This window comes from Ornithorhynchus anatinus, chromosome 14 (assembly GCF_004115215.2).
Source record: "Ornithorhynchus anatinus isolate Pmale09 chromosome 14, mOrnAna1.pri.v4, whole genome shotgun sequence".
NCBI lineage: Eukaryota > Metazoa > Chordata > Mammalia > Monotremata > Ornithorhynchidae > Ornithorhynchus > Ornithorhynchus anatinus.
In genome coordinates this window covers 39,422,019-39,540,860 of record NC_041741.1, presented here as the reverse complement: position 1 = coordinate 39,540,860, position 118,842 = coordinate 39,422,019, and the positions used below count along the sequence as shown (strand labels likewise).

Sequence of the window (118,842 nt, the reverse complement as noted above, 5' to 3'; positions counted from 1 at the left end):
GGCCATGCTACTTTTCAAAGTGCTTACTATGTGCCAAGCACTGTACTAAGCTCTGGGGTAGAAACAAGCTAATGGAGTTAGATGCAGTCCCTGTCCCATATGGGGCTCACAGTCTCAGTCCCCGTTTTACAGATGAGGTAACTGAGGTCCAGAGAAGTGAAGTGACTTGCCCAAAGACACACAGCAGACAAGAGGTGGATCCAGGATTAGATTAACTCCCAAACCTGTGCTCTGTCCACTATGCTATGCTGTTTCTTGTAGCCAATGTCAAGTATTTGCGGGTTCTCAGGGAGTTGGAGCAGGGGAGCGGGAGCCCGTGACCACGGTGAGGTGGGACCTGGCAAGGTTAGTTATTCTTTGTCCCTTGATTCACTGTAATGAGATGATTCTTTATTCCTACTTTATATTTTACTTTTAAGCAACTCACTACTGAATAGTGATTGTAAAATGTCCTGGATTTTTGAGTTCAAAAAGTGCTCGTGGAACTGTTTGCATTTGCAAATATTAGAATATTAAAAAGGATACACAATTTTTACAGAACCTTCCATTGCAACAAATTATTTAGAAAAGAGTGAAGAAACAGAAAATTGGGTAATTTTTCACTTAATTTCTAAAACACCCTTTCCTCAGGATTTGAACCTGTCCTGATCACGATCTCAGATGAGCTGTTGGCAGACAAATGTGTATGTTCTCATCTGAGGTGCACATTGATGAGTTAATTTTGGCACCTGAAAACCAAATGATTTCCTTTTAAGGTTTAAAAATCATTCTTTTAAAGAAGCTTAACTTAAATAGTTCCACGATCAAGTAGCAGAAAGTCATCAAGCCCATGGTTAGCCAAAAAAAGGGGAATGGAAAGACAGACCTTGGTGCTGGTTTTCTAAGCTTCTTTTATGTAAGAAATGTAGGCTAAAAAAGCTCCACCATACTGCACCATGAATGAAGGATTTCTGAGTATCTGTTATGCTGCAGTAAAATGGATATTGTCTTTTGTTTGCAGATCTCTTTAAAGTTATTGTCTTCCCTATCAGTGTCAGGCAGCATGACTCCTATATCATATCAGATTTTTATGTTTTGTGATGCCTTGGGCTCAATTACAGGTGACTGATTGCAATTTAGTAGGTGCATTTTAGTATTTCTTTGCTAGAAGCAGTGGTAAATCACCTTTATATGCAATTAGCTCTGCTTTGATTGAATTGAGTGTCTTTTCCAGTAGATTGTGTCTTGATTGTTTATTGACTGCACTGTTGGTAGTATGCAGACTGGCAGAAATCTCTGCATTATCACTGTGCTGAATGCTAGACACCTACTGCGATACTCAAGCTGGATTGTAGATGTCACAGAGAGAGTTATTTAACAAAAGAGAAATTCTCCGTGGGATTTCCATCCAGTGGGACAAGTGTGTGTGGTCTTTCCTGGGGTAAATAGGCATCTTGTTTTCATGATAGTGGGGATGCATTTTTATTTTGCTTAAAATCTTGATTTGGCCATTCTGGGAACTTGGCCTAAGGCTCGGATTGCTCCGAAAATTCTCTGGGATTTTAAGGAGGGGTTTAACTGATATATTGGATAATGTTGTGTTGGCTGTTGTGAGCGGTAAGCATCCAGTTGAATGAAATTGAAGATTTTCTGTAGGTACTAATTGCTGACTAGAGTTCTGTGGGAATCAGGAAACGATATATACTGGAAAGAAGTTTTTGACAGCAAAGTTATGGAGTTGCATCGTATGTACTGAAACTCGTGATATTTCCACTAGCCCACTTCAAATTGCTTCATATTATAACCCTGAACCGCTGTGCTGTTGTATTTACTGTACTTTTGCTGTATCTGCAATTGAGTTGGTCACACCCTGGGTCTGTATATAGTACTTGAACATGAATTGTTTTCTAGACTATAGTCAAAAGGCAAAAGCAGTCAGCGATATCAAAGAATGATTCTTAATTAGGTTTATTTATCCTGGATATTTATCATAAAGTGTTATTTATGTGCTTTGTGGTACCTTATTTAACTTTCTGCAAAAAATAAAAGTTTGGATTTTATTGCCTGGTCCATTAAGTGGGGGCTTAGGAGAAGGAGTTATATTATTATTCATTATTATTATTATTCATTAATACTTTGAAAATGAAGGCCACAGTAGGGTATTTAAAAACAGCATGGTGGGTTGGGGGGAAGCTTTTGTTTTCAGGTGGAGGGAAAGAGAGTGTGGTTGGGCCACACGGAAAACTGGCCCTCAGTCATATTTATGGAGCCCTTAATGTGTGCAGAGCACTATACTAAGCGCTTGACAATATACTATACACATTCCTTGCCCACAACAAGCTTATAGTCTAGAGGGGGAGATAGACATTAATATAAATAAATTAAAGATATGTACATAAGTTTCCCTATCAGCTTTCCTTTGTTGAAAATGAGGGGGACAGGGGTATCCAGGGGTGGAAGGCACTTTAATGTTCATACCCTCCCATAGCTCTTATATTCCATACCTACCCTCTTAAGCACTAACTAGTGTCCATGGGGCGGGAGGTGGGAGGAGAATAGAAAGAGCTGAGTTACCTACCTTTCTAGTAGTTCCCATTCTTACACTGTGCCTGTAACAGGTCAAAGCCAAAACACCAACCTGAGCTCAGTCCAAGGATAACACCAACCTGAGCTCAATTCAAGGATATGTGACTCCTTAGGCATTCAATTCAGGTTTCCCCCTCCTCAAGAACCTCCAGTGGTTGCACATCCACTTCCATCAACAGAAACTCCTTGCCGTCGGCTTTAGAGCAGTTAATCACCTTGACCCTGCCTATCTCACCCCCCTACTCTCCTCCTACAACCCAGCCTATACACTCTGCTCCTCTAATGCCAACCTACTCACTGTACCTCGATCTCAGCCGGCCACTCACATCCTGCCTCTGGCCTGGAACACCCTCCCTCTTAATTACTCTCCCCACCTTCAAAGCCTTATTGAAGGCACATCTCCAAGAGGACTTACCTGACTACAAGCCCTCATTTCTTCTCCCACTCCCTTCTGCATCGCCCCCAAATCGCTCCCTTTATTCACCACCCCCAAGACACACAGTCCCACAGCACTTATGTACATATCTGTAATCTATGTTAATGTCTCTCCCCTTCTAGACCGTAAGATCACTGTGGGCAGGGAATGATTCTCCCAGCTCTGTTGATCATTATATTGTACTCTCCCAAGGGCTGTCAGTACTCTGCACCCAGTAAGTGCTCAATAAATATGATTGATTTATAAAAGATTGACTAAATGGAACTACTGGAGCGAGTTGCAAGTTCTGTGCTTTTAAACACCCCATCTCAGGTCCCGTGACGGAGAACGTGACTGGAATCTCCAAAATCACAAAGGGCTTAAACGGGGTGAACCCCAACTCCCACAATACTAGGATGAGGAGACATTAATTAAAAGTTGGAGAAGGTGGGCTTGAAATTGAACAAAGGAAACATTTCCATTGGTGAGCATGAAGGGAGACTTTCCATATGTACATATGTAACTGTTAAACTGGTTGTGAAAGGGAGCCACTTTACCAACATGACAGGTCAAATTCTGAATAGGAAAGTCCATTGTTCTGACCCTGTGCAGAGTGAAAGTTCTTTCATCTGCTGTGTTTTATCCCTACAAATGAAAAGAAAATGAAAACGATATTGCTGCAAATGGTGAGAGGCCTTGAAAAGCAGTTACCAGCCAGTGTTGTTCATGTATACTTAGTGGAATAAGAAGCAGATTAGGTAAAGTTCATATCAGTTTCGCCTATTCACACGGATAACCCCATCAATAGGTGCAGTGTCTTTCAACAGGAAGGAAAATGTATGCAGGTAAACCTTGCTTTTCCCAGAGTTCCAGTCGTGGAGAGTGCAGCGAACCAAATGACTGCCAACGGTAAATAGTTCATTTTCTCTGAAACGGATGTAAGTTCTTTCTCTCTGCAGCCCACCTGAATGTTAGATGCATGTCCCAGTAGACCAAGACTTCCCTTGAATCCCCCCAATTCACTATGGGAAGATTTCAGTCCTGAGTTGTAAATAGTTTGAGGTTTGTCTCTCCTGTTTAAATGTACCTTCTTTGGGGCAGGGAATGTCATTTCTTCATCCTGTACCTCTCAAACACTTAGTATAATGCACTTAAGTGGGTGCTTACGTGTTACAGCTGTGGGTTCTAATCCCGCCTCTGCTACTTGTCTGCTGTGTGACCTTGGGAAAGTCACTTAGCTTCTCTGTGCCTGTTAACTCATCTTTAAAATGGGTATTAAAAGTCTGAGCCCCATGGGGAAGCAGCATGGCCCAGTGGAAAGAGCATGGGCTTTGGACTCAGAGGTCATCGGTTCGAATCCCGGCTCTGCTACTTGTCAGCTGTGTGACTGTGGGCAAGTCACTTCACTTCTCCGTGCCTCAGTTACCTCATCTTTAAAATGGGGATTAAGACTTTGAGCCCCACGTGGGCCAACCTGATTCCCCTGTGTCTACCCCAGCGCTTAGAACAGTGCTCTGCACATAGTGAGCGCTTAACAAATACCAACATTATTATAACTTGATTACCCTCTACCCCAGTGTTTAGTACAGTGCTTGGCACACAGTAAGCGCTTAACAAATACCACAATAATAGTAATTATTATTGTATCTACCTCAGTGCTTAGAACAGTGCTTGACACAGAGTAAATACTTAACTACCATAATAATATTGAGACTATACCTTCTGGCTTCCCTGACCTTCAAGTGGGCTCCAGGGGCGCCTCTATCTGTCTTGCCTGCTGAACCCTGCAGACCCCATCACCTAGTGTCAGGTGAGCCCTTGTTCAAGTTTTAGTTCAAGTTCAAGCTCTTCCTGGTGCCTTATGAGTCAACTGTTTTATAATAACTGTTTTATAATAACTACAATCAACTGTTTTATAATTGAGGCCTTTCTCTGGGCCTCAGTAGTGCTCAGTAAGTGCTCGATAAATACAATTGAATGAACGAATGAAATGGGCATGAAATACCTGCAGGTAGGCAAACCTCATACTGCAAGCCGAGGCCCCGAAGGACATTAAATTATAACCTAGAAGGCAGGGAGCAGCATGGGCTTGGTGGGGGGGGGGGGGGCAGAGGATCTGGATTCTAATGTCATTTGTCAGCTGAGTGAGCTTAGGCAAGTCACTTAACTTCTCTGTGCCTCTTTCCTCATCTATAAAATGGAGATTAAATACCCATTCTTCTTAGACTATCTGGGACAAGGCCTGATTTTCTTGCATCTTCATCAGAGTTTAGTACAGTGCTTGGCACATACTGCTTAACAAGTACCAAAATTATTATCATGTCTACCAACTCCATTGTATTGTACTCTCCCAAGATTTGTGCACAGTGAGTGTTAGGATACCACTAATTGACTCTGAATAAGCCAACTTGAGAACTGCGGAGAGCTGAGCCTCCTCTGTAAGGATGGGCACTCCTGGAATACTGTTATTATCTGAACTCTGAGTCACTTCCATTTGAACAATCCTATTTAAAACTAGGCTTTTAGTATAATAAGTTACAGTAAATGTCAAACTAACTGATACCATCTGAATATTCTGTGCCATTATCTCCTCTGCAGGGAATCTTTAAAGCTACCCCTGTTCTGAAGATCTTTGTCCTTCCCTTTAATGTCAGGAGAGAGGTGCTTCCAGGGGTAAGGGCACAATGCCATGAGAGTTAGGCTTTTTTAAATGGTATTTAAGTGTTTACTATGTGCCAGGCACTGTACTAAGTGCTGGGGCAGATATAAGTAAATCAGGTTGGACACAGAGCCTGTACCAAATAGGACTCAGTCTTAATCCCTATTTTACAGATGTGGTAACTGAGGCACAGAGAATAATAATAATTGTAGTATTTAAGTGCTTACTATGTGCCAGGCACTATAGTAAGCACTGGGGTGGATACAAGCAAATTGGGTTGGACACAGCCCCTGACCAGAAGAAGGTTCACAGTCTCAATCCCCATTTTACAGAGAAGTTAAGTGACTTGCCCAAGGTCACAGAGCAGATAGCAGAGCTGGGATTAGAACCCAGGTCCTTCTGACTCCAGGCCTGTGCTCTATCCACTATGCTTCTCTAAGGCTTTGGCTCACTGTGGAGGTTCTCTAGTCCTCTGAAGTTGTAGTCAATCAATCAGTGGTATTTATTGAGTAGCTTACTGTATGCAGAGTACTGTGCTAAGCACTTGGGAGAGTACATTACAATAGAGTTAGCACTAGCCACATTGAGCTTACAGTCTAGAGATAGAGGATAGTGGTGGTTCTACTGTTGAAGGATTCAGGAAGAGGTGGATAGGGACAGGTCTGAATTGGGCACTAACCTTTGTAGGAGATTGTTAGAGACCAATTCTCCGACTCATCATTCCTTCCCCTCCCAATCTGGATGTGTGACACCAGTTTAACATATAAGCTCAGTCTAGTGGTAAAGCCACCTGAGTCATTTCAACTACAGGAGGAAGCCATTTATCCAAACCATGACTAGTTCAGATAAATTGGATCAAATATAGCATCATAATTGTGGTATCCATTAAGCGCTGACTGTGCCAAGCTCTGAACTAAATGCTGGGGTAGATACAAAATAATCGGGGCCCAGATGGTGTTCACACTGTAGAAGAGAGAACAGGTATTGAATCCCGTTTTACAGTTGAGGAAATTGAGGCACAGAGAAGTTCTGTCTTGTCTAAGTTCACAGAGCAGACAATTGACACAGCCAGGTTTAGAACCCAGGTCCTCTGGCTCCCAGGCCCTTTCCACTAGATCACGCTGCTTCATGTGGTAGTCTGAGAGCCAAACAATTTTGTATGGTCATGGAACTTCTGACGGGGATCTCAGACACAGTTACTGTAGGTCATCGGGTTTCTTACTGTATATTCATTTTATAACCAGCCAGTAGTGATGTTCACTGCTACTAAGGACCCACTTGCAGAAACCTTACTTTAGAGGATTGCATTTTCTGGATATCTCTAATGAGTGGAACAAACGATGCAGGATGTGGATTTATCTTTTGGTTTTGAGTAAAAGCAAAAATGACACCAGTTCCAAGGAATTTTCATTCTCAAGCCAATTATTTCTAGTCCTCCCAGAGAGTAAACCTTCCAAAAGTCCTAACAATAATAACTGTGGTATTTAAGTGTTTACTAGGTGTCAGATACTGTACTAAAGGTTGGGGTAGATACAGAGTGCATCAAGAGTGGACCTAGTCCCTAAGACCACAGGGCCTCTAAGGAGGGAGAACAGTAACTGAACCCCCATTCTGTAGATGAGGAAACGAGAAGTTAAGTGACTCACCCAAGGTCACACAGTATGCAAGTGGTGGAGGTGGGATTTGAACCCAGGTCTCCTGACTGCCAGTCCTGTGGTCTTTCCACTAGGCCACTCAGCTTCTAACACAATCAGATCCATATTTTGGACTTATTCTCTCCACCTTACACCAAAGAAGTAGGTGAGGGTAAAGGAAAAAAATAAAATCTTTAAGACTAATGGACTTAACAAAAGTTGTTTTTTGCAAATAAGCATTGCATTTGGGAAATATGAGCAATGAAAGATTGAAAAAGTGCACACACCCAGAACACAGTCCCCAAGGGAAAATAGTCATTATAAGCAAGATGCAGCCAGTACATTATTATGGGAGGAGGTCCCAAGAGGTAAAGTGTACTCATAACAAAGTGCTGTCTTCAGAAGAAAAGGATTTTGTGGTTAAGGTTTCAGATCGACCCAGCTGAAAATATTTTTCTGTTTTATGGTTTTGTCCCATCTCCAGTATGTTAAAAAAAAAAAAATAGTTGCTGCCCTTCTTTAGCCACAGGCAGAAATTCAGTATGTTCTCTTTCCATTTCTGAACAACAACAAAAAACAACCCAGACAGACAAATGAGGGTCTGGATCTGCAGAATCTCTAATATTTTAGAGGGCCTTACTTTCCTGAAACTGACTGGCATTTGAAAATTCACAGTAAATACTAATTGGAGGCTCTGCTGACCAAAATTAGTGTTGCACATCCAACAAGTCCCATTTCAGTTCCTCTCAAAGCTCGCCATGAGCTCCGCTTGTCACAAGCTGCTGTTCGTCGGATTCCTGTAAAACGTATTATTATACATATATATGAGTCAATTTTTGGCCAAATTTGAGACAAATCTTTTAAATCTTTAAACCCTTCTTATCCCCCAACAAAGTTTTTGTTTATTCAAAGGTGTTTTCAACCTACGAATGGCTCATCTCAAACTGGGAATCCACCAGGCTCCAATCATCAGAAGTCTTACCTCGGCTCTCAGTTACAAAGTGCTTATGGTACAGAGTAGGTTATAGCCTGCAGAGAGCCTACAACCTGAGAGCCTAAGTATCAGCAATCCACAGCTATACTGAATTCCTCCCACCACCCAAATATTTTAGATCTGCCCCATTATCAAGCTCCTTCTTGCTATGTAATACCACTATGGGTAGGAAATGCGTGTTATACTATTCTTTCCCGAATGCTTAGTACAGAGCTCGGCATACAGTGAGCGCTCAATAACTACAATTATTTGCACGGATAAATGGGAAAACATTATCCTCGCTGGAGGCGAACTCCTAAATCTCTATGGCTGAACTGGTGGCCCCTGAGAAAGCACACTTTGTTGATGGTCAATTTGATATTTGTAGCAAAGGCATTTCTGAAGGCATATCAGTTGGGGGAATTTCTCTGATGGAACAGTATGAAGAGTTGTTTCAAGTCAATCAATCAATGGTGAGTGCTTATTGTGTGCAGAGCATTGTACTAAGCACTTGGAAGAGTACAATATAACAGAGTTGGTAGATATGTTCCCTGCCCCCAACAAGTTTACTGCCTAGAGGGTTTCAGGCTTCAAGGCCAGGCTGGTCAGTTAATGTGGAAGGAATGCCTAGTCAACTCTTTCCACTAGTCAACTCTGGATTATCTGCTTGGATGGAGTGCTGGTGTGAATAATTAGACCAATAATTGGGACAAGATGGAGGAGTTTATCTGGGCCTTATCTGGGCAGGAGTGGAAGATGATGCAGGGAACTAGCTAGGTGAAGAGGGAGCAAAATTTAGAGACTGTCACTCTGCTCTTCGGGTGTTGTAGGGAGGGAGGATGTCTGGAAGAAAGGAGACGGACAATCGATGAGCATCAAAATCTGTTGGGTTAATCAGTGAGGTGTATAATCCTGGATAAAGGCAGTTGATCAGCTCAGAGAATGGGAATTTTTATTTTAGGCAAAACGATTTTTTTTTCTAACATTGTAGTGCCTCATTTTGTCTTCCTCTTCCATTACATTACTCATATTAATGTCTGTCTCTCCTTCTAGACTGCGAGCTCATTGTTGGCAGGGAATTTGTCTACCCACTCTGTAGTACTGTACTTTCCCAAGTGCTTAGTACAGCTCTCTGCCTCTCTGCAAATGGTGAGCACTCAGTAAAGACTGTTGATTAATTTTAGCTTCCCCTGTGTGAGTGGATTTAAAGACTCTATCCTGCCCCCTCTGCTTGCTGTTCCCCTGAGACTAAGCTTTGACGATAGGGAAGGCTGACCAAACTTCCTGTTTGAAATGAGGGAACATCTTTGTGCAAACTTGTGTTCTGGTTTCAATTCCTAATGTTCAGTTCTTTCTCTGAGAAGATTTTATTTCCTACTGCCTTGGAGGCTCTGATGCTCAAATTAAAGATTGAATCATTCTCTCCCAAAGTTTTATCCCAGCTTCCTGTGAGTGCTTTACTAGGAAGTGAGCTTGTCCCGGTGAATCATCTTACAAAAGATATTTAATTGGACGGCCCCAGAATGACACATCCCTTTCCTCTTGAGGACATCAACTCTAAACAACTTACGCAAAAAGGGTCTTCGGTGGCTTCCAGTGGAGATGATGTAGAACTTTCATACATGGGATTAGAGATATTCGAGGGTTTGTCCAGGGTTGAAACGGTTATATCCTCTTCTGACTATATGGAGCAAAAAAAAATATCAACATTTGCTGAAAGCCGCTTATGGAGGTCATTGAGGTTTTCTGCATTAACACCTGGAGTTTGTGATTTATCTAAAGTGATAGATTGTTCCCTCATAATCCAAATAGATAGCAGAGGCAGAGATAGTGGAGGCCAAAAATTATGGTGGAATGTTAGAACTCTCCTGGCTTTACAGAGAAGTTTTTTAAGTCACCTTAACTGTTGTTCATCACCAACTGGACAAGAATGCAGGCCCAAATGTGGTGGGTATGATGGTTCTGAAGCAGAAGTCTATTAGGCACCCTGAGGTTAAAGTTCATCTCTTCCTACCCTTCTCAGAGTGCAGTGGGGTTGCGGTTTCTAGACTTACTCTCCCTCACCGACCCCCAGAAATAGCAGCGATGGGGTGAGGAGCCTGGGCAGTAGCATGGCTCTTCCAAGAGCAAAGGGGTCTTCCTGAAGGTGGTGGACACGTGCTCCACCCCCTGCCCTTTCTGCCCAATGGTTAAAGCTGATCTGTAGCCTGGTTAGTATTTCTGCAGATGTTAACGTTTTTTCATTGCAGAACCTCAGAGTCCAGACTGAAGGTTAAATGAAAGTTCAAAATGGCCACTCCGTGCACTTCAAGTGCATTTTAGCAATTTGGTCTTTTGACCCTGACCTGGGCCAGCAGCAGATACTTTGATTAACTAAGCAGAAGACTGTTTAGTTAGCTGCCTTATCTGGTCTTCTGCTACACATTACCTGGCAGAAATCGCAGTCTCAGGAGTTATAGGTTTCTACTCCTATCTTTAACACTTTTGGTGCTACTCTTCACCCTAGCCCCACAGCAATTACGTAAATAATTTATACTCTAAACTTTTCCCCTATTTGTAATTTATTTTAATGTCTGTCTCTCTCATAGACCGTAAGCTCCTTGTGGGCAGGGATCACGTCTACCACCTCTATTATAATGTACTCTCCCAAGAGGTTAGTACAGTGCTCTGCACACAGTAAGCACTCAGATTCCATTGGTAATTGTTGGAGGTCATTTGTGAACACGATCACCAAAGTCTCCTCCAAATACTTATCTTGGGCAATAACTAATCCAATAGCTAACTAATAACTAATCCGATACCGCTGTCTCAGCAGACAGGCCAAAGGAAGGATTTCATCAAAGGAGTATTCCCAAGCAGGGATAGAAAATAACCAGCAAGGGTGTGGGGTGGCGGGGCGAATGGATGACTGGGAAACTTTTGTTGACTTTAGTCCCAGTTATTGTGGCTCACATTATGAATCCTCAGTCTCTGATGAATTTGCTTTTTCCCTCAGACTCCCACAGCAGTAAGGCTTTAGCCTTATCCCGTTTTAGTTGTCTTGTGCGCTCACCTCAAAATGCTGGAAGCCAGTGGTCCTCCGGCTGAACCTGAGGTATGAATACCCAGCGAAAGCGATGCCTCCGAGAATCAGGGTGATGGTAAAGAATATCCCAGCTCCAACTCCAGCATGGACAGAAGCCTCAAACAATGGGAACATGGGTTATCATCATGGAGCAGAAATGGGGACTTGGGATAAAGCACAATCAACCTTCGACATTTGACCTTGCAGGGATGAGGCCCTCTGGGATGGGTGTGGAGTGGGGGAGGAAGAGGGCCTGATGCAGGGAGGGAGAGAAGAAGGGATCCTTCAGGACCGAAGGTTATGGGCTGCAGGTTTGGGGACTGTCATTTTTATCCCTACAGCATTGGGGAAGAGCAAAGCCAATGCCTGAGAGAGCAATGTGGGGCCCAGAGGAGTGCTTCTCTGCCAATTGTCTGTCTGGAAAGACAATTTTGTACTTACAGCTGGTGCAGGGGGAGCCCTTAGAGGCTCAGAAATGACATGGATGATCCCATTTGAAGCATAAATGTCCCACTGGAGAATAGCTTTGCCATCAACAAATCTCGTCTCATTCTGAGAAAATTAGAAGAGGAATATGGGAATATAATGAGACCACTATATATGGAAAACAAAGAGCAACTTCAAGGTTTGTGCTGCCTAGAAAAGGAAAGACTCCATTTTCCAGAGGTGAAGAATTGGTTCTTAATGCTGGTTGCTCACACAGTATTGACATTTTGATCTCCAGCTTTGGATTTACTTAGTCTTTTTTTTCCAGATTGGCTGTTTAGAAGCTCCTAATTTGAGAAACTATGAGTGATGACAGAAAAGAGTTTTCAGAAATGTTAAGCCCTTATCTCTTAAAAATTCAAATAGTCTGTGAAGGAAAGGCTACCCAATACCTTAATGAAAATAAGGGAAAGCAAGACAGAAATGGAATGATAGAGGTCTTATAACTTCCTGGTTTCTGCAGTGTCTTAAAATTAATTTTTTGCTATTTTCTACCAACTTTGTTATATTGTACTCTCCCAAGAGCTTAATACAGTGCTCACAAAATGCTCAATAAATACAATTGATGGATTGATTGCATTACTCTCCATCCAAGCACCTTGACCTAATGGAAAGAACACTGGCCTGGGAGTCGGGGCCTGGGTTCTAATCCTGGCTCCAACACCTGTCTGTTGTATGACCTTGGGCAAGTCACTTAATTTCTTTGTGCCTCAGTTTCCTCACATAAAATGGGGATTCAAAACCAGTTTTCCTTTGACTGAGTGTCCCATGTGGAACAGGGACTGTGTCCAACTGGATTTTCTTGCATCTACCCCAGTGCTTGGCACATAGAAAGCACTTAAATACTAAAACTATTACTGATCAATCAATAAATGGTATTTATTGGGTGCTTATTGTGTACAGAGCACTTTACCAAACTCTTAGGAAAGTATGATGCTATAGAGTTGATAAACACAATCCCAGATGATAAGAAGTTACAGTCATTGGTAAAAAGTATTATTATTATATTTTTATTCATCAGAGTGACTTGTGGCCAAGTGAGTTTGCCAGATCAGGGACTTGAGTTTCCTGAGCCCTTGACCTGGGGGACATTTCACCCTCATTTGCAAGCAGGACCCTCTCCCAATAATAGTAGATGCCCTCGAGAGGGAAAATACGTAAGGGTTGAAGGAGCTTTCCTCTTACTGTATTGGGTGGGTCTTGGCCAAATGTAATTAGCAGCTGGCTTCCTATCCTGGTCTGAAGAGTGGTCCCGTTAACCAAGTCATCATAAAACAAGGTGCTGACGTTCGACAGATGATACTCAATGTCTCTCCCAGAAAGTGTCTAAAAGAATGAAGGAAAGTACAGAAATGGCCTTTAAAAGAATACCGTGTAGTTAAAAATTCAATATATTTTCTACAGCTGTATGGTCACTAGGAATGGACTAAGGTTTCGTCTCAGTTCTGTGAAGTGTAGGCACTCAGCAATGGATGTGGCCTTATGGGCAAGGAATATGTCATGTTTCTGCTATACCTTCCCAAGCACTTAGAGCCCTGCACTGTACCCAACAAATGGTATTATTACCACTACAATTCCTACGAGTTTAACTCTCTCATTTACAGGAAAATTCAGGATTTATATGGGGAACATGACCAGCAAGAATGAGAAAAGACAGTGTCTCAAGCTACTGTCAAAATCAATTCCAGGAACCTCAGGACCAAGCCTCATCCTTAGTACTCAAGGGGAGATTCCATCATCATCATAACAATCCACCTGTGGTATTCATTCATTTATTTAGTCATCTCTTTCGTCTTGCCCTCCTCTTGTTCACTTTCGGGTATATCCTGGTCCTCTGTCCTTAGCAAGTTCCTCAAGAAATAAATTTTAAAAAAACCTGACTTCTCTATCTGTTGTCTTTCAGGTGATGCGTTTACCTAATGTTTAAAGTGATGAGACACAATGACTTGGAGAAAGTAGCAGGGAACTTACTTCATTTTCCTTGAGCCCATCATTATTTGGGACGAAGAAAGTACCTTGACTGGACAGGTCAGTAAGATGTTTCAGGAATTCTTTGCCTTTTGCTGAACTATTAGAATACTCTAGGACATCCTGTGGAAAGAGAGAAAACCCCCTTGAGATGCCTTCATTCTAAGAGAGCTTTAAACTTGAAAGAGTTGGGGAAGCTATGAAAACTGAGTGCTGGCATCAACCTGAGAAGTTTAGTGATATCAGCGATTACAGTGGGTTGCTACTGACTGGACTAGAGTGTGAAGTCGGTTGAATAGCTGCATTTATCCTGACTTCCTATTCTGAGCTTTATAGAACCTCTTTTCTATAGCCAAAGATACAGAAATTAGACCCTAAACTTCAGGACTTCTATCTTCCTTGAGCCTCCAACACTTGGGTCCCTCTGAAAGGTGGCTTAGGCTGGGATGACTGAGAGGGGTTTACATTTTCATGGCTTAAAATTTTTCTTAGACTGGTGCCAGGAAAAGGACCCTTCCCACTTCCTAACTTTATGGCCCAGAACACAGCTCTCTGTCCTGATTCCCCTCCACACTCATGACATAAGGAATAGACAGGTCATAAACAATTGTAAAATTTACCCCAGGATTAATATGAAAAAAAAAATTTCCACTCATTCTCTGAGGTCCTCTTTTGGGATTCAAGTTCAGAAGATAGGTATCACCAGAGTGATCAGAAGTAACTATGTCATCCCACCACATACACATTTTCAGCTGCCAAGGTAACCCACGACCATGAAAATCAATGTGGGAGGAGAAAGATCAGGGTCAGGATAATCTGCTGAAGACCGTGCCAGCCCAGTTACGTACCATCAGAAAGTTTGTGAACATGGGGAAAGTCATCAAAACCTGCAGCAGGTTCCCGCTACATGCAAAGCCATCTCCCACATAGCCTGGTTTACAGGTACAATTCACATCTAGAGGGCAGGATTAGAGGATTGAAGATTAGCTAGAAAGTGGCCCAATCCAGAAGGCCTTGTATCACATCATTCTAGAAAAGGTTGAAAGAAAGTCATGGCCCCTTATGAACTAAAAAAAAAATATGGGGGTTATGAGCAATCCTTTGGAGAGAAACCAGCACTGTGAAGAATAGTTCAGCAACTGGGTTTTACCCAAATCCTTGAGCTCCCTTCTCCGTGGTCCTCCCTCCAACATGAAACAATTTTTTTTTGTTTTCTTCTCTCTTCAACATAATAATAATAATTAGGGTACTTGTTAAATGCTTACTCTGTGCCAAGCACTGGTCTAAAGCACTGGAGTCATTGGGAATGGGGGGTTTTGGTCATGTTTGTGCTCAGTGTTTGGCCTGCTTTTACCCTGGGCTACTTTTTCTATAAGAAAATTCCCCTGACAATCAATCTGGAGATCTAAGTCGGGGAGGGGTGAGGCAAACTATATTTCTTTACTTCTGTAGTCTCCTTTCCTCTGCCATTCACAGTGTTCACTTGGGGAGTAAGACTGTAATCCCAAGTAGAATTAAAACCCTCCCCAATCACCCTAATTTGGTTATATCTGGCTGATTTCTGAAACAATTTCACCGCATCTCTCTAGACCAACGTAATTTTGGACTGTTGCATTTGTAATTTATTGTTGTTTTACATCGTACTATTATTGTTCTACGTCTCCCTTAAATTGTGAACTGTTTGGGTCAGGTATCTCATCCAAATTGCTTATCGGGGTGTTTAGCACAATGTTTGGCCTACGATAAGAGGTTAATAAATACCATAATGAACTCACTACTTTTGGCTCCAGACACTGGAGCTGTTCGGTGATGAAAGGGGCAGAGTGGCTCTTTACCAAATCCTCCTCCCTCCACTTAGCTTTTCCTTGCAAGGAGCTTGCTCTCCTAGTCTGGTTGTTGAGATTCATTAATTATCTAGAGATTTTTTTTTCCCCTCTTTCCCATTTCAGGGTCACTTGAATGGACCCTGGACAGGGGAAGCCAGTGTGGTTCTCTGACTCACGTTCACCCCCTTGTCTTCCACCCCGGCTCAGCCAGGGCACACCCTAAGTATGACCAGAGGCTGCAGAGGAGGTAAGTTTGGGGAGGGGTATCTGAGGACTTTGGTGAACCTCCCCCTCCGTTCCCCCTGCCCCGATGCTCACAGGAGGGTCCTGGGGTGTGTGTGGGGGGAGGGAAGGGGATGAGGGATGGTCCCCTGGGAATCTGCCTAATTTGTCCAACAGTTAAAGTTTTACAGACAAAAGAGAATTCCATTCCTCTGACCATAGAAGAAGCCCCTGTTTTTACCTTTGACTCTGTAACAGAATACATCCCACATTTCACTCCGATTGACTCTAGGCCCATAGTCAACTATTCCAACAAATCCGGATCCGCAGTTTGGGTTAGAGTAGGCAGTTGGATAACCTACTCTTCCATTATCTAGCCAGCCTGCTGCGCAAAAGTGGTAATTAGCCTGCAACAGAGACACATAGTCACATGTAGAACAATCCACGATCAATAATGCTAATTGTCCAACCTCCCCCAAATTAGTTCAAGACCACAATCTAAGGCTCTTTACTTCTTGCTTTGCCCTTGGTGGCTGTTTGGAAGAAGATTTGAGGGCATATCATATATTCTCCCAAGTGCTTAAGTGCTCTGCACAAAATAAGCACTCAAATACCAATGAAAGATTGAGAAGTAGCATGGTGTAGTGGATGTAGGCCAGGCCTGGGACTCAGAAGGATATGGGTTCTAATCCCACTCCTACACTTATCTACTGTGTGACTTGGGCAAGTCATTTACTTCTCTATGCCTCGGCTTATCTGTAACCTGGGGATTGAGACTGTGTCCAACTCAAATTGCTTGTATCCACTGCTCCCAGCGCTTAGTAAGGTGCCTACCACATAGTAACCACTTAAATGCCACCATTATTATTATTATTATTAGCAAAGTCCTCTTTTGGAGCCAGAGAGCCAATAGACCAAAGGTACTCTACCAAATAGATGACTCAATCTCTCTGCAGGAACTAGCAAAGGGGAGACTTTCCTTGCTGGCTGAGCTATCTTTTTTCTCATGGTTCCTCCCTCCAACATGCATCAATCTTTGCTTTTTCCTCTCACTGACATCAGCAGGAATGCGGGGTTGTGGTCATGTTTGTGCTTGATGTTAGATAAAGTAGTGGGGAATTTCTAGGTAGGTATTATGCTTACAAATCCACAGAATCCTTGCTAGGAATTAAAGGAAATTGCCAGCCATCATTCAAGTCACTCCAGGTTGCCATGGAGAAGGCACTTTGACTTTGACCGCCCACCAGATATTCTGGGAAGGCAGTGAGCTGCGGGAGTCTGTGTTCTAAACCCTGCAGGAATACACCACCTACAGCCCAGCAATAATGATTTTGGGCAACAGCAATTAGTAGGTCAAGGACACTGTCATGGATCAGATTCCATTACATTCAATCCCAACCCCTTGGCAGTCGTCAAAGGCTTGAAGTGTCTGCTGCAAGAGAATTCAGTTCTGAAGAAGCAGTGTGGCCTAGTGGAAAGAACATGGGCCTGGGAGTCGGAGGACCCGGGTACTGATCTTGGCTCTGCCAATTGCTTGCTGTGTGACCTCAGGCAAGTCACTTAACTTCTCTGTGCCTTAGTTTTCTCAACCATAAAATGGGGATTAAATACTTATTCTCCCTTGTACTTAGACTATAAGCCCTGTACGAGACAGGTACCTTGTCTGACCTAACGTATACCTACCCCAGTGCCTAGAACAGTGTTTGACACACAGTAAGTGCTTAACAAATGCCATAAAAAAAGTATGTGGTCCTCAGTTCCTTCTCTTAGTACAGTGCCCTGCACCCAGTAAGTGCTAAACAAATACCATTAAAGGACTGATTATTCACCTTCTGAGCATAGGAGAGCTGATTATATGTGGCTACTGTTGCTTCTTCATTGGCACAGGCTTCCTTGGCTTTGTCATAAGTCAACTTATATTGGCCTTGGGGAGAACGCAGATGAAAGACTCCAACTGAAGAATCTAAGAGGAAGATGAAAAATGAGATGATACACACCACACGCTATAGTTGGCCGTGCATAAATCTGAACTGCATTTTCATTGGAAGCAGTTCAAGTACTGAGGTGGTTTCAAAATGGGGGCAAGAATGTGACAATATGCTCTTGTCCCCATAAACAGTTGCTGGGTTATCGCATTTGAATAAGTGCACGAAGAACATTGAGACTGATCGCACTCGCAATTTCTAGAGGCAATGGACGATTAGGAGTCATATCAATTGATTCACTTTTTTTTTTTTTTAACAGCTAGTAGCAGAAGGAGACATTTCGAAGTTGTGGTCAAATCAAAGTAGTCCTTGAGTCTGTTTCCCTCTGTACTCTTGAGAGAGTTCAGCAGAAAAGCTATGGGAGGGAGTTAAGCCTGTAAATACAGAAGAGTTTTCTCAACCTAAATGGAGGAGTATTTTCTGCCAATGAATGAAGCCCCAACGATTGCAGGCAGAGTAAAAAAAAAATGTATTTCACATTCTAATAAAAAATTAACAATGATAGATGCTAATGAGTGTTAAACCACTCCCATGTAGCTGAGTCCTTTGTTCCCAGTAATGTATTCTTTCAACTTTGCTAGTGAAAAAGTCAGCTTGGGCAATTCCAGTCTCTGTTGAGGTGCACGCTCAACAGATCATCAGCTAGAGAAATTTGTTTCGGGGCAACTATCTACTTCGATAATACCTGCTAACAATCTGCTTTTTCCCTTCTCCTGGGTCTTACTCAGGTTTCCCCAAAAGGGTGTTTTCACAATGTGTTTTGAATAGAAAACTATTAGGCAACTGGGGAGCTTGCTTCTGACACCACAAATCTGTTTGGATGTAATGTGATTTAGGAAGAAATGGTTGTGTACATGTGTGGCATCGGTCAAACTAGACATAATATAATGATAAAAATAAGAATGATTGTAGTATTTGTTAAGCACTTACTATGCACTAAGCACTGTACTAAGCTCTGGAGTAGATAGAGAATAATTAGATACAACACAGTCCCTGTCCCACATGGGGCTCAGAGACTAAGTGGGAGGGGGAACAAATATTAAACCCAATTTTACCAGTGAAGAAAATGAGGCCCAGGAATGTAAGCGGAGCCACTGTAACACAACTTTAATGTAGGGTTTTTCAGGAATGCAAACCTAGGGTCAAAGGACAATAGAGGGTATTCCCACCCACTTGCATCCACTCAGACCAGTTAGCTCATCCTGGTAAGAAAACACAAGTCCCCCAAATGGTACTGACCCTGGAAATGGAGATCGGCACAGTTGGCATCGGCGTGGCACTGCCCATTGCCCTGCAAGCAGCGATCGATGGGGAACTGCATCACGGCACAGTCCAGCCCGTCCCCAACATAGTTACTTTTACATTCACATTTGTTTTTGCCCTGTGGGGAGAGAGGATGAAGAAGTAAAACCACCACAACTGAAGGAATGATGCCATTTTCTAACAAGAGCAATTGTTAATGTTTGAGTTAAAGTGTTTGATATTATTTCCCCAACAGATGCTAAATCCTGATTGTTTTTTCTTTGGCTCTCCCATTATTTTTGACCTAGATCCTTGAGAAAATGTGAAAAGAAGGGAGTAAGGGCCTCTAGACACATTTTCTGGGCTATTAGGGATTCCCCAGCCTACACTTTGGGGAAAGCTACAGTGGAATGTCGGATTACCCATTCAAAGAGCAAAACTGACTTGAGGTCAGGGTACAGGGTCACCCAGAATAAGCCACTGCTGTCTCGAGGGTCATTTCACACCATTTGAATAGAAAAAGATAAAACAGTAGCTCCTATGTCCTTCCAAACTCAGAAGACTTTTAAAGAATATTTACATTTTCAAGAATTGCTTAAATCAGTAAAACTCCCTTTTCATCACTCTCTTCTAGGTTGAAAAGAGCCCCTGAGATCCTTATCATATTTTCAGGCTAGACTCCCATTAATCCTCAAAGACAGGTGAAAATCTATCTCTGTAGGCTTCCCATCTAGAATGGAGTCTTAAAGATCCAGTGCCAGCCTTTACAAAGTGACTCTACTGAAACACATGGAAGCCTTATGAAAGGAATGAAAACTGGCAAAAATCCCAAGGACAAGTAGGAAAATAAGACTGAGGCACTGGAATCGACTCCCGAGGTTTTCCCCAGAATGAGATTTACCGGTCCCGTCATTGTACAGATGGCATGCTCATGGCAACCCCCGTTAAATCCATCTGCACAGGGATCCACTGGGATGCAGGTGTGGCCATCTCCCCTGTAGCCCTTCTGGCAGGTGCAGGTGACCTTTGTGCCCTTCTGAGAACACTTGGAAACCTTTGAGCAGCCTCCATTGTTCTGCGCACAAAAATTCACAACTACAAAGACAGAACAGGAAATTTAGCGTTAAACATTTTTTTTTTCCTAGAGCAAATAAGATGACAGGAAATTTTATTTTTGAGCATCTGAACTTTTTCTTTGGCTCTCCCATTATTTTTGACTGAGGTCCTTGAGAAAATGTGAAGATGGAAGTTAGGCTTACTCTCCAAAGGCTTACTCTCTCAAGAATGGAGAATTCACTTGACAAATGTTACCAAAATAAGAGTTAAACAACATGTGGGGGGACTCACCCCACCCCTAAAAGGACCTTGAAAATTGCTAAGTCTAAATGTTGTCTCCTGAGCGAGTGGGAGCAAACCAGCTTAATATCTTGAACTTCAGCTTCACCTATCTAAGAAGGGGAGATTGGGCAACTATAAAGGCATATGCAGGATGGCAAAATCAATCATGATTTCGGTACGAGGCTCAACCATGCGGTAGAAATAATAGTACTAGCAGTGTTATTAAATGGCAACTGTGTGCGAAGCAGTGCACTAAGCACTGGGAAAAAAAAGCAAAACAAATAGGTGAAGATTAGACATGGTCCCTAGCCCCCAAAGGCCTTCGATCTAAGAATAATCTAAGGGATAAACACAAAACCAACCTAAAAGTCAAGGAAAATATTACAGGTTAAATACTGAGTTATAGTACTGCAGTAGATGCAGGAAAAAAAGCAGTGTGGCCTAGTGGATAGAGCACAGTCCTGGGAATTGGAAGGACCTGGGTTCTAATCCAGGCTCTGGCTCTTATCTGCTACGTGAGTTTGGGCAAGTTACTTAACTCCTCTGTGCCTCAGTTACCTCATCTGTAAAGTGGGGACTGTGAGCTCCACATGGGACATGGACTGTGACCAACCTGATTAGCTTGTATCTACCTCAATGCTTAGTACAGTGCCTGGAACATAGTAAGTGCTTACAGTCCCTCTAGAATGTAAACTCACTGTGGCCAGGGAATTTGTCTATCAACTCTGTTATACTGTACTCTCCCAAGCACTTAGACTGTAGGTTATTATGGGCAGGGAACATGTTTGCTAATTCTGTTGTTCTGAACTCTGCCAAGCGCTTAGTACAGTGCTCGATAAATATGATTAACAGATACCATAAAAAAAAGAGAAATTCACCTGTACATGTTATTCCATCTCCTTCATAATTCAGGTTACATTCACAGGTGTTGTTTTCTTTGCAGACGGCATGGTTAGAGCAAGGAGGTGAGCATTTTGGTGGCAAAGCTGGAAGAAAGTTGAAGCATTTTAATGTACAAGGATATTTGACATACCAACACAGTACCCCTCTAGCCTCAATCTAGAGGAAAGAAAAGAGAAATACCAACTGCTTCGTGTTCAGTTATAAACCTGGAGGAAGAAATGCTTTCATTCGCAACTAATCCAAGGGAGAATCCAAGCTCAGATAATTCACTGTACATCCCATTTCTAAATCACAAACATTCCTCAGCTGAGGGGAGAGAGGATTTTGTATTTTGGAATATGGATACTGCCAAGGGCTGGCAATGTTAAAATTTAAAGAAAGCACTTTGTCTCTCCCCACTCTAGTCCATACTGCACTCTGCTGCCCATGTGGGACAGGGATTGTTTCCAACCTCTTTATCTGGTACCTATCCCTGACCTCAGTACAGTGCTCTGCACACTGTAAACACTTAATGAATACCGTCGACTGTTTGATTAATCTCATTTTCTTTAAAAACCTATATTTATTCGGATCCAGGAGAGGCTATGCACTCCATTTACTATTAACCATTCTAGGCACCCACCTATCCTGCATACACTAATACAATTAACTCCCTCTGTATACTGCAGCCTGTCACTGCTCACAGCTGGCGACAAGAGTAAGAGAGAGAGAGAGAGAGAGACCTAATTTGGTGTCGCAGAACCGGCCAGTCCATCCGGTTTCACAAAAACATCGTCCCGAGCCGGAGGCCCCATCGTCGCATTGTCCGTGTCCAGAACACTCGCAGGCTGTAAAACACAATGCGGCTCAGTCAGTGTGTGCAGCTACACTCTTCATTAACACTGGAGGGGGTCGACAAAGGAAAACAATGCTGGCTCAGTGAGCACCAGGGAGGTCTAGCTTGAAGCCCCGGCATCTCTTCCTCCTCTCGAATCGTTTTTGGAACACCTGAGTGGGGGTTGGTGGGGGTTGGTGCAAGGGACCTCATGACTTTCTCTGGGCTCCTATTTTCAGGTAGAAGGATAACACCATTTGGCAATACCCATGCCTATTGGCCATGGATTGGGCAGAGGAGTGTGTGTGTTGGAATTCTCTAAAGAGTTGACAGTTCATTCATTCAATCGTATTTATTGAGTGCTTACTGTGTGCAAAGCACTGTACTCAGCACTCAGAGGCTCTCAGGACTTTTTAGTTGGTGGAGCGAGAAGGACACATATGCACCCCAGCCATGAGGCAGCTTGGGGAAAGTCACAGACATAGGAGAGGCAGAGACCGGTACTACTTGATGATGGACCTTTAGAGAGATGCGATATATAAAAAAGCAGTGTGGCTTAGTGGAAAAACCATCTGCCTGGCAGAAGGATGACCTGGGTTCCAATCTTGGCTCTGCCACATGCCTGCTGTGTGACCTTGAGCAAGTTGCTTCACTTCTCTGTGTCTCAGTTCATCAACTTTAAAATGGGGATTCAAAATCTATTCTCCCTCCTACCTAGACTGTGAGACCTATATGGGACAGGGACTGCAATTAACTTAACCTGTATCTACCCCAGAGCTTAAAACAGTGTTTGGCACATAGTAAGTGCTTGACACATACCACAAAAAAAATGAAGACAAAGGAATAGTGGTAACAGCAGAGCCCTGAATGTTAGAATGTATTTCCTAAGGAAGAAGCGGAGGGTTGTAAAGAGGAGAGTGACACAGTTAGAAAAGTGAAGGGAGAAAGGGTTTTTTTTCATTGGCCTTTCAGGATACAAAAGGAAAAGAGAGAGTCCCAGAGGAAAGAGACATCAGTAAGGACTGGTAGGGAATACAAAGTGCTACTGTTGCTTTTACTTTAAAAAACTAAAAAAATCATTTTCTAGGAAAATAGAGATTTGCCTCTTAATTCCCACTTGATCTGTAAATCAAAGAAAGAAAGAGAACTCTCCAAGGAACTGGAGGCCAAGTTGAATTGATGGAAAACAAATAGAAGGAGAGAGAAATGGGGATTATGGTAAGGTGGGCTCTGAAAGAGCAGATAAAATAGAATACACAATAGCCAAGGAAACGAAGTCAAACACACGTTTACAGTCTGTCCCGTATCTTCCGGGCAAACACAGTTCACATGCAGTCCCGTTGAAGCCTGTGTTACACCTGCATTCTCCTGCTCCAAAGTACTCATCAGTGCAGATACCCCGGTTATTACAAGGGTTCTCAGGTCCTCCAGGGCAGGCTGCAAAAAATAAGACAAGCATCAGTGTAATTCAGCTCTTCTGTTTTATCAATAATCTGGGGCAGCCTACGTGGGTAAGGAGTAAGAATCAGAAGACCTGGGTTCTGCTCCACGATCTTAATGGATAGCTCAGATCGAGTCTCTGGGATTCTTGGTGATTCGATTTTTCTCCTTCCCATACAGAAGGGATCATCCTCTTGGTGTGAGGATAACTCAAGTGTAGGGTTCTAGAAGGCTTTGAACCCCTTTCTCTCATTCTGTTTTGAAGGGCCCAAGACGGTTCATTATGTATTTGGGCAGCACACACCCACTACAGGGGAGTGGGCAGCATGAGGTCAGACATGCCCCACACAGTGGAGGGCAATTTGTGCTAAATCTTTGCAGAAGGATCTGGGTTCTAATGCTGGCTCCACTGCTTGTCTTTGTGACCTTGGGCAAGTCACTTCACTTCTCTGGGTCTCAGTTACCTCATCTTTAAAATGGGGATTAAGACTGGGAGCGCCATGTGGGACAGGGACCGTGACCAACCTGATTAGCTTGTATTGACCCCAGCGCTTAGTACAGTGCCTGACACAGAGTAAGCACTTAACAAATACCATAAAATAAAAGAGCATCATAAGGGTTGTTCCACCAAGCAGAATGCCATTAAAGCCTCCTAGAAACCTCAGTGGAAAGATTGGAACCTGGATCGGACACACAATTTGGAGTTGATAATGAAAAGGGCATGATGTCGAATCTCTTGGGGAGCTGATTTGCCAAAACTGGGAAAAATACCGCAGCAAGCTAATCATCTGAACACCTATTATCTCAATTGTTTCATCATCAACAGACGTTAACTGGGTAATCCAAGACAAAAGAAAGTTTAGATACAGAATGAAATTGGGCAATCATCTGTACAATATAGCTAGATGCCATTTTGTTTGATTTTTTTTTTTGACATTCCGTGATCTGAAATAAAATTCCAGTTTTGTTTGGAAAACTACCAACTATTGTATTGTATTCTCCCAAGAGTTTAGTACACTGCTTTGCACACAGTGCAGGCTCAATAAATACCACTGATTAGTTGAGAGATAAAATTACAGTGATGGGCTCACAGTAATATGCTCATCTTCTAACTCCAGTTTACCTTGGGTCTCAAACGGACTAAGTGCTCAATAAGTATCATGGATTAATTGATTGATTGAGCTGTTTTCCACAGATATCTGGCATTTGGGAAGACAGGCAGAATTGTACATTCAGCTCCCTCTTTCGGGGCAGGCTGTCCTGCTTGGAAGCCTCTCCAAGAGAGATGTGGGAGGATGATGGAAGAAACCAAAGCTTACCTTGGCAGTCTCGGCCAAAGTAACCCTTACAGCACTTGGGCACACGCATGACCATGGTACACACCTGACGGCAGCCATCTAAATTCCTTCTGAAGAGCAGGTTATAAGAACATTTTTGTCTCACTCCCTAAATGTTTCCCATTTAGACAAAGATGCAGCCAATGGCAGGAGAGGGAGGGGGAGAAAAAAAAAGCAAACACCAATTGAATCCTCAACACATAAGGTAATTCATAGCTTGATCCCATTACTTATATCCATATCGTATTTCCACCTCATTCATATTCTGATAATTATGCTGCCAGCTTCACATCTTAATCTCCAGCTTTACCATTTTCTAGTTATTCCTACTGAATGCTCACCACTGGGGACTCTAATATGGAAGGATTTTCCTGAAAAGATTTTTCCTGAAAATCATCATCCATTCGTTCAAGTTCCTTTTGTATGAAGGAGGCTGTAATCCTCCATCTTTCCACTTATGAGTTTTCTCTAGGATGCCCTAGGGAGTTGGATGGGTGAATTGAGCACTGAAGGGGCTATTATAGACATCTTTCTCAGTCCCTCTATATTAAAATCTCTGGACCATTCATTGGTCTAATCTAATTACACACACTTTCTGAAGATTTCAGTGGTTAAAGACTAACATACTTATAATCCTCCCCATTGCTGTTATTATTATCATTTCTGTCTTGTCTTACCTTTGGTTTACTCCAGACAGGGCAGCCAGGAGTATTATAACAGCTACCACATTCCCCCTAGAAGAGGTGAAAAAACAAACCGATATTTTGAAAAAAATAATACTGGAAATTACGGGACCATTCTAACTTTAAAGAGGAATAGTTTTCACTATATGTTCTTTATTCAAATTTTGCCCCCCAATGTGATCATCCACCTTTCCCATCTGGTCTTTTTATTTCATCAGGTAGGAACCACTGCCAAGAAGGAGAGGGATTAAGTACATAAGTGTGGATCTGAAAAAAAGCCAGGGTAGAGGGTACTGCAGGTAGGTAAGGAGAGGCTGAGGTAATTCTGGTTTAATTCTAGGGCCATCTGGGAAGCATCTCTAAGGCAGAAGTTTCCAACCTTTGTCTTTGGGAGGCACCAAACACCTTCTTCAACTACTCACCCCTTTCCTGGTTGAAGTGCCTGTTTTGCAGAGATCTTGAAAAGATTTTCCAGGCCTGGGATACCCTATATGTTGCCAGCCTGTCTAGACTGTAAGCTAATTGAGGGCAGGGAACGTATCTATCAACTCTGTTATATTGTACTTGCCCAAGCACTTAGTACAGTGCTCTGCACACAGTAAGCGCTCAATAAATACCATTGATTGGTTGATCCTGTCCTGAAATTGTGATTTTTCAAGGGATTCTACGAGGCTCTAGTTTGCAGCTCTACAGAGTTCCCCATCAGTGGTGCCTTTGGGCCTGAAGGTCAGCTACATATGTGGTTCTAAAGAGTGCCCGAGTGCCCCCTTTTTACTGTTGCTGCTTCTGCTGACAAGGACCTTAGAAGAAGAGAAGTGGGAGAGAGAGTTTTCCAGGATTTGGGGCTGATATGGTGACGTAAAGGGGCAACCCCTGGGAAAGATAGAAAGTAGTCTTGTAGGTCATTGGCCCTTTAAAAATTGGACACTGCCAACAGGAAGCCAGCAAGAAGGGGGATCCAGACTTGAGGACCATGGCATCTCTTGCAAACCCTTGTGGGACCCTACTGGGGAACTTTTGCTTTTTTTATACTTTTTAATGCTATTTATTAAGCGCTTACTGTTTTACCAGGCACTGTACTAAGCACTGGGGTAAATGCAAGCTAATCAGATTGGACACAGTGCATGTCTCACATGGGGCTCACAATCTTAATCCCCATTTTACAACTGAGGTAACTAAGGCCTAAAGAAATGAAGCGACTCGTTCGAGGTCCCACAGTAGACAAGTGGCGGACCGTGATTAGAACCCAGGTCCTCCTGACTCCCAGGTCTGTGCTCTATCCATTAGGCCATGCTGCTCTAACCTGGTTTAAGAGGTCATTGAAGAAATAAACATAAATGTCTCTGCATCACTGTAATGGACGTATTTTAGCTCACGAGCCTTGATCTGCATCAAGAAAATAAGCTGCCCAAGAGAAACACGCAGGAGAGTTTTAGGACTGACCGACACTTTGAAGGTGATGAAATTGTCACAACGACCGCCCAGGCTGGGGTCCATCAACATGCAGTCAATGCCATAAGCAATGCCACTGTCAAACTCAAGCTGTCGCTGCACAATCTTACACTTCCTGTCATTCAGAAACAGCTCACCCTAGGAGAAAGTGAGGGGGAAAAAAAGAGGTCAAGGAACCCTCCCTTCAATGGGCCTCCCCAGCTTAATGATCTTCTCTCAGGTCAGGACAGCATTCCCAGCGTCTGGAAGTTGAGATGTTCGGTAGAGTTGCTGGAGGTTGGGTGATCACTGGCGGTCCTCCCCAACACTGGACACCCAGGCACCCAAGTTGCATGTGGTATGTCGGACATACATGCAGGGTCACATGATGTAGATGTCCTCTGAGGCTAGAATGTAAGCTCCTTGTGGGTAGAGATACTATATTCCTACTCTAATGACTTGTACTCCCAAGTGCTTAGTATTGTGCTTTGCCCAGTAAGAACTGAAAACTGTAAAGGGAACTCCTGATCCCCCTTTTCCCTCCACTTGATGCAGACCTTTATTTTTTTAATGGTATTTGCTAACTGCTTACTATGTTCCAGGCACCATACTAGGCTCTGGGGAAGATACAAGCTAATCAGATTGGACACTATCCATGTCCCACGTGGGCTCAAAGTCAATTCTAATGAAGTAACTGAGGCACAGAGAAGTTAAGTGCCCAAAGTCACTCAGGAGGAAAGTGGGAGAGCCAAAACTAGGGTCCAGATCTTCTGACTCCCAGGCCTGTGCTCTTTCACTAGGCTTTCTGCTTCACTGTTAGAAGAACTATGGTCTCTCTGCTCTACTTTCCTGGGAGCAGCTTTGTTTACTTTGTCCACTACTGCAAATATGGGATATTTGGGAATCAAGAAGTTGTTATTCAAATGCAAAATTTTTAATACTTTAAACTTGAAGGAGGACTAGGTCAGGAGCCCAGAACTGAAAGCACTGGGTTCTGCCACTTTAGTGCAAAGTCTGGATCTGCCCTTGATATTCTGACGTTTTGACCCTCGACCTTTTCAAATCTTAGTCCCTTGCCCTAGAGACAGGAAATAAGTGCACCACAAGCTTTTGAAGTTGCTGTTGCATGTCAGAGTGAATATGTGTGAGTGTGTGGAACAAGTCCACACACTCGATTCCCCGATTAGACTGTAAGCCCGTCAAAGGGCAGGGACAGTCTCTATCTGTTACCGATTGGTACATTCCAAGCGCTTAGTACAGTGCTCTGCACATAGTAAGCGCTCAATAAATACTATTGAATGAATGAATGAAAGTCACAAATGCCTGTGAAATCTTTGAAAAATCAGTGCTATAGCCAAGCCAGAAAACAGACAGGTCATGGAATGGTTGAGTCACTAGCAAGAAAAATAGCCAATTTAGGGGAACACAAACATAATTTTCATGTAGAGACTGGCTATTGGACAATGAATTATACTTATTCTTCATAACAACATCTCATGTGATGTGAAAATACATACAATATTGTTATCATCTCCACATTTCACACTGATTTCGGAACCTTGAAGAGTCTTTCGAGAAACCACACTAGGGAGATCCACAGCTAAAATCTGTGAATGAGACAGTAATATTTTAGGTGATTTTATATTGACATTGGCCCTTACATACTGAAGAAACAAAGTATTTTTCAAAGGGAGGGGATATTGCAGTAGCCTCCTCTCTTGACCAATCCTCTCCTGTCCTCTTGGACTTAGGGGTCCCAAGCAGTACAGCTGGACAGGGAAGCCCCCAGGAAACACGTTTTAAAAACAAAGCTATGTGGGATGGGGATGACTATGGGCATGGGAATGGCCTGATAGAAGAATGGGGATGCAGAAGTTATTTTCTAAAAACATAGGGGATAACGTGTAGCCCATACTGCTTTCACATGGGATTCAAGTCATTTTTTTAAAATATCTGTTAAGTGCATACTATGTGCCAGGCTCTGTACTAAGTACTGGGGTAGATACAAGTTCATCATGTCCCACATGGGGCTCACAATCTTAATCCCCATTTTACAGTGGAGGGAACCTTAGGGTCACAGGACTGGAAGGGAATGTGATGGCATTTAATCTATTTCCCTGCCTTCGGGGAGGGATTCTTGTGGGATGGTTTAAATGACAGCCTGACCACAGATTCCATAATCTCCTCTAGAAAGCACTTTTGATTTTTAACAGCATTTACAGTCAGCAAGGGCAACATTTAATCTTTATCCCTGCCTCTAATTAGGGACTTTAGCACCGGGGCATTTTGAAACATAGGTGGCTGTTTTGAGTATTGTACCTTGGCATCTCTGATGATATGGAATTTTAAGTACTCTTTCAGCTTGTCCTTATTGTCACTGCCAAACAGGAAATCCTGCTGTTCCATGGGCATTTGACCAAGAGCCTCATCAGTTGGCCAGAACAAAGTGACAGGCTCATGAATGGGATCATTGATAAGCCTCAGCAAACCTGCATCCTGAAACACATAGCAAATTGACCTGTAAGTGGCCACCATTGGAAGAAGGATTAGTGTAGAGGAAATGTTGGGCTGGGGGGCGTCAAAGGAAAGGGTCAGTCAGTCAATCATATTTATTGAGCACTTACTCTGCCTAAAGGACTGATCTCAGCGCGTGGGAGAGGACAACGGGCCCTTTGTAGAGTCTTATCTGTATATATCTGTTATTTAATTATCTATTTATTTTTATTAACGTCTGTCTCCCCCGCTAGACTGTGAGCTCGTGGTAGGCAGGAAAGTGTCTGTTGTTATAGTGTACTCTCCCAAGCTTTGCACACAGTAAGGACTCAATAAATACAATTGAATGAGTGAATGAATATACTTTAACAATAAACAGAAACATTACCTGCCCACAAAGAGCTTACCCACCTTCTCATACATTGAAATCATTAATTTGGAGATTGACTAGTTTATTTGTAATCTACTTAGATCTTTACTGATAGTGCCCAAACTGTCAGAGCAGGAGAAATTAAATATTTGGCTCCTATTGATAGGAAAGAAAGAGTGCTAACTTTTGCAAACATTCCTGCTCACCTTTGTGCTAAGCATCAGCATTAGCACTCTGCTAAGTTTCTATCCCATCATGATCAGTCTGGGAAAATTGTGGGATTTACCCTCTCAGTTTTATAAAGATGAAGAAAACCATTTTTATCAGGGCCTTTGTAGAGTCTTAATTCAGGACAGTCTCTCAAAATCTGATCATTAGAAATCTGGGACTTTGAGAAATCTTCCCCTCTTCCATTTGAATGTAAGAATGCCATTCCCATTTACCTGACCAGCGCTCAAGGGAAAAGTACAGAGTCTGTTCTTTAGTGGTCTTTCCGCCGGCCCTCTGTGTCCCGATCTCTGTTGCAAGAGTCACTCGCCCTTAGCATCTTCCCTCACCCCTGTCCCACCATCTCTTTCTTTCAGAAAAATTCATTTCCCAGAAATTCAGTACAGTTCAGGGCTGAGGCTCCACCACTCAGGCTGCCAAAATCTGTCATCATATACCTCTACTCCCTCATTCCCCTCACCCCATCTCCCTCCAGCTAATAAACTGGAGCAGACATGCATATATATGTTAACAATGGAAATCACTCTGGTCAGACTGCATTAGATGATTGGCAGATGATTCAAACAAACTGGATCCCTTCTGCAGGAATCAGAGGACAGGGCTCATTAGTGGATTGTAAATCAACCCCTTCCACTGCTTTGAGGACACTAGACAGGGGTCCCCAGGCACATCTAAAATCAACTGGACACTTTAGGCAATTAGCACCTAAGCAATTGTTTTGTATCCCTTCAAACCACTATGTGGGAGGCAGGGGGTCCTCATTTTCTCAGGAATGGAACAAACTGGCATCCCAAATAACAATGCCACACATCACAAAGCTTGTCTTTCCTTACAAGTGATCTCATTGACTTCTGGAAATCTCAAACAAGTTGCAACTTGACAACTCAAAAGGTTTTTCCCCTTGTGTTCTTACCTGCAGTAGCTTGCTAAATTTGCTATATCCATTGCTTGTAGCCACTGTTGTAAGATTCTCCTGCAAAGAGAACAAGGATACAGGTGTTTTGTTTCATCTGGGAAATAATCACAGTATTCTGGAAGTTTAGGGTCGTTGTTATGCCTTTTATTTTATGAATTGTTATGGAATTTTAAACTGCTTTTAGCAGTAGTGGCCCTAGGGGAGAGAAAACTGGGAAACTGTACTGGCCTCTAACCTTTAGGGCCAAGGAGCCTAAACACTGAGCTCAATGTTAAACTCTTCCTTCATTTAATTATGACATTTTGTCCCTATTGGTGGGACAAAGTGAAATTGAAATAGAAAATGTGCAATTTAAATATGGCTCATAATCAGTCAGTGGTATTCACCTAGTGCCACCATTCATTCAATTGTATTTATTGAGTGCTTACTATGTGCAGAGCACTGTACTAAGCTCTTGGAATGTACAATTCGGCAACAGATCTAGACAATCGCTGCCCAACAACAGGCTCACCCGTGCACAAGGCTCTGTATTAAGCCCCTGAGAGTACAACAGAATTAAGACATATAGAATTGTTTGGAGGCATGATAACATTATGGCCACTACAGCTTCTAGTTTTCTTTTAGCCTTCTTACTGCTTAGTGAGGTAACATTGATGTCTCTCTCTGTTGTTCCTGAAGGTAAGGGAATATAGAAGAAACTCAGAAATGAGTTCTAAAATTTGGATTCAAATAGGGATTTTGATTTTGCTTGTTTATCTTCCCTCCAAAGGGTTTACAATAACACATTCCCCCCGCTTGACCAAAAAAAAACACCCAAAAAAGCCAGACTCAAAATAACATTTTGGGCAAGGAATATGCTGGACAGTAATTTTGTTGAAGATGGCTGCTTGATAATTAAATACCCCCAAGCCTACATACCCGATTATTTCCTGATGTATCCTTGAGGATGACCTGCGTGTTTTGGGGAATTAATAGCTTGTCTATAACATGAATAACACCATTGGTGCTGATGGCATCACTGGATATGATCTTAGCTTTGCCATTTAAATATACTGTATCCTGAAACAAACAAAAATAAATCCAGGATTTTTCACAGAAAAAAGATATAGACAGGAATAGAAATGCAAACACTTTTTACCGATTTTGCACAAGGTCAATGCAATCAGGGTCAAATGAACATTTTAGAAGAATTGTGAGGCAAACTGCCCCGTTCCTGAATGCTTTCAGTAACTGTTGATGTAAGCACACAGTCCTCTAACCCAGAAGCCAAACACCTGTTGCCAAGCACTGTACTAAGCGCTGGGGTAGATTCAAGATAATCAGGCTGGACCCAGTCCCTGTCCTACGTGGGCTCACAGTCTAAAGGGGAGGGAGGATCAGGTATTTTATTTGCATTTTTACAGCTGAAGAAACCGGGGCACAGAGAAGTGAAATGACTCCCCCAAGGTCACCCAGCAGGCAAGAGGTGCAGCTGCGATTAGAACCCAAGTTATTGTCAGACCCGTGCTCTTTTCACTAAGCCATGCTGCTTCCTGGAGACATCAATCAGTAATATTTATTGAGCACCTACTGTTTGCAGAGCACCGTATTAAGCAGTTGGGGGAGTACACCGTAAGAGTTAGTAGACACATTCTCTACCCATAACAAGTGGCATGTGGAAGTCTGGTCTCCTCTCAGGTGACAAGCAATTGGAAAAGGAAATGCCAGTTCAGAAAAACTCTAAGGAAGCAGAGGATTTCCTCTTGTTCAATTTACCTGAGAGAAGGTGATCTTGAGCATTTCCCCTTGGAGAGATGTAATATTTGGGGTCGACTTCAGGTCATCAAAGAGCAGGCGGTTGCAGGCTACCATGTGATACCGAAGAATCTGGGGCATTATTCCCTTGGTTGTCCAGTCTTTAACCTGAGGCAGGAACCCAAGGAGGTTCAGGGGGAAGGCTGAACATCGCATTCAGAAGCCAGAGTGCCCGTTTGCTCAATCGGCATCAAAAATCAATTCCTTACCTGGGATTCCTCAAAAGCTTCCGAAGAGGGCACGAAGATGGTGAAAGGGCCTGGGCTGGCCAGGTCTCTGACCAAGTTTTCCTGGAGAGAGAACCCCAAGCCCAAATCCTCGATCACCCAGTAAGTACCCTGCATTGCCACGATAATAAGAGGCCTGAACTTTGCTTAAGGAGAATTACCAGACTCAAAGCAGTGCTATTCAGAGGCTCAATTCCTCAAACTAGTCCAAACCAAGCTTCTCTATGGATCCAGATTCTCTCATCCCTGTTTGATTTCAACATGAAAAAATGGACACATTTCATCCACCCATTTCAGGAAGGAATAGACTTAACTTCAAATCCCAGGAATTCCAAAGCAGTCCACGGGGAGAGATTTTGATCCCAAGGGGTAGACCACAAGACTAACGTGGGCTGAGCCCACTAAGGGGGATTGCATTGAAGTCCTGAAATGAAAATCCCATCTTATGAAAAATGATGAATGAGTTGAGTCTTAGGCGAGGTGACAGGCTGGTTGCTTTAGGCCACGTTTGGTTTGGATAGTATGGGAGCTGACCGAGAGTGGCACAGCCCATAAAATTCTCCCTGATGCCACCTGCCATCTGACTTTGACTCAACCCAGCCTGGGCAGGTACATCTAGGGCAACTCTCAGAATGCTAGGGTCTGGAAAACTAAGCCAGTAGCCACCATTCAAGGTTGGGAGGCCTTGCCTAGAGTGAGGAATTGTGCACAGGCTGATGGGAAAACAGTGAAGAGAGGAACACAGCAGTCACAAAGTCAACTTTTTCCATCTCCTAAGTCTCTCCTCCACCTCTTCCCACCTCCCTCCCCACCCGATATCTGAACACAATCCTCGATGTCTTCTGCCTTCAAGGATTACTGCTTCAGGCTTATGGAACAGTGAGGGAATTCTTACCTGAAGCTGATAGAAATAGGTGGATGTTCTTGGATTCTTGGGAAGCTCCTACAGTCAAAAGGAAATTCTTTTATTTTTGAACTAAACTTGCAGAAAGGAATAAGACTTTACAAGGGCATCCTTTCAAATATTCAAATGTGCAAATATTCCCAAGGATGCACTCAATCATTTATATTTATTGAGCGCTTACTGTGTAGATACCAGATAATCAGGTTGGACACAATCCTTGTCCCATGTGGGACTCACAGTCTCAATTCCCCTTTTATAGATGAGGAAACCGCAGCACAGAAGAAATAAAGTGACTTACCCAAGGTCACACAGCAGACATATGGTGGAGACTGGATTAGAACCCAGCTCCTCTGACTCGCAGGCCTGTGCTCTATCCACTGTCATGCTGCTTCTCAGAGCTGGTAGGCACTTTGCCTCCCCACAACGAGTTTACAGTCTAGAGGACTGTACTCCATCCATTGACCCTCCTCTCTTGCTAGTCTGTCTGAAAGTACCTGTTGGATTCGACACCGAATCCCGAGTTGCAACATCCCCCCAGCTATCTAGTGCTGGCCAGTTTCATATTCCTGACTCTGTTCTTTGGATTTGAGTCCAAAGGCACTGTTGGAAGAGGGAAAAATGAGTGCCTGGAAAGTCTGTGTACTAGACAGAAGGCTGATGGAAATGGATGCAGAGGAAGGTGGAGTGTTGGGCTGAGACTCCTAGGCTCTCTACTGTGCAAATCATTTACCAGCATATATTGCTGATTTCACGACACAACAGTTGGGGTTCCCAGAGTAATTGCTTTCCAACTCCCACCGTAGACATTAATCTACCATCTGCCCAGGGATTGAAGTAGGAAGGAATAAATAGAGAGAAGCAGCATGGCCCAGTGGAAAGAGTACAGGTCTGGGAGTCAGGAGGACCTGGGTTCTGATCCCAGCTCCACCACTTGTCTGTTGTGTGACCTTGGGCAAGTTATTTAACTTCTCTGTGCCTCAGTTACCTCATTTGTAAAATAAGCACAGAGACTGTGAGCACCATGTGGGACATGGACCGTGTCAGTGCTTAGTACGGTGCCTGGAACATAACAAGCACTTGACAAATACCATTAAAAAATAAGGTATTGGTCTGGGAGTCAGAGGATCTGGGCTCTAATCCCGACTCTGCCACATACCTGTTGTGACCTTGGGCAAGTCACTTTACTTCTCTGTGCCTCATCTATAAAATGGGGATTCAATACCCATTCTCCCTCCTACTTAGACTGTGATCCCCATATGGGACCTGATTATCTTGTATCTACCACGGTGCTTAGTACAGTGCTTGGCTCATTGTAAAGGGCTTATCAAATACCACAATTATTATTAAACACTCCACAAATATTGAATACATCTATGACAGCATCCAACTAGATATCAGAAAGGAAATGGGGGAAGTAAGAGAGGCAGAGAGACGTACGTAGATGATGAAGGGGTCCATCCTCAAGAGAATCAGGGCTTACATCCAGCTTGAAGCTTACTCAACTGGTATGGTCATTGCAAACACTTCCTTTAGCCAAAACACCTAATTTTATTGAGCAAATGATGCTTCACCTGATAGACAGTCCCACGACAGTTGAAGCCATCCCCAATATAGTCCGGTTTGCAGGTGCAAGTTCTTTCATCCAGTCCGGTATGGTTACAGATAGCAAATTCACTACAGCCGCCATTTTTCTGGTGGAATTTTCAATAGGAGAATAAACTCAGTTAGGCTGCATAGTGTCAAAAGCGATTTGCAAAATAATTCTACAGTTAAGAACCCATTTAATTTATTTTCCTGAACTTGGAGAGCCTTTCCCAGACCACATCTGTTTATAAGGAAATTATGACCAGCCTTGCAGAAGGAGAGAGAATTCTCTTACTGGAGCATAAAATAGGAAAAATAATAGAGAATCACAAGGCATTAGAAATGCTCTCTCAACCTCGAATCAGAGTGATTAACCATGATGTCGTGCACACACAGTATTACAAAGAGCTAGAGAATGTCACAATAAAATAATCTCAACTGAAATATGGCATATTGTATAACTACCGCAGTGAACAATTCAGAACGCTAAGTACATTAATAAATTGTGGCAAAGACTTGAAGGCTATTAGGACTAAAAGTCTGGCTATTATTCGAAAAGTACTTTTTCCCTTAAACTTGCATAAAATTTAAAAACTTCATTGAAGATTACAGTGAAATGGGGACTTCCTGCCCATATATTGTATGCATGTACACACAGGTATGTAAAGAATAGTCTAAAGAGAATTTCCACCAGTTGGGCTTCTACTCCAGAGAGAATAGAACTAGAAGAAGGGTTCCCACTGCAGAAAGTAACAGCTTAGTTATACCTAGGGAGAATTTATTGGCTGGGATGGGAATTCGACCTTGGGCTGCTCAGACTCCTTTCTGGTGACATTTAAAATCACTGCCTAATGGTAAGAGCACAGACTTTGGAGTTCTAATCCTGTCTCTGTTCTGCTACATGACCTCGGGTAAATTACTTAATTTTTCTGTGCCTCAATATCCTCATCAATACAGTGGGGATTAAATACCTTTTTCCTCTAACCCCACCCTGTCAGTTGTGAGCCCCATGTGGAACAGAGGCTTTGTCCAACCTGATTATTTTGTATCAACCCTAGTGCTTAGGACTGTGCTTGGCACATAGTTAGTGCTTACCGAATACTACAGTTATTGTAATTATTAAACACCGTTTGCCATGGGTGGCTTAGGCATTATTCAACCAACTGAAGCCCGGACCCAGCTTTAAAAGTCTTCTTCAGTAGAAGAAAATCTTTCAGGGTAAAGTCCGTATCCCTCAAATACCAGATACAGCATCTGCAAACTCCATCCTTTTCCCTCCGTTCTTTGCTTTTGGTTTACATCCTTTCCCCTCATTTACCTCAGTGGCCTTTGCAAATCTGGGGATCATCAGCAATAATGAGGCTAACAGATCGATGTGCAGCAATTACTGTTACTACTGTCAACAGAGGGATTTAATTACAGGATTTATGGGCTGCATAATTTGCCAATTACTCTGCAACTCTCAGGTGTGAGGTACTATAAATAGGAAGACACAGTGTATTTATAGAAACATGTTCTCTGAGAGTCACTTTTTTTTTGAGGCACCCATGATGCTTTGCTATCACTGACAGATGGAATACTTCTGGAGAGCAAACACAGGACAGTTCTAGGAGTCCCTGATATGACATAAAATATGCTTGTATGTACAGCTGTACCTCATTTTGCAGCAGCATTATGCTCATTGAAAATGTGGCTATATTGTGAATGGCAGTACCATGAATACCTTTCCACCTTGACTTAGATGGTATAAATTGGAATCTCTTCCAGAACTATTGGAAAGGTGATATAATAATAATAATAATGACAATCACATTTATTAAGATCGTACTGTTCCAAGCACTGTGCTAAGTACTGAAATAGATGTAAGAATATGAGATCAGAATATGAAATAAAATTTTTATGTGTTATGTGCTGCTTCTGTCAAGTATTAGCATTTAGCATAAAAGAATATCATGTACTGTTATGTCAAGTATCACTCAGTGGCACTTAAATCTTTGATGCAATAACTGAATGAGGAGTTGTAACAATTATGATATTTTGCTAATATACCTGGAGTTATTTTAACAAACAATAGTTTAGTGACACATCATTACAGAATAGGGAAGATAAAGAAATTTCAGAGTACTATTTCAGAGGTTCTGAAATGGATCTAAATTTATGACTTGTGAGTGTGTGGAGCAACACACCCGGGGGTACAACCAGGTTTTAGTCCTTGAGATATGGAGTTGTATCATAAATGGTTTTATTGGATGAACTTTTGGCCATTTTCTGGAGAAATACACATCTCTGTCAAAACTTGGCAGATCCCCAGGGGAAGAAAGGCCAGAAAAAGGCCAAACCAAGGGTGAACTGTAGGAGCATTTGCCCTGTAGCTATCCTCACCGTTCGGCAGATATTGATGAGGGTACATGTTTTTCCATCTCCCGAATATGCTCGCAAGCAATTGCAGACCGCCTGTCAGGGAAAGATAATATATTACATAAAACATCCATAGCTTCTTTTCTGTTTTGTTTACCTCGAACCCATCTATTGACTTAAATTCTCCCTAATCTCTAAACATCACATCACCCCACTTTTCTCCATTCACCTTTTAAAATAATTTTTTCTCCCATCCTTAAGGGAAAAAATGTCAAGGCTAAATATGAGTGATGGGATTATCGTTTACTTAGTCTCTTACCTTTTAATGTGAGCATGAGCCTATTCGATTTGATTCGACAAGGTGACAGATGAAGGAAACTTTTTCCATTTGCTTCTAGTTCTATCTTTTCTTTTTTTTTTTACTATTACCCACAGTACATTACCAGTGTAACTAAATATTTAAGTTGAGAACAATTTTGAGGGTCACTGGTTTGGCCCAATTCCTCCAGGTCCCCTCAATGTTACCCTCTCAATAATATTTACTGAGCACCTGCTGGGTGTAGAGCACTGTACTAAGCATTTAGAAGAATACAATAGAATAGTCATGATCCCTGCCCTCAAGGGACTTCCAATCTAGTGGGGAAGACAGACACTAAAATGAATTACAGGTAGCAGGAACGAGAGACTATAAAAGTATGTGCTAGACAGTAAGCTCGCTGTGGGCAGGTAACATGTCAAGCAACTCTGTTATATTGTAATCTCCCAAGCACTCAGTACAATTCTCTGCACATGGTAAGTACTCAATAAGTTCAATTGATTGGTATGTACATATATGTTATGGGGTTTGGGTGGGGGTGAACACATAATTAGGTGATGCTAAGTGGCATCAACTCTCTTTTCTTTCCTTTGGAATTATTCATGCACACTTTGTCTCCTTATATCCCTTTCTCCATCATCCATGGCTCCCATTCCCCCCCAGTTTATGACACCCATTTCCTGGGTCTCAGGCCCTAACATGAATTTTACAGTCTCCCAAGTGTCCCTGATTAGTGTTTCTCTCTACACTGTAAGCTCCTTTCGGGCAGGGAATATATCTATTATATTAGTACAGTGCTTTGCACACAGTGAGCACTCTATAGATATAATTGACTGACCATATTTTAGGAAACAACAACTCACCTGATTGGGTCCTGTTTGAGTGCATTCTGCATTTTTGTCACAGCCACCATTGTTTTCCAAACAAGGATTGATTTCTTTAAAACATAAATCCCAATTTCATGTTTAGAGTGTCACATTTTCATCGAGCATCATAAATTTATCAAATGCCTTAGGAGAGCTGGTTTATGGCTATTTAGGGAAGTGAAAAAATGCCTAATTTACCTAGGATAACCCTAGTTCCATGGTGAGATGGCTTTTATTAACCACTTATTAGCCACTTTCTTATCCATTATTTGAGTAGAGTAAGAATACTACTGAAAGTTTGTACATTTTGGTGGCCAATCTGTAGCTTTAGTAAGACAGTGAGCCCCAAGTTTGGACAGGGACTGTGTCCAGCCTGATTTCCTTATATCCACCCCAGGGTTTCCTGCAGTGCCTGGCACATAATAAACACTTAAATGTCACAGTTATTATTATTATTATTAAGAAGTGTGTTAGTCATGAAAATTTCAGAAACTCTTGAAAGAATTGTATTTGGATGGCATTTTATATTTGTACACAGATTTCTCACTAGATGACTCAAATATAGTTTGAAGAGTCTACTGTTCATCTTATGCTAAGGAACATCGACAAAGACTTAAGAGGACTGAGACGTCGCTTAATGAGGGAAGTGAGAAACCCATAGTGGATGGGACTGAATAAATGCCAAATCACAAAGGGAGAACAAACCCTAGGCCATAAAGAGGATAAGTATTCTTCCTCTGCCACCACCAAACCTCTGTTTGGGACTCTCCATCTCTAGTCTCGAGGCTCTTATCCTCTCACCCTCCTTGATCTCAGTCAGGCTCAGGTCTAATAGCTATCAATTCTCCCTGCCCCTCCACCCTCCTTCATTTCTTCATTGGATAAAATGCACTGACACCCCCCTGATTCTACATACCAAGACACACAATTCCATCTCCAGCGTATCCAGCCTTGCAGACACAAACCCTGTTTCCCGGGGTGGTCCTTCTACAGTCTGCTTTGGCAGAACAACCGCCATTGCGGGTTTCACAGGCGTCGATGGCTACGGAAAGGGATAGGCAAGAGGTGATGGAGGATGGCGAGAGGAGAGAGAAACACATCCAAAATGAATATTCACTCCATTGGTGACTTTTAAAACTTTCAGCTTTATTCCTCAGCTAATAATCAATCGAAAAATAGTATTTAGGGAGTGTCTACTGTGTGCACTCTACTAGGGGCCTGGGACATATTGACCGAAGAAGAAACAATCTCTGTCCACAAAGAGTGAGAATTTATTTCTAGAGCCAAATGTTTTCTAAATTTTTTTAAGGCTCAGAAGGGGCAATCAATCAGGTTTTTTTGGTTGATCTCTGTGACCATCACCTGTTTGGTGAGTAGGTTATACATTTTTAGGGTTGTTTCTGATTTAATCTGATTTCTACCACCAAATTGTGGTTTAAAAAATTAGGCCTTAAATCTTCCCTTCTCAAGAAACCCTCAAATTTCTATGCACTTTTAGGATTTTGCTTGTGTGAATATGAACTTCTACTAACCAAATTGTGGTTAAAGCCTTTACCTTCCCCCCGCCGAGAAACTACTACTTTCCTACTTAGACTGTAAGCTGCTGTGGTAGAGGGACTGCATCCAACCTGATTAACATATCTACCACAGTTCTTAGAGCAGTGCTTGACCCGTAATAAGTGCTTAACAAATACTATCATTATAATTATAAGAAAGCCCCAAATGAATGAAAGATTCTCTTCTAACAGCTTTACTGCCATTCTGCATGTTGAAAAGATATCTGGAAGGGTTGGTCATTAAAAAAAAATACATATTTTTTTTTCTGGGAAATTTCTTTCCTCTACACTCTATAAAGATCCTGGTGTTCCTTTGGCTGACACCAATAGTCAGCTTTCACTTCTCTCCTGGGAGACATCATTCTTCTTGCTTTTAGCCCACGCCTCAGAGCAAATGTAGTTCAGTTCTAGATTGAGGATGAAGTCTGATACTCTAATTTGTATAAAAATCACTGTGGAGGTCAACAATTAACTAGGTCCAACTTAGCCGTTTGCAAAAATCAGAAAGAGATAACATGTTTCTGAAGAAATGCTGATTATGCACATGTTGTTCTACATGAGTAAAGCATCCTAAAATAAAATTAGAAATGCTTGACAGCTTTGAAACTTTAAAAATTTAAGCCTGATTTTCACCTGAAAAAATAATTACCTCCCAATTATATAATTATATGTACTTTTAATTCCCATAAAAATATACCCTACTAGAGAAGCAGTGATCTATCTTTCAATATGAACAGGCCCAGAAAGAGCCTGCCCCCCTGAAGACTGTTAGGAGAAGGTTAATGGGGGAGATTTGAAGAATGACAGGACTGACTTATGACTAGAGACTGAAATAGCTTCTTATTTATATAGTGCTTAGAAGTGGGTAACTAAGATTAGTACTGCTTTAATGCTTTGGTCATTAACTTCACCATTTCCTAAACTCCAAATAATGTTAAAAATGAATGCTGGTATCTGGGCTATGTGGACAAAAGTCCAGTGAGAGGAACTGATCTCCTTCCCCATGAGAAAGCATATGTCTGTGGGTTGGGGCGTTCCAATTTTTTGAAAGGGCAACTGGGCTACACTGCAATGTGGCTCTCAAGAGTAGTTTTGTGTTTGCCACGGAGGGGCGGTGTGCTAATTTGGATCAGTATCAGCCCCATAAGCCCATCAGGATGATGCAAAGCTTCCTGACTACCTGAAGCGGCATTGTCAGTCAGGTCTGTCCCACTCATTAAGCTTTTTTTTTTCCAGCAAAAGACAACAGATGTAACTCAGGCCCAAGCTACTTCCAAACCCACACAACTCTAACGTAAACAACATGTTCCCTCCTCTTGAACACAATATGCTCCATCCTAGAGATCTCCAGTCCTTTGTCCTCCTGAAGCTGCACCTGTTGCATTCAATTCATTTCTACTCAATTGGCAGCAATTATTGGACTCCATTCACGGCCACGGAAACGTGAATCTCTCAACAGCTCTTCTGTTTTCCTGCAGTCCTTGAAGACGGGCAGCAGCACATTCTTTCAAAAGGTAGAAAACAAAGTTCCACTCGCCTGCACAGGCTGTCCCGTTCCCTTGAAAGCCAGCTGCACACTTGCAGGACGGTGGACCATCAGGATTGGTAAGACAACTACAAAGGAAAAGGAGGACAAGTTGTATGCTGGAAAAATTAGCCTTTCCATTCACGCATCACTGCGGGGAGGTATTGCTTTACTCTTAATGGCAGGATGAACAAATTCATTTCCCACAGCCCAATACTAGACAGCTAAAGCATTTACCAACCAGGTGAACGTTCACGTGTCTCTACACAGGCCCAGATGAGGAAAAAGCAGAGCAGAGATGCCCAAGGGCACAGTGAATGGAAGTGTCGGTGAAGCAGCTTAATAAGAAGAGCGATTTTTACCGAGGATAATAATAACTCCATTCTTGGTAAGAACAGCTTGGTTAGATTTTAATCTCCCAAATTGCTTGGGTTCATTTGTTCATTCAGTCATATTTATTAAGCACTTACTGTGTGCAGACCACTGTACTAAGCGCTTGGGAATGTACAATACAGCAATAAAGATTGACAATCCCCACCCACCTGAGCTCACAGACTAGAGTGGTTTGCTTGAAAACCATTCCAGATAAAACTGTCTGGACTACCAAAGTAGGCCAATTCAGAGGAGAAGCTTGTGGGGTTTTCTACTCTTGGTAGTAGTGTTTACTGAACACTTACATGTACCAGGCTCCTTGGAAGTTCAGAAAAATGAAATGACACGTTCCCAGCCTGTAAGCTCATTATGGGCAGGGAAGATGTCTGCTATTTGTGCTTTATTGTACTCTTCCAAGTGCTTAGTACAGTGCTCTGCACATAGCAATATATACCATTGATTGATTTATTACAAGGATCTTACACTCAGTGAGTGGAGGCAACATAAAAATACATACAGCTAGAGTGGGCAAAATGAATACATGTATTTACACACACACACACACACACACACACACGTTGGAAGAGGACATGAACAAATGGGGAAAGAAGGCAAGGAGGAGGAAGGCAAGAGAACAATGTCTGAGGAATGACTGTGGAGAAGGTTAAGTTGGAGAAAAGTGGGAAAGAAAAGGGGGAATATTAGACCATGAGCAATCGCATTTTCCAGCCAGACCAATGGTTCACTGACCCAAGCCTCTGTCTCTGACGGGCCACAGGAAGCTTGGAAGAACCATGTGATGTCTGCCCTCCTGGATTCCTATCTCCAAGGTTATGGATGCCCAATCTAAATTCCTACTTCCTCCTCAGCACCCTGATCTTTCCCTCAAGTAACCAATATGGTGGAAAACCTCAGGTCCTCCATGGTAGGGTTGATATTGCAGTTCTCTGCTTGTGGGAAAAGGCTGAAAGTGACGCAACCCACATATGGGGTGACCAAATAAGACTTTTCAAACAACCCAAACTCTGAAATTCTTGTGAGGTAAACTCTTTCCTGGTCAGAGTGATAGGCCCTCTCCCCTCTCGAAAGAGGACAGGCTGAATACCTACTTAGCACTGGTGTGGCATGTCCCATTACATTCATCTTCTTTGATTTCTGAAAAAGGAAGTATTCTCGTAAGCAAGCAAGCAACATTTTCAATTGTTCCTTCCCTCTCTTACAGCTGAACTAGATTCCCAATTGTGAAGTTCATTGTGGGTAGGGCAAGTGTCAACTAATTCTGTTGTGTTGTACCCTCCCAAGTGCTTAGTACAGTGCTCTGCCCACAATAAGTGTTCAATAAACTTACCGATGATGATGGTGATGAAATGTAAGGTGTGACTCACCCCTTAAAAGTATCTGTTTGTACTGTTTGGGAAAGGGAAATTTTATTTTTTTCTTGGTAGCACAGTCTGAGATGAAGCAATAATATGCTACCAAAAGGAGTGGCTTTACTAGCACGAATTAGGATTTGCCTTTGTGGTTTTTCTTTGCCTACTCACTCTTGAATATACTACAATGAATGAGATTTATAAAAGGAACAATCTAGTGACCTCAGAAAAGTTCTGGGGACTCACGCTAGCCAGATTTACCGACCCATTTTTCTTCACAGTTTGGACCTAAGGGAGGTAACAACTAGAGGAGTGTTGAATTTAAAGGTGGGGGGAATGACTTTCTGTGGATTTTTTGTTTTTAATAAATTAAAGTTAGTTAATGCTGCCCTCCTCCAAAAATCCCTCAAAAAGTCAGGCCTTCCCTGATTCCCTTTTCCTTCCCAAATTTGCCATCTCTTGAGGCTGGCAGAGTTAGGTCACTGTTCCTTATGTGGTAGGTTACTATGCCCTCTCTCCAGGTCTCTCTGTGAGACTGTGGGACATATATGCAGGCACACAGCATTGAAACAGGATGAATTCTATGAAAACTTTCCTTAATATGGGTTTTGCAAGACCATCTCCGCTGTGTTATGGAATTGGGTGAGTGCTAAGTGTCATGCAATAATAACAATAATGTTTACTATTATTATGATGGCACATATTAAGCTGTAGTAATAATATTTAATAAACACATATCATGTACCAAACTTTGTGCTAGGTACTAGATAGAAGATAGATCAAGAGAAGCAGCGTGGCCTAGTGGAAAGACCACTGACTTGGGAGTATGAGGACCTGGGTTCTAATCCCGACTCTGTCAATTGCTTGCTGTGTGAGCTTGGGCAAGTCTTTTAACTTCTCTGAACCTCAGTTCACATCTGTAAAATGGGGAATAAATCCTGTTCCCTGTTACTTAGACTGTGAGCCCCAGATAAGACAGGGACTGTGTCCAACCTGATTAACTTGTATCTACCTCAGTGCCTAGAACAGCATTTGACATATAGTAAGCACTGAATAATATAATCGTAATGATAATAATAGTAATAACTCTATGATCAGACACAGTTCATGTCCCACATGGGGCTCACAATCCAAGAGGAAGGGAGAACGGGTACTTAATACCCATTTTACAAATGAGGAAGCTGAGGCACAGTCTGGTGGAATAGATGACAGTAGCAATAGAATCACAGAAATACTGAGGAAATGCTCTTACCGCTTTCGCATTTTACGCCTCTCCAGCCAACTTCACATTCACAGGTGCCATCTCCCTCTGCTCCCTGGCTACACTTCCCATGGACACAAGCACACACTAAGAGGAGAAAGGATGCAGAAAAGCACCAGTGTATGAGTTTCTTGGACTACAAGGTGACTACCAGCATTCACCTGGTTTTATGTCTCCCTACCTTCAAAGTGCTGCTAAAATCACACCTCCTCCAAGAGGGCTTCCCTCAATAGGCCCTGATTTCTCCCATTCGCCTCCCTTCTATGTTCTTAAACATTTGGATCTGTACCCCTTAAGAACTTGAAATACACCCCACCCCTAGCCCCACAGCGCTGAAGTGCCTATCTCTATGCTCTACCATTCCCCTATCAGTAATTTATTTTAATACCTGTCTCCCCTTGTAGACTGCAAGCTCCTTGTAGGCAGGGAAAGTGTCTATCACCTCTGTTGGACTGTTCTCACCAGAGTTTCTAGTACAGTGTTTGGCAGACGTAAGCACTCAATAAATACCACTGATAGATTGAATTCCAGAACAGAACCAAAGGGGAAGAAAAGCAGGGCACATAGGCTTGTTTCCCTAAATGTAATTTATTATTTTAAGTGCTTAGTGCAGTGCTTTCCACACAGTAAGCATTCAATAAATACGACTGACTGAATGAATGAATTCAGTGTCTGTGCCCCCCCTAAGATCCTTGAGGGATTTAGTCTACTTACTTTACTGTATTTTCCCAAGTGCTTAGTACAGAGCCCTGACCATAGAAAGGACTTAGTAAATACCATTGATTGATTGATTGGCTGATTTAAAGCCTACCAAGCAAGGTTACTAAGAGGCACCGGCCTGGTGTAATTCATTTTTTAAATGGTATTTGTTAAGCGCTTACTATGTGCTAGGCATTGTACCCATGCCAGTATTGCAGTCCCATATCACCGCCATGAGAAGGGATTCTGTATCAATAGGCTTTGTGACTTTGTCTGCTTACTAGGATTCCAGATATGTGAGGAGCCTAAAAACCCTCCTCATCCTCTACTTCTCTCTTCTTGCATTGGGTCCTGACGAGGCACACTTCTTCCTACACCCTCGCCGGCATAAATAAAACGTAAAAAGGTAAGGACGATGGTGCCCTGAATAATGGTCTGGAGTGCCTTTAAGAGGCAGAGTACTACAGCACAATGTGCACAGAAATTGACATGTTGCCAGCCTGTCTCTGCCCGACTCCTCATCCCCAAATGAAGGTCACTGGGTCCTCACAGCTCTGAGCTAAGGAGGAACAAGGAGACTTCAAAGGAAAATACCACCATTGAGGGGTCTAATGGATTGGGATGGAAACAAGAAGCAGCTTGGCCTAGTGGAAAGAGCACAGGCCTGGGAGGCAGAGGACGTGGGTTCTAATCCCAGCGATGCCGCTTGTCTGCTATGGGACCTTGGGCAGTCACTTGACTTCTCTGTGCCTCGGATACTTCATCTGTAAAATGGGGATTAAGACTGTGAGCCCTATATGGGACAAGGATTGTGTCAACCCTGAGTGTATCTGCCTCAGCACTCAGTACTGTGGTACCGTGCTTGGCACATAGTTAGCACTTAACAGATACCATAAAAAAATCCTAATGCAGAATATTTTCCTATCAGTTATTCCTATCCCCAGGCAGCCAAAGGCCTCGAAGGAGAGGATGCTGATGTTCAGCATTCCCACCAATTCCCAGCCTGACTTTCCTGGGTTCTGGGGAAGTCCAAGAACACCTACCCTGATCACAGCTGGGGCCATATTTGCCGTCGGTACACGTCTCACAGGCCGTCCCGCTGAACCCTTCTTCGCACTCGCACACTCCGGTTCCATTCACGCCATCCAAACAGATCCCGTTTCCAAAGCAGGCATTCCCAGCTTTTCCTGGGCAAGGCTGGCACTGCTGACCAAAGAAACCTGCACAGCATTCTCTTGTCTGGAACAGAGAGATGGGGGCATAGTTGAAGCTCCTCTTTTATGTTTCAACCTTCTTTTGGAAATATTTCACTTGCTTCTGCTAGCAGGTGGCAGAAGTGGGAGCTTTTCCTGTTGCATAAGAAGAAACTGCTTCCTTTTCCACCGGCTGCTCGATAGCAAATGCCAGGGGAAGGAAAATGGGGAGGAATGAAGATGAGAGGTCATAAAAAGCAGTGTGACCCAGTGGGAAAAGCATAGGCCTGGGAATTACAGGACCTGGGTATTATCCTAGTTCCATCATTGTGTGACCTCAGTCAAGTCATTAATTTTTCCTTGCCTCAGCTGCCTCATCTATAAAATGGGGATTCAACACCTGTCCCACCTCCTACTTAAACTGAGAGCCCCATTATGTCCAGTCTCATTATCACAAGATAATCTATCTTAATAATAATAATAATGACCGCATTTTTTAAGCACTATGTACCAAGCACTGTTCTAAATGCTGGGGTAGGTACAAGGTAATCAGCTTATCTCACGTGGGGCTCACTCTCTTAATCCCCATTTTACAGATGAGGTAACTGAGGCACAGAGAAGTTAAGTAACTTGCCCAAAGTCACACAGTTGACAAGGGGCAGAATCAAGATTAGAACCCATGAACTCTGATTCCCAAACCTGTCCTCATGCCACTAAGCCATGCTGCTTCTCTTCTTGAGTTCTTTAGAGCTCAACACAGGGTTTGGCACATTACAAGCACTCAACAAACAGTATAAGTATTATTAATTATAATTCCTCTTCAGGAGTGGAGGATAGATTTGTTGTCCCATAAAGGATTTTTTTTGGTTTTATCACTCTCTGACAGTCCCAAATCATTCCAACGAATGTTGATGTTTAGGTTGGTATCACCTTCTCGACAGGCAGCTGAAGTCATCATTTCCAGACTGCTCTCCTGCTTCCGAACCCAATGGTAGCAATAGACCCGTGGAAGGAGTCAAGAAAGATGGCGACTCAACCCTAATACTCACAATTACGGTTTTGACACATCTTGGCTGGCACCCGAGAAACATGGATCTCTTTCCCATGAAATAATTGGTGGAGATGCATTTCTTCATCTCTTCAGCCTGTGAAAAATAACTGAATCAGTTTTCGATAGCAGGCAACCGTGCTCCGGCATCTGAAAAAATTATACACGGTTCCGAAGCCTACCACTGTGTAAGTGCTAAAATGCTGAATGCAGAATTGGAGACGTGACTCCGTCACAGTTGCTTTCAATAATCAAATGAAGTGCACAGAGCAATAATGAGAGATAATCCACCAATAGTAGGCCACTGAACCAATGGGGAAAATAGGTAATAATTCTCCTTTAAGGAGAAGCCCCTTTGAGAGAGCTTCTTACAATGCATTACTTTGTGGAGGAAGGGAATTTGGAGAAACTACAGCCCAAGTTAGCCTTATAATAAATTTGTATCATCATAAAATAGTACCACTATAGAGAAGCAGCATGGCTCTGTGGCAAGAGCCCGGGCTTTGGAATCAGAGGTCATGGGTTAAAATCCCGGATCTGCCACTTGTCAGCTGTGTGACTGTGGGCAAGTCACTTCACTTCTCTGTGCCTCAGTTACCTCATCTGTAAAATGGTGATTAAGACTGTGAGCTCCACATGGGGCAATCTGATTCCCCTGTGTCTACCCCAGCGCTTAGAACAGTGCTTTGCACATAGTAAGTGTTTAACAAATACCAACATCATTATTATTGTTTTTAAGCAGTTAGTACAGTGCTTTGCATAAGTAAGCGCTCAATAAATATGATTGAATGAATTTATTTTTCATAACCAACATATTGCAGCAACATAATTTACCCAAATAAATAACCCAGCTCAGCAAAAAATCGGCAGTTAGTTCAATGTTCCTCTTCTCTTTAATCCAACTGGACTATTTCACTTTAAATCTGAATGGGGAACTGGGTCAGAAACAATCCAGAGTCCCTGTGGCTCTGTTTGATGCTTCTGCTCCCACTGAGAGGGACCTCTGCCCTTAACTGTTTTAAACTCCATCACCAGGTAAGAGGAGAGAATCTTCTTTGAACAGAGACATAGCATGACCTAGTGGATAGAGCACAGCCCTGGGAGTCAGAAGACCTGGATTCTAATACTGGCTCTGCCACTCGTCTGCTGGATGACTTTGGGTGAGTCACTTAACTTTTCTGTGCCTCAGTTACTTCATCTGTAAAATGGGGATTAGGACTGTTAGCCCCCTGTGGTACATGACTTTGTTCAACCTGATTAGGTTGTATCTACCCCAGTGCCTGACACATAGTATGTGTTTAACAAATACCATTAAAAGACCCCCACAGACATTTAAAGCTAGATCAAATTAGATCCATTTTCTTCATTTGATCCCCCAGAGCTGAAAATGGCAGCAACTGCACAAATACATTCATTTCCCTGAAAAATACTTACTAAAGCTTTGGTTCCTGGTGGGCAGTATGGTCGAAAGAGACAGTTCTCACACTTTCCCTAAGCAGAACACAGAGAGCATTTCAAGGTGAGTAGTGCACAGAGAATCCAAGGAAAAAGTAGATCCGTGTGTTAGGTGCATAAATAGTGAGAAGGGATCTCAATTTCCAGAAAAGATGATTGCTCATTTCAGGGGAAAAGATTTTTGAATTACAGATGCAAACCTTGAAATCATCTTCGACTTTCCTCTCCCTGTTATATGCCATGTGCCCCAATCACCATATTGGCAAGATCTGCTGATTCTTCCTCAGTACAGTCTGTCTAGGCCCTAGAAACATGTTTTTGGGATTAGTCAACAACCTCGTTTCTGATTTCTGAGTCTCACTCCCCTCTGGCCTATCCTAAATGGAGCAAAAAACAGCATTTTACTACGCAAAGATTAGATCATCTACAGACAAATGGTACAGAGATAGGTGATCAGGGAAGTGGAGAGCAGATAATGTGTCTACCAAATCTTTTAGATTGTACTCTTCCAAACACTTAACCTTCTATCATAGGTTCCATTTTCTAGCTCACTGGGCTTTTGTTGACTTTGATAATTTTTGGAAAAAGAAAGTATTAAAATGCCATCAAATTTCTGTTTCACTAATTTAAACCCAGAGAGGTCCTTATAATTAAAGAAGAAGAGAGGAAAAGCAAACCTGGAAAGGAAGAATTTTAGTTAGACATAAGTAGAAATCAGCAGGTGACACAAACCTATGGTTAGCTGCAACTTACTCGTATTATTGTCGTGTCGTTGTTGTCGCATCTGTTTTTCTGGATTTCCATAACCCTTCCCAAACCATGAATAACTCCCTTGTCAGTAGCAACATTTGTGTAGTTTATAGGTGCCTCATTTACATAGAGCTGAAAAGAGGAAATGTATTAACTTTTATCCCCCTTCAGATAAGCTGAGAATTCCTACATTGCTCCTCTGCTCTTCCTGTCTCACTGGTCATCCCTCATCTCACTCTGCTAACTCCAGTGTCAGCAGCAGGCCACAACACCGGGTTCCCTCCCCAAACCTTTTCTTACCCTCCTCTCACCCCATCCTGCCCCCTCATCCTTATCAGATCCCTCTTTTCAAGGGTGTTGGTTGGATTGGATGCTATTTTCCTTTCTTTTAATGACACTGGATTCTATTTTCCTCTGGATGTGTGTTGTATATTTCTGTTTTACTTTCCCAAACTCTTAATGCAGTTCATTCTCCCCAGTGGGTGCTAAATGAATACTGTTAATCCTCAAAACCTGGTGGATAGAGCACGGGCCTGGGAGTCAGAGGACGGGCGTTCTAATTCCGGCTCTGCCCCTTATCTGCTGTGTAACCTTGGGCAAGTCACTTTATTTCTCTGGCTCAGTTGCCTTATCTGTAAAATGGGGATTATTCTGGACTGTGTTCAACCTGATTAACTTGTATCTACCCTAATGTTTAAAACAGTGTTTAGCACATAGTAAACACTTAACAAATACTATAAAAAAAGCTTGTATCACTCCCTGGGAGGAAAACTGGTGCTGAAGGAGGCATGTTAACTCTTTTAGACCTCTTGGGGACTCTTTGGTGTACTGCTGCCCTGGAAGGACCTGACCCGCTGGTTTTCTGGGTTTTAGCAAGGTGCCCCAGGCTTAGAGTTCACAGGACGTGCAAATCTGTTCTAAACACAGGACAATGACTCCCGAGGAGGGAATCACGTAAAATCAGGCTTTGAGTCTGGAATGCCTCAGGAAGAAGCATGGTCTAGTGGATAGAGCACAAGCTTGGGGGTCAGAAGGACCTGGGTTCTAATCCCGGCACCGCCACTTGTCTGCTCTGTGACCTTGGGGAAGTTGCTTAACTTCTCGGTGCCTCAGTTACTTCATCGGCAAAATGGGGAGTAAGACTGTGAGCTCCATGTGTGATGTGGACTGTGTCCAACCTGATTAGCTTGTATCTATCCCAGAGCTTTAGAACAGTGCTTGGTGCATAAAAAGCGGTTAACATATGCCATTAAAAAACAACAAAAAAAATGGTTATACCAATACCTGTCCATTCTGGAGAAAGAAGCCCACATGGTAGGAAAACCCCAACATTGTCTCCCGGTGCATGCCATTGTGCAGGTCATTCTTCAAAAGTTTCTCTTCCAGAACAATATGATACCGGAGAATGTCTTCATTCTGGAACAAAAAAGAGACTATTTCACACTATCCATTTTATATATATTTTGTTGGGGTGTATAAGAGGATGAGGGCAAGAAGATGGAGATGGGCAACGTGGAAACTCTTCAGTTTTATTCCAATTAAGCAAAGGATTTTGGAGAAGAAAATATGTCTGATAAAGGAAATATGGATACTTGTGGTGACGAAGCTAGATTTTATTCACTCACCCTGGTGGCTCTATTTTAAAACATGTAGCCCCCAATACATGAGACACCAGTAGAGAGATCAAATAAAAAGAGCAAAGAACTGGGAATTGGGAAAGACTTGGAGCTACTCCTTGCTCTACGTCTGGGCTGCTGTGTGATCAGGGGCAAGTCACTTGCAATTTTTAGGCCTCTGTTTCCTTATCTGTAGAAAGGGGGTGATAATGCCTGCCTCTTTGTTCCTCTCAGTGCTGTTAAAAGGATAAAGTGAGATTATTTATGTGAAAGCCACTTCCTGTCACTCTGCTGCTGTCATTAATGCTGTCTCCATGAGGTCAGGGAGAAATGCTTCCAAAGCCCTCCCAATTTTTTTTCAATGGTATTTGTTAATGTTGGTATTTGTTAAGCGCTTACTATGTGCCGAGCACTGTTCTAAGCGCTGGGGTAGACACTGGGGAATCAGGTTGTCCCACGTGGGGCTCACAGTCTTAATCCCCATTTTACAGATGAGGGAACTGAGGCACCGAGAAGTTAAGTGACTTGCCCAAAGTCACACAGCTGGCAAGTGGCAGAGCCGGGGTTTGAACCCATGACCTCTGACTCCAAAGCCCGTGCTCTTTCCAGTGAGCCACGCTGCTCTTCATTTGTTAAATGCTTACTATGTGCCAGGAACCTTACTAAGCGCTGGGGTAGACAAAAGCTAAAAAGGTTGGACACAGACCCTGTTCTACATGGGGTTCACAGTCTCAATCCCCATTTTACGTGGGTCATGGGTTCCAATTCCAGCTATGCTGCTTGCCTGCTGTGTGACCTTGGGTAAGTCACTTAACTTCTCGGTGCCTCAGCCACCTCATCTGTAAAAATGGGGACCGAGACTGTAAGCCCAATGTGGGACGGTGACTGTGTCCAAACTGATTGGCTTGTATTCACCCCAGCACTTAGTACAATGCCTGGCACACACTAAGCACTTAACAAATACCATAATTATTATTATTATTATTTTACAGTTGAGGGAACTGAGGCCCAGAGAAGTGAAATGACTTGCCCAAGGTCGCAAGACAGGCACGTGGAGAAGCCAGAATTACAACCCAGGTCCCTCTTGACTCCCAGGCATGTACTCTATCCATTAGGCCACACTGCTTCCTAGTTCCCATTTCTCTTGGGATGATTAGGTAAGAAGGAGAGAGAAGTTATTTTGGGAGGCAGCCTCGATTGGCAATGGGCAGAAGGTGATGTGAAAGTAAGTGGTTTTTTGAATGGGCATGTTTACTAAAGATTTCCAAGTTTAACAAACATACGTACTAGAGAAGAAAGCCTTTTTTCTCTGATGTAATTCTCAATGGCATCGTTATTTGGAGCAAAAACAGTGTAACTCTCGGCTGCTTCAACTGCGTTGGCCAGACTATATTGCTAGGGTGGAGGAAAAGGAACACGTGTGAGTCACTTGTAATGATCTTTCTCAGAGGAATTCACTTCACCAAATGACATGACTACTTGCAATGATATAACCCCTGAAGATGGAGTATTCAGGCATCTGGTCTAGTCGTGTGAGGAGGGTAGGTAATGAGCCACTCATACTTCTTAGGGGTATCAGAACCTGTAAAAGGAATATTAAAAGAAAATGTTGGAACCCATTTACATATAACTCACTACTTGTTCTGACCCTACTTTACGACCTTTAACAAAAATCTCAGCTCCCAGGGTGGCCTGAGTGCCTCTGACATTGTGGATCACTCACTCCCTCCTCCAACAGACTCTCTCTGTCTTTGGTTTCACCCATCAATCAGTGGTATTCATTGAGTGCTTACTTTGGGCTGAGTACAGCACTAAGAACTTGGGAGAGTGCCATAAAAGAACTGGTAGACATAGTCCCTGACCTCGAAGAGTTTACAATCCAGCGGATCTCATGTGATTCTCTTCCTAGTTCTCTGACCACCGCTTCTCAGTCTCCTTTGTAGATTTATCACTCTTCCTTCACATTTTAACTGTGAATTTCCCCCGGGGTTCACTACCCTTCTCAATCTCCACTCATTCTCCAGCAGTTAGGCCGACTGGAAAGAGCACGGACCTGGGAGAGTCTAACCCTGACTCTGCCACTTGTCCGATCTGTGACTTAGGGAAGTCACTTAACTTCTCCATGCCTGTTTCCTCATCTGCAAAATGGGGATTCAATACCAGCTATCTCTATCACTTAGACCATGAGCCTCATATTCAGGAACTGGGTCTTGTATCTTGTATCTACCCCAGCTCTTGTACAGAGCTGAGCACACAGGAAGTACTTAAATACCATAACTATCATGGTCTTGGGATGCTCATCCATTCCCATGGTTTCAGCTATCACCTCTATGTGGATGACTCCCAAAATTACCTTACTCACTCCACCATCATCTCATCTCTTTTATTATCTGCATTTCCTTTGGTTTTCAGGACAACCCCACATGAATGATCTACTGACATTTGAAACTCATGGCAAAAACTGAATTACTCATCTTACCTTCTAAAACTATGAAAAGCACATGGCCTCTTAGAAAGTGTCAAAGGACCTGGGTTATCATCCTGGCTCTGCCACTTGCCTGATGTGGGACCTTGAGCAAATCACTTAACTTCTCTGTGCCTCAGTTTCCTTATCTGTAAAATGAGGATTAAATATACCTGTTCTCCCCGCTACTTATATTGTGAGTCTCATGAGGGACATGGGCTGTGTCTGACCTGATTAGCTTGTATCTATCCCAGCACTGAGTACAGTGCTTGGTACATAGTAAAAATTTAATGAATAACATTATTATTATTATTATCATTATCTCATCTTACATTTCCCATTACTATGTTACGACAGCATTTTTCCTGCCCTAAAAGCCCCCACTCTTGGTATTATCTTTGACTCCTCTCATATCTTCCATTTCCCACATCTAATGTGTGTCTAAAACATTTTTCTTTTTTTTCTTCCCATATACTTCCCAAATCCACCCCCTCCTCTCTGCCTTTTTGTTGACTCTTGTACAAGCCCTCATCATCTCCCAGCTGGATGACTGCATCAACCTCCATACTGCCTCTCTCTTCAGTTCAATCAATCAATGGGATTTATTTAGCACTAAGTATGTACAGAACACTGTACTAAATGCTTGGGAGAGTACACCACAACAGAGTTGGCAAACATGTTCCCTGTCCACAATGAGCATACAGTCTTGAGGGGGAGACAGACCTTAATATAAATAATTTATAGTATATAATTTAAAGACATGTACATAAGTGCTGTGGGGTTGAGGATGGGGCAAATATCAAATGCCCAAACATCACAGATCCAAGTTCACAGATGACACAGAAGGGACAGGAAGTTGGTCAAAAGAGGGCTTAATGAGGGCAGGTGTCTTGGAGGAGATGAGAACTTAATGCTTTGAGGATGGGGAGAGTGGTGGTCTGGCAAATATGGAGTGTGACAGAGTTCCAGGCAAGGGGAAGGAGGAAGGAAAGGTATCGGAAGTGAGGTAGAAGAGATCGGAGCACAATGAGTAAGGTAGAGGAGGAAAGCGTGTAGGCTGGGTGTCCGTACGAGATCAGTGAGGAGGGGGTGAGCTGATAGAGCACTTTAAAAGCAATGGTAAGGAGTTTCTCTTTGATGCGGAGTTGGATAAGCAACCATTGGAGGTTCTTGAGAAGTGGGGAGACCTGGACTAAACTTTTTTTAGAGAAATGATCTGTGCAGCAGAATGAAGTATGGCCTGGAGTGGGGAGAGACGAGAGGCAGGAAGGTCAGTGAGAAATCTGATGCAGTTGTCAAAGTGGGATAGGATAAGTGCTTGGATCAACGTGGTAGCAGCTTGGATGGAAAGGATAACCATTTTGTGAAGGTAGAACCGATAGGGTTTGGTGGGTAGAATGAGAGAGATGAGTCTACCCTACCCACAACCGCCAAGACTCTCTTCCTAAAGCACTGTTCAGAACATATCAGTTTCCTTCTCATAACCTTCAAAATCAATGAAAGTATGGCTTTAGGGGTGGAACTCTTGGTTTACGAAAGAAAGTTTTGAGTTTTCCCAGAAGACCATTTGGGAAAGGACAATACGAAATGTAGGCATTTTTCAATTATGGGACTGCATAATACCAGCTTGGATCTAGCAAATGATGAGTTATGCACTAAAAATGTTATAAACTTATTAGCGCTCAGCTGTAGATAGGAACACTATTATAATGGAGCAGGGTGGTCTGAACACTAAGAAATCTGAGAACTGGCGGCTTCCAGCGTCGAAGAGAAAAAGAAACGACTTTCTCAAATTTATTATAAGAGATTTCTAGGTGAGGAAGGATCGGGAAGTTTAATTTTAGCAAATTTGGAGTTGTTTTTTGCAACCCCCCGAGGGTTGTAATTGCAATAGAAAATGAAAGCTCCTCATTTAAATGCCAGGCAACTGGGAGCTGAAGTGTTACTCCTTGCTGACTTTCCCAGGATGCCTTTCCTCCATTCTTTGCCTCCCCCACAGTGTGTCCACATGCAGGAGAACACAAACAAGCACACATACACACACACCAAACACACTTTACAGATCAAAGCAGGAAGGTCAAAAGTCCAGGCAGGAATATCTTATAGATGTTTTATTGCCTTTGGATGGTTAAAAAGTCCATGAATAGTTTCCAAAGAATGAAAAGAATGAATCACAAAATAGTCTGCTCTTACTTTTATAGTGAGCCATTTCTAGCAAAATTTTCAGGCAAATTGCTTGAGGCTTTAGAAATACACACTTTAATTTCATTTATCCAGATATTTGATAGAAAAAGGGTTTGTTGTTTTTTTTTAAAGTGTGGCATAAAGAAAATTACTGAAATATCTATGCAATTTAAGTCAAGCTGCATTCTCAGACCTGAACTCTCCAGATAATTTGCTAGGGTAGACAGTAAATCTCAGAGGAGAGAGTAGTCTCAGAGCAGTGAAAATACTCTCCATTTCTCTTAATGAAAATTAAAAAAAGGATGAAGTCCCTTCCCTCAAAGATATACTGACTACCCAGGAGAAATATGAAAGAAGGGAAGAGGATTAAATTTATCTTAAGTAGAATGAAATACCTTGCTGACAATGTGTATAACTCCATTGGTGGCTGCATGATCACCCTGGACAATGCTGGCTCCTTCAATAGTAATGTTCTGGAAATAACAAAAAAGTGTGGTTATATTGTATTATTTTAGCGAAGTAGCATGGCCTAGTGGAAAGAGCACAGACCTATAGTACAGAGAACCTGGGGTCCAATCCTAACTCTGCCACCTGCTGCTGGGTAATCCTAGACAAGTAATCCTAGACAAGTCACTTAACTTCTCTGGGCCTCTGCTTCCTCATCTGTAAAATGGGGATTCAATAACTGTTCTTCGTACTACTTGGACTGTGAGCTACATGTGGAACTTGATTATCTTATAATTACCCCAGCACTTAGTACATAGTAAGCACTTAACAATTAGTCTTAATGTGCATAGACTTGATCCCTTTAGCAGGAAGCAACTTAGAGGAGTTAGAGCAAAGTTTTTTGCTTGCTTTTGTTTTTTCCCCTATGAACCTCCAGGGCCTGTTCTCCCCTTGCAGCTTCAGTGGTGAGATAACTACCCACTTTCTGGAAGTGGCTCCTTCCTCTGCTTGCCTCTCCTATTGTCTGTTCCAATTAGATCTAGCTGGTTATCTATCTGCCATTACTCCTCTCCTAAGTGTACATCTTTCTGATAGGTGAGGGAGGTGATGTGCTGGGAGGGGAGCGGTGGCAGCCATCTTGATGTTAAAAGTAATAATAATAATATTAATAATGTTGGTATTTGTTAAGCGCTTACTATGTGCCGAGCACTGTTCTAAGCGCTGGGGTAGACATAGGGGAATCAGGTTGTCCCACGTGGGGCTCACAGTCTTAATCCCCATTTTACAGATGAGGGAACTGAGGCACAGAGAAGTTAAGTGACTTGCCCACAGTCACACAGCCGACAAGTGGCAGAGCTGGGATTCGAACTCATGAGCCCTGACTCCAAAACCCATGCTCTTTCCACTGAGCCACGCTAAAAGTACAGAGTTGCATACATCTGGCACCCTGTATCTGGCCCATCCTCTAGACAACATTGTCTCCTGTTGCTTGTGGGTCCTGGCTCTGTGAGCAGGGGATGTCTGGGCTGGGGCTGGGAATGCATTCTTTAACTTCTCTCTGTTCAAGCTCAATAAGAATCAACCCGGAAGATTTCCCCCCGACCTGAGCAGCAGGAAGAATTAGGCTCATTAAGCCAAGACGGTTGAGTCGAATTCCCTCCCTGGAGAACAGTTTGCTTCCTATTAGAAAGGCAATTACTTTAGTGCTAGGACTAAAGGGGATTATAAAAAAATACACTGATGGCATGGCAGAGTAACACACATTTTAAATACTCTGTCAATAACTCTGGCTTTAAATGAAAGTATAAAAGGGATACTTGCTTTTCCTTGCCATGGACTCGATGGCCATAATTTAATAGCAAAAAAATACATAAATAAATAAAATACATAAACAAATGAATCAAGAAAAGCTCAACAGACCCTTACCCCATTTTCTTTAGTTAAATGGAGAAAGTTGCCACGCAGAGATGTTGCCAACATATCTGAAGAGGACAGGATCTGAAGGTCAGCTACTCTGTATGTTCCCACTAATATATGATACCTAAAAGCAAGGATTACTGGGCTGGTAAACCATGAAACAGTTTGAGGTCTGGATGTCTTGAGGTTTAGATGACTAAGCTTCAGAAAATGCCAATCTCAGATTTAAAAGACCACTTGGCTTAAATGAATCCAACTGACAAATCAGTCATTGTAATGCCATCACTGCCATTAAGAAACACCAGACACACAACTGCCAGGCCTGCCATCCACCTACTTTATTAAAGTTGGAATATTATTCTTTGACATCCAAAAGGTTTTCTCATCTGGGGCCATGTTCTCAGTCGCATGATGGGAAGGCACCAAGACAGTAAGGTTGGCAGTGGCTGTGAGCATCGGGCGAACAGAGGCTTCCTGAATCACAGGGAGGGTAAAGACATAGAAAACTTATTTTACAGATGAGGTCAGCATGGTTAGAGACCCCAGGATGCTCGATGGGTCTGATCCGCGGCCCGAGCGAGGGGGCGGGGAGGGGGAAGGTTGGGATTGGGTAGCGCGTCCATGGTTCTTCTTGGCCCTTGGGTACCCTGGGCTCAGGGAAGCTTGGAAACAGTGTCTCTAGGCATCCCAGCCCCTAGTGGAAGCTGCACCCCCTAGATGAAGGGGTGCAGGCTATGAATACGCCCTCATGGGAGGACCCCAGTTGGCACCAGAACTGCGAATTTGAGGCCTTGTGCCCACTACATCTAATCTGCAAAACCACTATTCCCTGATTTCACATGCATTAAAACTAAAATTAACCACCCGCTCATTGTGGGCAGAGAATGTGTCTGTTTACTGTTATTCTGTACTCTCCCAAGCGCTTAATACAGTGCTCTACACACAGTAAGCACTCAAATATGATCAACTGACTGACTCTCATGTGCTATGTTTAATTTTTTCCAATGGATTTATGCTAACAAAAATTTCAAACTAACTCACGTTCACCCATTGATTAAATGCAGCTGCTTCTGATAGAAATGACAACTCCTATGAGAGAGAGAGAGAGAGAGAGAGAGAGAGAGAGAGAGAATTAGGGATAATCATACTTTAGAAAAGGATGTTTTGGAGGTTTTTTTTTTTTTAAATTGTGTGTTGTTGTTTGCTTCTGTATCTCTTCCATTGGCAGAATGACCTCACTGGAACAAGGGAAGAAACAATCACAAAAAAGTGGGAAGCAGCATAGCCTAGTGAAAAAAGTATGGACTTTGAAATCAGAGGACCTGGGTTTTAATTCTGCCTCCACTACTCATCTGCCATGTAAACTTGGGCAAGTCACTTCACTTCTCTGTGCCTCAATTATGACATCGGTAAAATGGGGATTAAGACTGTGAGCGCTGTGTGGGACAAAGATTGTGTCCAACCTGATTAGCTTTTATCTACCCTAGCGCTTAGTACTGTGCCTGGCACACAGTAACCACTTAAGTACAATTTCAAAAAAAAGTTTTCTCTCTCAATTTAGCTTCTTTTTTTTTTGCCAAGCCATGAAACAGGTAGACATACTTGATTACCCCAATCAGGTCATTATTTAGGAAATTTAGCCAATAATATGTTGTTGGATTATAGTGGAGATGTGGTAACTATATGTAATTGGATTTGAATTTTTTTCTGGGCATCTTCTCCCTTACTCCTTGCTTTCCTACAACTAATCAAAAAAGGAAGAGTTCAGTTAAAGTGAAAACACCTTTATCTTTATTATGTAGGAGGCGAATTTGGAGACCTGTAGATATAATGCTTTCTGTAGGAAACAACTTGCTTCATTTCACTTTCTCAGGCAGACGTTACTTGTAAGAACTTTAAAACCTCTTGGTTATGACTTCTGTATAGGCTTTTTTTCCTTCTCTTTTATGAGAGATCATGTTTAAATGGTTTGCATTTTACTTACTTCTGCTGCATTTCCATAGCACCTAAAACCATCACCCTCATATCCATCTTGACAAACACAGTTCCAGACACCTGAAGAAGTAGACTGGCAGGTCGCCTTAGGAAAGGAAAAGGAAAGGCAAAGTTAGACTTCTCTTGACAAACAGATGAGGATTCAAAGTGTGGGGAGGGTCCCTGGAATGACATACCGCAACGTGACTGTGATAACGGTGGTGGAGGATCCTGGGAAAATTATCCAAGTATGCTTAAATATTGCAACACTTGTGCCATTATCTCCTAGTCCCACTAATTCCTTTACTTCTTTTGCTTGGCACGATGTAAGCAGAAGTGAGGTCTATTTAAATGGGATATCCAGGCGCTCTCAATTCAGTTTAGTCAATATTTCAGTGTGGTGTGGAATTTAGAATTGATATTTAAATATGATGTTTTTAAAAGGTGAAAGTGATCAACTATTAAATCTTCATTAGTTACTGTGATAACCTGAGATGAGGAAGAACCATTTCTCAGGTTGGGCATTTTAATGCGGTCCCTGGGGAATAAATAGCTAGCACAGTGTGTGACTGTGGGCAAGTCACTTAGCTTCTCTGTGCCTCAGTTGCCTCATCTGTAAAATGGGGATTAAGAGTGTGAGCCCCACGTGGGACATCCTGATTCCCCTGCGTCTACCCCAGCGCTTAGAACGGTGCTCGGCACATAGTAAGCGCTTAACAAATACCAACATTATTATTACAGTGAAATGGCAGGAACCAGCTTTCTAAGCAAAAGCAATCACTCAACACTTTACATCTCTGGCAGATTTTATTCCACAATGAATAAATATTAACACTGTCCATCTACTCTGTGTCTGGTGCTTCTATTAGAGAATTGGATCAGTATAAAAGAAACACCATGGAATTTCCAAACCAAGATGTCCCTGGATTTAAAGTGACCCCCAAGTATCTGAGGTTTTGGAATGGGAAAATAAAATAATTGATTTCCAATTAACCTTTTCTCTCCCTGTGAGAGCCTTTTTTCATTTGGGTCTCTATGAGCTACTCCACTGGCTATGCTGTTCCACATTTCCCCCTTTTCTTTAACTGACATCTTACAGTTAAAGGAAGCAGCATGGCCTAGGAATAAGAAGACCTGGATCTAATCCCAGCTCCTCCACCTGTCTGCTGTGTGACCTTGTGCAAGTCTCTTAACTTCTCTGTGCCTCAGTTCTCTCATCCATAAAATGGGGATTAAATCCTTCCTTCTACTTAGACCATGAGCACCAGTTGGGACAGGGACTTTATCTAAACTGAATATCTTGTATCTACCCAAGTGCTCAGTATAGTGCTTGGCACATAGTAAGTGCTAACAAGTACCATAATAATGACCATAGGAATAATTTGCTGCCTTAAGTGTGTTTTTAATGACAGGTCAGGAGGTAATAAGAGCCTCAGCTTGAAGAGAGGGTTCAGAAAATGAGACTCATACATTGAGACAAGGAGAGATTGAGGGAGGGCGTTAGAGGAGGAAAAAATGAGGCAGGAACCAGAGAGAGAGACAGAGGCTGAAACAGTGAAAGAGAGGCGGAATCATAAAGTGGCAGAGAAACTGAGAAAAAGTAACCAGAGATACCCTGATCTCATTTTTTTTCCTCTTTTGCAGAACTTTCTGTCCTAGAATCCATGTCCTCTTCTAGCATATGTTTGTGATTGGAAGAAGAGAGGAGAGAGGAACACAGTGAAATGCCTTAGATACAAATTTGAACATAATTACTTAGAACTGTAATTTAACAGGAGACTTTGATATTTAAAAAATGGAGTATTTCATTTCCTAAGAAGTAGGGTGGATACACAACCAATTCACTTCTTTCCAAAATGATTTTTCACTAAATAAAAGTGACTTACTAATGGATGACATTTTCCTTCTTGTTCCAAGCAGGATTTTATTGGCTCACAGTCAATCCCATTGCCTCGAAATCCTTTCTTACACTCACATTCATGCTAGGATTAAAAAAAAAAGGTGATTAAAAAATATGAAGGAGTAGAGCAATGAGCATTATCCATTAACCGTATATACTTTTACTTCATAAATGGAATTTATGCTTGAGGATGCCCACGTAGTAAGTTATAAGTAGCAGCATTTATTGAGCCTGGGGCAGTGCCCAGTGCTAGATATTTGGTAAATACAGAATATAGAAGTGACACATTCTTCAATTAGCTTGATTAGATCAATTGATAGCATTTACTGAGTGCTTACTGTGTCTAGGGCACTGTCCTAAGCATTTGGGAGTGTACAACATAACAGTACAGACAGCAACTCGCTGGTGCCAAATGGAAATTGTTGAGAAGTCTTACTGGAATTTAGGCAGAGCTGACCATTTAGGAGCTGAACTGTGACCTCATCATGGCAGTAGAACAGGGGCAAAGGCAAAGATGACAATTTTTACATGGCAAAAGTCTCATTTGAATGGTCTTGCCCAGGGTAGCTAACGTACACATCCATACACTAATCCTGGGCATAGACTGGGTGCAAAGAGAAGCGGCCAATGGGGCTCTGCCCTCTGAGCTCGTGTGAACTCATGTGAGCTCACACGAAACGCGGGTAATAATAAAGTGTGCGCCTGGGTGTAGGGTGGTGGTCGGACTGGTGGAAGGTCTGCAGGGAGGGTTCTTTGGGCAGGGCATTCTGTCAGGAGATAGGGGTCTACCAAGGGGACCCAGACAAGAGACTCAGCTCTCATCACACGATTAGTCTCTATGGTCTGCTGTGTGGTCTTGGGCAAATCACTTCACTTCTCTGTGCCTTGGTCACCTCATCTGTAAAATGGGGATTAAGACCGTGAGCGCCATGTACGAGGGGGACTGCCTCCAACTCAGCTTGTATCCACCCCAGTGCTTAGTACAGTGCCTGATACATAGTAAACACTTAAAAAATACCATAATTATTCTCATTCATTTTGGGTAACTGGAAGACTCAAACTAATCAATAGATCTGCTCCAGGACAGGACCAAAAACCATAAGCATCAAACTGGGGGCAGGGGAAGGATCCACTTTGGAGTACTAGCTGACACAGATAATTATAATTACAGTTCTTGTATTTGTTAATCACTTACTATGTGCCAGGCACCGTACTGAGCACTGGGGTAGATATAAAATCCCGACTCTGTCCCTTGACAGCTGTGTGACTGAGGGCAAGTCACTTCACTTCTCTGTGCCTCAGTTCCCTCATCTGTAAAATGGGGGTGAAGACTGTGAGCCTCGCGTGGGACAACATCATTCCCCTGTATCTACCCCAACGCTTAGAACAGTGCTCTGCACGTAGTAAGCGCTTAACAAATACCAACGTTATTATTATTATCAAGCTAATCACACTGGACATAGTCCGTGTGCCATATGGGGCTGACAGTCTTATTCCCCATTTCACAGATGAGCTAACGAAGGCAAGAAGAAGTGAAATGACTTTCTCAAGGTCACACAGAAGACAAGTAGTGGAGCTGGGATTAGAACTCATATATACAGGTGTGCCTGGGCATGTGTGTAAATAATTCATTAATGCTAGAGTCGGCTGAAGGGATGATATGACAAAGTGTTGGGAAATTAACGGAGAGAAAGCTTGTTGGAGGAGGTGGGAGTTTGGGAGGGATTTGAATGTGGGCAGAGCTATGTTCTCTCTGATGTGGAGAGGGAGGGAGTTCCAGCTGAAAGTCTGTGTGAGCAAGGGGGGGTCTGTGAGAAGACTTCTTGTTTTTTCCCAGCCAACTTTTCAAGAATCATATTAAACAGGGTTTCTTTGGAAAGAAAGCTCAAATCTATATCAAAAGGCAAGTGTAAGCAGCTTTACCCCAAATCTTAGACCAAAACATCCTTTAATATTCCAAATGAATTATTATAATGGGAATCTGAACATGATTAACAAGGCCATGAGTAAGTACTTAGAATTCACATCACACACTCATCCACTGTTCTTCACCATAGTTCTTCACAGGCACTCTAGCAATTAACCAAAGGAAACTTGATTGGTTCCACTTCCAAGACTTAAAAAAATTAAATAATCACAGGGTTGGGGGGATGTTCTCTCATGTCTGGAAAACTGACTCAAAGAAAGTAATAAAGAGCATGGGTTGATACCTATTTTTTTTTTTTGACAGAGAAGTGTAAATAGTCATTCCCTGGACCTCACAGGGATGACTGTTAGGATTGGTTGTGTTTAGCATATTTATAAATGATCTAGGAGAGAGTGTCTGCAGCAAAATCCCCTTGCTCGTGGTTGATTATAAACTCTTCTGGGTGGTGAAATGCCAGTCAGCATGGCTTAGTGGAAAGATCCTGGGCTTGGGAGCCAGAGGACTTGGGTTCTAATCCTGGCTCCGTCACTTGTCTGATGTGTGACCTTGGGCAAGCCACTTAACTTCCCTGTGCCTCAGTTCCCTCATCTGTAAAATGGGGATTAAAACTGTGAGCCCCACATAGGACAACCTGATTACCTTGTATCTACCCCAGCACTTAGAACAGTGCTCGGCATGTAGTAAGTGCATAACAAATACCATAATAATAATAATAATAATTCTGATGGAGATAAACAGCTGGAAGATATAAAAATGAGTAGGTGGGCAGAATAGCAGCAATGAACCTCACTGTGAGCAACACTGAGGCAATACAACCAGGAACTAAGAGAATCAGCATGGCCAAGTGGAAAGACCATAATCCTGGAAGAGACAGACACAGGTTCTCCCCTCTCTGACCCATTTGGTACAACTTTTAAACTGGCACAGGTGGCTCAGGGAACTGGGGTGGAAGAGGGAGGGATGATGAAGAGTTTTGGAAGGCACTTGAGGATATAATAATGATAATAATAATAATGGTATTTGTTAAGCGCTTACTATGTGCCAAGCGCTGGACACATATTCTAAACACTGGGGTAGATACAAGATAATGAGGTTGTCCCACATGGGGCTCCCAGTCTTAATGGCCATTTTTCAGATGAGGTAACTGAGGCACAGAGAAGCTAAATGACTTGTCCAAGGTCACACAGCAGATGTCAGTGGTAAACACGGCACTGGGCACCCCACGGGTTTGTGTGTCATGGGGTGGGGTTAGGACAAGGCGTGGGAGACAGTGGACCAGGTAAGCAGGAGAAGTGGGGTTGCCCCACCCCAAAAAGAAGTTTGACGGCATTAGCCAAGAAAAAGAAAATGATTCTGAACATTTATGTAAGACCGTTTAAAATGCTCAGGAGTCAAAGTACTCAGTATTCTAACCTAAAGGCCTGAATGAAGTTAAGAGCCTTTTAAACAGATTTAAGATGGACTACATCGATAAACACACTTCAATGGATGGGACATTTGTCGAATTCCACTTACCTGTCCTGGGCCCACATACAAACAAGTAGCATTTGTGTGACACTCTCCAAAATTTGGCAGCAAACAATTGTTAATCTCTGAACAATCTCTCCCATCTCCCGTCCATCCAGGCTGGCACACGCAAGAGTGAGTCCCGATGCCAGTTTTAATGCAGTCTGCCTGCAGGATGTAAAAGCAAACAAACAAAAAAAACCCTCATAGTCATTGATTAAAACCAAATTGAATTTCAGGGTACAGCCCTGAAAGATAAGTTTGCTTGGAGTTTGGTGGAAAAAATGAATGTGAAAAGCTTAGTTTCCTTTTTAGCTCCCAAAGAAAAGTCAAATTTGTTGAGTTTTCGGTTATTTAATAATAGAATAATCAAATTGAACAGGAGCATGAAAACCTAATTTCTGGCTTTCAACAGAGATAGCCCTGGCATTTGCCCATGATTTTATCTAGATAACCTTAAATTGAAAATTATGCAAGTTCAGATTAAAGCAGATTTTAATATTGGTTATTTGACTTCCCTTTGGTTTCCACAAACACACTGCTCTTCTCAAAATAAAATCCAATACTCACATTGCTGCTACAACCTCCCGGGATTAAACCAGCACAAGGATCTATTTCTGTACAGATTATTCCATCTCCCTGGTAGCCAGGTTTGCAAACACAGCTAGAACGAAAGATTATATGGAGTCATTTGTTAAATGGGAAGCTGGTATGTATTCCAATATGGCATTTAAAAAAAAATGGTATTTAAATGTTTACTATGTACCTGGCTCTGTACTAAGTGCTGGGGTAAATACAAGATAAGTTGGACACAGGCTATGTTCCACCATCCCCACTTTACAGATGAGATAACTGAGGCACAGAGAAGTTAAGTGACTTACTTGGGGTCACAAAGAAGACCAAGTTTTGGATCCGGGATTAGAACCCAGCTCCTTTTGACTCCCAAGCCCATGCTCTATCCACTAAGCCATGATGCTTCTCCACTGCTGCCTCATGGAGTAATGTGCCCAGTGTTTCACTGAAAACAGTTTACTATTGTTGTATTTTAAGGCACTTGGCCTTTAAATTGAAGTTCTATTTATTTCCAACAAGTTTACTTTTAATTTACATAGACACTTCTAACAAGGGGAGAAAGTCAGGTTATTGGGCAAAGAATCTCTCTTTCTACCTCTCAAAAGTTTTTAGTACAGTGATGACTAGTATAATGATAATAACGCATCAAAAATAAGCCACAGTGCCTTACTGAAGGCAAGTTGATCAATCAGTCATATTTACTAAATGGTCATGGTGTGTAGTTCAGTCTACTAAGTCCTCGGGAGAGGACAACACGACAGAGTCGGTAGATAAGTTCCCTGCCTACAGGGAGCTTACAGTCTAGAGGAGGAGCTTACAGTCCAAAGTCAACATGACCAAAGAGTGCTGCATCTCCACTAGATTATAAATTCCCCTTCTAGAACTGTAAACTCTTCAAGGGCAGGGGATAGATCTTCTAACTCAGTGGCACTAAACTGCTTAGGGCAGAGCCCTGGACACAGAAGATGCTGAAGAAATCCTATCGACCAATCGATTAAATATACAAGCCACCTACCTTGCGGCACCACTGCTGTATTCACAGTTGGCGTGGGCGTGGCAAAATTGGACAAAAGGCCCACATGACGTGGTCTGCTTGTCACAGAATTTCCCAGCATAGCCACTTTGGCAGGATCCTGCCAGGCAGTTCCCATCACTATCAATTCTGTTATCACATTTTCCAAAAACACATGCACATTCTAAAAGGGAACAGAAACAACATTTTGAGCTCAGAGCTAACATGATTCTCTGTGGGGTAACCTTTAAGGTTATAAACCCTTGGCAAAATCAAGTGCCAGAGTTAAAAATCGAAGGGGGAACTCAAGTGACGGAAGTTGAAATGAAAATTCTTCAGGAAATTCTCGGTATATTCCTTAGGACTTTAATTCTTATTCCGCTCAAAGTCCAAGTCAAATCAGCAAGGCATCATCCCCATCCCTCTTTGTGGACAGAGCTCAAGTTGCATTTCTAGTGAGGAGATTGCCAAAGCTGCATGTCCTCAACCTTACTGAATTTCACTTAGGTAAACGGAATTGTAGAATTTAAAATCTGCCAAGAGGTGCCATCATTCAATCAACAAGTGTTTATCCTTGCAAGCCCCGAGGACCGCAGATTATGTTTTGTTCCTGGGAAGCATGTTAAAGAGTAAATGTTGTGTTTTCCCTCAAGGGATTTCCCATCAAATATGAGAGATCAGGCAAAAATTATCACAAAAAACGTGCACATCCAGATATAGTAGTTCAAGTATGAGACGAAGGAGAGGAATGGATCAGGGATGGTGTTAGTGAGTTGTTGAGTGGGTGGGTTTAATCAGGGAAAGTTTCCAGGACAAATTAGGCCTTAGTCTCTAATTTAAAAAAGGAGGGAGGTGGCATGGCAGACTGCAGGAACAAGGAATCATCACCTACATCTTGTCATTCATTTCTCTCGTCCCTTCTAAATCGTGCGTTTCCCCACTCTGTACTGCATTATTCAAACGGTTTTCTTTTTAACTCCCTCTAACATCTTTGAAATGATCATTTAAAAAACCTGAAACACTCCAAGCCCGGTGCCTGCACCAACGTTGAGGATTGCCCTAGCTCTTATTTCACCCACTTTGCTGACTGTGGAAATAAGATTTTTGGCAATCATCGGCTCCATGGAGTCTTTCTTGAATAATAGGAAATGAGGTGGCCCTTTCTCCAGGTAGCCTACCTTGGATGAATATGAATCTGCCTTCCCCTTCACTCTCCACCCCACAAGACCATTTTCCATAATAACTGGGGTATTGTTAAGTGCTGGGGTAGATACAAGATTATCTTGGCTCCTACTCCATTCTAATCCTCCTTGACCGCTCTGCTGCCTTTGACACTGTCGACCATCCCCTCCTCCTCCATACCTTATCTCACCTTGGCTTCACGGACTCCGTCCTCTCCTGGTTCTCCTCTTACCTCTCTGGCCGGTCATTCTCGGTCTCCTTCGCTGGCGCCTCCTCCCCCTCCCATCCTTTAACTGTTGGAGTTCCTCAAGGGTCAGTTCTTGGCCCTCTTCTGTTCTCCATTTACACTCACTCCCTCGGTGAACTCATCCGCTCTCACGGCTTTGACTACCATCTCTACGCAGATGACACACAGATCTACATCTCCGCCCCGTCCTCTCCCCCTCCCTTCAGGCTCGCATCTCCTCCTGCCTCCGGGACGTCTCCACATGGATGTCGGCCCGCCACCTAAAACTCAACATAAGCAAGACTGAGCTCCTCATCTTCCCTTCCAAACCCGGTCCTCTCCCACACTTCTCTATCACCGTGGATGGCACAACCATCCTTCCTGTCTCTCAGGCCCACAATCTCGGTGTCATCCTTGACTCGTCTCTCTCGTTCACCCCACACATCCTATCCGTTATCAAGACCTGCCGGTTTCACCTCTACAATATCGCCAAGATCCGCCCTTTCCTCTCCACCCAAACGGCTACCTTACTGCTACGGGCTCTCGTTATATCCCGGCTAGACTACTGTGTCAGCCTTCTCTCTGACCTCCCTTCCTCCTCTGTCGCCCCGCTCCAGTCTATTCTTCACTCCACTGCCCGGCTCCTCTTCCTGCAGAAACGATCTGGGCATGTCACTCCCCTTCTTAAACAATTCCAGTGGTTGCCTATCAACCTCTGCTCCAAACAAAAACACCTCACTCTAGGCTTCAAGGCTCTCCATCACCTTGCCCCTTCCTACCTCTCCTCCCTTCTCTCTTTCTACCACCCACCCCGCACGCTCCGCTCCTCTGCCGCCCACCTCCTCGCCGTCCCTCGGTCTCGCCTATCCCGCCGTCGACCCCCCGGGTCACGTCCTCCTGCGGTCCTGGAACGCCCTCCCTCCTCACCTCCGCCAAACTGATTCCCTTCCCCTCTTCAAAACCCTACTTAAAACTCACCTCCTCCAAGAGGCCTTCCCAGACTGAGCTCCTCTTCTCCCTCTACTCCCTCTGCCACCCCCCCTTTACCTCTCTGCAGCTAAACCCTCTTTTTCCCCTTTTCCCTCTGCTCCTCCACCTCTCCCTTCCCATCCCCACAGCACTGTACTTGTCCGCTCAACTGTATATATTTCCATTACCCTATTTATTTTGTTAATGAATTGTACATCGCCTTGATTCTATTTAGTTGCCATTGTTTTTACGGAGATGTTCTTCCCCTCGACTCTATTTATTGCCATTGTTCTTGTCTGTCTGTCTCCCCCGATTAGACTGTAAGCCCGTCAAACGGCAGGGACTGACTCTATCTGTTGCCGACTTGTTCATCCCAAGCGCTTAGTACAGTGCTCTGCACATAGTAAGCGCTCAATAAATACTATTGAATGAATGAATGAATTATCAGGTCCCATAGAGCTCGCAGTCTAAGTAGAGGGAGAACAGGTAGTGAATCCCCATTTGGAGATGAGGAAACTGAGACACAGAGAAGGACGTGACTTGTCCAAGATCACACAACTGACAAATGGTGAAGCCAGGATTAGTTTCCCAAGTCCATTCTCTTTCTAAGTAACCATGCTGTTTCTCACAGTGTCTTAATGTCTTATGTGCCTTAGTGAGAATATTGTACTTTTCATTTGATTGTTGTGATGTGGTGGGCTTCTCAGTGTGTTCCTTTGCATTTTGGCTACTCTCCACTTCACATGGGAAGCAGATTGAGGCCAGTGGCCATTTCTATGTCACTTTTTTCGCTACCCAGCAAAGTTCCTCAGTCCTGTGGGCTAGGCGTAAACACCTTTTCAAGGTAATACGCAAATGTCCCACCATGAGTATCTTTACATTGTTACTTCATCAATGGAAACCTCAAGAGATGAAGGGGAATGAAATGCTACTTACTTTTTTCACATCGAGGGCCATATTTATTGGGATCAGAGCAAAACTGGCAAAAAGAGCCCTGAAATCCATCATCACACATACAAGTCCCATTTCCACTGACTCCATCCGCACACTGTAAAGAAACACAAATACCTGCTTTAAATCCTGCTTAAAATGGTAAATTACAGGAAAGTATTAACTACACACTCTTTTTTCCTCACGGTTTGGTCAAGTTTAGGTTTCAAAACCATTTGATGATGGTGATGATAATAATAACAATACAAATGATATCTTGCATGTATATAACATTTATCATGTTTCCAAAAGGCTTTCACATCATTTATCTCATTTTATCCTCATGGCAGACCTTGTGGTAGGGAAAGGCAGGTTTCATTCACATCTGCACATTCTCTCTCAGCATTTAGCACAGTGCTCTGCACACAATATGCATTTAATAAACACTATTACTACTTTATTATTTCCATAATACAGATCTCCCATCTAGACTATAAACTCCTTGAAGGCAGGGAACATGCCTAACAACTTTATTATACTCTCCCAAATGCTAAGTACAGGGCTCTGCACACAGTAAATGCTCAATAAATATGAATGATTTACTGATTGAGTGATGAGGAAACTGGGGGGGTTCTGAGAGGTTAAGTAACTTTCTTGTTAACAGTGGCAGAACAGGGACTGGGATATAGATTTGCTTCCTCCCAGACCCCTGATCTTTTCTCTAGATAATGCTGTCTTGACAGGGACCTTCTCTCATCTGCACTTAGCATTTGGGAAATACTCAAATAATGTGAAATAATAATGATGGCTAGTCCAGTGTTCATTAAGAATTTAAATAATACTAGTAAAAATTGTCTCATCAAGATTATAAAGATCCATTTTTCCAGGGGGGTGAGTTTTCCAGTTCAGTGGCAATGTTCTTTCAGTACAATTTCTCAGTGATGCTCCTTGTTGTAGGATTTCTATTTGATTTGGAAAAAAACCAACAGTGGAGTCTACTTCAACCGTCACACTCAAGTGATGCAAACAAATTTCTGTTTTCACCTGTCCATTTCCTGAGCACGGATTGGAAAATCCTCCTGGACACTGATTGCAGTCTGGACCATAGAAGCCTTTGCAACACTTTGGTATCTAAAAAATTAGAATAATCGATTTGTGACCTATAAAATACATCTTCCCTTCCCCTGCTCAAAGACCTGCAGATTAACTTAACAACCACATACTCCGTGTCTAATAATGACTCCCAATGCTCAAGTATTCCATATTTCATAGCCACTTTTTTGAAAGAGAAAAACATGTTATCCATATTTGTCCTTTGATGCCCCTTTGGAAGTCGAAGCTTAGAAAGGGGGAAAAATTGTCACAAGGTAGTCCAGTAAACCAGTGTTGGAATGGGGCCAGAACCCATGCACCCCAAATCCCAGGCTAGAATACTACCTGACCATGGAAGCTTAAACAGTTAGACAACCGTCCTCTCAGGGCAGAATGCTAGGGTAATAACACCCCTGGCTCACTGCATCTACTAACCCAAACGGAGACTGTATTTCAGGAGGAGTTTGGATGGCTGGCCCTGGTGCCAAGATAGACTCAGGGAGATCCTTTCTTCATTAACCCTTCACATATTTTTGACTAGTGCTTGAAAACTATAATCAGAAATACTGAAATCCCAAATCATGACACTAAATGTGCAGACCCAAAATGAACCACTGCTTAACAATGAGCCGGGCCGATGAATTAACATGGTGAATTCCATAAAGTGGCATTTGGTCATGGCTGGTTGTAGGGAAGGTGGGTTATTAATAATAATGATAATAATAATAATTTTGGTATTTGTTAAGCACTTACTATATGCCAGGCACTGTACTAAGCAGTGTGTGTATGTGTGTGTGCGTGTGAAATACAAGCAAATCGGGTTGGACACAGTCCCTGTCCCACATTGGGCTCAGTCTTATTTCCCATTTTACAAATAAGGGAACTGAGGCACAGAGAAGTAAAATGACTTGCCCAAGGCCATAAAGCAGCCAGGATTAGAACTCATGACCTTCTGACTCCCAGGTCCGGGCTTCTACCTACTAGGCCACGCTGCTTCTTAGTGGTGTCCTGTTCCAGGGCAGAGATATGTGCCTTTTGTAAGGGGGCGAGGGGGCAGTTGACTGGGATGCCTCACCTGCCTTTTCTACGCAGGAAGAGAGAGTGGTGATAACCGGGAAGCATGGCTACAGGGCCTGACACAGCAGCATGAATGACTTGTCTTTGGATCTACCTCTATGCATGGAAAAATGAAGGTTCAGATGTATAACTATGTTATATTCTCATTCTAGCATCCAGGACAGGTGGGAATTTGGAAAATTAATTAAGAAAGAACTCAATCATGATGACGATGGACTCAAGCTTCAAGCGTGGTCAGTTTCCCAAAGTAAAAGCAGCAACTTCAGACTTTCACCAGCAGGCTTGGCTGTCTTAGTGGTCTTCCGCTGAGAAAACAAACATCTTACCTTAATCGTAGCATTACAGTATCTGGCACAGCCACTTTTGGGAAATCTCAGGGTTCCCATCTTGGATGTGTAGACACATTTATGGGTGAACAAGGCCTACAACAGGAATAAGAGGGGAAAGGTCACCTCTAAGCAGACATTCCCCATCAAGGAAAATATTTTCTATTTACTCAGAGAGTGTGGCTGCTCTGTGAAACTTTAGGACAAGTGTTCTTGATTATTCAGGGGTGGAATACATAGCTTAATTTAATATTACTACCAAAGGGCAAAGAAGGAAGGGAATTCCAAATCTGGACAAAAAAGGAATCTAAATCCCAGACTGGACCGAACAAATCCCTGGACTTTCTTCTTCTAATTCACTTGGATCTGTGACCTTTGGACATTTGATATCTGCCCCACTCCCAACCCCACAGTGCTTATGTACATATCTTTAAATTATTTATTATAAATTATTTATTCATGTTAGACACATGTCTCTCTCCCTCTGTAGACTGTAAACTCATTATGGGCAGGGAATGTGCCTGCTAATTCTGTTGTATCATATTCTCCCAAGCACTTAGAAAAGTAGTCTGTACATAATAAGCACTCAGTAAATACCACTGATTGATGGATTCTGATCATCACTGGGTAACTGTTGCTCACTGCACACTGCTAAAACAGAGCTCACTAAGGGAAGGACAGAGAGTAAGAAAGAAATAAACAGAGAGCAAGAGGGACAGACAGAGCAAAAGAAAATCTAAGAGAGGAGGAAAGAGAACATCAGTTAATCAGTGGTATTTATTGATTGGTATTTTTTTAGTGGTATTTACCCCCCCTCCTCCACCCCCGTATTGAGAGAATACAAAAGAGTTGGTAGAAATGATCCCTGCCCACAAGGAGTTTACAATCCTTGATGGGGAGGCAGATACTAAAATAAATTACAAATAAGGGAAACGACAGAGCATAAGGTTATGTACATAAGCGGGAGTGGAGTGACTATTAAGGTGCTTAAAGGCTACAGACCCAAGGGCATCAGCTCTGCAGAAGGGAATGCAAATAGGGGTAATGAGGGCTTAGTCAGGGAAGGCCTCTTTAAGTAGGACTTTGAAGGTGGGGAAAGTGGTGGTCTGTCAGATATGAAGGGGGAGGGAGTTCCAGGCCAGTAGAAGGACAAGGGCAAGGAGTCAGAGGTGAGGCGGATGAGACGATAGAGGTTCAGAGAGTAAATTGGTGTTAGAAAAGCACAGCATGCAGGCTGGATTGCAGTAGGAAATCAGCAACATAAGGAGGAGGGGGAGGGCTGCTAGAGTGCCTTAAGGCTGACTCTAAAGGAAGAGCTACTGGAAAAGGGAAAGAGATGAAAAGAGCAAAAGAGCAGGAAGAAGAACAGACAGAAAAGGCCTTGGGGAGAGTGAAAGGCAAATGGGGAGGGAGGCAGAAATGGGGGATTAGCTCTAAAGAATTTAAATGAACCCAAGGAGCATGGTGTAATAGATCAAACACAAATCTGGGAGTAAGAGGAGTTGAGTTTTAATCCTGGCTCTGCCACTTTGCTGTGTGACCTTGGACAAGTCACTTTAATTCTCTGTGCCTCAGTTACCTCAACTGCAAAATTGGGATTGAAACTGTGAGCCCCAAGGGGGACACCCTGATTACCTTGTATCTACCCCAGTGCTTAGAACAGTGCTTGGCACATAGTAAGCACTTAACAAGTGCCATCATTATTATTACAGTGCTCTGGACACAGTAAATGCTCAATAAATACCATTGGTGGATTGATTGGTTGATCCATCTTTGGGGAGATGGTTCACCAAGAGTGGCCTGGGAGGTAGCCTTTTGTTGATTGCTTATTCACCACTACCCCCTCCCCAACGCCCCCACCCCCATCCTGCTGGACTTTTTCCTCTTTACCTAGCTGTTACCCTAGACCATAACTCTCTTTGACCATAAACCGATTTAACCACCTTAAAAAAAACAGCACTGTGGTGAGAGTCATTTTACACCTCTTCAGATTGACTAGGAATCCCATTCAAAGAATAGAAAAAGAACAAAAAAAGACAAATCCCGTTTATCTTCCATGTTATGATTTAGTATCGGTTATTCACACTCACTGTGGGTTCTGAGTCAGCAGGGCAAATACTCCAGTACACCAAAGAACAGCTTAAACAAGTACCCTGAAATGAGAGAGACACACACTTGGACTGTAGCAAGAAAGTGTCCGGGAGACAGGGAAGACTACTCCCAGTTGTGATAATTGCAACCTTGGCTCTGAGGAGGTGAAGAGGAGCACTATTCCGCCTCCCCACCCAAACTTCCCGGTTATTATCATTATGAGGTCTTTAAAAATAACCTTAATCTACCAAACCACTTTAGTCTGATAGGTATCTGTCATGTTTACAGACAACAGATTATACACATCAATCAGTAGCGTTTATTGAGCAATTACCATGCACAGACCACTATTCTAAGTACTTGGGAAAGTACTATAAAGTAATTATATATGATCCCTGCCCTGAAGAAGTTTATAATCAAGTGGAACATGAAGACAATAATTTAGTCTTCTCCTACCTTCCTTATTTTAAATAACTGCTTTCCTTTTGGGTCACATTTTTTTCAATCTTTCATCATCCATTCTGTTCTTCTTTGGAACATCTCCAATTGCTCTGCTGTGTCCACAAAGCATGGACACATCTGTCAGATGTGTCCAGGCTATCTCAGACAGGACAAGCCATCCAATTTCTCTGCCCTGACCTTTTCTTTGCTAGGTGCCTGTTGCATGATTTGTCTTACCCCATGGCACTGATAGATGAATAATGCCATGGAGAGTATACGATTACCACAGCATGTTCTTTCACCGTGACTCCTGCTGAATGCCAGGAGTGTGAACAGAGTGTTTGGTTGAAAAGAGACCTTGATTAGGGAGTAGGCACTTTATTTTTGCTATAATAATTGTCATAATTGTGGTATTTATAAAGTGCTTACTCTATGAATCCTAACAATAACTGTGTTAATAATAATACGAATGGCATTTGTTGAATGCTTACTATGTGCAAAGCACTGTTCTAAGTGCTGGGGGGGATATAAGGTGATCAGGTTGTCCCACGTGGGGCTCACAGTGGTATTTACTAAGTGCTTACTATGGCCAGGTACTGTACTAAGCACTAGGGTGGATACAAGCAAATCGGGTTGGACACTCCCTGTCCCACCTGGACTCACAGTCTCAATCCCCATTTTACAGATGAGGTAAGTGAGCCCCAGAGAAGTGAAGTGATGTGCACACCGGTCACACAGCTGACAAGTGGCAGAGCCAGAATTAGAACTCTGACTCCCAAGCCTATGCTCTATCCACTAGGCCATGGTGTTTCAAGCACTGTACTAAACACTGGGGTAGATACAAGATAATCAGGTCCTATTTGGGGCTCGCAGTCTAAGGAAGGAGGGAAAACAAGTATTGAATCCTCAGTATAGATGAGGGAACTGAGGCACAGAGAAATGAGGTGACTCGCCCAAGCTTGCAAAGCATGCATTTGGCAGAACTGGGATTAGAACTCGAGTCCTCTGGCTCCCATGTCTGTGTTCTTTCCACTAGGCCACGCTGTTCCTCAGCACGGCCTAGTGGAAAGGTCTATCCAGAATGTTAGATTCTAGAGAATTTGAGGCATTTAGAGAATAAAACCATTTGCTATATTCCAGAGATCATCCTGCAGGGGACCACATATCTAAGCCAAAGGAGCAGGGATGCACCCGCAGGGATGCCCTACTGGTTACCCTTATTTTTGAGACAAAGCCATTCGGTAACTGTCTCAATCAATGTGACAGCCTCAAGTCACCAAGTCTATTTGAAACCTAATCAGGTGAAATTCCCCAGAGTTATGTTTGAACAGCATGGCCTAATGGATAGAGCATGGGCCTGGGAGTCAGAAGGACCTGCGTTCTAATCCCGGCTCCACCACTTGTCTCCTGTGTGACCTCAGGCAAGTCCCTTCACTTCCCTGTGTCTCAGTTACCTCATCTGTAAAATAGGGATTAAGACTGAGCCCGATGTGGGACAGGGACTGTGTCCAACCTGATAAGCTTGTAATAATACTAATAATACTCATAACTGTGGGGTTTATAATTGTGCCAGGCATTGTATTAAGCACTGGAGAAGGAGTACAAGCAAATTGGGTTGGTCACAGTCCCTGTCCCACATCAGGCTCTCAGTCTTAATCTCCCTTTTACAGATGAGGTCACTGAGGCCCAGAGAAGTGAAATGACTTGCCCAAGGTCATACAGCAGACCAGTGGTGGAGCTGGGATTAGAACCCTCGACCTTCTGGCTCCCAGACCCGTGCTCTATCTTTAGAACTGTGCTTGATACAGAGTAAGCACTTAACAAATATTATTATTATTATCATTAATAATGAAGCTGACTCTCTGGTTCATGGCTCCCAGGGGAACAGGAGCAGCTGGGAGCTGGTGCAGGGAGCTCAATCTCCTTCTGTTTCCTGTTGTCTCTCCAACTAAAGTGAGCCTCTGCATTTAGGCATCTTAGTGTCCTGTGTAGGGTAGAGGTGGCTTAAACTTTCTTCCCTCATGTAAGGCCATGGCATACTTACTTCTACAACCTTACCGCACTCTAATCTTCCCTAGGTAGTGGAGAGAGCCAAGGCTAATGTTATAATAACCCAGGTGAGGGAGAGGAGAAAGAATGCTCTATACTGACTAAAAGAGAAGTTTTAGTTCTCATTTATAGTTACAGTTAAGAGAGATTTTATAGTTATATAAGTGGTCACAAAATGGGGATAATATCATCCACCCAAGATCCATCTGCCAATCATGCTGGGAGGATTAACGAACTACTATCTGTAAAGCACTTTGTGCTCCTTGGAGATATGTTCTCTACCAATTTAAACTCTTGCTGCTACATTTGAGCTTCTAGTTTCCATGGGAACTGGGAAGGACCACATTTGACAGGAAGAAACTGCTGGAAGCGCTAATTGAAACTCAACTAAAAAATTAACACCGAAATAAGAAAAAAACAACCCAAGGGCATACGAGTGCCCAGAATATATTTATCATTTTAACGGATTGGTTTAATGCTTGATGGGTTAATCCATTCACATTCCTCTGAGGCAAGGCAGTTTACATCCATTTTATAGAAGGTGAAACGGAGGCCTGGTGATAGTAAATGCCTTTCCTCAGGGCTCCCTTGATACCCAGGACATCTGGTTCCATGCCTAGCTCTCTCAGCTAGATTGCTCCCATGACAAAGAAATTTAGGAAACCTTATCTATGCAGCTGGAGCGATATGCTATTTGCTTTGAGAGAGGAGAAAAGCATTAACTGTGATGAGCTTTTAACAGCCCGTGGATGACGTAAATCAGAACTCACTGGACCCCGATTCTGTTTCTTTTTTTTTAAAAAAATAAAAATAAAAATTTGGGGTGGGCATTCTGGTGTAAAATACTTAAAAGCGTGGAGGTTGCCTCTGCCACAGCTGCCCCTGCCACAGCTGCCCCGGGCTTCACGGGAGGTGCAGGCTCACTTTAGGGGCCGCTGCTCTCACAGCCAAACCAGTGTGACTCCAGGCAGGGGTGCTGCTCTGAGGAGGGGTCTGCACCCCTGGGGAGGTTGCAGGGAGTGGGCATTGCCAGCTGGTGGTAATGCTGCCAGGAAAAAAATATCGTGGTATTTGTTAAGCACTTACTCTGTGCCCAGCACTGTACTAAACAATGGGATGGATAGAAGCAAATTGGGCTGGACATAGTCCCTGTCCCACAGGGGGCTTACAGTATTAATCCCCATTTTACAGATGAGATAACTGAGGCACAGCAAAGCGATGAGATCTACCCAAGGTCACCCAGCAGACAAATGCCCAAGCTGGGATTAGAACCCAGGTTCTTCTGACTCCCAGGCCTGTGTTTTCTCTACTAGGCCATGCTGCTTCTCTGCAGCAGTTGTGGAGTTGAAGGAGTTTAGAGTTGTGTTGTATGGGTCCAGTCCACCCTGGTCCCGCAACTCTCTCCTCACTATCCGCCCAGCCACTTGCACCCTGAAACCCTTGCTTCTCCCCGACACTTGCCCCGAGCCTGGTGATCCAAAGAAATGGAGGTGACAGTGAATGGCTCATCCGTACCCTCTGCCCATCCTCCTCATTCACCTGTCCATCTTCCCACCTAACCTCCTTCCCCAAGCAGCCATGGGGTGGTGGCTTTAGGGATGGAAGGAGAGAGCTGGTTTGATACATAAGGAGAAGGGTATCAGACAAGTGTGGATGGGGGAGGAGTGAGGAGGAAGATCTTGGGTTTGAGTTGGAGGGGGTAGTCCTCATATGATCTGAATTGAGGGTCTGTGTTCGCCCTGGGCTATGGGGAGAGCGCCATTCAAATGGGACAGGGTGGAAGGTGCAGAGGAGTAGGGAACCCCTTCTTAGTGTTTTCTGTTCCCTGCTCGATAGGTGGGGACACCTCTCACTCCTCCATGTTCCTTTTACCCACATATTAATCTCGTCAATCCATGAGTCATCACGTTATCCTGTGGACCCAGTTTATAATGTTCCAAGTGTGCAGTCAAGACTTTGCTTTTCTTTCGTTTCTGTTAACATCCTTTTAGCTCTTTTCATTTTCTTACCGTTTTCATTTCTTTTTGGGTCTCATCACACCTGTGGGGTAAAATGGGAACGATGGAGGGAGGTGTAAGAACACCAGTCAGAGTGTAAATTCGGCCATTTCTGGCCACAACTTCAATTTCTTCTGTTGCTGCTCCATTTACCAGGATTTGGCCCTGCAAGGAAAAAGTCATGATTCATCTTTGGAAAATATTGAGCCATTTCTTGGAATCTTTAAGGGTTTGCATAATAGGCCAAAATCAGATATTCATTGCATTAGCTCAATTGTTCAAGGTCTAGGGCCCAAGTACCTCCTCCAGGAAGTCCTCCTCAATTCAATATCACCACCTCGAGTCATGCCATCCTAACAGCCGGGTTAGCATTTACATACACCCAGCCATCTTTAACAGTTATGTATGTATTTATATAAGTTCTCTGATAATTTGTCTACAGAAATAATAATAATAATAGTATTTGTTAAGCACTTACTATGTGCCAAGTACTGTTCTAAGTGCTGGGATAGATACAAAGTAATCAGGTTCTCCCATATGGGGCTCACATTTTTAATCCCCATTTTACAGATGAGGTAACTGAGGCCCAGAGAAGTGAAGTGATTTGCTCAAAGTCACAGAGCTGACATATGTTGTCGCCGGGATTAGAACCCACGATCTCTGACTCCCAAGCCTGTGCTCTTTCCACTAAGCCACCTTGCTCCTCATCTCCCTCTCCTTCCTCTTGCTCTTATCATTTCTATGGTTTCTGCTCCTGCTTCCACTAGCTGTAAATCATTTGGGTCTGCTCATCTCCCTGTTAAATTTCAAGCTCCTTGAGGGCAGGGACTATGCCTCTGACTTGATTTGTGTACGTCCAAGCACTCAGCTGTGCTCTACACACAATCGGCCTTCAGTGACTGCTATTGATGACTGTCAGTATAAATTACCGGGAGCTGCAGTCATGCTATGGAGGGGGTGTTGACTGCAGGTTAAGTGTTGGAAGAGAGAATTATTGAGAAAGAATGCTGTGGCTAGACCCTTCCTACCCCACATCAGCACCTCCCTAGGCCAAGCCTCCTTTTCTGGGTATCATGGGAAGGGCTACACTGCTGAGAAGTGGGGAAGTCAAATCTCCAATTAGGAGGACATATACATCCCATTTTCTGGACCTAAAAGAAACTGGGAAGAGCTCCACTGAAACAATGTCGTCAATCCCAACAAAGAAAGGTTCTGACTTACGCTGAGGGTGGTGTTAAACTGTATCATCTGGTTGGCCATGCTCCTGATATGGGGGATTGAGATAATGTTGGCAACTTCCAGCTGAGTGAACAGGAAAAATATTTAGACTGAGATTTAGAAAAGTGATTTTAAAAAAGAGAGACACATAAGCATGTGGTAGGCAGTGAGTTTTCCAATCTGTTCAATTGTTTTTCTTATAGGTTTAAACGTAAATATTTAAGCTCTGATGTAATAAGGATGCATTGTGTTGAAGATGCCTTTTATTATGAATTGATTTTTTTTCCTTGGGTCAGGTTTATGGTTAGATTCAGGGCAACTGTTACGGAATAATTTGGGATTTTCAAACACTAGGGAGAATTTGATGGATTGATGTTCAAGTTAGCAAAGATACAGCTTTCCGAACAAAACATAAATACCCACCTGAGTAAAAGGAACAATGTGGTACCTGACCATTTCCAGAAGTTTCCTGGAGCCCTGCACAAACGAAGAAACATTTTGTTTACTAACTCCAAATGAAACAATGCACACCTTTCTTTAAAGAGTTCACAAAATGACTACTCGGGTATCTGGGGGTGATTGTTTTTACACTGGTCAGCTGAATGAGAGGATCTCTGCTGTTCCTTTGGTGTTCAGCCTAGATAATCAGACTGATTTAGAGCTGGTCTCTAGGCTCATTCTTGGAATGGACAAAAGAGACTAAGGTTATGAATGAGTGAAGGAAAAATGCTTCACTTAATCAAAGTTTTTGATCAACAATTCTAAGGTAGAATTGATGATACTCTCCTCCTCACACCCTATAGAGACGTGTGTGGGAAAAGAATGAAGGGAACAAATTCAAATTAGGATGCCCAGATACAAAATTGACCTAGCCTTACTGCTTGTGCAAGGGGAAGAAGGGCAGCATGACCTAGTGGAAATAGACCGGGCCTGGGACTCAGAGAACTGGATTCTAATCCCAGCTCCACCACTTGTCTGCTGTGTGACCATGGGCAGGGCACTTAATATTTCTGTGCCTCAGTTTTCTCATCTGTAAAATGGGGATCCTACTCCCTCTACTCGGACTGTGAGCCCCATGTGGAACAAGGACTGTCCAACCTGAATATCTTGTATCTACCCTAGAGCTTAGAACAAGTGACTGGCCCAAAATAAATACTTAATGCTATTATTATTATCATAAGGATGGTGCTGGATTTTTTCCACTCCCAGCTTTATCTCTAGCTTCAAATGGCCTTGGGAATGGGGTTGGTGCCAAAGACTGTGGGTGAAACCCTGGCAAAAAATTAGCAGTCATTATTGTCCCCCCTTCAGGTTCTATATACACAGTGGAATGGTTTACTGGTGGCTGGGAGAGCGGGGTTGATGCCACACAAGCCTCTAGGAACATTATTCCATGCTTGAGAAAACTGCTCATGATCCTTGTGAGGTTTCCCGAGGCACGAGATGCATCAGGAACAGACTATTCATCCACCTCGTTGTTTGGACAAGCAACATTTCTGTACTGTGCTCATATATGGCCTTTTTAGGTTAGGCCGTCAAGCTTGTTTTCCTTTCACTCTTTAGAACAGCTGATGAGCTGTAACCTACTTAAATTCAGCATTGGTATTTCACTCAGTTTAAGAGTAGCTGTGATTGTAAGAAACAGCGTGGCTTAGTAGATAGGGCAAGGGCCTAGGAGTCAGAAGTATCTGGATTGCAATCCCGGTTCCACCAATTGTCTGCTCTGTGACCGTGGGCAAGTCACCTCACTTTTCTGGGCCTCAATCCCCATTTTATAGATGAGGTAACTAAGACTGAGAGCTCTACTGGGGACACTATCTTCTACCTTACTTACTTACTTATTTCTGCTTACTTTGTATCTACTTCAGCGCTTAGAACAGTGCCTGGCACATAGTAAGTGCTTAACAGATACCATAAAAAAATACTGAAGGTGAACAGGATGCATTTCCAGGTGTTGTTATTGTTAAGCCACCTTGCGAAGCAGAGCTCAACCATCACATTCTTTCCAATATGAAGATAATCACTTCCTCACTGCTGTTTCAGTGACGAAATGAATGTCATCCTTTTGGAAGGAATGTGGATACTGGCTCACTCCGCACTGGGGGAAGCTGAAACAGAGAACATTTTCACCAAAGTTGTTTTCAGTACCTCTAATTTGCCAATTCCCACTAGACCTATAAACTGCTTGTTCAGATTTCATTTGTGTCTGGTTCTGTAGTATGACATGTAAATTGCCTTGGGATGATAGGCAGTGATAATTTTAGTGTTATCATTCAATTTCAGCCCCAAGAAGAAGATTAGGTGGGGAGAGACCACATCTCTAAATATAAAATTAGAACAGGTTTGGGAGTCAGAGGTCATGAGTTTGAATCCCTGCTCTGCCACTTGTCAGCTGTGTGACTGTGGGCAAGTCACTTAACTTCTCTGTGTCTCAGTTAACTCATCTGTAAAATGGGGATTAACTGTGAGCCTCACATGGGACAACCTAATTACCCTGTATCTACCCCAGCACTTAGAACAGTGCTCTGCACACAGTAAGCGCTTAATAAATACCAACATTATTATGTTGCTTAAAAGATTTAAAGATGTCACAATTAGAACGACTTGTTTTTAAATGCACACCAGTATGAATTTCACTGTGGACCTCTGAACCAAAATAAGTTTTCCAAACACAGCGAGATGCTACTATCCAAACAATACCTCTGGAGACAGTAGATAATCCCAAACACCATCTTTCATGTTATCCAAGGCTTCATTACTTGGAACGAAGATGGTATAAGGCCCGCCAACTCCATCATCATCTAAAGCTTGTCCCACATTGGTTTTCTGTTTTCAACAAATGAAAATTTACATTCTAGGTTTGGCATGATTACTCCAACTCCTTAGAATTCCATTATTAACATAAACTTACCTCTAATAGGGACCTGAATTTGTTGTACCTTGGTTGTAGCATAGTCATTATAGTTTCCTAAACACATGGAGGAGCACAGTCATTTTCAATTTGCATTTTACTTAAAAAAATCAATAGGAAATAAAGATAGTAGTGAAATGTGAAACAAGAAGGTAAGCATTAAAACAGATTTTAGGGATGAAACATTTAAAACCTGATTGATGAACCATTCAGAAGTAGAACTTGGGCTGTCAATTTAGGAGTAGCAGTGGATCAACACCCTGATCTTTCAAATCTAGACCTGAGGTGACCACACCAATAATTTGGTGAAGTGTAGTATGTTGTGTTAGGTGTCTCACTTTGGATGAGTTTGGGACAATAATAATCCTTCCCTCTGCAATTACAATTCAGTAACAAAAATACATGGGAACTGGGACTCCAAAAGAGGACTGTCTCCCTAGTGAATGGAAAATCTTGCAACTTCTCTCTACTCTGGGCTTAAATTACAAACAAAAAGAGGGAAACTAAGGGTCAAAGTTCATTTTAACTGGATCTCACCTCTGCGTTGCTTGCAAACGTGGGCTCCATCTTGTCCAGAGCTTTATCGATAATATGCAAGATTCCATTGGAAGCAATTATATCCCCCTGTACAATTTTTCCTTTTTTTCTGCCCCCATAAAGTCTAAGTTTAAACTGATTATCCTAAAACCAATCAAAAGAATGGAAGTTGAGTAATTAATTACATTTTGCCTTCTGCCTGGGTTTATAATGAGGGAACTCAGTCCCATCTTAAACAATGGTGTAAATATTTATCTCTGAGATAGCAAAAAAAAGAATTTTTAGGGGACAAAGACAGCCCATGATGAAAGGAACTTAGATAAAATAAAATAAAATAATTGCCACAGAATTAAAAGAACCTAGAAATCAGATCATGGATCAATTCCAATAATCTAAAACAAATATAAACCATTTCCTTTTTCTCAAACAAAATGCTGATATTGCTTGTACTAATGTCTACAGGAAACAGGTGTCAGTAAAGTTTTATTTTCCTGTTCTAAAATGGGTTATTTCTGCATTTGGGAAAAAACAAACAAAAGTTAAACAAACATAAAACCTTTAAAAGTAACCATCAACTTTTCCCACTAAATTTTAACTTAGGAGGAGGAAACAGGAGAGAAAATATTTTGTAATCACTAATGTTTCAGAAATGGGCGAAAGTACTGAATACATATGGAGGTAGGAGAACAGAGACTTTTACTTCTAGAACGAAAATGAAAAATGGCCTTACCTTATCTCTACTAAATACCTCCCCTGATTTTCCAGTCAAAGTATAAAATGTATCTGTATTATTCAAACCCCCTGAGTTCAGCTGACCAGCAATTATATGAAGCTTTACAAAGTACTGAGCATTTTCTTTATTGGTCAAAAGATCCTTTACCTAGAAAAAGCAGAAGGAAATTTCCTTACTCTTTTTTTCCCCCAAACATTTGAACTCTGATTGGAACAGTCACTGTGACTCTGTTTCTAAATTGAAGGATAAAATACATCAGAGAATGATAAACATTTAAAAGTGACTCCTTCAGATTTAGAAAACCTCGTCCAAAAGGTTGGGAATTGTTTTTTAAATGAGGTCACAGAACAGAGAAGGGTGTGAGGAGGAAAGGGGCCAATAAACTCATTAAAGTCCATTTTAGACACACAGCCTATTCAATCATATTTATTGAGCACTTACTGTGTAGAGTACTGTACTAAACACTTGGGAGAGTACAAAATAACAACAAACTGACACATTCCCTGCCCACAAAGAGCTTAATTTAAGGATATCCTTTTTTAGGGTTTTACCCAATTTAACTCAATTTTTTAATCTCAAATCATTTTCTAAAATTGGGTCAACCCTGAAACCCCCCCCCCCCCAGATTTATATTTTGTTTTTCCTTAACATTTTCAAAAGCAGAGTAAAGTTGATTGAAGATTTGACCTTATTTCTGCCAGTTAGGGTGACAGTGGATTTAACATCTTTGGATAAAGTTGTCCAAACTCAGTTGAATCGACATGCATTTTGGAATGTACTACCTGGAACATTTGGTCACTTAAAATGCATCTTTTTTTTTTCCTAGTGAATTTCTCCTGTCTCTACCTCTTAAAGAATTGCTTTTTTTTGCTGTTTTGTTCATAGAAATGAAAACTGCATTATGATACTGAAATACAGGAACAGGAGGATAACAGTGAATGGATTTTACATCACTCCTTAACATCCAAAGAATGGAACTACAGGGAAGTGAGTGTGAGAGGGGCATTTTCTACTTGCTGTGACTTGCGTACCTTCTGTAATTCAAAGTAACACTTGCATCTTTTGATCAGGTGAGCCTTTTCTAATATTTATTTTTCTGTACTCACACCAATGTGTCTATTTTTATATCAAACTGTCCTGAGCACTTGGAAGCTGCATGACCTAGTGGACAGAGCAGACAGAGCAGCCTTGGAGTCAGAAGGTTATGGGTTCTAATCCTGACTCCACCACTTGTCTGCTGTGTGACCTTGAGCAAGTCACTTCATTTCTCTGGGCCTCAGTGACCTCATCTGTAAAATGGGGATTGAGACTTTGAACCCCATGTGAGACAGGGATTGTGTCCCACCCCATTTGCTTGTATCCACCCCAGTGCTTAGTACCAAATGTTTAGGAAGCGTTTAACAAATACCACCATTATTAAGTATTTTTAGTACAGTGGTCTGCACACAGTAAGGGCTCAGTAAATACGAATGACTGACTGAGTGACTGGTGGGTTGAGGGTGTCAAAGACAAGTCAATGTCAGCCCCCTCCTGGCCACTCTGCAGCTTCAAAGGTTTCAGGGAGGGAAAGAGAGGCGCTCAAAGGAACTCACTTGGTCGGGAAGGGAAAGGATGAAGGAAGCAGAGGTGGGTGAAGCATTTAAAAAAGATGTTAACATCTTCCTGAGACGGTTCAGGGTAGCAGACTGTCTCGGGGAGGAGAGGCAGGGCAGCTTCAGGGATGGGGGGCAGATTTGAGGTTTTGAGACTCAGGAGGTGACAGGGGAGCCATAGAGAAGGTGCTGTAGATGGTTAGAGGAGGGCTGGGAGAGTGAGGGTAGGGTGTGCTTAGGATTAGGGTAATTTAGTTATATATATTTAAACTATGTCACATGTATTTCCAACCTAAAAAATGTAATTAATAGCCAAGAGGTTTTTTTTTGCAGAGCATTTCTATTTTTAAATGAAGATAAACTTTAAACTTAGTTTCCACCACTAAAGGGATCTGATGGGCCCTCAGTAAGCTGTGGATCCAAAATAAAATGTATTTTGAAACAAAATGAATGTTTATTACTAAAAAATACTCACATCAATTCCTTTTAACCCCTTGTTTGTCGGTACCAGCACCGTGAACGGTCCCAGGTTGCTGAGAGGCCAAGCGTAGGCTTTATCTTGTTAGATTAAAAAAAAAAACAACAACCACAGAAAAAACAAAACACAAATTGTGTAAATGGATTTGTAATGCGTTAATGGATTTGCAGTGTGGAGCTGGCACCTCCCAGATGTCAATCATATCCAGATCTTTGGGGCGGGGGGAAAAAGGGAGTGGCCTCTGCCTTCAGTAGTTTGCATGAAACATCTATGTGAACGTTTCCTTGGTAGCTGTCTTCCATGTCTCAGATTTGCCCTCAAGTGAAACTCGGCAGAGTGAGAGTTTCAGCAGGAGGGCCACTATCCATGACTTTCTCTTGTCCTGCTGAACTCCAGGAATTTATCAGGGAAGGAAAGCCTTTTGGGCATGAGACGGCGAGTCGTCATGTGGCCTGTCTAAGCCTGACTCAGATCTGCTACCCATGCCATCCCTTCTGTTTCACGAGCGACTTTCCTCTCCTAGGATCACGAGGCATTTACAAGTGATCTCTTTTCAGAGAGTCCTCAATTTTGGTTTATAGTAGCCTCTCAGCAGGGCAAGGGCAATAGTAAACTTGCAACAGCAGAGAGTAGGAATTTTGGCCAAGGCATTGGGCACGTCCTCAAACTTCAGGCAGCTATGGTGAAATCCTCCCTGACAATGTGGGACAACCAGCAATTTGAGGGATAACTGGGCTGAGGAACCAGTAAACTCCTTGGCATGTCATTTGTTTAAGTAGAAAGATGAACGGTGGTCACGACCTTGCATCAGGAAGCTTGTCCTCCATTTTTACTCTACGAGGATCATGAAACCTTTCCTATCTATACTCTAATGTATTCAAGAGGAAAACTGGGCTGAGCCTTTCAACAGGAACTCAGGTTACTATGCAGCTAAACACATGTAAACATTCAGTCCTTTTATCAGCTATGTAAAGAGCCATTTGCCCAGAGTGAGGAATGATTTCTGCGAGGCAAGAGGTAAGGAATGTTGATCCCATCTGTTTTTTATCTTACGTGTTTCTCTGTGGAAGCAATAACTGGCAAATTGATACCTATTGGTAAACAGTTCCTAATTAATTTTCAAGCTATCTTAAGGGTAGATGTAGGGAAGGTCCTACCTTCGTTTGATTACTTTTCAGATCGTCCTTTAGTTAGAAGACGGTATACTTATCTGCATACCAAGCAATGATATAAAAGATGTCAGTTTTCCCTGCCATAGTCCCCTGGGTTCAGTATTCAATTCCTTGAGTCGTTCCATGATGTTTCCATAGCACAGTGACCCATCACCCACATAGCCCTTCTGGCAAGTACACCTGTACAAAGAGGAATAAATTGTACCTTTATTTTATAAAATAATTCAGAATCAGCATAGTGCTCATTCAAGGAAACTACAAACAAATTTTACCACATTTCACTAGGCATTTCCCAAGCACTTAGTACAGTGTACTGCACACACTAAACATTCAATAAATACCACTGATTAATTCACTATTTTACTTATGCTGACCCATTCCCCATTACTAAAAAAAAAAATTCAATAGTATCAAAAGAGCCATTTTACCACAATTCTCAGGAGAAATTTTACAGGAAGTACTTTAATGAGTTTTTAATACATAGCTGGTGAAAGCGAGCAAGTCTAAAACCAGGCAGGGTGTTGGAGGAGTGGGTGGAGCCAAGAGTCTAGGAGATCTCAAATCTCCCTCTAGCTCTACCACTGACTTACTTAAGGGATCTGGGGAAACCTTTCCTATCCTCCAGGTTCCCTTAGGCAATAATCACAGGACAATAATAAGAGTGGTTCTCTCTTTACTTCCCTGACCAGAATATTCTGAGGATCAGATATTAATTGTGGAGTTCAAGTGCATACTATGTGCCAAGCATAGTCCTAAGTGCTGGGAAAGAAACCACATTTTCAGGTTAGACACAATCCCTGCTTCACACAGGGGTCACAGTCTTAGGGTCTGGGAAAAAAAGAATTAGTCCCTATTTTATATATGAGGAAACAGTCAGAGAAGTTAAGTGACTTGCCCAAGGTCACACAGCAGGCAAAAAGCAGAGCCAGGATCAGATCAATGATAATGTTCAATCTCTGAGTTACATCTCGGAGGAAGGTAGCATTATTGCCAAACTAGAAGCTTTCCAGAAAAACTCAATCCAATTGATTTTGTTCAGCACCTGTTCTAATGAAGCAGATTTTTTGGCAAACAAATGTAGCTCTTGATTTGTTTTGCAGAACCTTAAAAAGCTAACATTAAAGATGGAAGTCAGCACACTTTCCTAGGAAATCTACCCTAAAGGCTAGGCTCAGTGATCTCAAGGGTGCTTAACCTGGAACTCTATTCTGGGAGATTAAAGGGGTTTGAGCAGGAACGTGTATGCTATTTCTGCACAAGGCTAAAATGTAATGAGCCACATATGGGTAAGCCAGGCCAAGCTTGTATCTACCCCAGCGCTTAGAACACTGCTTGTCACATAGTTAGCGCTTAACAAATACCATTATTATTATTGTCATCTAAGCAGTTGGGGACTCACCTCCCCTGTCAACCCTGTAGCACATTTGCACACATCTTTATTCCTTATTCCCTACCTGAAATTCATTTTAGTGTATGTCTCCCCTGCTCCACTGCAAACTCCTTGAGGGCAGGGATCGTGCCTAGCATTTCTATCATACTCTCCCAAACACCAGAGCTCAGCACATAGTCACCACTCATTGATGGACTGAATGGTCATTCGCATTTTTCCAAGCAACTGCTCTGAGCCACAGACATTCTGAGAGTTTGAAGCCTGTTTTTTTTTTTGGGGGGGGGGACAATTTGGGCTGGCTAGGGGCTCCAGGACGCTAGGCGGGCAGGGTCTTGGGCCTTAGGCTATTAGTGGAGAGCCCTGCAGGGGAGGTGACATGGTCTGAGTACATACTTCTGTCCAAGACAGGATTGAGGAGGGGCCTATCACCACTGCACAGATCAGGACTTGTGCTGGACTTTCTCCATGTGCTCAGAACAGTACACTGCACTCAGTAGGGGTTCAATAATGCCATTACTAATCTTCTTCCTCTATTTCACTTATAAACCACTTCATCTGGAGCAATCACAGATGTGTCAGCTGCAAGCACCTAAGGAATGGGTTGGCAACTTTCAGCTGCAGAGTAGAAGGCAGGGTATGCTTTGTTGAAAATGAATCCTGTTATAATTACAGGTGTTTTACTTGAAGTCAGTGGTTAACTGCAAGGACTTGGAACCTAAACAAACCTTTAAACATACTCATCTACAAATGTTTCTCGAGTTACCATGAATCAAGCTGCCTGCATTATGCATCATGCTTTGACATTTAATTTCAAAGGACACAACCAGCTCGGCCAAGAGAGAACTATATCCCGATGACCTCATTTTTGAACAGAACAAAAAAGGAATAAACAATTTGCACTTTTACTTTGGAATGCCCATCAACGATTCCTAGCTTTTTAGTTGACTCAGATGTTCTCTAGGGGTGGGCAGCAGTGAGTCCTCTCAGAATTGCCTTTTTTGGAAATTTTTATTTTTGCATTAAAGGTCAAAGAGATTCATACAGTATTGGCATTTCTCAAGTAAGCCCGTGAAATGGCAACACTCTCTGAAATTATGCTATGTCCCAAAACATGCATGCTTTTATTAGCATACATTTGTGTGTACCCCCCCTCCCCCCGCCAATCAAATTTATTGAGCACCTATTGAGCACTGTAGTAAGTGCTTGAGAGTACAATATAACAGAGTTGGTAGATGAATCCACAGCCCACAAAGAACTTACCTTCTCTCTGCCCACACATATTTCTCAGAATGCCTAGGAGTAATAGAATAAGAAAGACTTGAGAGGGACCTGGATTCAGAAGGGCCAAGAACCCTATTTTTGCCCAGGCCTAGGCAGCAGCAGGAGGACAGCAAGGTAAACCATCTCCATCACTATATGCCCTGTATTTTTATTGGCCCTTCCCATCTCAGATCCAGCCCTCAATCTCACAATCCCCTCCTCAAGGGGAACACAAGCACAAATCCACACTCTCCTACCTCAGTGTGGACACAAACACAAACCCATCCTTTTTCCTCTCCAGGTAAACCACACTTCCTCAGGAATTTCCTGTTTCTCTCACTCACCCTTCTATCCCCAAATATCCTCCTCAGTGTGAATACAAACACAAATCCCCATTGAGGTTAAAAAGCATTCAGGGGACACCCTCTTTCATCACTTAACATGAACTTTTCCTTATCTTATGGATGATTAAGGAGATGCCAATCTTATTTCAGTAGCAAGGAGAGTAGTGGTATTTGGGCAGAAAGCAGAATTCCCTTCATGCTAACCATGCACATTTACCTGGTGTATGCTGAGGTCAGTCCAGACATTATTTTATCCCATCATCCAAAGAACAAATTGCTTTTTCCAAATACCAGAACTAATTTTCATTTCATTACGTGACATAGATCACAAGAAACTGTCACTTGAAGCAGGTGACACATTTGCTACTTGAGCATTTTTTTAGTTCAGAATTAAATTACTTTGAAAACTTGAGTTCTACTAAGTGAGGACAATGTTTACATACTACCTTTTGAGTAGTTTTGCACCTCTAATACCTTATATTTCTCTACTAACATGGAAACAATCAAACAAACTGAGACAATCTACCTCAACACATGTTTTCTGGTGACAGCTGTTTCTTTTTTACAGGACACTGGCCACTTCATGTCCTATTAATAGCACAAACAGTCCTTCAAGAGAACAGGATTGGGTGTCAGGGGATCTGGGTTCTAATCTCAGCTCAACTACTAATTTATTGTGGGCCTCTGGACAAGTCACAACTTCTTGGGGCCTCAGTTTCCTCCTCTGTAAACTGGGGATCATAGATTCGGAGCCAGACTAACTTCAAAAGCTCATATGGACCCTGGAGTTTAGCACATAGCAAGCACTTAATACCACAGTAACACACTTTATAAAGTTTTTGTTATTCTATACAGAGCTCATCGGTCAGCTTTCCCTTGTTTACATGCCTCTGACTACTCCAGTGAAGTTCACTTTTAGAATGGGATTGAGAAACTTACTCAGTTTGGCCTGGTGAAACTGTAGTACAGTTGGCATTCTTATGACAGGGGTTCCTAGACTCACAGATATCAGTCATGCTGCAACCTTTTCCAGGAACAAAATTTCTGTAGTGTTCTTTACAGGCACAGTGTGACTGCAGTGAAGAAGAGAAAACAGAATCGTTAATTGACCTGCACTTTCAAGGGTTTTTATTCTAAGGTCACGACACACAATCACTAGGATTTAGTTTTTGGAAGACCCGGAGAAATCGGTTTATCAAAAGTGATATAGATTTATCTGAAGCTGTATCAGGATACCTCTTCCTTTGGGAATATAAGACATTTCTTTCTCAATTAACCACTTCTTACTTTCACTGTTCCTTCTCCCTGCCCCTCTAATTTCAGGGATTTTCACTTCTGCACACAACTTTGATTTTTCAGACACAAATATTGTAAAGCCTAAGCAGACCCAAGGTAACAAACCAGAGGGAACAGTTTCACAGGGCAAAAAAAAAATACTCCAAACTTCCCAAGTCACCATAGAACGTTAATGGCCGGAGGGGGAGTTCCTGTCTAGAATACTGCATGGCCCCCTAAGGATCATACAGTACTCAAAAGGGACTCATCTCTTTTCTCCTGGGCAGAATATTTGAATGAAAAAAAAAGAATAATTTCCAGCCCTCATGAGTATGAGCCCATATGTCTCTGCCCTTTTCCTGTCCTTCTCCTAATCACCCAACCTCACTGGTCTGTGATAGTATAAAGTTGTAGTCTTTCAGGCATATTGCCCAGTTTATATTTTATAACCCCTGCAGGACATCTGGTGAAATGTGACTTCATCACTAAATTGAATTGACTTCATTTATTTGTGGGGAATGAAGGTTTTCTGGAAAATCTGTTATTACCTCTTAAATGCTGGGATTATGTTCTTGATGGACCCAGTGGTCAAGAAAACTGATATTCCTTGACTGATACTACGTGCATAAGCAGAACCATTTTCTTCTTCCATTACATCGTGCTACATCCACATCGTCATGCATACTGAGAATATTCCCTAATCCTCCAACTGTACCTTATTCAAAATTTGTAATAGAAACCGGTACTATGGCTGAACAAACTGAAATATTTTCTGTGTCAATTGCTGCATTATTCCTAGTACTGTTCTCTCCACATACTCCCAGTTAGATTCAGGATGTGGTTATAGGGATGACTAATGGTTCAGCAATATCCCAGAGTGGTTTAATTTCCCTTAGGGAACAGTTAATATTCAAAGCTCATCAAGAACAAAATAACCTGAAATCTTATCCTGTGCCAGACCGATAGGTCACTATTCTGCCTCCATTAATGGCCCCAAATGATGCTTGGCAGATTGCTTTTCTTTTGGTTGGGGGATCTATCCCATCTAACGTCCTACTCTCTCACTCAGATTCCAAGTATCTACAGGTCCTATTGAATTCTCACCTTCCCAGGGCCATCAAACACACAAACTGTGGACTTTGTTGGGCAATTTCCAAAATTCTCCTGACAAGGATCCACCGGTAAGCATACTTTGCCATCTCCTTTGTAACCTTCTTGGCATGAACATTTATGGCGATTTGGTCCCAGATAGCTACAATCAGCATTAGCGTGGCAGACGTTTTGTAAACATGGGTTGATAGCTTGAAGGAGAATAATAAAACACACGATTAATCAGTCAACCAAACACATATTAAGCCTCCACAGGTATTAGGCATTTAGAGTACATGGTAAAGAATAGGCACAGTCTCCACCTTCAAAGAGCTTTCAAGGTAAATGGTAGGTTCTCTGAACAAGGCACTATTTGATGAAATTTCTTTAAAGGAATATATGCAAATGCACACACACGCACAAATTATTAACTAGATAGAAACCATATAAGAAACTTTTTTGAAAAAATTTCTGCCTGCATCCTTACAAATGCAGAGAGCTAGGAGGGGCACTTACGCTGACAGTGTTTGCCATCTCTTTTGTAGTTTGGAACACATTTGCATTCCAACTTGGACTCATCCACATTAGAAGTGGAGCACCTGGAGTTTTCAGGGCACTGCAAGGATTCACACTCGGGGATGGCTGAGAAAACAAGATCAATTGGAGTTGCACATTCAACTTTTTGGAATGATTTTAAGTTTTCGACAGGGATTCCCTATCTATACAGTTGGATTAATAAAGCACACCTCTCCAAATCTCACAGAGATGTTGTGAGGACAAAATATGATGAGCAACAAAAACGTTCTTTGGAAAACTAAACAGTATGAAGCACCACAGATAGGGACTGGCCAATCCATTCCGTTCAACTTCTGACTGCAGGAGGGTAACTAAGTGTCTTCTCTCCCAAGAGCTGTCTTAAAGACGGTCCATGCTACTCCTGGGCCACAGAAGTAGCTGTGCTTTGGAATCCTAGTGAATAGAGCATGGACCTGGGAGTCAGAAGGACCTGGGTTCTAACCCCAGCTCTGCCACTTTCCTGCTTTGTGACCTTGAACGAATCACTTCACTTTTCTGTGCCTCAGTTACCTCAACTGTAAAATGGGGATTAAGACAGTGAGCCCCATGTGGGACATGGACTACATCCACCTGATTTGCTTGATCTGATCTACCCCAAAGCTTAGTATAGTGCCTGGCACATAGAAAGGACTTTAGAAATACCATTAAAAACATGTCTTAGTCCAGTTTGGATGGTCAGTCTTGACTCCACCCCAGGTTTGCTTGTGAGTCAGGATTAGCTACGGATGCAGGATCCTATGCTGTCTTTGGGATTTGCAAGAGAGGTGTTTGACTGGTTTACAGATGTACCTGTCAGACCTACCTAACTCTGGGTTCGAGGAACCTGTTTTACCTCAGGGAGTTCTTGGGGGAGATTAGCAGGTAGAGACAATCAGTGTGGGCATGGAACATGTCTACCCACTCTGTTGTACTGTACTCTCACAAGTACTTAGTACATTACTTTGTACAAAGTAAGGCCTCAGTAAATACCACTGACTGATAGAGAATGCTTTTGAAGTCTACAGAGTTTGGCAGAATACAAATAGAGATACGTTGCACTTACGCTTGTCACAGTAAGCCCCTGTATACGCAGAATAACATGTGCAGGCACCATCCCCTTTTATTCCACTGTTGCACACTCCGTGGACACACTGACAAACTACATAGAAAAATGACGTTCTTAATACAGGATGAGGCATTTTATAATGAAACAGAAACTCCATCCTTTAAATAGTATTTGCTTCAGCACAGACATGGCTGAATGTGATCAAGATCATTACACAGCTTTTAGAAATCTGAGCAGATAATTGAGCAAATGATTTAACTCCTCCTGGACATTGCTGAGTGCCTGTAGATTAGGTGTGAATCTTGTATGGGAGTGGAAGTGGCTGAACCAACCAAGCCCACTCCCATCACAGTTGGGTAATAGGATGAGGAGAAAGAGATTTTCAAAACTCATTCCAGCTAAGAGTGAGGAGGGGAATTTCCAGACGGTCGCATAAAGATCCACTGACACTTTGTGAAAGGGTACAGCATGATTCCACTGTGTTGGAAAATTCCTTCTCTCTCCTTCTCCCCTGATACAAACTGTGACTTGAAACCCATGCCCATGTCTGCTGAGGGCCTGGGGATCAAAGACGAAGGGTGGCGGTCCCCAAATCACAGTAACCATTTTGTATAAGGACCCCCACTGACCTTGGATGTTGGAGCAGGGGAGAGGGAGAGCGGGGGAGAGTCTCAAACTTCAAATTTTGTCCCAACCCCTGAAACAAAATAAACATTCCAAGAGGTGTGACACACGGGAACACAGTGGGGGGAGGGAGATGGAAACTCTTGACAGCTGGAGCGCTAAATCATCCTTTAACTCATAAACAGCTTGAGCATGAGAATGTTCCCAAAGCATTTAAAAATAGACATTAAAAATCAACAGAACCGATAGAGAGGTTCTGTCCTAGAGAGGTGCGAAGCTGCCAACACTGAGTTTGGGTGAGCCAACACTGGCACCCAGTGGACACCCACTTGATAAAGTCGTGCATGTGCCTGGACAGCTTTTCTTTCAGCAACGAGCGCTTTCGGTCTCAGCCAGCCAATCATTCTCCCTTTACGAATGGCATGGCACCGACCTATTTAAACCCTGGGCTGGGCTCACAAGCCTTAGTCTCTGTTCAGATCGGTCATGCTTCGTTCTGCCCTTGAATTCTGCTTCCAAAACCCTCTTCCTCTTTGGCTCTTGTGGCCAACTAAGGCTCTGACCTAAAAGTAGAGAGAAGAGCTGAGGAAGAGGAGGGGGGAAGGAACTGAGAGGCAGAAGTGGCAGCAGTGAGTTGGGAAGGGAAGAGGCATAATTAGAATCCAGGAGGAAGGCATGTATAAGAGGAAGCATCTTTTGAAACAGAGTGTGTGTCCCTCCTGCCTACTTCTGAGAACCATTAGCCTCTGAAATGTTTTTTTTCCTAATGGTTTTTTAGTTTTAGAGTTATGTTTGTTCTGAGCGAGAACTTGATTTGACCTCATGTTTGACTTTCACTCATCTTCCAACTCGGTTATATTGTACATTCCCAAGAGCTGAGTCCAGTGCTCTGCACATAGTAAGCACTCAATAAATATGACCGATTGATTTGGTGAATGTGTTCAAAGGAGAATACATTAAAGGAGCAATATAGACACACCTGAGGTACAATTGGGTCCAAACAAATGATCCTCAGCACATGTTTCACAGGCCGTTCCTCCAAATCCTTCCTGCAGAATGATGCACACAGAAGATTAATTATAATATGGGAAGCATGGCCTAGTGTAAAGATCACAGGCCTGATAATCAGAGGGCTTGGGTTCAAATCCCAGGTCTGGCACTTGCCTGCTGTGTGACCCTGGGCAAGTCACTTAACTTCTCTGTGGCTCAGTTTTCGCAACTGTAAAATAGGGATTCAATACATGTTCTCCTTTCTACTGAGACTGTGAATCCCATGAAGGGCAAGGACTGTATCCAACCTGATTAACTGGTACCCACATTAGTGCTTAGAACAGTGCTTGACACATAATAAGCCCTCAACAACAACAACAACAATACACACATCACCAATTTACTGATCTCTGGATTTGCCATTTTTTAATTTCAACTCCTCTCCTCTGTTTGACTTGATTTTCCTCCTGTTTACCCTTTTTCTGACTGCTATAATGTTTAGGAAACATTTAGAAAAAGGGTGTTTTTTGGCACATGTTTAGCTCTTTGGAGGATAGATACCCAGGAAAAACAATGAAAAAAACAGTTAAATCAATATCGAGTAGTGTAGCTGAGATGCTAGACAGTTCCGTTCACGTGAATTCTCCACTCTCTCAAATAACAGGAAACTTTAGAATTTAACTGTCAGCGAAAACTTTTTCACTACCATTCCCCCTCCCACCTCAAGGACTTCCTTGTACAACTCAATCCTAGAATGTTTTTTTATAGCTCTATTCCAGATGAATGTTTCATTTTGGGGAAACTGGGGTACAGGTAGGTTTGATTGGTGAACTTGGACCGGAAATGGGTATTTCAAGATACAGAATCTCACTGTGCATGAATGCGAACTTACTAGACATGTACAGCTTCCGTCTCCTTGAATACCATCTGAACACCTCCCTCTTTGGTGGCAGGGTGATCCCGCTCCTCCAGGGCACTCTGGAGATTCAAACGAGAAATCAAGGTCCACACCACATAACTAAATAGACACTCAAAATGATGATGATCCATAAATGACCAAGGCAGCACTGGCACCAATCCCAGTTTTGTCACTTGCTGGCTGTATGATCTCTCTGGCCTCAGCTTCCTCAACTGAAAATGGGGATTAAAAAAATACTAGCTTTCCCTCCCTCTTAGATTGGGACCCCAGTGTGGGTTCAGGCCTGGATCCAACTTGCTTATATCGTCTCAACTCCAGCACTCACTAACATGCCTTGGAACATGGGAACTGCGTAATCGATTCCACAATTATTGTTATTATTACCTCAGCACTTAGTACAGTGTTATACTGAAAAGTAGGGCTTAGTTTATCCTCTCTCTGTCCAACAAAGCCTGGATTATTGACACAGTAATAACAACTGTAGTATTTGTTAAGCACTTACTATGTGCCAAGCACTGTTCTAAGCACTGGAGTAGATAGAAGATAATCAGGTTGGACACAGTTCAAGTCCCACATGGGGCTCACAGTCTTAATCCCTATTTTACAGATGAGGTAACTGAGGGACAGAGAGGTGGAGGTCACACAGCAGGCAAGTGGTGGAGCCAGGATTAGAATCGACATCCTCTGACTTCTAGGCCCTAGCTTTTTGCAGCACTCTGTTTCATTCATTCCAGATTGCAAGATTCAGCCCTAGTCATGATATCAATTACAAAATAAAGTGGCAGGCAGGACATAGAGAATAAATTAGACTGTAAGCCCATCAAACGGCAGGGACTGTCTCTATCTGTTGCCGACTTGTTCATTCCAAGCGCTTAGTACAGTGCTCTGCACATAGTAAGCGCTCAATAAATACTATTGAATGAACCAAGTGTGGCATTCCCCTCCCATAAAGAGCTGACATTCCAACAGACTCATACTCTTTCCACTAGGTCATGCTGTAGAACAGAGACCAAGACGAAATCACAGAAAAAACCTACGGGATGAAGATGGGTGTTCAGATGGGGAAGTCAGGGGGTAAAAGAAAATGAGTAACGCCACAACCTTCTAGGATGAGAGACTGGGACACACTGCTGCAAATCACACTCACAGCCCTGACCTCAAGCTCGATCCGTCCTCCTCACATGAATAGTTTGAGCTATCTTCCTCAGTCTCCATGTCAGCTAAATGTCAGCTGCTACCCCTTTCCCCTCCTGAGATCCCACCTGAAATGGAGGAGACTAACAGGATTTACTGCTGATAAACAACTGCTGAAAATTGCTGACACAACTACTCATGGCCCAGTTCCTTTTCCCCTTTATTGCCTCTTGGTCTGCTTCTCTCATGGAGCAGCTTGAGTTAGTAGGATCCAGTCAGCAAATTACCTCATTGTTCTGTAACTTCAATGAGGCAGATAAATGGTTTCCTTTTGGTCTCGGTGTCCCAAGGAACTGTATCTCTTCTCTCCTTTAAGGGACTATAGAGAGATATCTCCAATATGAGTGGAGAAGAGCCCCTGGCAACTTGTGGATAATGTGTTTCAGTTAATAGTTCTTCTTGGTCCTCTACTTTGTATTGCAGCCGTAAAATATGTACTTCAACTACAATAATGGGTCACTCATAGGAATGAGTTAGTCCTTCAAGGACCCAGCCTGATAGGCTCTCATTCTACTCTGAATGGGAATCCCCTGAGGGGTTTAGAATCAGAGCTCTATGCAAATATGATTTAAACCCTAAATACCACCTATTTAGCCAAGAACTAAAGGGTCAAATGGGATTTTTATGTAAACTCATCTGCAGGCTGTTTTCAAAGATAAGCCCTGGGGTTGAATGATCAGATTCAGATTCATCTGGACAAACACTGAATCCTGTTCTAAATGTTTGGGGTTATAATTATTAACGCTGGCAGTGGAGTGCAGATCATATGGATGCAATCTGACAGAGAAAATGTTTTCTTCATGGACCGACTTGGGCAGACAAACTCTTCTTTCAAGGAGATAATGTGGAATTCAGAAAAAGTCCAGGGAAATAAAAAGGAAGAGGAGAATGAGAATTAACGAGTCCAAGAAAACTACATTTAAAATAGATCTTTGATGATGTGCTGCCTCAAGTGACATGTTCCTAATGCTTTTCTTATGAAATGAATTGAAAAAATCTAATAACTTTTTATTCAAAACTTGGAAAATCAGTCCCCTCAAAGCATCTTTAAAACCTAGTGGAAAAGGCCTCCAAACAGGTTGGTTTTATCTGCCAAGTTGTGCTTTATGCTTAGTGACTGGTGACTTTAAAAACGCATACATTGCTGGTACGATGGAAAAAGAAAGTAGCCCAGACTTCTGCCTTGGAAATGTTTGCAGTTCTGGTGTTTGGAGGGTACTTCCTGAAAGAGAAGAGAGGAACACTGTCTATTCTGATGTGCCCTTAACCTTGAAGGAAATGTAAGTGATATTTAAAATCTCACCTTTGCCACTATCATTCACCAAAAGCAGAGAAATATACAAACGAGCAGGGATTTTTTTGGGAGTCAGAGGAAGGAAGCTTTCGAGACATCCCATTGTTCAGAAGCTGGAGATAAAGTCATACTATTTTTCCCAAATCAAAGGACAGCTGGAATGATTACCAAATATTTCCTAGCACACACAATCTTTCTGGCCTTGAGATTTATTAGAGGGAAATGCCTGAGCTTTCACAGAATTCTCAACCTCAGTGACACCCTAAACCCAGGGGTGAACTTTGCTCCACTTGGTGGTGTGTGAGTGTGCACACGCTTGCACAAACACACACACACACACACACACACACCTCAATGTGATTGAAGATTCTTAGTCCTGTTTCCCTTCAGATTCTTGTGGCTCCCATTTCATGTTTAGTAAGGGCATTAAACAAGCATTTGGCTACTTTACCTTTCTCTCATTAGATTAGATCAGTTTCAGAATTTTTTAAAAAATTTGTTAAGTTCTTATTATGTACGAAGCACTGTATTAAGCACTGGGGTAGATACAAGGTAATCAGGTTGGACAAGGTCCATGTCCCATATGGGGCTCACTGTCTTAATCCCCATTTTACAGATGAGGTAACTGATGCATTGAGAAGTTTAGTGACCTGCCCAAGGTCACACAGTAGGCAAGTGGCAGAAGTGGGATTAGAACTCAGGCCTTCTGACTCCCAGGCCCATGCTCTTCCCACTAGGCCATACTGCTTACAGACCATTATTGCTGAAACTATCCCTGGCATTTTGCAAGGTCTTTCCCCGTACTACATTCAAACCGATTTTTCTTTCCTAAAATGAGTAGGTTTCAGGTATTTAAAAAGAATAACAATCTAGCAGATATTTCAACCTTATCTGAAAATCAAAGCACCTATTTCTTAGCCATATCTGGCACTGAGAAGGCCTTCATATTCTTGATGCCATCATCATGAATATAGAGTATTTCAAACAGTTAGTGCTTTGATATGGAGAAGGGCAATTAACACCTCCAAAAACACAAGAGTCAATTTATCTCAGCTAACTATTTTCCCCTCTTAATAGCACTCGTCCTAAAACCTGTAAGGAACAGACTAGATCATACTAAACTCAAAATCCTGAAACTGACACTTGTCAGGACTAAAATCCAAGTGTAAATGGAAAAAGGAGAATTGTGTTCTGCTTAGGTAATTACAAGGAGGAACTATCTAGCATGCGATTTATGAGTCTTGGATTCCAGTAGGTACATGTCATCCTGGATTTCTTTTCTTCATTAATTAGGTCACAAAACTGTTAAAAATGGATGCTCTTTAGATTTGATTTGTCTCGGGAAGGAAAATATCCAGAAAAAAATCATAAGCCTCCATAAAGCAGATTCATGTACATGCCACAGTTTTCCTCAATTTGAATTTTAACGACTAAGAAATAGATTTTTCAGAAAAAAGACTTCAGACTACACCTTTTGTTACTGTTCTTCATTCATTCAATTGTATTTATTGAGCACTTACTATGTGCTCTGCACTGTACTAAGCACTTGGAAAGTACAACTCAGCAACAGTTAAAGACAATTTTTTCAGTTCTCTTTCCATAGCAAGTCTCTTTCTTCTAGACTCCAAGCTTGTTGTGGGCAGGGAATGTGTCATCGATTTTGTTGTATTGAACTCTCCCAGGCATTTAGTGTAGGGCTCTGCTCACAGTAAGAGCTCAATAAATACCACTGATTGATTAATTGAGAGGAAGTCTCTTTGGCTCTTAAGCCCAGACAAATCATCCATTAGTATTTACTGAGTGCTTACTCTGTTCAGAGCGCTGTTCTAAGGCATTGGGAGAGTACAATAGAGTTAGTAGACATAATGATAATGTTGGTATTTGTTAAGTGCTTACTATGTCCAGAGCACTGTTCTAAGCGCTGGGGTAGATACAGGGTAATCAGGTTGTCCCACGTGATTTCCCAATCTTAATCCCCATTTTACAGATCAGGTAACTGAGGTACAGAGAAGTTAAGTGACTTGCCCACAGTCACACAGCTGACAAGTGGTAGAGCCGGAATTCGAGCCCATGACCTCTGACTCCGAAGCCCGGGCTCTTTCCACTGAGCCACGCTGACATAATCCCTACCCTCTAGGGATCATGTCTATATTGTTATATTGTACTCTAAGCACTTAAGGCAGTGTTCTGCATAGACTAAGCCCTCGATAAATACAGCTGACTGACTGACTCAAGGAGTATAAGGTGAAGAGGAAAGGATGAAAGTGAAAAGAAAAATGTCACTTCCAGGAGGGTGCTTACCCATGCAGTCAGGGCCCCAGTGTCCTTGACAGCACTGTGGCTGCAGATATTCCTTCCTGCAGATATGTCGGCACCCTGGGAGAGATAAGGTGTAGGTTCTTATCTCAAGGGGGTATCTGGGAGAGGAGAAAAGAGGGTAAAATAATCATTAAAATACATGAAAAGGCTTCTACAAAACTCAGGAGAGCAGGACAGTCTTAAATAGTGGGTCCCAAACCCAACGCTTAACTCTATTGTCCTCTTCCAAGTGCTTATTAGAGTGTTCTGCACAGACTAAGCACTCAGTAAATACTAATGTTGATTTGCTTGGGCTTAAGAGCAAAATGGACTTGCTAACAATCAATCAATCTCAGCTCCACCAATTGCCTGCTGTGTGACCCTGGGCAAGTCTCTGTGCCTCAGTTTCCTGAATAGCAAAAGGAAGATTTAATATCTGTTCTCCCTCCTACTTCAAATGTGAGCTCCATGTGGGACAAGGACTGCATCTGACCTAATTAACTTGTATGTACTCCAGCTGTTAGAACAGTGCTTGACACATAGTAAGGGCTTACCAAATACCATTAAAATAAGACCAAAAAACCCCTAAAAACCACAGGTGATCTGTGGGCATGTTCCCCATCTCCCCACCAGAGAAATCTTCGAATGAGCAGGACTGCTCACAGGTTGCTCATCCTATACAACGTTGAGGTCTTTAGTTTGGGACCATGATCCTCCACTCTAAGCTCCTTGCGGGCAGGGAAAATGTCTACCAAGTCTGTCATATTTTACCGTCACAAGCATTTAGTATAGTACTCTTCATATAACATGTGCTCAATAAATATGACTGATTATTATTCAAGCAGCTACTGAAATTGGGATCAAACATTCATGCCCAGTGAATCCAAAATGGCGGGGCACTCCATAATGTTCCAAAGTCATACCAGTGCTCTGGACACTGTTTGGGAATCACTATTCTAGCAGTCATTTCATCTACTCAACAAGCAAAAATGTATTCTCCCAAGTACAATGGTAAAAATCATCCAGAATTTTTTAGCACTATCTTAGAAGATGATAGGGAATCAGAAGACCAAGATTCTAATTTCAGTTTCTCCACAGGGAGACTCTGTGACCTTGAACAAATTTCTAGCTTCTCTATTTCCTCTCCAGTATGAATAGGGAAACGTAGTTGAACACTGAGAGAGACCCAGCTAAAGCCATGGACACATGTTCCCCTTCTGTTTGCCCTTCTGCTTAGAAAATATGGTGGCATAATAGCATGAAAATGTGGTTTTAAGGAACCATATTAATGCATTTTTCCAAGGCTTGGCTCAATTAACCAACACCAATAGAATTAGAAGCAACTAAGTGCCAAGTCCTTTGGGTGACATCTAGACTTTAAGCTCCTGGTGGGCAAGGAATGTGCCTACCAGTTTTGTTGTAGGTAGTACCATGCTCTGCCCAAAACAAATGCTCAATAAATAGTATTGATTATTTTTTTTTTTAAAAGAAGTTCATGCATCATAGAATCAAATTCCTAGATCCCCATTCAATACAAACACATGAATATAAGGTCAAAATAAAATTAAAGGAATAAGAGAAAGTTATGGAGCAATACTGAGGTAGAAGTTGCAATAGGTCGATCCATTTCATCTTGGATAATCTTTGAGCTCTTTGTTATTTAAAATACCTATTTTTCCAAAATGAGTACCTGCAATCTCGTGTTCCAGAGGAACCGTTGGTAACTTTGATGTAACCCTCCGGACATTTGATTTGAGAGTTTAGAGAACAAGATCGGCACTCAGTCCTGGCTGTAACGAGCATCTTCTTGTCACATCTATTTGTTCCCTGGAAAAAGCGAGGAACAGCCAACAGTTTCAATAGCCATTTCCATAACAATTCAACTCTATCCTAATACGGTTATTGCAAAACTCTTTCTTGCTTTGGTTCACAGAAATATATCAGCTGAGGGCTGGACTTAGATCTATTAGGCTTCTTCGCACAAATGTGGGTTTTTTTTAAATATTGGAAGTAAAATGTGTGTGAGCTCTTTTGCAGGGGATGGTAAGTATTTGGAATTTGTTACCTCCGGGAGTTGGGCAGGTAGAAAATGTCAGTGGGTTAAAGAGTGGTTCAGTTAAATTTATGGATGAATGAATGACCCATACTGGCTAACGCTAGAGGGAAAGTTAGGGCTATAGAAGAGAAAATTCAGGAATAGCATGTTCCTAAACTTTAGGATGTACAACAAGGAGGGCAGTCACAACACAGTTTCTTCAAGCATCCTGTTTCCACCACCCAAAGGCAGACTATTAGTCTAGATGTGCCTCACTAATAGCATTTATTTTCTTATGCAGCATACACTAGCAATTCTTCAGTAGAAGGAGGCCAGAGTTAATGTAATAGATTCATATTTGATGAACTGATCAGGATAAACCAAATAGAGAAAGAATCCTGAACAGATTTTTTTCTGTTTTTTCAAAAAGTGAACTTTCATCACCAGGTATATCACTGTTGAGATTTTGAATCAGAAGCCCTGGGCTTAGGCAGAACCATTCTTTCCTCTCTTTCCTTTAAGCATTTTCTAAGGCAGACATTATACTTGGCATTCCCTTCTTCTTCCACTTCATCATGGTCTCTATTGCCACTGTTCAAACAGTTTCTGATATACCATCTCCTCTATGAAGGACTTGTTTGAATTATTAGAAAACAGGTGGCAATTTTTCCCATCCTTCCTCCTCATACTCATGCCTCCCTTTGCTTCTGAGCAACATACTTTGCACAGTTTTAAAATCAATGCAATTTTTCATTGTCAGCCATCCGTATGTCCTTAGCACTTTTCCATTCGAGTTCTTGGTCTTGAACTGTAAAGGTTTAAAAAGCAGGGATTGCATTTGTTGAACTCATTCTGTCTCATGCTTGGCAAAAAGTCAAGAGCAACCAGGGCTTCCTGGATGCTTTTGATGTTAAAGAGAAGCTGACAGCATCCATAACAAGTGCAGCATTAAAAAATGGTTACATCCACTTAATTCAGTGTTCAGTTGGCATCAACAAAAGAACTTCCTTGCTTAAAGTTGCAACCCAGTTATTTAGATAGTACCAGGATATTAATGTCCTCGGTTTTTGACTCCAAAAAGGGGAACACTGGCCTCAAGCCAACTAAGGATGGAAACTATAGTTTCAGTCCAATTCCAATTGAGGGTGACATCGCACCCCTTGAAATCCAAACCTCCCTTAGGTTGTTTGCCTTGTTCAGAGTGTACTGATTCCAGAGGCGGTTAGTTCATTAGAGGAGGAAATACGCAGTGTCCATTGAGTCTATGAAAACCTGCCTCGGCTGCAAATGGTCGACTAACTGGTCAGAAATGAAAATACGAATATCACTGAAATGACCATCGTCCTGGAAAACACACATATGTAGCATCTTAAATATTATTTGTATGCAAAGTATACAAAATGACCAAACTGAATTCTCAATTATGGGACATTTTTTAACCAGAGTGATCCACTTGGATAAATGTAGAACAAATATAATTAATCAAGAATGATGGCTGACCATTTTTTTTTTCTTTAAGGGTGCAGCCTTCTTTCCCCTGGTATGAATTCCAGCAATCCTTTATGGAGGGAGCCACCGGTCTCCATATTGTCATTGTGAAATGTGGGAATTCATGTTAATCTCTTAAAGAGCATTTTAGATTTTAATGCCCTACTGCAATAGAAAATTAACTAAGCCTAAATGAGAAACAGGAATGTGAGGCATATAGACTGAAGGGTATATTCCAGACTTTCCAGGTTGCATATAACCAATGAGCAAGTTATCTAATAAACCATGAGTACAGTTGAGTTTAGCAGCCTAGAACAATTTAAATTTTATTCTCATTATAATTTAATTTACAACACATAGAGTGTATTTTAAACAAAAAGAAATGCAAAAAGCAAGCTTACAATAACAATGGTCTTCCCACAGACTGGCTCGAAATGCATATTAGCAAGTCAGGTCTCATTTTTTGAGTAAGATTTGATTATTCACCCCACTACCCCACTGTCCCACAGTCACATTTGGTAATCTGCCATCACACTTAGAGTCCTAATTACTTAAAACTCTTAAGTGTTAATTTTAATTATATATATAAGAATTTTTGGTGAACTTCTACACCAAGTCACACACGTTTGAGTCGGTGAAATTCAAGTAAGTTTTGAGAAATGTTTACAGGATGTACCATTTACTTAGCCAATGTCATTTTTTTTCCAGCGTCATTTTTCAGCTCCAACGGAGCTTCCTTTCCCACACATAGCAAAATAGCAGAACTGCTTCAGAATCTACCACAGCTGTAACTACCCCAGTGCTTAGATCAGTGCTTGGCACATAGTAAGCGCTTAACAAACCCCATTATTATTATTACAATAATCTACTGGAGAAATAAGTGAGTGTCCCAGGTGATCATATCCACAAAAGTTAAACATATTTTGTCTCTAGCACAGAGATAATTAGTTGAACTCTGTAAAATTGAAGAAAGCAGTGTCTTACAGGCAGAGTCGGCGTATTTCCGCCAGGTCACAGAATAGTTCCATTGTGCAGATATACTAATTTATTTATTTTTTTTACACATTACAAACGTGATTATTTTTTCCAAAATTATGCAAAAAGCTTCATCTTACCTGTTGTATGGTTGCCGCCATTAAACAGAGATTAGACATGACCAGACCAAGGAGGAATAAGATAAGCAGATGTTTGTCCATTTTGAGGAAATGCTCACTTTTCCTTCCCCTTGCCTCCAAAATGCTCTTGTTCTGTTCAAGACAGGACCAAAAACAAATGAGTTTTTGCTACTTCAACATTCTCTTACTGGCTTGTTTCTCTCTTCTGCCTTGCCTTTAAATGTTCCACCCTTCTTCCTTTGGAATCAATCAGTGACATTTTTTTCCTGTACAAAGCTCATTACTGAAACAACAGGCATGTGAAATCTGCCCCCCACCCCCCGTCTGAAAAAAATACCCAAAGAAAAGGTTGCACTGAAAGTTGCTGCTGTCAGATTGACTACACACCCTCCTAGCTGAATGACAGGATATCCTGACAAGAGTGCTGTGAAGATGGGTCTCTTTAAAGCTGTTGACAGAATAATCCCATTTGTCAGGACAATTGTATTTTCCCTTCCTATAGGCAGGCATCTATGAGCTGGAAGTAGCTGCTGACATTATGGTCCAGTTGAACTTATCTGAAGTTGGTCAGTCATAGCAACAGCAAGAAATATAGAGACTGGGCTTATCACCTCTTTAGGCACAAAGGTATACAGTCCACTCTAGCTTTGATAGTTAACTGGGTGTCTTTATCTGAGGAGCCTCACACAGCTTCAGGGAGCTTTGGTTCCCTGGATAAAATGGGGATTTCCATCTCTCACCACTCCCTTTTGTTTTTACTCTTTGAAATGATAGTGCATCATTTTGGCTGGTTGTAGCAATAGTGTGTATTAAGCACTGTACTAAATGCTGAAAAACAACCTCCAGGTAGGACAAGGAAATAGTGCCTGTCCCGCTTGAGAGGTGGGAGGGAGACTCCAATCTAATCAATTATATTTATTAAGTGCTTATTTTATGCAGAGAATTCCTTGGGAGAGTACACTCTAACCGAGTTGGTAGGCATATTTCCTGAGCACAGTGAGTTTACAGTCTAGAGGGGGAGACAGATATTTATATAAATAAATAAATTACAGTTACGTACTAAAGTGCTGTGGGGCTGAGGGGCAGAGTGAATAAAAGGTGCAAATCCAAATGCAAAGGGTGACACAGAAAGGAGTGGGAGAAGAGGAACTGAGGGCTTAGTCAGGGAAGAATCTTTGGAAGAGATGTGATTTTCATAAGGTTTGGGATAGCAGAGGAGCATAATCTTTTAGAACTGGTTAAACCCCAAAACTGATTCAAGAAATCTTTAGGTCCAAATAGGTTTGTTGCTGCTTTGAATGCCATGCTCAAGAAGTCTGGGAAAGCGTATTGCAGAACTGGAATATACTTTTCTGCAATCAAATGGAACATTTTTTTCCAATGGCATCATTAAGTGCTTACTATATGCCATGCACTGTATTAAGTGCTGGGATAGGTACAAGATAATGAGGTTGGACATAGTCTATATCCCACATGGGGCTTACAGTCTTCTGGGCCTCAGTTACCTCATCTGTAAAATGGGGATAAAGAGTGTGATCCCCATGTGGGCTATAGACCATGTCCAATCTGATTAGTTTGTATCTATCCCCGCATTTAGAATGGTCTGACCCATAGTAAACGCTTAACAAATGCCATTAGAAAAAAGGCTCATTCCATAAAGATTTGGTCCTTTAAGGGAAGAAAGTAGGTCTACCAACTGTTATATAGTATCTCCCAAGCGCTTAGTCCAGTGTTCGACAATATCCTAACACCCACAGGTTTTCCCAAGGGATCCAATCCCATTACATGCAGCAGATTCATGGCCTGTAGACACTGAGGTTATCTTCTAACTGAAGAGGCTTCCTTTTTGCCAAACAGCCTTGGAAATGTTTTCCATGATTTCTTTCCTCCATCTCCAGTTGTTGAAAAATAATAATTGAAACAAATGGAAAAATATAAACAAAAACAAGAGCAAGGGTGGCCTAGAAGAAAGAACACAGTCCTGGTAGTCAGAGAACCTGGGTTCTAATCCTAGTTTTGCCACTTGCCAGCTGTGTAACCTTGGGCAAGTCACTTCACTCTCCCTGTATGTTTCCTCATCTGTAAAGTGGGGATAAAATACCTATTCTCCCTCCCTCAGATTGTGAGCCCCATGCAGGTCAAGGATTGTATATTATATGATTATCTTGGATCTACCCCAGTGCTTAAACTAAGTTCTTAAATTCTATTGCTATTATTATTTCCATCATTTTCAGGCTGGTGGCAAGTTACCAATCCTGCTACCCTTCCATAGCCTCAGGGGGTTTTTCAGCCTCTCTGCTGTTTTCCGGGGGGTAGAACCATATTGAGCCAGGAGGCATAGTCACTGCAAGGTCCCAGGAGAAAGTAAGCCAATAAATATTAAATTGTGATAGTTTCCACGAGGAATAGACTAAGGAGACAGGAAACAGTAGAATCCTTGACTAAACAAGAGTCTACAATCTTGGGGGAGTGGGGGGGGAAGACAGTCATTAAAGTAAATTACAAATGGATTTTTCTTAAATCACAGAAATCCCAAAGCTCAACTGTTTCTCTTTATGCATTTTTCACTCTTTAAATAAGACTTTCTGGGAAAATTATTTCCACCTTCTTTACAATGTTCCTAAGGTGATGTTAAACCCACAAAATTCATCCCACTTTTCTCTCTACACCAGTTACACACCCTGCTCTCTCTAATGCAACAAAATACCTCCCTTCTTTCCCCTCTCCAGTCCATATTTCACTCTGCTCCCCAAATCATTTTTCCAAAACAATTCAATCATCCCAGTCAAGAACCTTCAATAGTTTCCCATCCACCTCTGCATCAAACAGAAACTTCTTTCTATCACCTTTAAGACACCTAATTACCTCACTCTACTTACCTTGTTGATCTTCTACTACAACCCAATCTGCACACTCCACTCCTCTAATGCCAGTTTATTTTGTATAACCTGATTTGGTCTAGCCCAACAGCAGTTGCTTGCCCACATTGTCCCTTGGGCCTGGAACCCTCTCCCTCTTCATATCCAACAGTCCACCACTCTCCCCACCTGCAAAACCCTTCTAAAATCACACCTCCTCCAAGAGACCTTCTCAGACTAAGCCTTTTATTTCCCTTACCTACCTTCACCTTGCATCATCATCATCATCAGTAGTATTTATTTAGTGCTTACCATTTGCACTGCACTGAACTAAGCACTTGGGAGAGTACAATACTACAACCTAGTTGGTATATGTTCCCTGCCCACAAGCAGCTCACAGTCTAGAGGGGAGACAGACATTAACATAAAATATTTATAATATATAATTTGACTATGCACTTGACTTAAACACTCTGAAACTCACCCCAGCCGCAGAACACTCATATAAATATTAATACAATATTTCCCCATCTGTAATTTATTTTAGTGTCTGTCTCCACCTGTAGACTGTAAGCTCCTGTTCATTCATTCATATTTATTGAGCACTCTCGTTGTGCAAAGCACTGTACTAAGCGCTTGGGAAGTACAATTCAACAATAGAGACAATCCCTGCCCATGACAGGCTCACAATCTACCAACTCTATTATACTATACTTTCCCAAGCACTGTGCTGTGCACAGAGTAAGTGCTCAATAAATACCACTGATTGATTGATGTTGAACTGAGCATTTTAAAGCCTCAAATGTCTTCAGAGTTAATCTGAATGTCAGGTTTAGGGTCCTAGACCAATTAGATTAAGGACCAAGCCAACTCAATTACCTCTCTTTAAAGGCAGTGTCATCTTGAAAGACTATTGTTGATGAGTCATGTTCAAAAACCCAGTGAGGTCAGGTCTCTATGATAAAGTGATTTGGAAAGTTGAATTCATTACTTAGATAAATTAGGATAAAACACTTACATTTCCCTGAGTTATCTGGACACACATAGAGAAGTAGATTTTTAGGTCCCTCATTCCCTACTTAGCTTTCCTAGACTGGGTTTAATAGAAACCGGATCTGAAAGTTCTGTGCTTCTGAAATTGAATTAAAGGCTGAATATGGGCTTTATTTCCCCCTCAGCTGTCACAGTGTAGATTGTCATACACTTAACTATCATATATTCTAAAATAAAGTGAGACTAAACAAACTTTCTCTAATTCCCAGAACTCCAAGTCATAACCTACTAGCCATATTAATTTCAGTTGTGTAGTTAACCATCTATTGATTACTCTTCCTGTAAATAGTTTTATATCTGACTCTCCTGTTAGAGTGGGCAGGAATCATGTACTTCTTTCTATTGTACTTTGCTAAGCACTTAGTCAATCATACTTATTGAGCACTTACTGTGTGCAGAGCACTGTACTAAGTGCTTGGGAGAGTACAACAAAATAACAGACATTCTCTGCCCATAGCGAACTTTACAGTCTACACTTAGGACAGTGTATTGTTTCCAGCAAATGTCCGATAAATAGCACTAATATTACATATTATGTTTCAAAAGCAAAATCACCCTTCCGCTCCAGTTAACATCCATTTTATTTTTCATTTCCATTTTTCTGAAAGTGCAAAACATTATGGTTTAAGGAGTTATTCACTCTTACTAAAATATGTGTATCTACCTGCTGCATGAAAGTTGACCTGGGTGTGACTCTTAATGGATTTTATCCTGTAAAAACACTCACTGAATGAACTAACCAATAAATCTCAAAGTTATCACCTGTCAGTTCTACCCCTCGTTGTTTCGCTAAAGCACTAAGCTTTAGGGAGAAAAAAAAATCGAACTAAATTGTTGCTAGGAACTGATAGGGCAAAAGGGTTTCCTGCACACTCATCAGATCCTGTTCCTTTCTGTTTCTTGCTGAGGAAAGTAAACCATTTGTTATTTGGGTAGAAAAGAAAGCAGCCAACTTTCAAACGTGTGTTATGTCCATGTGCTCAAACCGCTTTCCTTTTCCTGTTAGTTCAAGTCTTTCCTCGCAGCTTAATTTCTGGCTGGTTTTTTTTGTGAAGGACAGCAGTTATTTCTTGTAAGGTTAAAATGAATGCTTTCTCGTCTTCTGACACGAACATGTGCTTTGTTATTATCTTGAGTCTCTAGCCGTATTTTTATAGCTCCTGACTTTTATGTTCCTTTCTAATATCAATCATTCGAAGGTATTTATTGAGCACATACTGGGTGCAGAACACTGTACTAAGCACTTGGGAGAGTAGAGTACAATAGAGTTAGTAGACAGGATCACTGTGCACAAGGAGGTTACAGTCTAGGAGAGGAAGCAGACATTGATATAAAGTAGAGAGAGAGGAAATGGCAGGGTATAAGAATATGTGGGTAACTTCTTTGTGTAAGTGCTGAAGGTGGTGTAAATATTAAGTGCTTAAAGGATTCAGATTCAAGTGCAGGGGCACCACAGGAGGGCAAGTGAGTAGACATGTATAATTGAGTATCAAGCTGAGAACTAAATGTACCTATTTTCCCCTTAGTTTCTGAGTTCTCAGGCTAGCTTCTGCTCCTGGTACCTGACCACGAAATGAGTCCAGTCTCTCTACCCCCAACTATATTTAATAAGGATATTAATGATGAAGGTAAAGGAAAAGACTGAAAAGACAATAGTACGGAGGAAAAAGTGCACTGAATTGTAAAAGTGGACACTGGCTGGGGAATCCAATAGACAGAGTGTTTCACTGATGACAGGTTTCTTAATGTGGATACATTCAGATCTTTTTTTTAATGGTATTTGTTAAGCACTTACCTTATGTCATGCACTGTTCTAAGTGCTGGGGTGGATTTAAATTAGTCAGGTCAGTTACGGTCCCAGGCCCACGTAGGACTCACAGTCTAAGTTGGAAGGAAAGCAGGTATTAAATCCCCATTTTACAGTTGAGGAAACTGAGGTCCAGAACAGTTGTGACTTGTCCAAGGTCACACAGAAGGCAAGATACAAATTGGGGTAGATACAAATTAATCAGATGTAAATTAATTAGAACCCAGGTCTTCTGACTTCCAGGCCTGTGCTTTTTTCCAGAAGGCCACACTGCTTCCCCATATTTAATATTCCATAATTAGACATCAGGGCAGCCCCCAAAACTAATGACCCCTCCCAATCACTTAATTATTCCTGGTGTCTCCAAGAGACCATCTCACCACTAATCTCATCCAGTTAATTTCCCAGAACCTTGAACCTTGTCACCCCTCCAACCAACTCTAGCAATCAGGACTCACATATATAATACATATATATGCCCACTTAATTTTTTACCTCTCTAGTTGCAAATATTAGATTTATCTCAACCCATTAGAATGTTGGCCCCTTGTGAGCAAGGAATGTGTTACTTTGTTATTCTCTATTTTACAAGTTTTTGACCAGAAACTCTTGCTGTACGCACAAGAGTTTCTGAAGATCAACTGGTCTTTGACTTACATTATTATAGTGAAAGAATCTTGGTCTCCTTAGTTCCTACCTGCGGACCCAGGAATGTGGACAGAAAGTGATTTCAATGTTTCTTGGCTGTTACAACAGCTTTTGCTGTTAGATTTAGGTTAACACTATGAAAACTCCTGGAAAATCTGTGCTTCAATTCAGTGTATTTATTGACTTCTGTGTGCAGAGCACTGTTCTAAGCACTTGGGGGAGTACACTACAAGTGAGTTAGCACACACTTTTTCTTTCCACAAGGAACTTCGTGTAGCTCTGCTTTTCACTGCCTCAATCAGCCAGAAGGAAGCATCAGGTGGCCTGAGATGGCCTGATGGACCATCCACCAGCAGAAGACTATAATGGGAACCTTCCAGAAAGTTCCCCAGCTGCAAGTCCAACTCATAATGTGCAAGCAGTCCCTCTACTTCTCCTACTTTTGTGATTTGCTAATGGTGCTGAGCTAGCTAAGGACTCACAGATCTCCTAAAATGACGAGGGTGCATTCTTAAAAAACATATGTTAAGGAAAACTCATGGTGTCTAATGCCATATGCAACTGTCAAGCCTTCCCTTATAACCCCACGACATCCTACATCTTAATTCAGTCTCATGTAGTTGAATAAAACTTCTCAAATACTTGAAGAAAATATGGAGCAGAAACTATGTTCTGGCAGAATTGGGTGCCTAGTTCTGTGGTAGAGATAAGATAATCAAATCAGACACTGTCTCTGATCTACACGATGCTCACAATCTCCCTTGTAGATTTTATAGATAGGGAAACAGACACAGAGAAGTGACTTGCCCAGGGTCACCCAGCAGGCCAGTGGCAGAGTGGGGATTAGAATCTGGGTCTCGTGACTCCCTTCCCCCAGGCCAGGCTATGAAATCAAATTTTACTACGTTTTCATTTTCCTTACAGCTCATTAGGATGAATTCTTTTATTCCTCCCTGTTGACCCATTCAGAATCAATCAGTAGTATTTATTGAGTGCTTACTATGTGCAGAGCACTGCATTAAGCACTTGGGAGAGTACAATACAGCAGAATCAGCAGACATGTTCCCTGCCCGTAAGGAACTTACAGTTCTGAAAAGGAATCCAACCGTTTCAGCACTGATTATGCTTTTCTCTAGCCAAATCACTCCCAAACCAATTAGAGGATTTCTCGGGCACAGATAGATGGCTTGTAGAATAGCCCATGGTCCCAGACCAAGCTGTCTGTGAGGAAACATAGCAGTGGAACATACCTGAAATCCTCGCCGGGGTCAGAGTGTTGGGCTTCTGGCATCCTACGTCCGGGCCAACTGTGCTCTTGCTGAACTGTGCAAGCAGAGGTCAGCGTCTTCCTTTCCTGTCCTCCCCCATCAGATCCTGCAGAGCTGGCCCGGTTGGTCATCAGGGACATCCTTTATCTTTGTAGCAACTAGAGACACATGTAACTTTTATCATTATTGGCTACGGCCCCAAGGTTCTTCCATCCTCCACCTAAGGTTTCAGTGACGTAAAACCCCAGTCCCGCCGGGATTCCTCTCCTTTCTTGGAAAGGGGCACATTTATATACATGGTCATGGGTTTGAAAATTTGCACCCTTAGGCCAGTGATGTTTTACTCTTTTCTACTTCTGCTCTCCCCTCCCCTAGGCAGGAACACCAACTAGAGTCTCTGTCAGCCAGCAGTTCCAGGGCTACGGACCGGTTCTTGGCTATCTCATTTGAGGGTGGTTGGGGGCTGAAGAGTGTAAATTCAGGTTAAGGTTTGGGGACAATATCACTTCCAAGTCCACCTGATGAAGTGAGGCCCACTGTTACTGGGAGATATAGATTCTATTCTGGTATGACACCCACTGCAGCACTCCACCTTAGGCCTAACGGAGTTATGCAAAACTTCACCATTACATGAACAATCAGACTAGAAGGGAAGAAGCTTCATTTTTCTAGTCTGCAAAAATTGTCAGTTCCTTAGTATCACTCTAGCATTATAGAAGGGTAAAGAAGCAGCATGGTCTAGTGGAAAGAGCAAGGTCCTGGGAGTTGGAGGACCTGGGTTCTAAAATCGGCTCTCCCACTCGTCTGCTGTGTGACCTGGGGTAAGTCACTAACTTCTCTGTGCCACTGTTCCCTTATCTGTAAAATGGGGATTAAGACAGTGAACCCCACGTGGTACATGGACTGTGTCCAACCTGATTAACCTGCATTCATTCATTCACTCAACCTTATTTATTGAGGGCTTACTGTGTGCAGAGCACTGTACCAAGCTTTTGAGAGGGTACAACAGTACACAGTATCTACCCCAGAGCTTAGTACAGTGCCTGACACATAGTAAATGCTTAACAAATATAGCAAATTCATCCATAATTGGATATTAGACTCCATAAGAACTTGGTATTGTATCACGTACTACAGAAGGCACATTCCCCAAGAGAGGAAATTTTATTGTGCAGTCAGATTTAGGCATATAAATTAAACTGCTTTAGGCTTACCAATGTCCTGCAGATAGGATTTCCCCTTAGTTTGTCATCTTGTCCTCCTTTTCTTGGGAAAGCCTACTGAAAGGGGCACACAACTACCTAATGACTGTGGTATTTGTTAAGCACTTCCTATGAGCCAAGCACTGTACTAAATATTGGGGCAGATACTGGTTAATTAGATCAGACACAGTCTCTGTCTCACATAGGGCTCACAGTCTAAGTAGGAGGGAGAACATGATTTAATCTCCTTTTTACACATGAAGAAATTGAAGGACAGAGAAGTGAAGTGACTAGCCCAAGATCACAAAACAAGCCTGGAGCAGAGCTGGGATTAGAACCCAGGTTCTCTGACCTTTCTTTAAAAATAATGACATTTGAACACTTACTATGTGTCAGACACTGAACTAAGTGGTGGGATAGATAGAAGATAATCAGATTGGAGCCAATCTGACTTCCCACCCTGCTTCCCTGCATTTAAATGATACAGACTACACCCTCCACAGCTGAGGAAGTTAATGCCCTGAACTCTCAAAACGGAAGTGTCACATCTGCAACCTTCATCAGGGAATGGAATCTCAACCAAAGGCAAGATAAAACAGCCTGTTTTAGTTTTTAGTTTCAAAAAGAGTCCATGATTCAGAAATCATGATCCACTTGTTTTAAGAGAAAGTGTTCTAAGATTTTACTTCATGGAGAAACTGAAGAGGGAGGATGAGATTACTAAAGTATCTTACTTATTTTCAGAAATCAACAAATCCCTAATCCCCCTTACCTTTCCCACAACCAGTTTTAATTTCACAGGACCACATGAGGGAACCCCTTCCTCCTTTCCTTTTACCAACAAAAATTCATATGAAACAGGTGACTAATTCAATCTCTCCTCATGCTCCCACACCGAGGGCAACTGGTAAATTAATGAATCTCACCTGAGTCAGGACATGTAGCTGCTTTATTTAGCTCAAACTAGGGCTGATAGTACAACTCTTACTGCAGGAGATATTTCTCAAGATGAAAAAAAGTCCTTAATTCCTTTAACTTAACCATGTTCTTGCAATTCTGATTCTACTAAGAACCTGAGAAAGTCCAGTTTTTTGAAGTAGGAAACAGACTTAGAAAAACTTTGAATTTCCAGAGCTATAGTTGAGTAGATACTGATTTTGAGTTAATATTTTCTACAAAGCTAACTCCAATAGTGCTTTCCTGGACTAGACAAAGATAAACAAAGTAAGAAAATGCTAGATTTGAATCAGGATCATGCTGGGTTTAAAAGGACCTTTTGACTGCCAAGACCTCTCCTTCCCCACTCACTTAGTCTCCTCTCCATTTATCTTCTTTTCTCCTGCTGCTTTCCTTCCCTTTCTTTCCTCTTCCCCCTCAGCCTTCTCTCTTCCTTTAATGCAGGCCAAAATCAGGTAAAACATGATTTGAGATCCCTGGGAACCAACAGCTTAGAAGTCTCATCCCTCTATCCGAACTGCTATCCTGCTGGTACAAACTCTCATAATATCCCGACTGGATTATTGTGTTAGCCTCCCCTCCAATCTCCCTTCCTCCTGTCTCTCCCCACTCCAGTAGTCTATTCTTCGTTCCACTGTCGGGATCATCTTGCTACAGAAACACTCTGGGCATGTCACTCCCCTCCTCAAAAACCTCCAGTGGTTGCCTATCTATCTTCACATGAAACAAAAACACCTCACTCTTGGCTTCAGAGCTCTCTATCACCTTGACCCCTCCTACCTCACTTCCCTTCTTGCCTTCTACTGCCCACCCCATACACTCCGTTCCTCTGCCGCTCACCTCCTCACGGTCCCCAGTTCGTGCCTGTTCCGCTGTTGACCCCGGCCCACGTCCGACTGCTGTCCTGGAATGCCCTCCCTCCTCACATCAGCCAAACTCTCTTCCCCTCTTCAAAGCTCTACTGAGAGTTCACCTCCTCCAGGAGGCCTTCCCAGACTGAGCCCCCCTTTCCCTCTGCTCCTCCTCCCCTCCCCCCCGCCCCTGCTCTTCCCCCTTCCCCTCAACACTATGCATATTTGTATATATTTATTACCCTATTTATTTTGTTAATGAGGTATATATCTCCATGATTCTATTTCTCTTAATAATGTTGTCTTGTTTGTTTTGTTCAGTTTTGCTTTGCTGTCTGTCTCCCCCATTTAGACTGTGAGCCCGTTACTGGGCAAGGATTGTCTCTCTGTTGCTGAACCGTACATTCCAAGCACTTAGTACAGTGCTCTGCACATAGTAAGTGATCAATAAATACTATTGAATGAATGAATGGAAAACCAAGATAGCAGGTCTGGGAAAACCTTGAGACACATCTTGGGGGAAATGACAGCGGGGAACAACTCTTGATAACAGCAGAGGTAAAGAATGACTTAGGAAGTCAAAAATATTCTTTTAATATTTAAAATGTCACTTTCTTCAAATGCTCTAAATTTCTAGCATGTGCACAATGTGCACTTTCACAGTGGTTATGATAGGTGCCATTTTAAGGATTCTGAATGAATTAAATTGATAATACATGGGACATGTTCATTCATTCAATCACATTTATTGAGCGCTTATTGTGTGCAGAGCACTGCACTAAGCGCTTGGAAAGTACAGTTTGGCAACAGATAAGATTATGACACATTGAGAAGCAGCATGGCCTAGTAGACAGAGTATGGGACTGGGAGGACCTGGAAACTTATCCCAGCTATTCCACATGTCTGCCATGTGACCCTGGGCAAGTCACTTAACTTCTCTGTGCCTGTTAAC

General features: G+C 42.3%; 1 protein-coding gene across 3 annotated transcripts; it reads right to left on the bottom strand.

Moving 5' to 3' along the window:
- Positions 1-7,477: 7,477 nt before the first annotated feature.
- STAB2 (stabilin 2) lies at positions 7,478-115,041 on the bottom strand. Of its 3 annotated transcripts, XM_029078915.2 has the most exons (72): positions 114,863-115,041; positions 112,953-113,038; positions 107,247-107,378; positions 104,299-104,435; positions 102,612-102,727; positions 97,796-97,881; positions 96,893-96,962; positions 95,287-95,382; positions 94,185-94,310; positions 93,684-93,880; positions 92,244-92,377; positions 90,961-90,993; positions 88,357-88,490; positions 87,136-87,218; positions 85,066-85,215; positions 84,336-84,479; positions 83,799-83,855; positions 83,588-83,713; positions 81,311-81,364; positions 80,891-80,971; positions 79,682-79,834; positions 75,182-75,244; positions 73,092-73,187; positions 71,641-71,727; positions 70,603-70,714; positions 67,293-67,473; positions 66,275-66,368; positions 65,714-65,872; positions 62,258-62,353; positions 60,382-60,477; positions 59,439-59,486; positions 58,735-58,871; positions 58,407-58,521; positions 56,930-57,007; positions 53,370-53,468; positions 53,174-53,281; positions 51,555-51,686; positions 50,274-50,402; positions 49,500-49,556; positions 48,067-48,162; positions 46,868-47,063; positions 45,117-45,212; positions 43,604-43,649; positions 42,135-42,211; positions 39,958-40,083; positions 39,039-39,112; positions 37,884-37,955; positions 35,489-35,608; positions 33,909-33,956; positions 32,996-33,076; positions 32,748-32,894; positions 31,911-32,051; positions 30,990-31,049; positions 29,305-29,481; positions 28,503-28,592; positions 26,998-27,144; positions 25,549-25,605; positions 24,854-24,980; positions 23,382-23,531; positions 22,003-22,107; positions 21,256-21,363; positions 19,941-20,134; positions 19,037-19,178; positions 17,642-17,775; positions 16,054-16,219; positions 14,613-14,719; positions 13,768-13,887; positions 12,982-13,122; positions 11,752-11,862; positions 11,299-11,427; positions 9,817-9,927; positions 7,478-8,070 (listed from the first exon to the last, which is right to left on the bottom strand). In XM_029078915.2, the coding sequence occupies exons 3-72, from the start codon at positions 107,325-107,327 to the stop codon at positions 8,020-8,022; spliced, it is 7,692 nt and encodes a 2,563-aa protein (XP_028934748.1). In that variant the 5' UTR covers positions 107,328-107,378; positions 112,953-113,038; positions 114,863-115,041; the 3' UTR covers positions 7,478-8,019. The 3 variants fall into 3 exon arrangements, with proteins under 3 accessions (XP_028934748.1, XP_028934750.1, XP_028934749.1); XM_029078917.2 differs by lacking the exon at positions 90,961-90,993; XM_029078916.2 differs by lacking the exon at positions 112,953-113,038.
- Positions 115,042-118,842: the final 3,801 nt, after the last annotated feature.

What these genes read in the sequence shown, in the direction of transcription:
- STAB2 (XM_029078915.2), bottom strand. Translation starts at nt 107,327, where the DNA reads ATGGACAAACATCTGCTTATCTTATTCCTCCTTGGTCTGGTCATGTCT. An exon ending in CATTTAATCAATGGGTGAAC is followed by an intron (nt 58,872 to 59,438) that starts GTGAGTTAGTTT and finishes CCTGTGATTCAG; the next exon opens with GAAGCCTCTGTTCGCCCGAT. An exon ending in ATGGGCTCAAGGAAAATGAA is followed by an intron (nt 13,123 to 13,767) that starts GTAAGTTCCCTG and finishes TCATTCTTTTAG; the next exon opens with ACACTTTCTGGGAGAGACAT.